Source organism: Dipteris shenzhenensis, chromosome 21, assembly GCF_047967505.1.
Source record: "Dipteris shenzhenensis isolate YYH24624 ecotype China chromosome 21, Dip_SZ_1.0, whole genome shotgun sequence".
Lineage (NCBI taxonomy): Eukaryota > Viridiplantae > Streptophyta > Polypodiopsida > Gleicheniales > Dipteridaceae > Dipteris > Dipteris shenzhenensis.
The window spans coordinates 40,155,665-40,299,016 of NC_141616.1; the positions used below are offsets into that span (position 1 = coordinate 40,155,665).

The following is a 143,352-nucleotide window of genomic DNA, read 5'->3' on the forward strand; positions in this document are numbered from 1 at the left end:
CCTTAGCTCATCTTGTAAGTTGCTGACTGTCTTAAGTTTCCATCTTGGCAACTCTACTGGCTAGCATGCATCATTTACCAGTGCGAAGCGTCATTAACCAGTGCAAGATCACCGATCCAGAATGAGTAACCATTCACAAGAAGATTGAGCTTTTGGATCCAACTTTTGAGCTTTTCTGTCAGAGAGATTTGGGCAAGCCAGGCAGTCTGGAGTATACGAAATTGTTGAGTCTTCTCAACTCAAATGGCCCTTTTGTGTACAGTCTACCTGCAGCTCATGACCCGAGGTCGAATTGGAAGGTTGGATTTGCCATGCATCAAGGGATACTTCTTGGGCCGACCTGGACCTCCCTTTGGTAGATCATGAATGTCCAAAACTTGAATAGTTCGTTGCTTCTTAGCTGTACAAAATTTCATACAAAACGTGAGAAAGCATTCCCTACATCGCGATGAAAAAAAAGCTCACAGCAAGAACCTCTACTGGAACCTCTTTTTTGTGAAGCACATTCGCCAAAACGTGCACTAACCGTGTTGTTCTCGTTCGTAGTTCTCCCGTAAATTTCTCTTAGCAGCCAGAATCTTCTCGTCCTGTCAATAAAGCATATGAAACATCAAATCTTGGCTAGCTCCAGAAATCTCCCTCCATACACTCTCCAACCAAATACGACCCTATAACCGAGGTAAAGTGTGTCAGAAATACTCACAAAAAACGAGAAGTTAACCGAAGGCTTCGACGTCTCCATTGTCTGTTCGATTCTAGCTTCAGTTCTCCTTTCCACAATATGATTGAGAGCCTTTCTTTCCTTTTCGAGATAAACCCAATCCTTTGATGTTTCCTGTCGTTCCTCTACCCTTGGAGCACGCTCCAGTTTTCTGTTCGAAGGATGTGCATCTGGTTCCCTTGTCGAGTATCGAGCTCCCCCATGGAGAGCATCAGGGCCGGCTGCTGCTGCACGAAAAAACAAATTCCAAGTTCTTTGAACATCCCAAAAGTTGATTTCATCCAGACCACCAACACGTAACCACAGACGTGCCAGTCAATAATTCCACAGTGTAGTGAGCTGGATCGCAGATAGCAATGAACAGAGGGTATAAAACGTTTCCTTGTGTAAATTTTTCATGCTTGTTTTTCCCTCTAACCTAAGTTTGCAGTTCAGAGCAAGCATATATATACTGGCATCTATTGAAAATCCCCTGAAACATAAGACATAAAGATAATGAATTTGATTCCACAATGCTGAAAACTTACATGTCACGTCATCCATGAAGTCCCAAAGCTGCGCTCCAAAAAAAGCAAAAACCAACACAGTTGAAGAAAGTAAGCCAAGGTTGCAAATTTCTGTGGGAAATTCTCTACAACTAGGTCTAAATTCTATATAAGTTTGCACGAAGCACCTTACATATCTAGTTCAATTATTAATCGAGTGTTAATCTATAGAGCTTCGGGTGTCAAGCCTTAAAAGCCAAACCTGAAACATATCTACAGAAGCCGTTGGAGCTGCTAATAGAGCTGCCTCATCCATTGGTGGAGAAGGTAATCCATGCTCCTCCTCATCAACCACTTGCCAATCAAGTGGAGTATTTTCTGCCAGTTCTGCAAAATGTAGCAGGGACGGTAACTGAGGAAGAGTTCTGGCTTCTTCTCGATTCCAGTCACATAAATACGCAAATGAAACATTTCGAGGTGCCCACAAATCGCATACCTGCAGTGGCTGCTGCAGCAATATCTACTGCGCTTCTACAGCAAGCTTGAGCAAGCTCCTTCCATTCTCTGCAATATCGAGAGAAAGGGGTTCAGAAACCCAGTGGTAGAGCACCACTTCTGCATGTTACAAGCTAGGCTATCGCTTGGAAAATCGGTCGCCTAAGCCTTCACCTCACTAGCCGTCTTGCGAGAGTTGCTACTCTCTTGGATGAATGCTTGCGCAAGCTGTTAACGACTTTCCCGATCTCTGTGTCCTGCAAAATGTTCCCAGAAGTTCAACCGCATGCTACAAGGAGATCGCGCAGGGAAATTGAAAGCCTCTTCAGTCGCATGTACACAGTCCATAATCGAACCTTGAGTGCATCGAAAGACAAGTGCATGAGCTCCAATCTTCGCAACGAGTTGAAGGTTTCCCTCTCCGACTGTCAGTTTTACGAAAGGTAGCAATGTCAGAGTCTCGAATGTACCAATGGCGCTGGCTGCAATTCTAATAAATATGGCCACCTGCCTAATTCGGCAGAGAACACAAAACTTTGATCGCTTTGTCCTAGTAAAGAATTTGACACTACCAATTACAAAGAAAACGCGTAGTTAATTTTCTCAAGCACGTTGAATTTGAAGGCAAAGCTACCTGATAAGAGTCAAGGAGTGTTTCTTTGATATGAAGCACGTCCCTTTTCGACAAAATCTCTTCCTCTATTTCCTCCGTTAACGCTTCTACTTCGTCATAAGCATGATCAGGAGTGTTCCTGTATTCTTCAACGCTGTGCGGTTCATCTCCGGCCAGATCCCCGATGCCGCTGCTGCCTTTGCTTTCGGTGAGCTGAGGTCCATCCAGTGCGCAAACGTGCAAATCAAGCTTTTCAGGGGCGAAAAGTTTCCGGGCGAGGCGATCTCTCTTGGCAGGGAAGTCGTCGGGGTTGTCGGTGTAGGCGAGAGTGAGGGCACGCTCGCAGACGGTCCAGAGGTCGACGCCTGCGCCTTGAAAGAACACTCGCCAAGTTTCCATCAGGGAGAGCTAAGAGAGGAAGAAAGCAACAGGAAAAACGAGGATACTGCAACCGGGAGGATTGGAAGAGTAGGGGGAAGGAGGGAGAGATAATCTGCAAGGAGCCGAAGAAGCCGAAGACGATGAAGACTAGATCTCAAAAGCCACTAGCGGTTTTCTCGTCCGAACAGTGTACTAGCGGTTTTCTTCTTCAAAACCACTCGCCTCTGCCCTTTTGACTCCTGTTCAAAACTCCGACCACGTGATAAATGAGCCCTTCGCCACGTCCTCCCGTCCACGTCGGATCAGGTCATGCCTCTTGTCACCCTTCTCTGCCACCTCAAACTTGTGCCAGGTGTGACTCAAAGGCACCGCTTACACGGAGTGCCACGTGGAAGACGTTGACCTAAATACTTGGATTCACGGTTAGATGGTGGCTTCCCAACACGTGCAGGGATAGACACGCCACGTGTCATTGACCCAGCTACGGTTAGTGGGCGGCGGACTACGGTTCTCGACACGTGTCTGGATGCGTGCCATTCCACATTTCATGTGTTTTGTGACTTCCCGTCGCTGTCTATTTTTATTACTTTGGCATCTGCCCCTTACGTTTGGCCGCTTTGTCGCAAGTGGCACCGACCCCCACCTCGATTTACGCGTGCAGATTTTAGAATACTCAAGACTCAGACCCTTTTGATGAAAGGCCAAATGAGTCGTCTCACGCCTCCCACACACCACGTCTCAGTGAGTGTTGCGACAAAACTTTTTAGCCGCCTAGGTGGGGGTAGCTAAGAGCCTCTTTCCCAAGTCATAGGCTGCAAATCAGTTCACACATGCGGACTTCCCGGTGTGCAAACAAATCAACCAAAAACTTGAACGCGCTTTCCGCCACCCAAGTGCTCGCACCACCTCCGCACCTACTTGTGTGGACTAAGGAGTCTGAGCTTTGCCCCTCTTAAGAAATTGAGGCCAAGTGAGAGAGTTGGTGAGGTGGATGACTTGCTTTGAAGCCTTTCGATCTAGAGAGCCATGACAGGGTAGCTGGCAATCCCCTCATGGATGATGCCAACCATAGGGGTGTATACACCCTTGTGTGTGTGTGTGAGATTAACTTTATTAAAAACTCATTTTTCCCAAAATTAAAAAACCTTGAAGTCTTCATATGTGGAGGTTATCTAGAGAAAGTTGCAAGTTTTTAACTAAAACCACACAAATTTTGGAGGACTTTTGACCCTCCAATGATATCTTTGTATATGACTTGGGGAGAATGACCTTGATTTTGCCGGGGAGGGGGGAAGCCAAGGTGATATCAACTAAAGGAGAAGCCTTTATCAATTACAAGCTTATTACAAGGTTTGGATATAATCAAAGACATCATGTTAGCCCAAGCCATACACAGATTGCTTGTGCTACCTAAAGCTTACAAGAGCACATCCCCTACTCCAAATAGACCCTTGCCTCGGACAAGCACTCCTCGAGCTTAAGGAAGAATGATAAGCAAAGCTCAATTTTCACTAACCAAACACTACGAATACTATACTCCATAAACAAGGCGCATGAAATATCCCTCAAATTATGAAAAATAAATAATAGATCATTTATGTTTCCTAAACTACAATAATAAGAATCTTGTGAAAATGTAGACATCAATAAAACAACAAGATAGAATATTAATGAAAAGGAAAACAGAAAATACAATTTTCCTATATCCTACAATCTATGGCAATTAATGTATATGTGTGCATGTGCACACGTGCACATGCATGAGGCTGTGCGTGTGTGTGTGTGTGGAAGACCTTGACAACACCCCTTTGCGTAGTGAAAAGACAAAAGAGTGAAGCTAGACGATGGAATAGGACTAATTGCATTAACGAAAAAGTTTGTACAATTTGGTGAATCCCTGTTTATAAAGGAAACCAGCAGTGGGCCATTTTGTAGAAATGACTTTGTGGAAACTATATAGAAGTTGAGCTTGGATAAGTCCTAGTAAGCATCACTTTTATTGAAGAGGGGAGTCTGCCTACCTGCCACCATCCAATAAGAAATACATGGTGAGAACTAGTTAAAACTTAGTTGGGAAGACAGGTGTCATAAACACCCCTCCCTTGTTATCTGGGCCACAATAAAAGGAAACTCTTAACCATTGACTTACAAAGCTAGATGAAAAAAATATGAGTGCAAACTTGTATGGAGAAATGGAATGATCAAGAGAAGTGTGTAGGACAAAGGAAATGGTGTTAAGAGAATTATGTGGGTGATAAAGTGAAGGTATAATGAAGAAAAGGACATAAGCATTTCCAAAAAAAACCTGAGAAATTAAGCTTTATCAACAAAATTATAGTCATGAACACATAGAACGTAGGGAGGGAAAGAAAAATGTTAGGAGAGACTCTTTAGAAAAAATTAGGCTATATAGGTTAAAAAAGGTTAATAAGGGATATGACAAAATAAATTTTTTAAACAATATTAGGTAAGGAAAAAATGGAAAAGAAGGGAGAAACAGTTATAAGGGGTAAAGGTTTATAAGTAATCTTATATAAAAACTAAGCCTTAGAAAAGGTAAAATTAACTTTTATACGGTGTAAAGTAATTAGAATTAGAAAAAGGAATAAGGCAAAAAAGGTGGAGATCATTGCTTGAAAGGATTTAGGTAGGGTTTGGAATAGAGTATAAAAGGAATACAAGGTTTGGCAAAGAGGAAAGGGGAACAAATGGTAGAAGTAGGAAAAGACAAAGGGAAAATAGATTTAGAAGAGATAAAATATAAAAAGGAAAGCAAAGGGGTTTAGAAGAGTCTGATAGGGGCAAAAAGCCTGATTAACAATAATTAATGAAACATGGTTCAAAAAGGAGGAAGGAAGGTACCTTAGTTTCACGTATTGAGGGTGTTAATGAAGGGTACTGTAAAGTTGAGGTCCGAGGAAGGGTACTATGGTGGATCATGATAATCGATAGAGAGATGGGTTGTGGGCTAGTGACGCTAGTCCTCGTTCGCAGTAGCAGAGAACTATTGCACAGTCGCGGTGTGGCCAGACTCCAGAGGGCAGTTTGGAAGAAGGGACATTTGGAAGCGGGGCAATCAAGGCTGAGCAACGGGGCAATCAAGGCTTTTGAAGGAGAAGAGGTAATGTAGGCTAAGGAGGTGACCGCTAACTAGGTAGCCGAGGGGATTAAACAAGGAGGCGGCATGAAGGGGCCGTGGGGATTAAACAAGGAGGCAGTGGGAGTGTTCAGAGGAGGTGGCGGGAGTGTTCAGAGGAGGGCACAGTCAGCGAGGGTGCCTTGGGAAGGGAGAACCATAGCACCAGAGGTAGACTGTAGAGGCATGTGGGGGATTAAAGAAGGCGGCGGTAGGTGAGCAGACTACGAGAGAATGTAGGGGGGAGTAAATAAGCAGCAGAGGGGGGGGAGACAATGACTCGGAAGAGGTGAGGTGATTTATAGGTAACGAGGTTTGTTAATCGAGGAAGAGAGCGGGTCGGGGATGTAGGGAGTCAAGAGAGACGAGGAGGAAAGGGGGGTTAAGCTTTAGTGTATAGATTGTTGTACAAAGGTTTAGGAGAAATAGAAAATAAAAAATTAAAGAAAAGAAATAAGAAGAAATTAGGAAGAGAGAACAAAATAAGGAAAAAAGGTTAGGAATTTTCTAGGAAAGTTTGCAAAAAAGTCTAGGATACATAGGAAATAATTAGGGAAAATATATTAGGAAATAAATAGGGGGAAATATATTAGGAAAAATTTAAGGGGAAAATGGGGAAAAGATAACAAGAAATAATATTAAAAATTAAGAAAGAAGGGAAAAATATATTAGGAAATAATTAGGGGAAGATAGGGGAAAGAAAATAAGAAAAAATATTAGAAATTAAGAAAGAAGGGAAAGGTATAAATTAGTAAAATAGAAATAAATATAAAAGGAAAACTAAGAAATAAAAAATAGGAGATAAGTAGATTACTAAGTAGAGAATAAGGAAGATAGGAACATTAGAAAATCTGGGTGCACTTAACAATAGAGGAAAACTCTATTCGGAGTGTTTGTCCATATTGCATTCATTCGTTATGCAATGGCTCTTTTACAGACAGAGTGCCCTCGCGGTTATGTTCAATTTTACATAGCGACTGCATTTCAAGGGTATATGGATGTACAGAGCGGTATGTTTAGCTTGTGCATGTAGGCTGGTGAAGCAGCCTGCCTTTCCATCAGTCCCTACCTCTCGTCGTAAGAATTTTCAACCTATTCCTCCTCAGGTGCGTAAGATCCAGAGGGGCAATCAGCGCCACATTTCGTCTCTCCCAGATCAGTTTTGTGGGTTGCTCACGTGGTGCATGAGGTTCGCTCATTGACACCCATTTCTCACTGTCATTTTTTGCTTGGAGAGAGAGAGAGAGAGAGAGAGAGAGAGAGAGTGCTAGATTTGCAAAGGAAGAGAGAGGGAGTTTACAAGGATTGAGAGTAGGAGGAGGAGGAGTGCAAGGTTGAGGGCCAAGTTGCACAATTAGAGGATTCTTATGCGCATTTGAAAAGAGAGCACAAATACACAAAATGTGAGTGTAAGGTAGTGTGCACACTTGGAAAGAGTGCAGAAATACACAAAACCACAATGACTATCGGCCATGGAGTCTCATTATTCATGGGGTATCTATACATGATCCTTAACACTCTTTCTGTATGTATATTTTCTCTGTCCCCATACTATTTCCACTATGAACTTGGAATAAATTGAAGTTTATGGCAAAATTTTGTTTTATGTAGAGTGCATTAGAGGGAAATTCTATCTCTATACTTGTTTGTTGTGGGGTTAAAGGTCATTGTGCCTTTACCCCGGTTATGTACAATACTCAAACACATATATAAATGAATGAAAAAGAAGATTAGGGTGGTTCTGCACCCACCAAAACTTGTGTGGCTCTCTGTCTCTCTCTCTCTCCCTCTTCCGTTCTTGCTTCCGTTGAGAGCACTCTCAACTGGTATCAGAGCCCGGGTGATCTAGCTGAGCGTGCGTGAATGCTTGGAAGCTCAGCAGCTCTGTGGGAGGAAGGAGAAGCTCTGTGGGAAGCTTTGTGGGTGACTTTACTTGCATCCGAGTGTGCAGAGACCTTGGAGGAACCTTTGGAAAAGTCACTTTGGCTTTACGAAGTGGTTTTGAGAGCCTGTTAAGTGGTTTGAAAGAAAAAGTCGTTTTTTGAGCTTTTCCCTGTTCCATTCGATGACAGAGACTCCGTATTGACTTGTAGAGGCAACTATTGCTTGCTTTTGGTGTCCACATTACTTCAGGAGCTTGGAAACACCTTCATTCTTGAATTTGGGATCATTTCATTGGATTTCTGACTCACTGTGTCAGTTCCTGCGTTTTTTGCCCGGGTATTGGAACTCAAGTTTGGAGCAACATTTTGTAGATCTGTCAGTTCCGGTGGACTTTGGAGGTCCTAAAACTTCTATGTTGCTCATCATTCACACTCCGGTGGAGTTAACCAACAGCTCTGTTTCCAAAAACGTTTTTCAGTCCATGTGTTGGACCCAGTGATTGAGACCACGGTTTCTAAAACCGTCTGTCCCATTGCGTTCCGGACGCCCAAAAACCCCTACCTATCAGTTCTTGCGCGATTCGGTGGAGGATTTTCAGAGTTATAGATCTCTGTGTATTCGATTTCGTCTCTCTGTTATGCATTTTTCATTCTAAGGTTTTGAAACCTTAGATTTATGCCACATGGCAGTGGATAAGTATTGACTCCCATTTCTCACTCATCGGTTGGGATTTTGGAGTTCTGGCAGAAGAGAGATATTTGCAGATTTTCTTGCTGAGTCCGATTATGCAATGGCGCCCATGTTTTGAGGCATCTCAGGTTCTATTTTCAGTAGCGCTCATTACCGTGGGACTATGATTTCTTGAGCATACCTTATGCAGATCACTCTGGTTGCAGTTTGAGCAGTGTGCGCTCATTCGTGGTATGCATTGGGTTGCAGTGGATGATTTATAGGCCATTTGGATGCATTGCGGTCCTTGTTGGATGCGCTGATAGGCCCAAATTACCTTGTGAGATGCTATTTTTTATGGACGCTTTGCACATGGATGCTATTTTATGCTGAGGGACAGCTTTGACACATTGCTGGTGATGCACTGATAGTGCTATGCTCTCTTGGATGAGATATTATTGATGCATATGCCAGTGGATGGTGTTTATCCTTGAGTCATTTGGCACTTATTGGCATTTTCTTTTGGGCCAGATTTGCTCATATGGATGCATAGTATATGCACATGAGTCAGATGCATCTTTTGATGCTTTGAGCTTTGAGTTTTGGTGACATTTCACTCTATTGTGGCATACACATTTGGGTGCACCTGGTATTTGGTGTGATTCTCTCTTGCAGGCACTAGCATTTGGGATTTTGTTTCATTTGCATCATGGCATCCTCTTCCATGTCTGAAAAGGAGTTTTTCAGCATTAAAAAGTTTGATGGGACAAACTTTTCTTTGTGGAAAGAACAAATAAGGGATGTGCTTATTCAAAAGAAGCAGATTAAACCCTTGGCAGGGATTGAAGCTAAGCCTGCAAATATGTCTGAGGATGATTGGAATGAGTTGGATGCATTAGCAAAGTCTACTATTAGACTTCATCTTGCAGAGTCAGTTTATTTCACAGTAGTAAATGAGCAGACTACGGAAGATTTGTGGAAGAAACTGTGTGCCACTTATGAGAAGGAAACTGCCTCTAATAAAGTTTACCTCATGAAGAGGTTGTTTGAGCTGCAGATGAAGGAAGGGGTCTCCATTGCTTCTCACTTGAATGAATTCAATATTATTTTCAGCCAGCTTCAGGCTCAGAAGATGAATTTTGATGCGGAGACTAAGGCAATATTTCTCTTATGTTCATTGCCATCCTCATGGGATACCTTCCGTACAGCTGTCAGTAACTTTGCACCTGGTGGAGTACTGAAATTTGATGATGTTATAGGTAGCTTGTTGGCCGAGGAGATTAGACGGAAGTCTATGGATGGCAACAAGCAGGATGCAGCCTTAAATGTGCAAAGGGGCAGATCACAGTTCAGGGGGAAGTCCCAAGAAAGAGGAAAGTCTCGTAGCAAATCCAGGGCACGGAACATTGAGTGTTACCACTGTGGCAAGAAGGGCCATATGAAAAAGGATTGCTACAAGCTGAAAAGAGAGCAAAAGGATAAGAAAAAGAATGCAAATTGGGGTGCAAATCAAAAGGAAGAGAGTCCAAGGGAGGACAAAGGAAAAGTGAAGATCGAGGAGATCAATGCAGTCACACATGATAGTGACAATGACGTTCTCTTCATGTCTAGTTTATCTGCAGAGTTGCTTACCACTTCAGATGATGCATATTCCCAGGATTGGATTTTGGATTCTGGTGCTTCATTCCATGTTACTCCCCATAGGGAATGGTTCTCCACTTATGATAGTGGAAAGACAGGTTGTGTGCATCTTGGAAATGACTATGCATGTGACATAGTGGGAGCAGGTGACATAAAGTTTTCTTTTGCAAATGGGTCTGCATTTGTTTTGAAACATGTGAGACATGTGCCTAAGCTGACCAAGAGTCTTATTTCAGTGGGTCAGCTAGATGATGCTGGTTTTCACACCACTTTTGGCTTTCAGAGTTGGAAAATTCAGAAGGGCTCTATGCTTTTGGCCAGGGGTGCCAAGTGTGGGACTTTGTATCCCTTACATGTATCAGGGGTATTTGATCATGTTGTTGCAATAACCGAGCAGCCAAGCACTTCTTTGTGGCATTGCAGGTTGGGGCACATGAGCCAGAATGGAATGAAACTCTTATGCCGTTTGGGTTATGTACCGCATTTGAGTTTCTCTGATTTTGAATTTTGTGAGCACTGTCTCTATGGGAAGCAGACTAAATCAGCCCATAAAAGAAGGGGAAAGAAAGAGTTTGAAATGCTTGATTTGGTGCATTCAGACGTATGTGGTCCCATGCCTACACGGTCATTAGGCGGGGCTGAATACTATGTGACATTCATTGATGATGCAACTAGGAAAGTGTGGGCTTATGCTATAGCTCGGAAGAGTGATGTGTTCCAGGTATTTCAGAAATGGCTGGCCTTGGTTGAGAATCAGTCAGGTAGAACGCTTAAATGCCTATAGACTGACAATGGCGGAGAGTATCTCTCTCATGACTTTCAGCATTTCTGTGATACACGTGGGATTAAAAGGGAGCTCACATCCCCTCGTACTCCAGAGCAAAATCCAGTTGCAGAAAAGATGAACCGTACCATTCAAGAAAGGTTGCAATGCATGCTTTCCAATGCAAGTCTTTCTGGTGGTTTTTGGGCTGAGGCAATGAAGACTGCAGTGCATGTGATCAATAGATCACCTAGTAAGAGTTTGGATGGTGGTATTCCTGAAGAGGCATGGAGTGGCAAGAAGCCCTCTTACTCTCATTTGCGTATATTTGGGTGTGAGGCATATGCACATGTGCCAAAAGAGCTTCGAAAGAAGCTAGATCCTAAGTCTAGGAAATGCATCTTTCTGGGTTATGGTGAAAGTGGAGAGATGGGCTATCGTCTCTGGGATCCAGAAGCAAAGAAGATCATACGCAGCCATGATGTGGTCTTCAATGAGAAGAAGATGCATAAGGCACCCATGAGGGATGTGGAAATGAGGAGAATCACTTTCCAGGATGTGAATCCACCTGCATATGTTGATAGACAGCAAGCTGTCCATGCACCAAATGTGCAAGAAATGGTACCACCAAGTACTCCCACAGGTATACAATCAAGGGTAGATGATGGATCATCTATTGGTGGAAATGATGAGCCAAATGTGGCTGATATGCAGGTGGGACAGCAAGCTGAAATGCCCTTGAGAAGATCATCTAGAGTGTCTAGACCACCTGATAAGTTTGTTCCATGGGTAGACTATGTGATGCTTACTGATTGCGGGGAGCCTTCTTACTACAGAGAGGCTATGATGCGTGAGGATCAACGCAAGTGGGAGTATGCTATGCAATCAGAGATGAGTTCACTTATGAAGAATAAGACTTGGGACTTGGTTTCTTTGCCACATGGAAAGAAAGCATTGCCATGTAAATGGGTCTACAAAATGAAGGTCACAGGTGATGATGTGCCTAGGTACAAGGCCCGTTTGGTTGCTAAAGGGTTCAAGCAAGAGAAGGGTGTGGACTTTGATGAGATATTCTCTCCGGTTGTGAAGATGACCACACTTAGATGCATGCTTGGACTAGTGGCAATAGAGGATATGGAGCTTATGCAGATGGATGTCAAGACAGCTTTCTTGCATGGGGATTTGCATGAGGAAATTTACATGGTTCATCCAGAAGGCTTTGAAGAAAAGGGCAAAGAGCATTTAGTTTGCAAGCTGAAGAAGAGTCTCTATGGTCTTAAGCAAGCGCCTAGAGAATGGTATCAGAAGTTTGATGCTTTCATTCGGTCCCAGGGTTTTAGAAGGAGTGAAATTGATCACTGCCTCTACACTAAAAGGGCTAAGGATAGTAGCCTGATAATCCTGGCACTATATGTGGATGATATGCTATTGGCTAGCAAGAATACTTATGAGCTAGATGCATTAAAGGCCAAGTTGCATGAGGCCTTTGATATGAAGGATTTGGGATTTGCAGGTCATATTCTTGGTATGCGCATCACGCGTGATCGGAGTAGGAAACTCCTTTGGCTTTCACAAAAAGAGTATGTTACAAAAGTATTGCAGCGTTTCAATATGGAGGGGGGGAAGGCAGTGAGTACTCCATTGCCTCCATATGTGAAACTGAGTCATACAGATAGTCCCAAATCAGATGAGGAGAGGGCCATGATGGCCAAGGTTCCTTATGCATCAGCGGTTGGGAGTCTTATGTATGCTATGATAGCTACTAGACCAGACATTGCATTTGCAGTGGGAGTTGTTAGCCGGTATATGGCTAATCCAGAAAAGAGGCATTGGGAGGCAGTTAAGTGCATCATGAGGTACATGAAGGGTACCAAGGAGATGTGCATTTGCTTTGGCAAAGGAGACATGCGTGTACTTGGGTACACAGATTCAGACTATGCAGGGCATGTGGATAGTAGGAGATCCACTTTTGGTTATGTGTTCACCTTTGCAGGTGGTGCAATGTCGTGGATGTCTCGCGCACAGAAGTGTGTTGCTTTGTCTACCACAGAGGCTGAGTATGTTGCAGCCACAGAGGGTTGCAAGGAGGCTATATGGCTTGATCGGCTAGTGGGAGATTTGGGGATTCATACAGGTATACCGACATTGCATAGTGATTCCATGAGTGCTATTCAGCTAGCACGAAATCCGGTCTTTCATGCAAAGACCAAACACATTGAGGTCAGGTACCATTTCATCAGGGAGGTACTTGAGGACAAGCGCATAGAGCTTGTCAAGGTTCATACAGATGATAACCCTGCAGATATGCTGACGAAGAGTCTACCTAGTCAGCGGTTTGAGTATTGTCGTGTATTGATGGGCATTGGATAGTATGCTCACTGGTTGTTCTCCCTTAAAGGCACATTGTCCTTTAAGTGGGAGGTTGTGGGGGTTAAAGGTCATTGTGCCTTTACCCCGGTTATGTACAATACTCAAACACATATATAAATGAATGAAAAAGAAGATTAGGGTGGTTCTGCACCCACCAAAACTTGTGTGGCTCTCTGTCTCTCTCTCTCTCCCTCTTCCGTTCTTGCTTCCGTTGAGAGCACTCTCAGTTCTTTCTCTTTCTAACCTCATAATACACTTTGTGTTGATTTCCAAATTATTGATGTATAATAGGTTCTCCATGCAAATGGAGCTTGGTTAAAGAGATCTCACCCTTTTTCAACTAAGCCAAAGTGAGAGGGCAATGTTCTCTCACTATACCTACTCTCTCTCTCTCTCTCTCTCTCTCTCTCTCTCTATATATATATATAAAACATGAAATGAAAATTTTTAAAAAAGTGTTTTCATTTTTTTTTAGAGTGTCTTGATCATGCTAGTACTATCATGTATGCTAAATAGTCTAACATGCTCGACAATTTATTATACTTGAAGCTATGCGACTGTACATCAACATAAAAATGAGATATTTCATTGTCTAGCTGACTAAGTTGACACTTCTCACGTTCCTATACTTGATGAACAATTGCTTGACCCAAAATGTCACATTCTACAAACACACCTAGGTTTGCATCCCCAAACTAATTTTGCAAACACACCTAGGTTCCCATCCCTATGCTCTTAGAAGTTGGTGGGATCATAAAGATAAACTGATAATAGTAAAACCCATTCCCACTTTCTCCCCCTCTAGAAACGATCTACACTTGTTGATGAACAATTGCTTGACCTAATGTCACAAAGACCTAGGTTCCCATCCACATGCTCTTTAGAAGTTGAGGGGTTAATAAGGATAAACCAATAAACTCCAACTCTCTAATCTGCCTCTGGTGACAACATTATAACCTTTTTTCATATAAAATATCCTCTTATGGCTCAAGCAATATTTTCCCTAAACCTCATAAAAAATGCACATGTTCGATCATGCTTTTACCTATGTGTGTGTGTGTGTGTGTGGTGGGCCGAGGGGGGGGGTTTGGGAAGTGGTGTTTATATTTATAAATATGTAATATACCTAGACATCATCTGGTCAAGCCATGAGATTTGAAAGATACTTTGAAATTGGTAGGTAGAAACAAGGGATGGTATTCTATGTAACACCATTTGAGTTAAATGATCAAGCAAGGGGTAGGATGCACTGAACTTATGCATTTAAAGATGGTTAAATTAGGCATGTGCTCATACAATCACTTCCTTCTATGTCATTAATATCTAGGATATGCATAGATGTCTCAAATCCACTTATACATTGTATAACATGACCGTAAGAATCAAATTTATCGAGAAGGAGCTCCTTTGTGCTAGAAAGTAGCCTTGGGTTGGCCCCCGCCCCTCCTTTTCTCATTTTCATTGGCCCCTCATAATGCTCTTGTTTTTATGACTTTTGGGATACTACTAACTCATGTAGATTAAGGAAGGAAAAAACCTTACCATCTTGTCTATTCCCATGTGTGTTTTTATATATTCCCATGCCACCTATAACCTCCTCTAGAAATTATATATTATAGATCTTTGCGACTATCTATATGGCATTTGAAAACTAAAAGGATGTATAACCATGTGAAGTGTACTCTTGTAATTACTTTAGGGTGTGCTAATGTCAAACTTTGCCTCTAGCTAATATGCAATGGCTTGAAGTGATGCAAGCATGTGTTTAAAAAGTATATGTATGTGGGAATCTTAGCTCAACGAAAAATATTTGCAAAGCCTCCACAAAGCAAAAATTGCATCAATTGCAGGGAGGAAACTCTCTCTCTCTCTCTCTCTCTCTCTCTCTCTCTCTCTCTCTCTCTCCCTCCTTCCCTCCCTCCCTCTCTCTCTCTCTCTCTCTCTCTCTCTCTCTCTCTCTCTCTCTCTCTCATGTTTGTTGTTGAGAGTTGCTTGAAGCGGGACTTTTTCTTTAGTGGTTTGTGTGGGGAGTGTTGTATATGTCCCATTGTTGCATGGTGGATTTGTGAAGGTTGGAGGAATTGTGTACATGCCTACTGATGTGTATTTTGAAGCCTATGTGCATGAGAAGGAGAGAGACAGACAGACAGACAGACAGAGAGAGAGACAGAGACAGAGACAAAGACAGAGACAAAGAGAGAGAGAGAGAGTCTAATTATATGTATTTCATAGAGGAATGTGTGATGAAATTCTTATTACAATTGTAATGGGTGTCACGTACCTTAGCCACACATTGCAAGGAGTGGTGTCTTGGTAGAATACACATGGGCTATAAGCCATTTCTTTTCTAGAGCCAACTCTTATGTGTTGCTTTAGTTCAAAAGGCATTATATAGTGTTGTTTTCACCCCCACATAGCTTGTTAGAGGGTGGGGAGCCTCAAAAGAACCCCAAGTAGAAAAATTGGCCATCTTACAAAGGGGCCCAGGACCGGTGGGCTATGCTAACACTAGCAAACTTACACGGCCCTTAAGGTAAGGCTAAACCACTGCCAGGGTCTTAGCTATATCAATCAGCCAATGCCCAACTAGGGACTTAGACTCACCAATGGTTTTAGCCAAATCCTCAAGACCACACTTACGCGATCTCATGATCCCAGGCTCTATAAACCAAACACCCACAGAGTGATGAAAGACCAACTGATTTCTGGTTAGCCTCAAAGAGGGCAGATTGGGTTCACAACAAACCTTTTAGCAGGCTTGGCTCTAATTGGCAGCCATTGATGAAGAGTCTGCCACAACATAAAACTATACCTCCCTGTTCAGCAATCTTTCCAAATCATCCTAAACATTTCCCTCCACCAGGCAGGAGAACATCTCATTTCTTATTCAAATCAATATGAAGAGGTTGGGCCATCAATAGATCCCTGTAAATCATTTTTGCCTTCATCTTTTTCAAACTTGTCTTCACCATGCACCAGTGGCTAGCTCTATACACTTGTGCCTCGATACAATTAGTAGGCCAATCATCCAGCACCTGACTTAACACCTCACGAAGTAGAGAGGTTTCCCCTTCATTCAAAGTGAATTTAGCAGCAATACTTCAGCCTGGAACCAATCCCTTCTAGAGGCATCATAGAGTTGAGACAAAGAAGACTACCCTTTCTCAAAAGAACTTCATGCCTGAGGAATGTCCACTTGGGAAAAAGGCCTCTCAAGTCTGCATGGCTTCGAAGACCAAGGCATTGTGGAAAAGTAGAGTTTTTGGGCACGAACTAATCCAATAATCAAATTAAATCCCACTATACATAAAGGGAAATCGAAAAGCAAACATTCATACCAAGAGAGTCTCTACCAAGAGCATCGTCATTATATTGTGTTAGTAAGGCTTTGGATAGGATGGACCCATACATGCATGTGTGCGCATGTGCGCAATCGTGCGACACACACACACACACACTTACTATCCTCTTTTGTCCTCTTGAACATACTAATTACTTTTCTTCCCTTTATATTTCCGTGAAAACCCTTTTATACCGCCTTTTCCACTTTCTCCCTCTCTCTAGATTTTTCCCTCACTCTCTCTCTCTACTCTTTTCTCCCCTCTCTTTCTCCTAAACCCCTAAAACGTATGAGTTTACCCCACTCTAGCACCTGTTCTAATTTTCATAGTTTTCTCCTAATTTTTTCTATTCTCCCCTATTTTTCCCTAGTTCTTCCCATATTTTTTTCCTAAATTCTGCTAATCATTTCCTATTTCTCCCTATTATTTCTATTCTTTTTAAATTTCCTTACTTTTTAATTTTTCCTAAATAGTTTTCTAAAATTTTCTTAGATTTTGCCTATATTTCTCTACTCTCTCTCTCTCTCTCTCTCTCTTCCTAAATATTCTTAATTGCTTAGCTTGTTATGTAATGATCTCTAGCATATAGTCGATGATTCCATCCCTTGCTCTACAATGCAGAGAGAGCACAGAAATACATCTCTCTACTACGTCGCAAAATTTGTTTTATGTACGAAGGATGAGATCTGCTTTAAGCAATCAAGACGGCACATGAAGCTTCTCCTTCTTGTTTATTGTAGTCGCGATGTATCACACTACACGCTAATGGAATGCGCGTGAGTGTGATTGGTGCTATTGCTTGGTTTGAGCTGGACAACCTTTTTTTTCCTCGTAAAGATGGTATTTTTGTGCATCAATAATGCCTAGTTGTGCTTGACTACTATGAAAGGATGTGATTCACCACTAGGCAGGCTAATTGCCTAGTAAAAATTTGAATTACAACTGGTCACGAGGCAAAGAATGTTTTTTATTTGTTGATAATGCATTTTTGAGATATTACAAGATCAATCTTGGCACATCATTGCAAAACTGCAGCATCAATTGAAGTTTTTAAAAAAGAACAAAAGAAAGAAAATGGAAATCATACATTAATGATAGGTTGGGGTCTATTGGTTTAGCTTTGAAGTCTTTGATCAACGCCATGCCATCTCGATAGACAAGGAGTATTTTAATAAACTTAATGTCTAAACTAGTTTTCACATTGAAATGATGTTCTCCAATTGTTTGCTTGCATTCATGATTGCTTTCAAGAAATATGAAACTGCACCTAACTTGATGGATCAAGTCTACTCAAATGACATTATACTTTAGGGCTAAGGATATTGGTTATTATCACCACACATTTTCTCTCACCACAATGTTGAAAATGGCACACAATTATGGAATAAATCCTAACTATTTGTCCAAATTCCACTACTTTGCTCCCATACAATGCCACATCCCAACCCTCTTCTAAAATGATATTTCTTTAAAGAAAATAGATTACCAATTGAAGAAAAATACAAGATGTTGCTTCAAGCAATTACCAAATCCCAAACTCGCAACCCTAAACCTAGATTTTGATTTTATAAACCTAGAGAAAATATCTCAATTATTGAAATAGATACGAAAACTATCAATCCTTAGGCCCTAGACCCTACTAGCCCTCATTTGTGGTACTGAATTGAGAAAATTCTTGCAACATGTTTTTGAAAAACTATTAATCCCTAGACCCTACTAACCCTCATTTGTGGTACTAAATTGAGAAAAATTTTCAATTCTTGCAACAGGTTTTTGAAAATCCTAAGTTGCTTGTAATAATTTAAAAAATTATAGGATTAAGCAAGAGCTTGTGTTGTGCCCAACCTATTGCTTGAGCCGTAGCTTGGCTCTTCCACCGACTTGTTGGGGTGCAACACAACCTAGACAACCTATTGCTTAAATTAAAATAATTTTTAAATTTAAGAAACCCAAGGTGTTGCTTGAGCAATAGCTTGCGTGTAACACAACCTAGATCCAACCTATTGAGCGAGGAATAGATCTCCTGGAATACAACATGTTGCTCAAATCAAGTTAAAATTATGGATCAGAGCAAAGATTTTGTTTCACCTTAACCTATTGCTCTAATGCCAAGTTGGTGGAACAACCAACCTATATAGCGATGAAAAGTTCATGATGTTTAAGACTAGTTTGATAGAAGGACATAAAAGTTTCCTAGGATACTTTTATGTCCTGTTAACTTAGCCACTTCCTAGAATTATTCCAATGCATTGATAAGGTATTTTTGGGTTTTGAGTATTTGCCATAATAGCTTATATCTTGGAAAAAATTTGGAAGTATTATGGATTGGAACTCGCACCGAAAGTTTTTAAGGTTGAGGACCTAACACCAAATTTTCAAGGTGTTTTTTCAAATTTCAAATAAAATAGCCATACTTCTTAATTAGAATGAGTTTTTAAAGAGGTTTTAAGTCCTAGAGTCTAAGGATTACTATAACACATGTGCTTAGATTGCATTGGATTTGGATAATCGTATTTATTTATGGTTTATGGCCTCAAATGTAATTTTAGTGGATGCTCACACCAAGCCAAAATTTTTATCTTTTGTAAATTCTTTGACATGTCTAACAAGTTCCAAACTCAACTTGACTTTGTATATATCTTCAATAGGATATTATGGAGTAGCATGAGTTTTTAGGGGATTCAAACACCAAATTTAAACCTTATTTTGATTGTTCATTATGCTACAATTTATGCTATTGTCAAGATACAAGGGTTAAGTGATATTACACGAACCTTCAAGCATCTAAACTATAGTTATAGAGTGCCTATAATCACGAAGGAGTGATACCAATAAAAACAAGTTATATCTAGAACACTTCTATATGGGATAATTCAAAACTTCAAAAGCAAGATCTAATGCACAACACGTTTTGATGGGTGAGATTAAGAGCACTTAACCTCCTTCAATTGCAGCCTTTTTTGTGACGTGGTGACTTTTCCATATGATAAAATTTTAGTATTTTTAAAATATGACACTTTTTGTGTATTATATATAGTTTATAAAGATGCTTATTTATGAAATGCGACTTACAATGCAACCCATTAGGCTAACCACTCTTGTTATTTGCTAAGTCAATCTTGCCAATCTTTTTTTTTTTCAAACTTTTGTCACTCTTAAGTGTTTTATATACTTATAAAAACTTTGAAAAAAATGCTAGCTCATTGCAATCAATTTTATTTTCAAGCATGCTAGACAAAGTTTCAAATTTCAATACTACCGGTTTAAAAAGAAGTGTCACCATACATTTGTGAGCATTTTGTAATCACATGTAATGGTTTTTTGTGCTCCTTTAATTTTTTTAAAGTAGTACTATGAGTCTAACTTCAGCTCAAGAGAGGGATCATCAAAAAACACATCTACATCAAGTTTTGATTTTTTTGCCAAAACACCACAAGGACACTTTTATGTCCTGTTATGCTAAAAAACTAGTAATAAGGGGATGACATGGGATCAACTCAACTTCAAATTGAAACCTCGACAAATTCTATGAGACATTTCAAAATAATGATTTGATGGGCGATGATAAACAACTTCAAATTAAACACATGCCAAATTCAATAACTAAATTTTAAAAACCCAAGATTTCATCATTACAGCTCATATACACGCAAGCAAGTCCATTCAAGAAAATTACTTTCCTTACTTGCACGTGGCCCGTATATAATTAGGAATTGATCCCTAGTAGTGCGTGGTGGGAGAAAGAAATAAGATCCAAATGATGAAGAAAATGGATGAAAAAATCATGATAATCCAAACATCAACAATAGAAAATTGAGAATTCTAAATACAATCATACATAGAGGATGAAGGAGACTTGCTTGAATAGGATAAGATGAAGGTTCATACGGTTGGGTATAAAATGATGTGAAAAAAGTGCTTTGAAAGAGTTGTCTCCCAAGATGATTCCATCAAATAAAATGGAAAGAGTATGATTAGACCCTGTTGAGGCCAAAGCGGGAATAATCCATGCTCCCATATCCAATAATAATGGCCTCAAAAAAGTACTCTTGGGAGCATCATTTTTATGTGCACTAGCGCACATCCACCCAAGCGGGTCGAATTGGCCTTGAAGTGGGACTCTTGGGAGCCTCTTTTTTATGTGTGCTAGTGCACATCCAAAATGGGCTTTGGATAGCCCCCTTTTTCCACCCCCTTTAGTCCCCATAGCCCCTGTATTTGGGGCTCAAATTGGCCTCAAAAAACAAGGTTCCCTTGACTCAAAGTGGCCTCAAAATGGAGCTCTTGGGAGCCCCTTATTGATTAGTGCACATCCAAATGGGCTTTAAAGAGCCCCGTTTTTCCACCTCTTTTGATCCCTATAGGCCCTATGTTTGAGGCTTTAAGTGGCCTCAAAATAGGGTTTTCTCAGCTTAAAGTGGCCAAAAAATAGGACTCATGGAAGCCCCATTTTGATGTGGGCTTCAAAGAGCCCCCCTTTTCCACCCCCTTTGATCCATGTAGCCGTTGTGTTCAGGGCTCAAAGTGGCCTCAAAGTGGTATTCCCTCATCTCAAAGTGGCCTCAAAATAGGACTCTTAGGAACCCCTTTTCGAAGAGCCCCATTTTCAACCCCTTTCCATCCCTATAGCCCAAGTGTTTAGGGCTTGAAGTGGACTCAAAACAAAACTCTTGGGAGCCCCTTTTTATGTGTGCTAGCACACATCCAAAATGGGCTTTGGAGAGCCCCATTTTTCCCCTTCAATCACTATAGCTCCCAAGCCAAAACAATCAGGAGTCCCAAGCGTGTCAAATTGGCCTCAAAACAAGACTCATGGGAGCCCCTTTTTATGTGTGCTAGAGCACATTCAAAATGGGCTTTAGAGAGCCTCCTTTTTCCACCCTTACACCTTGCATTGCTACCTATCCATGCATCCTTTATTATGTGATGCCAAATAAGCAGATAATGACACGTATAATGGTTCACATAGGTGAGCACCTTCATTGGGTCCAATCGGATACCTCAAAGGTGATGTTAGAGAAAACTAGAAACTTTGTGTCTAGCATGTTAACAATGGACAACTAAAAGGCCCTTATAAAGCTCAAATGAGGATGGCCAAGGAAATGCCCATGGAGTCCATATTGTCTCCAATTGGATGCCTTGAAAAAGAAGGAAGTGTTGGGGATCCAAAGCTATACTAGTTCTTGGAAGAGCTCATTCCACTCGTGGATAATCAAAGGTAATTTTTGCTCTGGCAATATAACATTAATACATGCCTCCCACCCATCTACTAGTGGGAGCTTTTAATATTGTTACAAGTTCAGACAAGCCACTTTTAAAGGGTACGATGGTCTACTACTACTAAAGGAAAGATCCATGTACTCCTTCTTTCATGGTAGTAGGATTCTTGAGTAGGGCCAACTAGATGAAAAGTGCTTTGTCTTTAAGATGTCCACCAAAAGGCCAGCATCATGGGTTGACCTTGTGCACCACGTGTGTGGTGGGAATGAAAATATTTGCCTCCCATGGATTCAATTTGATCACACTCATAGATTCATCGAGTGGAGTATGGCATGCCATGTATATGATCCAAGGTAAGTCTAATCTCCATTTTGCTCCATGCTCATCTCTACGAGATAGTGACCATTGGATAGACATTCATTTTATTTCATTCGCATTCTAGTGTCCAAGGATTGTTGACAATAGTGTCATGCAAGATGAAAGAGGAAGATACAAAAAGCCAAGTTTTTTGGGGGAGATGCTCAATGCAATGATGACACAGTTAGGACTCCCAATTGCCTATTTCCATGGGTTCATGGAAGATGAGGCCCAAGCAAATTGGAATGCAGTGTTCAATGGGGCCAAAATAAAGTCTTCATGGGACAAGAATGCCTTTTCCACTAAAAACAAAGTTTGAGGAAGCACACACAAAAGTTCGTGAAGGAACAAAAATGCACTGAGCATTTATCAATGTGAGAGATGGCGATGAAGCACAACAAAGCAAGAGGTGGCTAAAGGAAGCAAGGTACTAAGGCAATAGTAGTGTGATGGGGCACTCGTCTCACAGGGGAGAAATGATGCACAATGTTGCATGCTCTACACATTGGACACCTCATACCCATAGTGTAGATAATTAAACCTCATCATTAAAAACACTCCTAATCCATTGTGGCATCTTCAAAATGCAACAAATTTATAACATGCTTACATGAATCAGACTCCAAATTTTGATCATGTAGATTTATAGTAAGCCCTATAACATGATTTGTATCAACAAGTCTAACATTTGTAGTAGTGATATACAACCATCACATGATTGCATTGATCACCCCCGACATTTTGATCATGCAAATTTGTAGATAAGCCCTCAACATGAGGCTCTTTCATCTCTACTAGATTCTAGACATTTATGCCATAGTGGATTGTTTATGGATTCAATTTCCAAATCACTTCAAATTGGTACATCAATCCTCAAAACATTTTAGCATTAGATCATGTGGGATAGTAGGAGTTGTTTCCTTTTTCTCAAGACTTATGAGATTTGAATCAAATTTGTATATTGGTACATATCCTTTGGAAACAAAATGATGAAGTAGCTTCTCTTTCAACTCCTAGATTTTATTTAAAGTCGTGATTGGAATATCATCAGAATTGAATGGCTCCATGCTAGACCCTATCTAGTGCTTTGTGCTAGAGCTTACCCATTTGCCTTGCTATCGAGAGTATCTACTACCTATGAGAACATTATGATGCTTCACTTTGAAAGGCTCTTGAATGTGGAAAAAATGAATGCTAATTTATGTGCATTCAAACATGATCATGAGAGATTAAGGTGAGCTACCTCTATGAGGCTTATGCTCAATCTACTTCATCTTTAAAAGAACTACACTCGAAATATGAGGCTTATATTCAACTTTCTCCCTTTTATAGGAGTGGATACATAATTACACTTCTTGTTCACATGTGGGATAATGCTCCTTGCCATGTGGGAGCATGCTCTTCCCTTCATACCTTTACTCATACCTTGTCTCTATTCTTGTGCTCACGGCATCACAACTCTCAACACCTCTCCATTGTGCCATGATTGGAGGGAATGCTTGTGACCCAGTGACCACCCAAGTAGCAGATCACTTCATGAAGATTCCCTAAAAATATACAAGAGTGAGGAAGTGCACATGAGCATTGATTCCTAATATATTGGAAAGCATACATCTCTTACATATATAGAGCACCTCCTAGTCATATTCAGAGCTTATGGTTTAATTAAGCTTGACATAACCTTTCACCTAAGCAATAACTTTATTTAAAATGCAATAATTACACCTAGAAATTTATAAAAAGAGAATCCAACTCTCCACTATATCACTCCCTCTAAGGAGGTTGTGCTAATAGGAGCGCAAAAATGCATGTCGATATTGCATGCTAATATATTGGAAAAACCTTACATCTCTGAATCTCATTTAGAGCTTATGGTTTAATTTAGGGTGATTTAACCTTTCATTTAAGAAACCTTATTTAAATAGTAATAATAAATATGGAAACTCACAAAGGGAGGATCCAACTCTCCAACATAGCACTCCCACAGAATGCACCTCCTAGTCTTGTTTGGAGCCACCTCATTTAAAAAATAATCATAACACTTGTAGATTTATAAAATGAAAATTCAACACTTCATTAGAGTGCTCCATCTAGGAACGCAATGCTAGCAAGAGTGCACGAGTGTGAGTGGGCACTCCCTCCTAATAATAACTCTGAGACATCTTTTACAATGCACATCTGATGAGTATTCATAATCTATCTTTGGATTGTGTTTATGGATTTAGGGCATGCCCAAAATAATTTGTACGAGGCTACTAAGAAATCTCACCAATCCTTAAAGAAATTAGTTAAAATCTCTAATTTTTTACTTCTCTAGTACAATCGTACTTAGTCTTTGCCTTGACTTTATAATACGAAGGGACTGACTCTAACTTCAATAATAATAATGCCCTTTTTATATAAAATCGTCATGCAAGACAAAAAAATATTTTCCATTAATGAAACCTTTCCTTTTCAAAAGTGCATGACAATTGTACTTACCTTCTTCTTTAGAATGGTCACTTTTTGTATTAACCTCTTGCTTGGTTGTCTGTCATAAATCACGTGCACTTTTCCTCTTAGATTCTTCTTCATCTTTGGATGGTTGGTCACTATGTGTAATTCTTTATTGCACTTGTAACATTTGATCACCTTCTTCTTGGAGTTCTTGCCATTGGCCTCAGATGGAGAATTTGTCTTTTGAGAAGCAAAGCCAAATCTAGGTTTAAAAAAGAATTTCAGCCAAATTTCTCATTTTTATGGAAGGCATGGACTATTCTGGACCTTTTCCCTCCTTTGGAGTACCATTTTTTTTCTCACAAGTCATGGCAAGTAATATGGTAGAGCTAAGTGAGCATGGATGAAACACATCAATCCCATCCTAGAGTTTTGACTTCTATCCTACTATGTATTTTCTCTTTTGAACTTTTCTCCTACTTTTCTAAGGATTTTAGTTGCAATAAAGTTCAACAAAATCGGTCAGTATATGCTGAGACTGAATCTTTCTCAAACTATCTAAAGGCATCCTATTGTTGCCTACCCCCAGCCTTAAGTAAGAAGTCTTATTTTTTTAACTTTTGAAAATAATTATAGGGATCTGGTCGTTTTCTACTCCATTTTATTACATTTCCACAAAGGGTGGTACTTTCTACCAAATGATTAGTAGCACCTTTGATCTTGTCTTTCTCAAAGAATTTATCCCCTAAAAAAGAATCATCGAGTTGCCTAATTAATCCATGAAAGAATACTATGAGCATATTTTATCCCATCAAAGTTTTGAAATGTAAAATCTTTCCTACTGATCTTGATTCCCTTGTTAGACTTTTGTGCCTTGAGCACAACCTTCATAGTTCTACGAATACGATGTTCTTGTGTATCAGTATCGGGGGGTAACTCTTTGTTGGACAAATATCTCATTCTCTTCTTCTCTTAATTCTCTCTCTAAATCCTCCCTACATTCTCACTCATATAACAATGTTTTGTGGAGTGCGTCTACTTGTTCTTGGAGTATGTGTGCTTGTGGAAGAACCCCCATAATATGCAATAAAAGAAAATAGAACAAAACGGATGCAATGAAGAATATTTAGTTGTATGCTTATATTCATGAATGAAAAACATTTGTATACGGCATAGAGGTAAAAATGAAAGATACTAAATGTACAAAATATAATAGAATAAATAAAAACCACTTATCTTATGCTTGAAAGGAAGGAACTTGTGGTAGAGTTTCGTTTTGATTGCATCACATCCAATTGCCTTTATCCAAGTACTTTGAATGTGTCGCTTAGGTGTTTTGTGGCTCCAAATTCCCTTTCTTCTTTTGATCAGATTTTAGATTGATCTGGTGCTTTTTGTAAAGAGATTTCAAAATGTTTTTCTTGCTTCTACTTGAGTACTAGCTAGATGGAAGGATTTGTTCAAAGCTTTAATCAAGGTTTTTTGTTCTTGTTTAACCTTGCTTTAAAAACTTTGTAAAAATCTCCTCTTCTATTTTGATAAAAGACATTACTTTGTAGAGGCTACTAGACTATTGAAATAATGATGCAGTTGAATATGTGTGTGTGTGCACACGTGCATGCGTGTGTCTCACATACACTATGCACAAACACACACACACACACACACACATGCACATGTGCACACACATAGCGCACGCATGTACATACACGCACACAATATTTAAACATGACATTCAACTAAAACTTACACAATCGTATTATTACAATGAAACGTGAACATTTGCACAATAGTAAACAATTTAATCAATGGATTCAATAAAACATAGAACTTGACTAAACACAAACATTTAAAAGAACACTAATTGCCCTATGCAGTACATATGAACCATGTGCACTAATGAAGTTACGAGGTAGATGGATATGCATATAGGCATGTGTGCATGCACACGCATGTCTGTGTGGGTGTGCATGTGCACACACATGCACGCACACACACCTACATGTGCGTCTGCACACATGCACATGTGCTTGCATGACACCCAGTCAACCCAATCACAAGAAGCATGCACAACAAGTTACAATCCAACCTCTCAAGATATAGCTAGCACCTTACTTGTAGAGTTCACCTCAGCACATTTGATATAACATCTATGGACTCCAACCTTACCAATAGAAACAAATCAATAAAAACAAATGTTGGCAACCTGACCCATCCCTCCACGTTCACAATTGCATTAATTGGCTTATACTTGTGGTAAACACTTACCCCATCATGATATTGGAGCAGCCAGTCAATTGTGCAAGCACAACTCTCTCTCTCTCTCTCTCTCTCTCTCTCTCTCTCTCTCTCTCTCTCTCTCAGATTCCTATGACTCAATTGCGGCTATGCTCGGTACAAAAGCTATGCCCAATGAAATGCACTCACAACTCTCACAATCATTTTATATTTAAAAAAGTGGGAAATAAGTAATATTACCATTGGTATTGGCCATATTACCACTGATAATAGGCCTACTACTATCCAAATTGATAAATTGGATACTATTGCTAGAAATTGGCCAACTACTATCATGCCAGCAATAGGCCTATTATCAGCAATAAATTGAGTACTACAGACTATGCTCTTCACCACAGGTAATCGGTCTTCTACCCCTAATGATATGCCTTTGAGATGCCTACCACTAATAATAAGCCTATTTCTACTGGTAACAGGGCCTCTATTAGCATAATGTTATTTAGTTTACCAGTTTTTTTTCCATTTACCAACATCATGATGTTGTTCTCATGCTATTTGGGACTGAAAATGGTGTTCATGGATGCCACATTAATGCAAAACATAAAACATTAACTCAATCTCCTTGGTTAGTGTTTTTGTAGATTTTTTGTTTTTAGAATCTCTCTAAACCCCACTGCTATAATTTGTCACTGGTAATTTTTACCCTAAGCCCTAAACTAGTTGAGGCTTGTTGCAATCTAGTGCTTTTTCCTTTTGGTAATGTGATAGGTCACATAGTCTATGATGCAATCCCTTGTCTCTTACACTAGTCCTAGAGCATAGCCAAGCTCCAATACAATTGAAATTAGACAATGGAATTTGGTCACAACTTGACAAACTGAAAGGAACCAAAAGCACAACAAAGAGGATGGTGACACCGATTAGGTATAATCTCCTTAATGAGTGGCTCATGCTTGCTCATCTAGAGTATTTGAAATATTTCATTAAAGCACATAGAGCCAAAAATAACATAACTAAAATTATCCCTTCCCTTCACAAAAGTAAGGGTTGCTTTTACATAGCCTCTTGGGCTTGATTTATACAAAACTTCATAACAAAAAGTTATTGCCTATGGCATATAACTTCAAAACAAAAAGTTGATTTGCCTATGGCCTATGCACCGTTTAGCACCTCAATTGCTACCATTGCACTACCTTCAATCATCATCATAAGCTCCATCACCTATAATCAAGACATAATCACATTAGTAACAATCAATTGAATGAATTACTAAATCAATTAATCCTAATATATTTGTGGTTAATATACAGTAATCAAACATAACACCTATAACATTAATGGCATCAATATTAACATGGAATCACCCATAATACTAACCATTTCAATTAGGTGTCCCTAACTAAACCATGTAAAGTATCCACTAAAACCCTTTCTAGAGCTGATGCACTTATATTTGCCATAATCAACAAGATTATATTATCCAAAGCAAGTGATGTAAGATGGTAGTTATAGTGGGTGATTCCATGTAACATTGATTACGCGAGTGTGAATGGTATCATTATGCAACTAGACGTACAAACAAATTGTTTCCTTGCTACTATAGGCGATTCAATCAATACTGATCCTTTTTCAATTTTCTGGTGTCTTGAGGTTTGTATGTATATCATAATTGTGTTGGTATATGTATAGCATAATTATGTTAATATGATTGATATGGTAACTCAATTAATATATTTTACTACTACAATTGGGAGATGGAGCTACCCTCTAGAGATGACAAATTGCACCCAATGTTGAGCTTTGAGTTCTTATCCCTTTCATGTTTCTTGCATTTTCATCTATGATGGTAATGGCTGATCAGTTCTATGGTGTTGTAATATCAATTTTGATTCAAGTCATCTCCAACTTCGTAATAGATGCACTACGCCCAACATTTGTAGGGAAGATTGTGTCTCAATGGACCTTGTGTTGTGTTTCATGTCCATAGTTTTATTTGTTCATTTTTTATAAAAGAAGAGGTAAAATGGTAGGGTTGGGGTTGCCTTTCAAGTTAGCACTTACATGATGTATGATAAGAAGAACCTATAAAATATCGAGTTTGATTAATAAGTGAATGTACGAGATGCAAATCTATTAAGTAATGGAAGTATGAGTCATAATAGACCTACATGAGATAGGGAAAGGACTTAGGGACCCATGTCACCCTCAAATCTTAACATGTGAGTAGGCAGCCTTTGATGGTGACCTTGGGACCCACATTCCTCCCTCACATGGAAGGCTGCCATTGAAGTACAACTAAGGCTTTCTATGAACCCTATGGTAATGATTTTGGAGTCTTTCAGGTTTCTAGGAAAAAAATGACCTTAGGGAAGGGTACATGTAGAGGTTTGTACTGTGACATAAAAACTCTCTATTTATGAGCTTGGAGGGTTTTGCCCTACAACGGTACTAAGGGATGGTGCTGATGAGAGAATGTTAATCTGGCTCATAGTTTAGAATGTTGCTCATTTGGTCAAGTTTGACCGTGTTATTGGGTGTTTAGTGTTAGGCTTAGTGGTAGTTGAGGCCATTGTAATGAGTTTAGGTTAAGGTTTTCGTCTCTTTGTGGAGATCATAAATGACTTTGTCACATTGTGTGGATTAGGTTTTTGGCCTTACATGAGGGGTAGCGAATTATTTTATCATTTAGCTTGTATGGCACCACCTTTGTTAAAAGGCTGCGATATTATTTAATTGAGGATCTCTTGCCAAAATGGCCACGTCCCCACTCATATTTAATGGTCGATCCCATCTTTCATCTCTTTTCTCTCCTCTCTCCTCTCTTTTCACTCATCTACCTTAACCCGAACCATGCAACTTCACTTGCATTTTTCTCTTTCCCTTTCATTCCAATTCACATCTTTTGCTTACCTTTTGCAAGTTATTGGAAAATTATATTGTAATATTTATTCGAGCTACATTATATTTCTTTAAATAGACTTAGTGATTGTGCCACCTTGTTGAAAGCAAGGCCATACTTGTGACTTCAGCATAGATACCTCTCAAGAATGCCACAATCAACATATCTACAAACCATTCAAAGAACCAAAAACTTAAGACTCTCATTTTAGACCATATATGGAGCAACCTTGACAACCTCAAGGAACGTGATTCTCATGAAAGTACGTCATCTATAATATATCAAGGAGGCTAATCAGTTGAATGAATTTAAGCCCTTAGCAATAACTTGCATATGACTTTTCAAGAAGCAAAAAGTTTGCAGCTTTTATGCATGACTGTGCAATGTTCTTCTTTGAATGGACAGATGGATGTACTGTGCACATTCCAAAGGTGCAATATGCAGCAATTCCATATCTTTGTTGCAAGTAAGCTATGAATCGTAAGCTTAATATGGGAATGTAGGTTGTGCAAATTTAATACTAATTGCAATTCGACATTGGTTACAATCAGTTCCTGAGTTACAAATTGCAATTTGTGTGAAAAAAATTGAATTGTGAATGCCATGGTAGGAAAGGATGGCAGCGCTTCCATTCATTTTCCATAGCTTGATTTGCCTACAAATGCTATACAAAAGGCTTGATTTTTCTTGTAGATACAAATAACCATAGCTTGAGTGTAAAGCTCCCATCTGGACATCAATGTAGCAAATTTGACTTTGCTTGTAGTTTTAGGCAATGGCAAAGGAAAATTTCACCGTACTTTGATTTTGATTGGAGTTAAAGGAAGAGATACAAAGCGATCAACAATTAGGAGAGCTAGATTTTCTCCTAACAATCCTGAGACAGCTTAAGTTTTGCTCTAGCGATAAGAATTTCAACTTTCAATCGATCAAAAACCACGAGTCGTAGCTCTCAGCGCAAAGTTTATGTTGATCAATGCCATAAATTGTAGCTCCTAATGCAAATTTTGGTTGATCAACATTCCAAAGTGCGGCTCCTAGCACGATAGCTCTCAAAATTGTAGTTTCACATGAATAAATTTTCATGACACCTAGAGTGGTCACAACACGAGTGCACATATATGAAGAACACAAATCAACATTTGTAGAGTAGAGGACAGTGTAGAAAATAGAAGTAAAGGACAAAGATGTAGAGGCCTGAGGGGAAATAATCTGATGATGAGCCATGGAGTCCAGGTGTTGATCTAACAGAGAAAATATCACACAATGAAGTGGGCAAGGAAGCTATGGACGTGAGGAAGGCATACACGGGAGAGTTTTGATTCCTTAGCTCTTCCTCTAAAGAAGCGCTCTGGAAAGATCATGGTGGAGAGCTACATGCAAATAATTGTGACCTACTGATAAGCATTGCATAACAAGCGACCAATTTCATTCCAAGCAACCAGAGCGAGCATTGCATAACAAGCGACCAATTTCATTCCGAGCAACCAGAGTGCAAACTGGGAAAGGACGCAATGACTACGAATTAGCAAACTGTTAATTCATTTGCTTTGTACCTCGTCGGGTTGCACACACCATTCCATTGCATACATTTGCACATAATGCACACTAACACCTAACATCGATATGTGTGAAGTTTCGGCGGAGGTGGGGAGAACGAAAGCTCATCATTCATATTCTATCACCTCTCAGTAGCTCTGCATATCCATATCCCAACGCATATCATTATGGCCTCCTTGTTTCGTCGCTCCCCCTCTGGCTTTTCATCGTCTTCCACCGCCGAGCAGGTCACCCATGGCATCGACGCCTCCTCCCTCACTGCCATCGTCACTGGTACTTCCTTTTTCCCCGAGAGAAAAGAACTATTAAAGCTTGAAAAATCAACCATACAAAGCAGCACAACTGAATGGTGCTGATCGTGGAAAGGAAACAAAAATCTGGTTGTCAGAAACAGAAACCAGCCTGTTCCACAGAGCACAGCGTACTGCCTAGGGAGTGGTACTTCCGCATTTCTCGCCTTCTTCAAATTAACCTTTGAGTTTCCAGTCTTATACTCTGAGGAGGGAAACGCTCTGCTTATGGGGTGAATTCTCCCAGGCGTTTGTCTCCGCTCTATGTGTGTAAGTTGCAGCTTAGATATGTCGCAGAATTGTGGATGAGCTGGGGTACCAAGGCGGCATGCCCAAGTATTGAATAGTTTTCCCGTGTTTAATAACTTATGAATCTCATATGGATTCCTAATTTGGACAGATTTTTTGTAACGAGAGGTAAGGTTTAGTCGCTCGGTGAGGTATACATTGACAACGATATAAAACATGGAACTTCAGAATCGGTTTACATTATCTTCCGACATGTTGTATGTATTTCTTGTTTTCTCAGGTGCATCCAGTGGAGTGGGAAAAGAGACTGCCCGCGTATTAGCTATGCGTGGGGCACAGGTGGTAATGGCGGTAAGGAATGTTTCTGCCGGGGAATCTGTGAAACAAGCCATTCTTAAAGAAAATAGTGGTGCCCGAATCCATGTTTTGGAACTAGACCTCAGCTCGATGGATTCCGTGCGAAAATTTGCAAGTGATTTTAAGTCTATGGAGATTCCCCTCAACATTTTAATGTACGTATGGAATCCGTTTTCCCTTTCTTTTACTAAGCACCTGTTTAAACTCTTCCTCTTTCCGTATAGCCATTTCCATTCCAAAGGCCGATGTGTGGTTTTTGCGTAAAGAAACAATGCAGGAGTCATGGCATCTCCATATCAACTGTCAGTTGACGGAATTGAACTGCAGTTTGCCACAAATCACATCGGTATATCTCATCCAGCATTTTGGGTGTTCTATGTAAGCTAGCTGCTGGTATTGAAATGTGTTAATTCTGACTACCACGTGTCCGTTCAGGTCATTTTCTCTTGACAAACCTTCTCTTGGGTGATTTAAAAAGAACCTCCAAGGAAACTGGCGTGGAAGGCAGAATCGTGATTGTCTCATCTGAAGCACACAGATTCACATATTCTGGGGGCATTCGATTTGACAAATTGAATGATAAATCAGGGTCAGTCTGTAGGCTTGCTTATTTAGATTTTTCCAAACATATTCTCTGTTGCACGAAGGATTTATATAGAAGATGAATCAAACAGAGATCCGCTACATTTTATATTTCAAGATGCATTTATTACTCATGAGTACATTCCAATTGATGCAATGCTCATATGCCAAAGAAGAGTTTACACGCATTATTCATACAGAGATCCGCTACATGTTATATTTTAAGATGCATTTATTACTCATGAGTACATTCCAATCGATGCAATACTTATACTTCAAAGACGAGTTTACAATATTTTCTTTCTTTTACTATGGGTGGTGGTAATCTGCATCCTTGATCTGCTGGTATTTTTTTTTATGTATGTTTTTGATACATCGTAATTGCTGTGTTTACCATATCAACAGTTATGTGGCCTTCCTTGCATACGGCCAATCAAAACTTGCGAATGTATTGCATGCAAAGGAGCTTGCAAAAAAACTTCAGGTCTGCTTACAAAATACGCAGCATATGAGTTACCACATCAGAACTACCTGTTTAGGTTTCGCATCAAAGGCTGTTACATGTAGGTGATGCATTGTAGGACGTTGAATCAGATCGTATCTTTACAAGGTGTGCTTGCACTTAGCACAGTCATCTCAGTAGTAATCTAATTGTGAGCAGCAAGATTGACGTGTTGAAAGTCTTCTGTGGATTACCTGTAGGAAGAAGGGGAATTTGTCACTGTGAATAGTCTCCATCCTGGGGCCATTGCGACCAATCTTCAGAGGCATTCTAGGTTTGCAGGTGAGTTATTGGTTTGATATGTTTGTTTAGTCAGTGATTCATGCGACTTCCAAACTCTTCCTCAATAGATGAACGCTTTTATACGGAGAGTTTTGGCATGTTCCTGGATTCGTGCGTCAAGATATGTATTAACGGAGATTTATATGTTCCATAGTTCTTTGCTGATTTTTTTGGACAGATCAATACACTCCCCCCCCCTCCAAAAAGAAAAAGAAAAAGGGGTAGATTCTATTAATACTTTGAAAACAACCATGTCAACATCTTCCAAAAGAGCTGTCTATGCAAATAGAAAAGAGAAACAGGTTGCCAGCTGTGAGGAAGCTGCCTGTTTTCGGATCTCTTGGCTCACTGCCTACAGAGATTCCGAAACAGGAGCTAGCAACCAAGGTGGTGCTCTATACATGCAGCGAATGCCCTTCGTGGCGCTGCATGCCCTTCGTGGAAAGGGTGTAGAAGATTCCTGCCAGCCATGCTTGGTAGAAATACTCCCGCCTTTCGGCAGTCGCTCTCGAGGTCTGGAGTACCACGCTCTCAAATGGCGCACATTGTGAAGATGATATCCTGCCAGATGGCTACTAGAGTAGCCGTCGGAGAAATCAACTGGCCCCCCATCACTCGACTGCATCGGGCGATCCAGATGTTCGAGGAAGTGATGCTAGAAACTGTCTCCCTTACACCGTCCTCCTGTAGAGGTGGTGGGCATGAGCGGGAGGGCTGAATTGCATCATGAATCTCAATCCAAAGACCTGCTGTCTATGTATCCTGTAAGCCGGAGAGTTGGGGTCAATTGCGAAGGCGTGCCCTCCCTCCGTGAGCCAGGACGCATCCACCAAGTGAAATCCCTGCTCATCCTCTGTGTACTAGCCACAATCTTGAAGGACGATAGCCATATTTGCTGAGCGACGGGGCAACCCCATAAGCTGTGAGGGATCGTCTCCAAAACTACTCCTGCATAGCCAGTGCATCTGCCGTCTACTTGCATCTGCTCCAGTCAGGGGCTGATGGGCAAACCCCCGTGAGCCATCAGCCAAAAGAGGTAGGAGATCTTGCATGGGCGCAAGCTCATCCAAAGATGAGGCCAGAAACGGGCTATGACCTCTCTCGAGACATCCTACTCTAACCAATGGCGTCCTCTCGAGAGGGACCACGATGTTTCCTCCAGTTGTAAGTGGTGTCCGATGCGAGTGGTCCGAAAGCCCTATGCGGGCAGGCTAGAATCACTCTCTTGGATCCCACTGAATGTCGCATAAGGGTCTGCCCCCCCAAATCCATAGGTGCCATACTGCTCCCTTCGGGGTCGATAAGACTATGGATGGGTCAATGTACCAAGTCTTGCCCAGCCGGCCCACTATCCCGACTCGTTGTCAATCTAGGTCCTCCAGATCCACCTTGCCTCATCCGCCAACTTTGACTCTGTCTGCAGCGAGCCTCCCCGTCCCACCCTATAAAAGCGAGACTGGTGGGATCCGAGGGACTCATGAAAGAAGGGTATCTGGAGTGGTACCCCTATGCGCAAAAACTATCCTAACCAACAGTGGGGGGTCCAAGGACTCCGCAATCCCTCCCACCATGAGTCCGGCCGGGATCACCACCTTGATCTCCACCATCCTAGTGCCTGTTCCGCGGGGGTGTGAGAGGGCCTGTTTGCGAGCCTCTGTCTCTCGGGGAAGTCGCCTCCATGCTCCAAAGGATCTAGCCGGTCCAATGTCCCACTGTGCCCATCCAATGTGAGTTCGCTGCCCAAGCATGTGTCCCTTCGAACCTCTGATCTCCAGGTGCCAAATGAGCGGCATCTCTCAAACTCCTCTCTGCAAGATGGTCTAGCCCTTATGAGTGTAAACTACTTGGTGCTTTCTATCAATTCAGACAACGGATTTTCCAGAGGCATTTGAATGAAATGATTGCGAGTTACCAATCACATATACTTGAACGTAAGACCCAGCACTTGCCACTTGGCCTCCAACTTTGGTGCCACATGTCCCACAAGGGACTCCTCTCTTTACAGCCCTCTCTAGGACTCTTTATGCACCACCTCATAAATGCCTAGACCTAGGCGTGACCCTAGATCTAAGCCCTTTAGGCCCTATTAATGCAAGTGCTGTCAAGCCCTCTGGCTTCCCGCCTTATACCGTGGTATATATATATATATGTACATGTATACATGTATGTATGTATGTGTATAATGTATATATATACATGTATACATGTATACATATGTATATACGTATACACACACATATATATATGTATACACACACATATATATATGTATATATGCAAATAATGTTTACACACACACACACACACATATATATATATATATATGCAAATAATGTTTTCCTGTGCAAATGGCTTTGGATTGTGTGAAGCGTGATAGTAAAATACAAGTGGGAGTTGCTGAACTGTCCCATGAGACTCATAAACTGAAGACTACACATTTTATGACTGAATCAACATGGGATGCTCATTGAATTAGCATTGAAAGCAGTGAGAGATTCAGAATAAGATTCTTCTAGCAAAAAATTAAACCAGAGGTCCGATATTATGTCTTGTAACAGGTTCATGACTCTAAATGAGTTTATAAAAATGGGAAGCATAAATGGGGAGGATGCTCAAGAGCATCAATCTATCTTGGATAATAAATTTATTATGAGTAGCCTTAAACACAAAGTGACATCATTGGAAATTGCAATATGATTGAGGGGCCAAGACGGCCCCCCCCCCTTATCCAGGCTCACTTTATTCTTGAAAATGGAGATACAAGACCAAGGTGCAATGCACCTTCCAAACTGATGAACTTAGTTAAAGCCTAGGACCTAGATACAAGACTCAAGAGCATATGTACAAGGTGGACAACAGAAAGGAGGACTCCAAGCTCAGGTTTCAACTCTTGGCTTGCCCAATCCACAAGGAAGAAGCCTGCAACAATCACCACTTACATCCAACATTAGAGGCAAGCACTAGTTTCTAGAAAGATAGTAGAAACAACATGAAATAGTGCTGTAAATGAGATAAACTTGACAATACAGACTCCCTTCATGACTTGACAATACAGACTCCCTTTGTGACTTGACTCTTTTGTAGATGAAGTCCTTGATGCCTCTGAAGCTCCCTTGGGTGAGGAGAGTGTGGAAATGGGCTGGAATGAGAACAGCTAAGAAAAACAGCCTGTAAGCTAGAGAGAGAAAGCCTTTATGGAGTGATAGCTGTAGAGAGAGAGTGCCAATGCTGACCTTAAGGGAGGGGATGTAAGAGAGGAGCTGCTGCTGTTCCAGAGGTGCAGAGAAGGCAGATTTCTGCAAGGGGAAGGGGCTGGAACAGTAGAGATAGAAATTCTGCAGTAGAGAGAGAAAGACTGCAGCAGGAGAGAGAAAGGGGCTGTGGCTGCTCCAGGCTAGGAGAAGGAGAGAGGATGCTGCTGCTGTTCCAGAAGAGCTGAGAGGGGGCAGATTTCTGGAGAGGAGGGGCTGGAATGTAGAGAGAGAGTGTGCTGCTGTAGAGAGAGAAAGTGCTGCTGAGGTGAGAGACTGGCCTGGGGAGAAGCTGGCACATAAAATTTAAAAATCTTTGCCGCTGATCAATTCGTGGAGGATTATCTGCTTATGCCACGGTTCGAGCAGCCATTCAAAAGGCACAGGAGAAACAAAGAGCAGCTACAAATAAAAGACGGAGGGCATTTGCAGTGAAAGAAGGCCAATGGGTCTTATTGAAATTTGAGAAAGCCTGGTTAAAAACCAAAGTGTGCATGGCACATAAAATTTAAAAATCTTTGCCGCTGATCAATTCGTGGAGGATTATTTGCTTATGCCACGGTTCGAGCAGCCATTCAAAAGGCACAGGAGAAACAAAGAGCAGCTACAAATAAAAGACGGAGGGCATTTGCAGTGAAAGAAGGCCAATGGGTCTTATTGAAATTTGAGAAAGCCTGGTTAAAAACCAAAGTGTGCAAAAAGTGCATCTACTTCAAGCTATCCTTTTGATATTATGGTCCTTTTCAAGCGTTGCAAGTAATAAATGATGTCTCAGTCCGATTGAGACTTCAGAGCATTGGAAGATCCACGATGTCTTCCACGTAAGCTTGGTGAACCCTTCATTGGGGAACCACCTCAAGAGCCCACACTGGACGATGCACCTGAAGTAGAGGACACTGAGATCTTGTTGATCCCAGAGCAAATTATCCTGCATAACTTCACTATGGGACGTTGAGGCACGACTCGCAAGATGTACCTTTTGAAGTTCAGAGGACTCCCATCCACCGATGCCCAATGGGTGGACAGAGCTACATTTCAGGATTGTCGTGAAATCCTCGAGCTTATGAGGAAGCATTTCAGTTGAGGACAACCGAATGAAAGACAGAGGGAATGTCATCTTGCTTCAACAACATGTAAAATGTTTTCCTACTGTTCAGTTACGGTCAATGGGGACTAGGTCTAGCATTTGAGGGTGGACCCCCTTGCTTGGGGTTATGGGCATTAGTGACCCACAAGAGTAATGGCCTCTCTTTGAGAGGGACATCTGGAAACCACACCCCACCTGAGTACCCAAACATGGGACCAATCAAATGAACAGATTGCATACTGACCTAGGAACCATTCAAGAGAATGTTCCCCTCCCTAATGGAGATACAAGATAAGACGACAAACAAATGAGCTTAGTATGGCTCAATTATGACCTTAGAGTACGTCAATAGATAGTCCAAGCTGTTAGGAACCCGTTGGTGGGATCAAAATTGAATTCTGACAACTTTGAAATTTTAGGGTTTTTGGGAGTGACACGTGGCAGACTGCCACATGGAGTCTGAGCTGGCAGGTCAGTCCACCTGTCCCACACATGTGGGAGCATGCATGGCAGGTGGCAGGGCATGCAGGCCAAGTGTCTGGCCCCAAATCTGGTAGATTTGGGGCAGGTTGTGGGCTGTCCTCTTTGAGAGTGCAGCCCACCAAAAATTTGGGACAAGTGTCCACCTTCCACTCTGGGCCTGGGGGGGGTGGCTGAGCCTATAAAAGAAGGCCTCTCCCCTTCATTCCCTACATGAAAAAATTCGTCACTTTTCTTCTCCCTCCTTTTGGTTGATGCAGCAGAACCTCTCCAGCTCCTTGGGTGCAGCCAGCTTCTCCCCAAGCCATTCTCTCACCTCAGCAGCACTTTCTCTCTCTACAGCAGCACACTCTCTCTCTACATTCCAGCCCCTCCTCTCCAGAAATCTGCCCCCTCTCAGCTCTTCTGGAACAGCAGCAGCATCCTCTCACAGCCCCTTTCTCTCTCCTGCTGCAGTCTTTCTCTCTCTACTGCAGAATTTCTATCTCTACTGTTCCAGCCCCTTCCCCTTGCAGAAATCTGCCTTTCTCTGCACCTCTGGAACAGCAGCAGCTCCTCTCTTACATCCCCTCCCTTGGGGTCAGCATTGGCACTCTCTCTCTACAGCTATCACTCCATAAAGGCTTTCTCTCTCTAGCTTACAGGCTGTTTTTCTGAGCTGTTCTCATTCCAGCCCCATTTCCACACTCTCCTCACCCAAGGGAGCTTCAGAGGCATCAAGGACTTCATCTACAAAAGAGTCAAGTCACGAAGGGAGTATGTATTGTCAAGTTTATCTCATTTACAGCACTATTTCATGTTGTTTCTACTATCTTTCTAGAAAGTAGTGTTTGCCTCTAATGTTGGATGTAAGTGGTGATTGTTGTAGGCTTCTTCCTTGTGGATTGGGCAAGCCAAGAGTTGAAACCTGAGCTTAGAGTTCTCCTTTCTGTTGTCTACCTTGTACATTTGCTCTTGAGTCTTGTATCTAGGTCCTAGGCTTTCACTGAGCTCATTAGTTTGGAAGGTGCATTGCACCTTGGTCTTGTTTCTCCATTTTCAAGAATAAAGTGAGCCTGGATAAGAGGGGGGGCCGTCTTGGCTCCTCAATCATATTGCAATTTCCAATGATGTCAGTTTGTGTTTAAGCTGTATAAGTCTTAATTCCAGCTTAATTGCAATCTCTTAAGTTCAAGTATATGTGATTGGTAGTTGCAATCATTTCATTCAAACGCTTCTGCAAAATCCGTTGTCTGAATTGATAGAAAGCACCGAGTAGTTTACAATGAGTCCTCCCGTCAATCTCTGATAGAGGTTCGTCATCAATGGAGAATGCTTCCTTGTCAAAGGAGCCTTAGAGAAGATCCACTTGTAGGACTGCTGCCACTGCCCACCTGTGCGAGGAATGCCCCCAAGAAGCCCCCGTTGGAGTAGGAGCTTCTAGGGTTCCGCTCGTGGAGTGAGGCCTCTCACTACCAACTTGCCCAAAAGGGCTCTACTATGCATCTCAGGATCAATAATGCCCAGTCCACCCTGCGCGTGGGGCAAAATCATTGTCTGCCAGGTCATCTTGGCTTTGGTGTTGCACATGCCGTCTGATCCCAACTAGAGGAAGTTCCACACCAAGCGCCGGAGCTACCTCGTGCAGCCCCGATGAAAACACCAGCACGATGCAATGTACCAGGCTGTATCTACTAGTGCTCGGCCCGCTAGCGAGAGTTTGAAAGAGGTCCAATACAAGAGCTTCTGCCTAACACTCTCTAGGACTGGGCTGAACTACTGCTCTGTTGAGATGTCGATGCCTATCTGGCAGCCCAAGTATCTTGCCGCCTCCCCTCTCGGGATCCATTGAAAGCCAAAATCAGTTCCCCAATCTCGAACCTCTTGGATCTCCTCTGTGCCTATGAAGAAACCGACAGATTTAGTCCAATTTGTGCGAGCTTTGGAAGCCTCGCAATAAATGGACAGGGTCTCTCTAACCCTCTCTAGACTGGCTGCATAGCCATCCACGTAGAGCGTTGTATCATTTGTGAACTCAGAGTCTAGGAGCTCCTTCTCCTCTCTGATCGAAAGCTGCATCCCTATGAGGCCCAGCGCCTGAGAACACATAAAATATCCCAAGGCCTCTGCCACAAAGATGAAGAGATAAGGGGCCAATGGGCAGCCCTGCCTCATTGAGCGGGAAAGGGGGAAGGTCTCACCTGTGTGGCCCCCAATAATCACATGGCTGGAGCCGCCTGCATAAAGAGCTGATACCTCTCTGATCCATTTGTCCGAGAAGTTGAGTCTCCGCATAGTCCCCTGCAATAAGGACCACTCCATCCTATCATATACCTTCTTGAAATCGAGAAGAACGGCGAGCGGCTGCCCACTGCAATTCTTGATGGAGAATCAGGTATTGCGGCTAGCTGCACACACTGTCATGAAACCTGTGCACATTCCAACTCACCTCTGTCAAGCTCATGTAGAAGGGACGGCAGTGAACAAGGCTCTCCTGTGAGTGGGAGCCTGCTTCTTCAGCGACTTTGCCGGGGGTTTGGAGGGAGAGTAATATGTGTTTGTGCATCGACGGATCAGTGTCGCCACTGGCTCAATCCTTATCCTTTGTGCCCAAGATTGCATGAATGAAACATCTGCTCCAAAAAGGTCGGCGCATTGCTGAAGCGTCCAGTAGTAGAGCTGTGAGAGGACTGTCTCTAGTGGCAAGCGGATCACGGCTACTGCTAAGCCTGACCTTGGCTTCACTGGGGAGAAGCCAAGCTGAAAGTATGTGGAACACCGTGAGCAAGCCAAAGATCCATGCCTTGAGGTCCCATCCACTTGTCCATCATCTTGTAAGAAATCCTAGATTTACTATATTTAGAAATGTTCTAAGGAATAGAAAGGAGACTGAAATAGCAGAGAACAAGGAATATTTGTATTGCTTGAGTGTCTGTAGTGTGTCATCCATACAGTTGGGCCTCTCTTATATAGAGAGTGAAGAGACACATGAAAAGGTGTGTACTCCAAAGTGTATGTACATGAAGAGGTGTGTACCCCTTGTGAAGGGTGTGACCCTTGATGAGAGGGTACATTACAATGGTAGTGTCTCTTCAATAGAATGTGTCTCTTGTGAAGGGTTGTGCCTCATAGGAAGTGTCCCGTCTCGAAAGGGCATACCGTCCACAAGGGTCCATTCATCAAACCATCCATAAGTCTAAGGTATAGAGAAAGGAATACGTCAGAGATCGTGACATCCCCTCCCACTCAAAATAAGACCCTGGTGGAGATAATGAATTGGTGTAGAAAATATCATGGTAAATTCTGAACTTGTACTGTTGTGCCGAAGTCTTTATCATGGAGATACTTCCCTTTGAACGAATTCGGAACATCCACAGATAATGTAGAGATTACCATAGCTGATGCTAGAGTTAACCTGCTGAGAGCATTTGCAACTACATTGTGTAGTCCTGGAATGTACTCAATGGTCATGTGAAAGTTGGCCAGAAACTCAACCCATCGTGCTTGTCAAGCGTTGATTACTGGCTGAGTAAAGATATACTTTAGAGAAGTTGGTTTGTCTTTACCACTGAGTCGGCTCCCATGAGATAATGTTTCCAAGAGCAGTAAGTAGGTACAATAGCAAGAAACTCCTTATCATAAACCGGGTATCTAGTTTGGATATCGGAATGTTTATGGCTGCCAAAAGCAATAACTCTGCCTTCTTGCATAAAGACTGCTCCTGTAGCAATGTTGGAAGCGTCGGTCATGACCTCAAACGGAAGGTTTGGGTTAGCAATAGTCATAACAGGTGTGGTAGTGAGTGCTTGCTTGAGTTGTTGGAAACTATACTCTGTTTTGGGAAGCCACTGGAAAATTGCCGTGCTTTTCAATAATTCGGACATCAGAGCTACAATCTCTGAAAACTGATAGACCTTTGTATGGTAGAGTTTGCCAGGCCGAGAAAAGAGCGGACATCATGAACGTTCTTAGGAGTAGGCCAGTTTTGGATTACCTCGACCTTCTTGGGATCCACAGAGATGCCTTGGGCTGAAATAATATGTCCCAAATATTCGAGTTGGGTTTTGAAGAACTCACTCTTCTCAACGTTGATGTAGATAGAATTTGCGCGGGGAACTTCAAAAACTTGGTGAAGTTGTTGTTTGTGCTCATGTAAGGATCTGCTGAAAATGAGGATGTCATCGAGGTAAACGATGACAAACTTATCGAGGAAAGGCCTGAAGATGTTGTTCATTAGTGTCATGAATGTGGACGGGGCATTGTTTAACCCAAAAGCCATGACCAAACATTCATAGTGTCCATACTTTGTTCGAAAAGCGGTCTTGTACTCATTGCCTTCTCGTATATGGATTTGATGATAACTTGAATGAAGATCAATCTTTGAAAATTGTGTTGCGTGCAGAAGTTGATAAAAAAGGTCATCAATGCGAGGCAATGGATACTTGTTTTTGATAGTGAGCTTGTTGAGGGCTCGGTAGTCGATGTAGAGGCGCATTGACTTATTCTTTTTTTCCACAAGTAGTACAGGAGATCTGAAAGGGCTGCGACCAGGCCGAATGTGACCTTTGTCGAGTAGTTCGGTCAACAGTTTTTGGATTTCGTCATTTTGAGAGACCCGATAAGGAGGTTTCGATGGTGGATTAGTATCGGGAATAAGTTCGATTGGATGATCCACTGGTTGTCGAGGTGGTAATTGCTTTGGTAATTCCTGTGGAAAAATATCCAGGTAAGGCTTGAAAAAGGGTTGATTGAGGTACTTAGGAGGATTCTTTGTCGGTGTCTCCTCAACTGCCGTAACCAATAGAAGTGAAGTCTTTACTTGACATTTACGAACCCAATTCTTTACTTGTAAGCCGGAGGCAACTGAAGTTGAAGGATAGTCCCTAGAACTAGTTAGCTCAATAAGTTTTCCCTGGTGGACAAACTGCATAGTATGGCTGCGAAAACTGATTGCTGGATCATAGTCGTAGAGCCACTGTTGTCCGAGTATGACATTGTACCGAGAAAGAGACATGATGTCGAAGTTCAACTTGTCCGTATAATGTTGGATGTGAAAGGACAGGGTTTTGACCCTGGTGTTGCACAAGAAGGTAGTTCCATTTGCGAGTTCGATCTGATAGTCCATGGGACTAGGATTGGTGGTCAACCGAAGTCTTTCGACCATAGAACTAGCTAGAAAATTATGAGAGCAGCCAGTGTCGATGAGGATAGTGACCGTTGTTCCATGAATCGATCCTTGGACGCAAAGTACTTGAGTGGCTAGGGAAGGTTCGGGGTTGCTGGCAAGGCTCATGTGGATGGTATTTGCCATTTGAATAGCTTTGCCTTTCCTATGGTCGCCAGTGCAGATGGTACAAAGTTCTTTTGTGCTAGAGTTGTTCTTCTTGTCAGAGGCCGCACCTTTGTGTTGGTGATGATGGTCATGACTTTGTGAAGAGGAAGACGCGTGATCCTTGGAGGAGTGCTTCTGTTGGGATCCAGCGTACGATTTTTGAGACTTGTTGGGATCTTGAGACTGTCAATGACCTTGATTACCCGAGTTTTTTCTGAACTTTGAGTTATCTTGAGGGCGAGTACCCTTGGCCATAGTAGAGTTTTGTGATTTGTTAGAACTCTACTTCCCTGTGTTTTGGAAATTTGTAATGCGCTTTGCGTAAGCAATAGTGCCAGCAGTGGTGGTGATGTTTGCTTTGAGGACATCAATGCGTAATGAGGGATTTAGGCCTGAGATGAAAGTGTGTAGGCAATCATCATCAGTCAAACCATCAATCTCCAGCACCAATGTGGTGAACTAGGAGATGTAGGAAGACAGGGAGCCCGTTTGCTCCAACTGTCGAAGTTTTGAGCATGTTTGGAAGTCCGCATTGGCAAGTACGAACTGCTTACGGAGCACGTGTTCAAAATGTTCCCAAGTTAACACACTTTTGCCATCCTTTAAGTGTCGTTGCCACCATAGAAAAGCTGTATCTTTGAGGAGGGAAGCTGCTATGGCAATCTTCTTGCCTTCAGTGAGGTCGACAATGTCAAAGTACATGCGCATTTTAGCGAGCCACTGGTCAACTGTGTGGCGATTTCATTGGCCAGTGTAGGCTTCCGGTAGTTTTATGTCAAGTCTTTTAGTTTTGAAAGCTTGAAGTAAGGGGTAGAGGGCACGGAGTTCAATGTTTTCTACCTTTGGTGGGATCGGGTCCACATAGTCGTCGGGTGGCGTCACGTCATCCTCTGTATGTGTGGAACTGCGAGGATCTTGGAGTTGTTGTGTTGGAATATGGAAGCAAGAACTAGAACTAGAAACTGGAAATGAAATAATAAGACTGAAAGAATAGAAATACCTTGAGAAGAGTGTAGACAAGATACAAGCTAGACTGATAGATTACAATGATGTGACCCATTGAATATATGGGCCAAAGTACAAGACATAAAGCAAGAGTGCTTATGGGATAATTGTAGAAGTGCCACATGGCACACACTCAAGACATAAAGACTAGACTTAGAATTAGACTTAGACTTAGACAAATGTAGACTAGGAAATAGTACACTTAGTGTGCACTTATCTCCAACACCCTCCTTAAGTGGACACTAGGAGTAAGACAGAAAGACAAGACTAGAAGACAGACTGATAGACTGAGAGACAAGATAGAAAACATGACAGACAAAAGATCTTGAGACACCCCTCCTCAAGTGATATCCTCATATGGGTCCACAAGGGTGGGGACAAGATGGATCTGAAACACAGTCAGATTGATAGACAAATAGACAGACAGACAAGACTAGATAGACAGAAGACTGACTGTAGATAAATAGAAAGACCAAGACACTAGAACCCCTTAACCTACATCATCGGTGGTCAAGGTGGTAGTCAAGACATAGAAGTAATCAGAAAGCCCATTTCTCATCATGTGAGGAAGGAACAGCAGGATCAGCTGATGGAGATGTTGCAGCAACATGGGCTGAGGTAGATGCAGGGGCTGAGGTAGACGTTTTGGAGTAGCAGTCCCTCTCCCGGTGATTATCACGGCCACAAATGGTGCATGGATGAGCCTTGAAACAGTCCTTCTCCGTATGATTAGTTTTGCCACAATGGGTGCAAGGCTTTTTTACCTTAGAACTTCCTTTCTTTGCAAAAAAAGCAGTGTCAGTTACCTTTCGTTGTTGAGTTCTTTCTTCCTCTTGGAGAGCATTGATGATACCCTCAAGAGAAGGATTATTATGATACTTGAAGGTAGTGACAAGAGTAGCATAGGTGTCAGGTAAGCTTTTAAGAAGCACAGCATTAGCAATGTCTTCGGAGATGGGAGACTTGACTGACGCAAGCTGAACCATAAGACTGCGAAGATAATTGACATGAGAGGCTATAGTAGCTCCTTCCTGCATATGTAGATCAAAGAATGAGATCATAAGTGCAATCTTAGAGTTTTTAGATCGGGCTCCAAAAAGGGTATCCAAAGTGATCCATGCTTGAGGAGCAGACTGTATGTCGGAGATGTGATGAATGTAATCATCTCCAAGGCCGAGCAATATAATAGCATAGGCTTTGTCATTCTTGGCAGTGACAACTTGCTCAGAAGGACCTTCGGGAGCAGCACGTTGAACAATGTCCCAAAGACCTTCTTTCATAAGATGGCACTTGGTTTTGATCTGCCAAGTATGAAAGTTGGTCCCATTGAATTTGTCGATAGATATGAGAGAATGAGAGGAAGATGCCATGTGGGAAGGTCTTACCTCTTGCTAGGATGCAAGGGCAGTGTCTATTCCCTTACAATATTGCAGAAATAAATGAGAGGAGAGATCCAAGAAGCCGGTTCTCTCACCACTTTGTCAAGGCCATAGCATATGACAGCCCATCGAAGCAGGAGGAACCAGCAAAAAAGGAGACTGTTCAGCAAACTGAAAGAGGCAAAGCTTAGTACCTTAATCCCGGGCAGAAGTAGAAGTGTAAAAAGGATGCAGATCTCCGTGAAGATGGAGCTGGAGAAGTCAGCCTGTGTAGGTACGAAGAAGTTGGAGAAGTCAGCCTGTGCAGGTACGGATTTCGTACAGTCGTACGGACTGTACGGACAACAGAGTACGACGTACGAAGTACGGGCAGCGTACGGTCGGCGAAGTACGGACGGCGTACGAAATACGGGCGGCGAAGTACGGACGATGTACGAAATACGGGCGGCGGAGTACGGAGTACGGTCGAAGTACGGACGTTGTGCAGAGTACGGATAGCAGGTACGACAGCAGGTGCAGAAGTGACAGCAGATTTACGCAGGTTTGGCGCTACAGCAGAGAGTTGCGCAGATCTGGCGTGACAGCAGATCTGGCGCTCAGATCTGTGGCTGAGTTGCACAGATCTGGAGCGCAGATCTGGCGCAGAGATTTGGAGCAGGCGCAGAGATTGGAGCGGGAATACACACAGCAGAGTCGCGCAGATCTAGAGCACAATGGCGGGGCAGATCTGCAGCGGGGGAGAGAAGAGGCAGATCTGAGCGAGGGGCAGATCTGCATCTGAGAAGAGACAGACTGAGGGGAGAGAAGAGGGATCAACCTAGCTCTGATACCATGTTGGAATATGGAAGCAAGAACTAGAACTAGAAACTGGAAATGAAATAATAAGACTGAAAGAATAGAAATACCTTGAGAAGAGTGTAGACAAGACACAAGCTAGATTGATAGATTACAATGATGTGACCCATTGAATATATGGGCCAAAGTACAAGACATAAAGCAAGAGTGCTTATGGGATAATTGTAGAAGTGCCACATGGCACACACTCAAGACATAAAGACTAGACTTAGACTTAGACTTAGACTTAGACAAATGTAGACTAGGAAATAGTACACTTAGTGTGCACTTATCTCCAACATGTTGGACTTTCTGGACCAAATTAGAAATGCTGTCCTGAAGCTGAGAAATTTGAAGTTGAAGTAATGCTTTGCCATGTATATTTATTTCAGGGGTCTTTTTTGGACTAAAGTCGCTTATCTCTGGAGAGGTTGCAGGCGAGTGGTTCGACATGTCTGAGGTCCCTGTGAGAAGAGCATGAGACTGCGCTCTAGTTTGTACCATTCTTGGAAGAAGATCCCCCGTGGAAATCTAGCAAAGGAGGTCGTGAATGAGGTAACACTGGTGATGCCGAAATGGGTGTTACCGCTCGTGAGAGGACATGAGTTGGTTGCAGAGTCCACGGATCTGAGAAAGGGTAAGGAGATGTTGTCGGAAGCGGAGGATATCTAGGAGAAGGAGTGCCTTTGGCAGAGTGTAAATATTGTCTTGGGGAAGGTAAAACCTGCGCAGGAGGATATCTTGGAGCTGAAGGAGGTGGAGAGTACCCTGGAGATGCTGAAGCTGAGGGGTAAAAGTCTCTCCAAAGATGGACAGTGAACTCATGAGGAATATTGGGTTTTGGGTATCTACATGTCTCGTGAAAAACAACCTGGACTGTGCTGAGGAAGTAGTGTAATTGAGGTGCCTCACGCAAAAGATATAGGATGTGGTCCAAGTCACTGGAAGGGCATGTGACACAAAAGACCCACGATGCAAAGGCTCCAAAGTGGCCTGGTTGTGCAATCTGAACATGATATTGAGTGATAGGTGATGTCCGTGGTGACCTTGCAGGGGCTGGGGCATTACCAGGGGTTTCCATGATTTAAGGAGAGGGCTTTCATTTGCTGTAATTTGATAATGAGCAGCAAATATCAATATGAAAGAAAATCCTTAGAAAAAAGAATGGAAAGAATCCACCTGGCATAGATTAGATCTGTCAATTAGTTGCATAGAATGGCCTGAAAATCTGTGTCCGGAGGTTCATTTACTGTCTTTGCAAGTCCACGTTGAAGTGTGAACAAGAAAAAAAGGTGCTTGGTGAGACTTTCAAGGCAAATAGGGGCGTTGGTAGAGCTGTGTTGCAGAAAAGGGCAGATTGCATGGAACCTGGCGCGCTTTTCCTGCGTTGAATTCAGTGGCAAGTACCTGTGGGGTGCTAGGAGCAGGACGGGGCCTGGCTGGTTGGAATTGGGAGGCAGCAAAAAGCCGCTGTTCACAGGCTAAGGTGGCGAGATGAGCAGCAAGAGGCAGGCTGGTCTGAATCGTGAGAGATGGGCAGCAAGGGCTGCTGGTCACAGGCAGGTATGGCGATGAACTAGAGAGAGCCGGCTGCTGAAAATAATCCAGAAGATGGTAGGATGGAAGCTTGTCCAAGGACGCAGCCTGCTTGCAAAGGAGAAGGTGGAAACACGTACAGCCGTTTTGGAGCGGAGAAGGCAGATGTGAAATCGCGATTCGATTTCGCCTTTTTTTCTTGCTGGTTGGTTGTTGCCAAAAATTAAAACGTGGGTTCAATGAACCCTTGGGTATTCTAGGGTTAGGCCTTGGGTGTAGGGCTGGTTGCCCTTTTTAGGCCCTCTAGGTACCTTTTATAGGTTGGTGCTTGGTGCCAAAGGGTGTGCCTATTCTAAGGGGTATGACCCTTGGAATAGGTGTACCTTTTCATGAAGGGGTGTAACCCTGTTTTAAAGAGGGGTGTCCCCACATGAAAAGATGTGTCTTTTTCACGATGGGGTGTGTCCCTTGGGTGAGGAGTCAAAAACTCTTCATCAAAAGGTGCGTCCAACGGTGAAAAAGGTGCATCCCTTGGTTTTGGGACAGCCCAAGCACATCAAAAGACACGATTTTTATCGTGTCCATTCACATCAACTCATGATGTGAGGAATATGGAGAGGCCACTGATGACTTAGGTGGGGTTGGCGCTAAAATTTTTTACGCTGATTCTCTCCATCTCTTCCATGCACAACGTGCGTGGATAACCTTCTAGCGGAAGTAGATGTATTAGATAGGCGCTAGAAGGTGGGGGCATTTCCTACAGGCAGGAGCGAAATTTGCTCTGATACCATTGTAAGAATCCTAGATTTACTATATTTAGTAATGTGCTAAGGAACAGAAAGGAGACTGAAATAGCAGAGAACAAGGAATATTTGTATTGCTTGAGTGTCTGTAGTGTGTCATCCATAATACAGTTGGGCCTCTCTTATATAGAGAGTGAAGAGTCACACATGAAAAGGTGTGTACTCCAAAGTGTATGTGCATATGTGCATGAAGAGGTGTGTACCCCTTGTGAAGGGTGTGACCCTTGATGAGAGGGTACATCACAATGGTAGTGTCTCTTCAATAGAATGTGTCTCTTATGAAGGGTTGTGCCTCAGAGGAAGTGTCCCGTCGAAAGGGCATACCCTTTCACAAGTGTCCATTCACCAAACCACCCATAAGTCGAAGGTATAGAGAAAGGAATACGTCACAGATCGTGACACATCTGGTATACGTGGTGCTCCACATCGCGTCGAAGAGCTATGGGGTCCACTTCTCCACCCCTGTGGAGGCAAAATGGAGGATCCAAACTTGGTGCGTGCAAGATCCTACTGTGTTGATGCCCCCTTTACGGGGATGCAGGACCAGAATGGTCAGTTCTAGGGCCATGGGGTAATCCGGGATCTCCAAATAGTTCCACGGTCCTAACCACCAGAGCTCATGCGGCAAAGGCCTCTCAGCCCTCATGCGGAGGCGTGAGGACTCAGCATTGGAGTTTCTCTCCTCGGAAGTGCGAGAAGAAAAGGCTGAGTTCGGTGTGCCCAAAGCGTTGACTTGCTTCTGGGGAGAGGTCGGTGGGGGAGCCTTTGTGTTGCCCTGGCTCACAAATGAGGGTCTCCTGCTGAACTTGGTGGAGTGTGCGAGGAAGAGGCCCCGTGCGAGATTGCTGCTATCTGAGGGGAGGGAGAGGGTGCTAGAGAGGGAGGGTGGGTGGTGAGAGTAATAACCGTAGGAGCAGGTGGCGAAGGTGAGGGCGGGGTAGGCGCAAAAGGGGGCTGCAAAGGGGGGGTTGGTGGATCGACAGGGAACAGGGAAGGTGATAGTGGGGGATTTGTCGCCGCTGTCCCAGTAGTAGGTTGCTGTAGTGATGGCACTTGCGTCCTTTGAGGCTCCTCCTCCTAGCTCTGGGGGAGGTGAGTCAAGGGGGCCATGTGGCATGGGCACCGATGCTTTGGGGGTCTCTGGAGCCTACTCCTGCTGTGGTGGAGGATCCTGCTGTGGGCGAGAAGTCTCTCCTCTAGAGGGGCCTGAAGAATGTCATGAGGTCGAAGGCTCACTCTCTGGATCTCCTGGTACACGGACCTGTGGGCCATCAATCTGATCTCCATGTGCCTGCGCAGCTGCCTGTGCTTGCCTCTTATGGTTGGTGTGTTGTCGTTGGTTCTTCCCGGCCGCTTTACTCCACTTCTTTTTCCCACCTTGGTCCACCTTCCCTCCAAAGGTTCAATCCAGGGGGTCTGCGACTCAGCTTGTCATCGTTGATCCTGTTGCTATGTTTGCCTGGGTGGCCTCGGAGTCCCCTTCTTTCCCGTGTCACGATGCTATCCCTGTGTGTCTTGAGAGGAGGAATGCGTCTTGTACAGGCCTTGCGTACAATCTCTAGCTAGGTGTCCCTTCTGCTTGCACCTCAAACACTGACCAGGTAAACTTGAAACCTCCATGCGTTGACAAAGAGTACCTCCCTTCAAGGTCTCCAAGAGAATCACCTCTGGGAGGGTATTTGGGCTCTCTATCACCAGCCTGAGTCGAGGAACGCCATCATCTGTCACCATTGCCGCCTCCGACTTCGAGGGGTATGGGCATTGCTTTAGTGCCCTTGTAGATGCTCAAAGGGTACTAAGCACTATGGAGTCTCTCAACTCATGGGAATCTCGAAATATCACAACTCTCAGAGGAGCATTTCCTCTCATAGGAAACCTTCAAAAACTCTCTCACAATTGGACTCCTATATCTCTCTCTCTCAAATGAAGCTATCTCTCTCAGAATTAAAATAGATCCATATCTCTCTCTCAAAAGAGGATATGAGAGCAAAATCTCTCTCTCAACAATGAAAACAAAAATCTATAACAATAGATTTGTCAAAGAACAATGAATCTCTCTCATGAGTCACACAAGGATCTCAAATAATGAACGGAATGAGTGAAATCTCTCTCTCTCTTTCAATAGATCTCTCACGAACTCTCGAAAGAGATGAACGGAAATCCTATGGACGTAAATTTTCTATCAAAGAATGGACGAAGATCTCTCACCGGAAGTGGACTCTCACGGAGAACACTCAAGAGAACTCTCAATCTCACAATTTCTCTCGCACTCTCAAGCATCGCAATGCCTTGGCCGAAGGCAAGGGGGCTCTGATACCATGACAAAATATGAAGAGGGGAGAGGAGAGGAGTGGAGATGAGGAGAGAGGGCACAGCTAGAGAGCACACCACAAATGACTAACGGTACACTAGATTTAGTTGAAAATGAAGAATATATACAAACCCATTTAGGGTTAGGATTAGGGCATCTAACCCTTTCCTTTATAGCACTCTATTGGGTTAGTGCTATGCATGTATAATCACAGGATGTTGAGCGTGATCTCTCAACAACCTGATCCTATCAGCGCATCCAACAAGGATCACAATGCATCAAAATGATCTTTAAAGCACCCACTGCAACCCAATGCGCACCACGAATGAGAGAACACAGCTCAAACTACAACTAGAGTGATCTGCATAAGTTATGCTCAAAATCACGGCCTCAAGGCAATGACCGCTAGTGAAAGTAAAACCTGAGATGCCTCAAAACCACTGTAATCTTTGCATACATGGCATCAATGACATGACCTGCGCTTTCCGCGGCTCAAAGAATACTGCAAAAAACCACTTTGGATGCGAAGTAAACCGAAGTCAAAGCTTGCAATGACCTGTAAATGAAACCTTAGAAGCCTAAGGTTCAATAAAAAAATGCAATGTGTCAAAAAATCAAAGGTTTGGACCTTTGAATGGATTTTTGATAGAGAAATAGATGATTCAACGTCTTAGAGAGATAGACCTTCTCCAAATCTCCACAAAATTACGCAAGAGCTAACAGATAGGGGTTTTTAAGCCTCTAGAATGCAATGGAATAGACGGTTTCAGAAACCGTGGTCCCTATTACCGAGTCCAACACACAGATTGAAAAACGTTTTAGCAAACCGATCTGTCTATAAACACCACCAAAGTGTGAATGATGAACAACACAGAAGTTTTAGGACCTCTTAAGTCCACAATAACTGACAGATCTACGAATGGTTGATTTAAACTTGAGTTTCAACACATTGGTAGAAAAACGTTGAAGCAGAGACATTGAGTCAGAAATCCAACAAAATGATCCCAAATTCAAAAATAAAGGGGTTTTTGAACTCCCAAAGTGCAATGGACACCAAAAGTAGGCAATGGTGGCCTCTACAAGTCATTCCGAACTCTCAGTTCGTCGAAGGAACAAGGGAATTGTAAAAAAACGTCTTTTTGCTCCAAAACCACTATAGGCTTGCAAAAAACCACTCAAAAAAACCAAAACGACTTTTCTAAAGGTTCCTTCTAGGTCTCTGCACACTAGGATGCAGGTAAAGTCACCCACAGAGCTTCCCATAGAGCTTTTCCTTCCTCCCACAGAGCTGTAGCAACAGTGGGCTCCAGGCACGTGCACGTGCACGTGCTCAGCTAGACTGCCCACAAGCTGCAGCAGCGGACTTTAGGCTCTAGGCATGTCATGTGCACGGATTGGTATTTGACGTGTACTAGGTACACAGAACTAGCTCAGGTTAGCCTGGGGAGGCTTAGAGCTAGGCAGGCTTGATTCTCGGGTTGAGTGGCAAGGGTACGAACTATTTATAGGTCTTCGCTATTTTTGGCGCCGGGGCCCGAGTCTATAAAAGAGGCCCAGGGGGTTCAGTTCTCAGTGTGCAGTTGGGAGCAAGTCTCGTTCCCAGGTGCTAGGTCTGATCCTGGATTGTGTCGCGGACGCGCGCCTGCATCTTAGCGTAGCCCAAGGCCCAGTGGCAGATCCAGGGCTTCACAGCGCCACCTGGTGGTATGGGACACCAGGCTGGTTTGGATCTGATTGGGAGTTCGTGCCAGTAGCTCAGCTCGTGGCTCGGAGGGGACATCTTCTGATTCGGGATCACATCCCGTAGATGTCACGGTTGGGTGGTGAGCAGCGTGCTCAGATCTGATGTTGTGTGTGGTTGTTTTGCAGATCAGGGGTTTCAAGAGTGCTGGGACGTGTCAGTTGGTATCAGAGCCAACTCCTGAGGTAGGAACTTCTGATGCGAGAATTTTGACGGATTTCTCTTCCAGGTATGCCCTAAATTTCGAAATTTCCTGCTGCGTTTTTGCTGGCTACCTGGGATAGAAGGGGTGAAGAGATATCTGGAAAAGAAAGAAGAATAGGAGTGAGAGAAAATCGAGATTCCTGAAGGTCTGTGAGAGAAATTTAGAGGAAGGGGAGAGAGAGCAGAAAAGCAGGAGAGAGGCAGGAAAAAGACAGCAAGGGAGGCGGGGATGCAGAGCTTAGGAAGGGGCGGAGTAGACGGGGCAGTAGAGGCTTGACAGCCTGTGCAACAGGCTGTCAACAGCCTGCGCAATAGGCTGAGTACAGCCTGCGCAACAGGCTGCGAACAGCCTGCGCCTAGGGCTGTGTGCAGCCTGCGCAGGGGGGAGGTGCTTTTTTCGAAAAAGCACCCCTCCAAAACTGGAGGGGCATGGCCTTTTTTGGAAGCTCAGCTTCCAAATAAGGCAGCCCTGCACCCTATATAGGTGGGGGCAGGGTGTTAGGCTACCCACAAGCAGCCTCAGGTTTCGAGCTTCTACCTCGATATCAGTGCCCGCCAGCCAGCCTCATCCGTACGGCCTGCGTCAGCATCGCCCTGTTTCGATCAGCTTCTCGCATCTGCCCTTGCCTGCGTCAGCCCTGCACAGTTCTCGAAGCTTCTGCAACAGTCCGTACAGCTTTTGCAAACAGCCGTACAGCCTGTACGGACTGTTTCGCCAGCCCCTGTACCTGCTGCTGCACCGAACAGTGACTGCGCAAGTACCTGCAGCCACCGTACGGTCTGCGTCAGCAGCCGTACCAGCCACGCCCGCAACAGTACGGCCTGCGTCAGCAGACCGTACAGCTACTACTGCAGCACGCGCTTCCGGCTTGCGGGTTCGGGGAGGCTGTGGGACTTGTGGTCTTCTGATTCGCCGGGTTTCAGCATCTCCTTCCGTCTGCATCTTTCGGGACGGTTTTCTTCTGCTCCATCCTCCTCTGTGCTTTGTTGGAGTCAGTTATTTCTCTCAGTTTGTATTCAAATCAGATATCAGCCATGTTTGATGCTCAAAATCCCGAGTTCACCATGGGAGAGCAGGACATGGATTACACTCCTGTGGGAGAGGAGGATCAGGGTCTTTATGACGACCTGATAACTAAAAAAGCCTTCAGTGAATTTACGACTGCTCTTGATGGAAAATTCGAGCAGGTCAATGCTAATCAATCGGGGTTGACACAGCAACTCCAGGGGATACAAGCAACTCTCACTCTTCTGGCTAGCACTGTACAGGCACTCACGCATGTGGATGCCATGGCTTCGGTGCTAGGCCCGAATATAACTCCAGATCCTTTTCCAGGTGACCAAAAGTCAAGAACAAAGGAGGTAGTTGACACTTGGTTACACAAGTGGCAGGTACACTTCCAATTCCACCCCTATCCAGATGAGAAAAAGATTCAGCTTGCAGCAGGGTTCATGTCAGGTAAAGCCTTGCTATGGTGGAAAGAACTCCAGCCTAAGCCTGATACTTGGACAGATTTTGAGGGCATCTTCAGGAAGGAGTTCCTGAAGAAGGAGGATGATTACGATATCGTTGGCAAGCTCAAGGCCCTCGATATGTCAAAATTGAACTTGACCTTTGAAGTTTATCTTCAAAGATTTAGGGATCTGCAAACCAGGGCCACTAAAATGGATCCAGTAACCTTGTTAGGTTTCTTCGTGGATGGTTTGCCAGACTCCTATAAGTTGCAGATAAAGAACAACAAGTGCACAACATTGCAGGAGGCCATGACATATGCGCGCATATATGATGATACCATGGCCGGTACCAAGGCAACCACAGTTACCGAAACGAGTGGAAAGAACAAACGCAAGTTCTTTCAGCATACGACTGGTATTGCGGAGACGAAGTCTATGGACAACGCCTCCAGGAAAAGCTTAACTCCAGCAAAGAATGGTAAAGCCCGTTTCCTTCGCACTCTCAGGCTCAAGAAAGAAGGCCGATGTTTCTATTGCGAGGAGCGGGGCCACACAAAGAATGAGTGTCCTAAGCGGAAGAACCAAAAGTTGGTGCTAGGACCGAAGCTCCAGGCGGGTCCACGTACCGCAGCCAAGGGAGCCAACCAAGTCACGATGACATGTATTTCAGTAAATGTCATTACCTGCCCCCTTTCTTGTAATTGTACCTTTAATACTTCGTTGTTTGGTTCCCATGATCTTTTCCGAGTTTATGGAGAAGTTAGGGACCAACAGGTTCACATTCTCTTTGATCCGGGCAGCTCTCACAATTTTGTTAATTACAAATTTGTGCAGAAGATGGGGCTGTCCACAGTACCTAGCGACCACACCTATGAGATGCAGCTTCCAGCTGGGAAGCAGTTTTGGGATCGCAAGGTTGAAGCGCTTCCTATCTGGATTCAAGCCTACACGGGAGCTCTTACATGTTATGTTATGCATCTGGAGCATGTAGACTTGTTGATCGAGATAGAGTGGTTTAAAACCCACAATATTCAGATCGGATGGACGGAGCATACGCTTTCCTTTGTAGATAAGGACACCCAATTTTGTATTCAGTGTGATAAAATTCCCTCTTCTAAGGGGCCTATTGTATCTGCGATGCAGCTTCAGAATATATTAAACAATTCTCATTATGATGTCTATCAGTGTGTTTTGATTCGACTTTCTTCATTTGTTGTTTGAGTAATTAACAAGAATGAATTAAGTGTGTTTGAACACCGGGAATTGAGAATGTTGTTAGATAATTTTAAGGACGTATTCCCAGCTCAACTGCCGGAAGGTTTACCTCCAGAACGGGCAGTAGATCATCGCATAGACTTAGTCCCAGGGGCTCAACCTATCAGTGTACCACCTTATAGGATGAGCCAGGTAGAGGAGGATGAGTTAGCTATCCAGCTTCAGGATTACCTGAATATGGGCTATATCCGCCCAAGTAAATCACCTTGGGGTGCACCTGTCCTCTTAAGAAAGAAGAAAGATTCTTCCTGGAGAATGTGTATAGATTATAAACGATTAAACAAAGTCACAATTAAGAACCGCTATCCTTTACCTCGTTCTGATGATTTGATAGACCGTTTGGCCGGAGCGAAGTATTTCACTAAGATTGATTTGCGTACGGGTTATCATCAAATCCGTATCTATGCTAAACACATAGATAGGACTGCATTCCGGACTAGGTATGGTCATTACGAGTTCCTCGTATTACCTTTTGGTTTGACCAATGCTCCTGCTACTTTTCAGCAGATGATGAACGATTTGTTCAGGGATTTTCTGGGCAAATTTGTTGTAGCGTTCTTAGATGACATCTTGGTATATAGTAAAACGCTTGAGGATCACATAGGACACCTCCGGGTTGTCTTAGTTGTTCTAAGACAGCATAACCTTTATGCCAAGATGAGTAAATGTGACTTCTTTATGAAGGAGATCATTTACTTAGGACACAAGATTTCTTCTGAAGGTATTAGCATTGATCTGGATCGTATCCAGAAGGTTTTAGAATGGCCTATCCCTCAGACTGTGAAACAACTTCGTTCTTTCCTAGGATTTACGGTATTTCTTCGGAAGTCAGTGCGTGATTATTCACATATCACGGCACCCTTGACCAACATATTGAAAGGTCGTGGACGTAGGTCTACCCAGCCGATCTCTTGGAATGATGCAATGAACAAGGCTTTTGAAACCTTGAAGTTTTCTATCAAGGAAGCACCCGTTCTTGCATTACCCGATCCTACCCGGCCTTATGTTTTAGAGGCCGATGCGAGTGATTATGCGATTGGGGCAGCTCTATTCCAAGAGGGCAGACCTGTAGCTTTCGAGAGTAAGAAGCTAGACGACACTCAATATCGTTGGCCCACACTTGAGAAGGAACTTTATGCTGTAGTGTATGCTCTCAAGGTTTGGAGACACTACTTGTATGGTTCAAAGTTCCTTGTATTGACTGATCACCAGTCAATTAAGTATGTGTGTGATGGATCAGAATTGAGAGGAAGGAAAGCTAGATGGGCAGAGTCAATGCAGGATTTTGATTTCGAAATACGTTATCGTAAGGGTTCGTTGAATAGTGTGGCGGATGCCTTAAGTCGAGTTAAGTTTGTAAATGCTTTGTCATTTACGGAAATATCCTCAGACCTATTTCAATCCTTGAGAGGGCTATACGCAACTGATAGTCATTTCAGTTCTTATTGGCAGAGAGTCCAGGATGGGAATTCCATGGTTGACCAGGACTCAGGGATTGTGCCACCTAGGATACAGGCGGCGGGAGGTCAGTGGATGATTAGGAACGGCTTGCTGTTCCGGAATGAAAAGATTTGTGTACCTGATGTTCTGGACCTTAAATCCAAGATTCTCTGGGAGTGTCATGATGCTCCTAGTGCGGGACATCCAGGTATACATAGGACTCTGTCTCTTGTGAAGCATACCTTTTATTGGCCTAAGATGCGTGCATTTATAGAGAACTATGTGGTAGGTTGCCGGGTTTGTCAAGTTACTAAGGCAGAACGCCTTAGAAGCGCGGGCTTATTACAGCCTTTACAGATTCCAGGTAATAAATGAGAAAGTATTTCCATGGATTTTATTACTGGTTTGCCTCGAACGCGCAAGGGTCATGACTCTATTTGGGTCATAGTCGATCGTTTGACAAAAATGGCTAGATTCTTACCTACAAGAACAACTATTTCAGCTGTTCAGTTGGCTCACGAGTTTGTGGACCACTTGTTCAAGCTGTATGGTTTGCCATCTGACATAGTCAGTGATAGGGACTCAAAGTTTACAAGTAACTTTTGGACACTTGTATTTGAGAAGTTGGAAACTACTCTAAGTATGAGTTCCTCGGATCATGCACAATCTGATGGCAGTACAGAAAAGGTCAACCAGTTGGTTGAAGACATGCTTCGGGCATATGTATCTAAGAGACAGTCTTCATGGGAAGATTATCTACCTATGATTGAATTTGCTTACAACAGTGCAAAGCATTCTAGTACAGGTTATAGTCCTTTTATGCTTATGTACGGGTTTCAACCTAAGTCACCAGTTATGGTTGGATTAACAGGGATTCAAAATGATGCTGCTAAGAATTTCTTGCTAGATATGCAGGAAATGTTGCAGTTTGCCAAGGAGTCTATTAGAAGTGCCCAAGATCGGGACAGATTTTATGCTAATAGACATCGTTCACCCAGAGAGTTCTATGAAGGAACGATGGTATATTTGAGAATTCCTAAGGAATCCAAGAGCCTAAGTACTGGTTTGGTTCCGAAATTATCCCCCAGATACTGTGGCCCATTCAAGGTCATAAAAAGAATTGGACCAGTTGCATATCGACTAGAATTGCCTCCTGATGTTAAAGTCCATCCAGTCTTTCATGTCAGTAGACTGAAAGAACTCTTGGGTGCGGATGATCAACTTGTTTCTCCTCATGAGATTATAGAAGTTACAGATTTGACTTTTATTCCTCACGAACCTGAGTGTATTCTTGAATTTCGTGAAAGACAGATTCGAAATCGTACTATCACGGAATACAAGATTAAGTGGAAGGATCGTGTTGAGGAGGATGCAACATGGGAGACATTACAAAACCTCCAAAGAACATTTCCGGATTTCTTAGCGAACTCAGGAGTGAGTTCTTAGAGGTGGGGGAGTATGTCATGTGCACGGATTGGTATCTGACGTGTACTAGGTACACAGAACTAGCTCAGGTTAGCCTGGGGAGGCTTAGAGCTAGGCAGGCTTGATTCTCGGGTTGAGTGGCAAGGGTACGAACTATTTATAGGTCTTCGCTATTTTTGGCGCCGGGGCTCGAGTCTATAAAAGAGGCCCAGGGGGTTCAGTTCTCAGTGTGCAGTTGGGAGCAAGTCTCGTTCCCAGGTGCTAGGTCTGATCCTGGATTGTGTCGCGGACGCGCGCCTGCATCTTAGCGTAGCCCAAGGCCCAGTGGCAGATCCAGGGCTTCACAGCGCCACCTGGTGGTATGGGACACCAGGCTGGTTTGGATCTGATTGGGAGTTCGTGCCAGTAGCTCAGCTCGTGGCTCGGAGGGGACATCTTCTGATTCGGGATCACATCCCGTAGATGTCACGGTTGGGTGGTGAGCAGCGTGCTCAGATCTGATGTTGTGTGTGGTTGTTTTGCAGATCAGGGGTTTCAGGAGTGCTGGGACGTGTCAAGGCACACACTGAGCTCTGATACCAGTTGAGGAGATGCAATAGAAGCAGAATACAAGAGGGTGAGAGAGAGGGAGAGCCAAAAGAGAGCCACACAAGTTTTGGTGGGTGTAGAACACCCTAACCTTCTATGTCATCCATATGTGTGTGTGTTGTACATAACCGGGGTTAAGTCACAATGTCCTTTAACCCCCCTCTAAAACTGTGCCAAAAACTTGCCCAATGGAAGGGAGGATGGGACTTGTACTCCCTGGAAAGCCCTGGGAAGCGGGAAACATTGTGAGTCGAGTCCATGTCCTCCGCCTTGAATCCATGATATCAAGGGATGAGGTGCACCAAATGAGGGCCTAGGAGGATAGGGCTTCTCTCCAAGAGAGTCAGAGCGGTATTTGAGAAGCCTAGCTGGAGGAGGAAAACACTGCGTCCATAGATAGTGACCTCCTAAATGTGGTCACCATCTAGTGCCAAGCTGGCCTGCATCCAATCCCTAATTTGTCTCCCGAGGGAGTGAGGCCGATTATCCTGCATACGACTACGTTGTCCTATAGGAGATTCACTGCTGTTGTACCTGTTGCTTATCCGCTGGTGACATAATAACTTTGACAGCTCGGGGAGTCGAGGGTGCCGCCATAGAGCCCCTCTGGCCAGACCAAAGGTTGCCACCAAAGTCTTAGTCACTAGCAATAAGCAATAAACAGCAATACATTGCACCACCCGCTAAAGGCGGGGAAAGAAGGAGAAGCAAGAAGGCGCCCGCAAGAGTAAAGACCGCCAAGAAACTCGCCCAGCCACGAAGTAAAACCACCCCGGAACTCTTTCACAAGCAAGCTCTCAAACTTGGAGACGATTGTGAACTGCGCAAAGGGAGCTGCCACGAGGAAGAGTAAGCCACAAAGAAACTTTGAAGCTTTCCACGAACTTGGGAACAGCTTCAACTCTTCTTCTTCTTGAGGGGGCTGGCCAAACTAATGAAAGAAGGCTTGAAGGTTGGGTGTACAATGCCAGCCCCTAAAACCATGAACTGCCTACACTAGCTGCTTGGTGCCTCTTTTGGTCGATGAAGATGCTTCTTGGAATCAAGGTGAGCCTAAAAGAGGGCTGGATAACCCACAGCGGGCTGGGGGTTTACTTCCCATCAAAAGCGGCATCATGTGAGCTGGCTGGCAAGTGGAAATGCGTGCTGTCCTCCAAGGGCCGTGCTGGAGAAGTGACCCTGAATGCAGCATGCTACCTTGCTGCTAGTGATGATTGTAATGAAGGCCAAGATTGGGCCAAGTTCGTGAGGTTTAGGCTAGGGGATGCTCAGGCCTAGATAGGGCAAAAAGGAGATAGTGTGGAGGGAGACTATATAAGTCCACCTCCCCACCCTTTGTACTCACCTTTTGATGTGACATCTAATCCTATCTACTCCCTTCTCCTTACTCCTACGTGCTCCTACACTCTCTCCCAATCTCTCTCTATCCCTCTCTTCCCCTCACCCTTCTCTCTCTCTCTCTCTCTCTCTCTCTCTCTCCCCCCCCCCCCCTTTCTTCACTTCTCACTCCTTCCCCCTCTTCCTCTCCCTTTCTCTAGCTAATTCTATCCCCTTCTCTAATTGCCCTGCCTCCTTCATCACATTGGTATCAGAGCTCTGACCTTGGCCTTCATTCCCCTACATAGAGCACAACGCCAACGTACGCCTACATTGAGCTACTATCGCCAACCAGTAGCACAAAGTCCTAGAATAGTCTTCAACGCCTGGCAACGTTCGAATGACCACCCCCACAAATGGGCACAAACCAACTGCGACCCACGGCAACCACGTGCCAGCTGCAATCGGACGACACCCACGTCAAATCGGTCCTCTAAGAACTCACTCTAGAAAGCCCGAAAACTCTATGTGAAGGTGAGTTGCCAATAACTATACTCTTACTATTAGTTTGAGTGTGCTAGGGCCAAAGGCTCTGAAAAAGTGAGCCCCAAAGGGAGATCAAGGTAGGGCCTGGTCAGCCTGATTGGGTCAGCCATAGGCAGCTTGCCTGGTCGGTTTTTGCAGCCCTTGAAGGGCCTATAAAAGGAGGGCCTCCAGCCCTCATTCATTCATCACTTAGAGCAGCCTTTGAGGAGTAGAAAGGAGCAGCACCAGCAGCAGCAGTTGGGCCTCATCCTGGAGGTGAACCTGCTGGCTGGAGACTTGTAGACTTAGCTCACTCAGAGCTCTGCCCACCTAGGCTGGTTTGCAGACAGCAAGGTGGAAGAGATCTGGACGGAAAGTCTACTTACGCTCGAGGTGGAGCACGAGGGCTCGAGTCTAGAGATAGCCAGCAGATAGGAGGAGTACCTTGTGGTAAGATTAGACGACCACACCATTGGTGGGACTCTCGATCTATCTCTTTTGTATTGTGTCCATAGCTTTGGACGGAAATATATTATTTTGGTGGTTTCTCTCTTTGGCTGGCTCATTGTCTATTGATGAGTCTGCACATCTATTCTAAGCAAGTAAGATTAAGAAGTTTGTGATTCCTCACCCTGCACCACGCTGTGTGAGCTCCTGGGCTATTCTGTTAGTCTTCAAATATTCGTACCTGAAGGTAAATGATTTTGTCAACCCTATCTATTGAGTCTAACTTGGGATTTGCGAAAAAATATTCATCATGCTGAATACCCTTGAACTCAAATTTTTAGGTTGATATCAAAGAATCATTGTTCGAACAACCCCATCAATTGAACCCCTCGAGGTCAATTTTTGGGTTGCAATTTCTATCAACCCTAATTCCTGAATTACTTGGTATTCATAAAGAAAATCCATCAATTGAATACCTGTGCAATTTAAAATTTTGGGTTGAAAAACATGAGAGACTTTCCATCGCAGAATTATTAGGTATCCTTCTTTCCAAGTATCTTGCTTCAAAAGAAGCATTCTCTCAAAATAATCCGTGTCCAAACTCGAACACCTAGAGAGAACAATAGGAAAAACCAGTAGATCATCAGTTCATGACGCATGATTGAAGAGTCTTTATGTAACTATCAATGGGCAAAATCTTGACCAAAGATATGGTCCTGTGATCCATCCTCGGAATGCCCCTACATGAGGATAATCAATAGAAATTCAGTTGGCTATATGCAGTCAATGGTACCGTTCTAGACATGCATATAGTCAACTTGACTCAACTATCATAGGAATAACAGCCTATGTGATCCAGAGATTACAGAATTATGCAATCCGAGATGTCTTATGTCAAGATCTTGTATTGGATATCTTGCATAAAACTTGTGCACAATAAAATCGCTCCTATCACGGGATCGTCTGGTACTTAGGACCTCGAATCGGGAACACCATGTCCGAAACTGACAGACCATCATCATAACAGATGTGGTAACCCTCCTTGAGATTGAGTCTAGACTATGGAGCTCTTGGGTTGAACCCATAGATACATGGCTGCTCTCAAAGTAAAGAATCCTAGTCAGTTCTTGTAAAGTGTCTGAGCAGCTTGTCCCCAGTTTAGTACATCCTACTTGTACTTCACCCTAGTGGCCCTTAGGTATTGCTTCACGGATTGTTATACCATCACATCAGAGAATCTTAGGTGTAACATACCTTAGTGTCCCATACCACCAAGGTATACTGCAAGTAAAAAACTCGGTGGACAATATGAGTGAATCATGGTAGCCAATCCCTCTTCAACTTAGATCATCCCAGATTGAGTTAGGGTGGCAAAGTTGTTCTCAATCCTTGTCTTACTGTGATTATATCACCCCCTTGTGTCACAATACCCCAACCAAAAGATCGAAGAAGAAAACAAGTAGGTACTATTCCTAACTACTCGTGAATCCAGCCTATCCATGACCTCGGTCTAAAAGAGTGAGAATCGGAATGATCTCCCCGTTGGACATGACTCGAGAAGGTATCCAAACAAGACTCGTCCTAGTCTAATCAATAAGAACATATGTCCAAAGGGTAACTCAAAGAAACATTATAACCCACAAACACATCGAGATCAAATTCCAAATAGAAAGCAAACAGGAATCTATTCACCAGGATTCTAGAAAGGGATATCCAATTGCCTTGTTAATTCCGGTTTAATATGTAACAAATACTTTATACTTAGGCATAATCAATGTACCATATATCTAAAAAAAGGTTAAGATATATGAAAGAAAAGTACATGTTATATAATTTCAAAAAACCATCAAATTATAAAGGCCAAATTAGTTACAAATCAAAAACCAAACCAACCAAAATCTGGTCAATTTAACAATTCAGAACACAATTAATACAAAATTGGGAAACTTCTTGAACCTAAAGTGGTTCAAATACTAGTTGAGTCAAAAAATAATTGGGTGTTGGTCAAAACTAAGGACTGAGTTCTTAGACTCTTCATCGCTTCTTAATAACTCAGAAGCGATGACTCGAAAACATGTTGTCTACATTTAGAACAACACGATCCTTCTTCAATATACTTCTGGTATTGAGGGTTTTGTAGTAGTGAAGGGCTGTCCACATCCATCAAGGAATCCATCTCTCAAAGCAGGTCATGAGGTCTACGAGGAATGATCTTCGATGTAGCCTCGTCCTCCATCTCAATAAAGCAATATTCTAGGGATGGAGTTTGATTGCTTTGATGGCCTTCCATAGCAACAGCGAGCAAGGTGTGAACAGCAGACGAATGAGGAAGGATATCTAAGAGGATGAAGGGAAAATTGGGGTAAATAGAGCAAGGGAGGGAGTCTTATAAAGGTGGGGATCTCAAAATCCTAATGCTTTGAAACTAAGAAACACGAGTGCTTTTAGGAAAAGCTCATCCACGCTTTTTCAAAAGCATGCTGACAAAAACAGCGTTGCTTTTCTTATGCTTGTCCTAAGAAAAAAATACTGAAGCGCCTTGCAATCTTTTAAAGTGCAGCGCCCGCGCCCCCCAAATGCGAGGCTCCCTTTGCCCATCTTCTACACACGTGTCCACGCAGACCCAAGCATGATCCCATTGGGCTGCGCTAATGCATCTAAGAAGAAGAGGTGCGCTTTGCGCATCAAATAGAGGCGATTAAAAAAAAAGAATAGGGTGTTTGGGTGAGATTAGTGTCGTGCAGTTATTGTTGGAAGGTGTTTCTTTTCGTACCCAATCCTTGCTTTTGGCCAAAAGCAAGGAAGTCAAAAGCCATGCTTTGGGTAAATCATCAGAGAAGCATCCCAAAGCCACCCAACCCACAATAACCAGCAGGGATTTACTCCTTCACCCTGATTCATCAGCCCAATCCAGCCCTAGATAATTGCACCCAACTTCTCTAGCCCTATACGGACTAATCCTCCCCCTTTATCATCCCCATCGCAAGAGCTAACCAAGCGTTCCTGCAATCGCATCGTCCATCAACCTCATCGAATCACCTGCGCTAGGTGCTTTTGTTGGAATATGAAGCCAAAGTGAGTCAAAAATGAGTGTACTAGGTGTCTAGGGGGTGTTTTAGAGTCTAGTGAGTCCTAGACATGCCACGTGTCATATTGGGAGTTATCCCATATACACTATGGCTTTCTAGAGTGTGGTGTCAAACTATATAGTGTTGTACTTGTCTTGAGTCAGATACATCAGTCAACATCAAGCTTTATATCATGTGAGTATTTTTGTTATCATTGCCTAGCACTTGTTCTTTCATTTTCTTTCCATTTTGCCTTTCCATTATGCTTTCCATATTTCCATTCCGTTCTTAGTTAGCTTGGCATTCTCCTACTGCCATGTCTCTTCATTTGGTATTAGAGCCACCTCCAAGAGGTTGAGGTAAGAGAGTAGCCATGAAGCTACCTTCCCTCCTCCTTGGAAGGTCCTCTCCTCCACTTGACCTCTCCCTTGAGCTCTCCTCTTTTCCACCTTGAGCTCCTCTCCTCCTACCCGAGCCTCACCACCAGCATTGGAGCTTCCCCAACATGGAGAGCTGCCCCAACATCGAGACTTGAAGCATGAAGACGTGGGGCTGCTCTTTCTTTTTGCTTGCGATTTATTGCTCTAGCTCAGCTCTTGGAGAAGATGTGCGTGGAGCTGATTCTTGCAGACCTCGTTGCTGCTGATATTGCTACATGAGCTGATTTGTGGTGGCTGTTGTTTGTGTCTGCTGCATGGAGTTGACCACTACGTTGAAGAAGCTGTGGGGGTATATATTGTGGCACCGTTTATGGGAAACGAACCTATGTTGAAGAAGCTGCTCATCCTATGCTAATTTCCAACCTGCCATTCGTTGCCTCGTGCCCACGCTGCTTCTGCGTTACTTCCCTTCTGCCTCCTGCTTACCTTTCTCAGCCGCCCTTTACAGTCACCATTTGCAGCTCTCTTTTGCGCGCCAAGGTCGCCTTCCCACCACAATACATATTATTTTAGGGGGACTACCCAAGGAAGAGGACCCCAAAATACATCAAGTTGTAGGAATAATAAAAATAGATCTCTTAGGAGTAAGAGATCTCCTCCAAGTAGCTAATGCACATGTGTGCACATCCCTACTAGTCGATGATGATGTCGATGAAGCGCTAGGCAGGAATGCCCCAAAATATTTGTTGGTGAAGTCCATGGGTTAGTTGCATGAAGCACTCACATGGTGACTCTCAAAATGACGGAATGGAGAGTCACCAATGTGATGTAAAAGTCCTCAAATCAGAGGACAAATGCTGAGTGTAGCAAAGCTTCCCGAATAAATGTACAAATCACAAACAAATGTATATAAGTCTTGCAAAAGACCCAAATGTTACATTATGGAAACTTTAATTCTGATAAGCCATTGAGAGGGTCAATAATCGGGAGATATCGGCAAGCAGCTTTTACTGGCGGAACTGAGGTGGAAATGCGGGCAGCTTGAATGGCGAGGAGATAGTCCTCCTAAAAAGATGTATTAGTTTTCTTATTTATTTGTGTGTGGCTTCCTACCACTTCATGTTATGAAGCCATGGGGGGGTGTATTGGAAGGAGTCCTTCCATTGATGAGTTCTCCATTGTTGAGCCTCTGAGCCATGCTTGGTAGAGCCTTTGAGCCTGTTGTGCCATGCTCTCCAGCCTCTGAGCCATGCTCTTAGTCTTTTGCATCCATGCATGTTGGGCATCTGAGCCATGCTAGATGAGTCTCTGAATCTGTTGTACCATGCTCACTAGCCTCTGAGCCATGCACACTTGCCTTTGAGATTGCATAGGCTAATAGTTGGATGTTGTCATGGGTGTGGCTTCTCTCCTCGATTCTCTCACCTTGCCTTCATGGGGGGGTGTTGGAATATGAAGCCAAAGTGAGTAAAAAATGAGTGTACTAGGTGTCTAGGGGGTTGTTTTAGAGTCTAGTGAGTCCTAGACATGCCACGTGTCATATTGGGAGTTATCCCATATACACTATGGCTTTCTAGAGTGTTGTGTCACACTATATAGTGTTGTACTTGTCTTGAGTCAGATACATCAGTCAACATCAAGCTTTATATCATGTGAGTATTTTTGTTATCATTGCCTAGCACTTGTTCTTTCATTTTCTTTCCATTTTGCCTTTCCATTATGCTTTCCATATTTCCATTCCGTTCTTAGTTAGCTTGGCATTCTCCTACTGCCATGTCTCTTCAGCTTTCCTCTTAACAACTAGCTGATCATCGATTTCCAGATTCGTCATACAATAATCAAGCGTCATATTCCTTCTTAGGGGAAACTCAACCAGCTAAAGAAATCTAGCGATTTCAGTACTTATCAACGCATAATGGTCAACCCCATAGGATCGTTCTGAACAGAAAGGAGAATCTGAAAATCCTATGCAAGTATGAGAATCATACCTGGAAATCACTTGCGCTTACTTCACATCTCTACCTGTCGGGAAAGGGTGGCTCTGATATCAAATGACACGACCCCGCAAGATCAAACCCTATCACTGACCTGGAAACTCATCCTCAATCCAAACGAGAATCATGCGCATGTGCTATGATCCTCCTGACCACCCTCGAGCAAGTGGACTACAACTTGACTCATCCATAGGCCCGTATCTAATTCGGGCATCCCATACCACCTGAGCACGTCCAGAAGACCTTCTATACACCACCGATGATCTGCCATGTAGATGGCTAGAGTCCCGGCCTGGGTCCAAGCCCCATCCATTAGTTGAGGAGCGCTCAATTGATCTCCCACAATAGCACTCGCCCTCTATATAGAAGGAAACCTGCTATAGATAGCATGATGCTATGAATAGCTCCCTCCATATAAAGTGAGCACTATATATGAAACAACTCTATATATAGCAATCTTGGCTAAATTTAGCCATTCGGCCCTTTGATATCCCATAACCCACGCTCACCTGCTATCCAACCCTAGGTATACCATGCACATGACAATATGTATCCCTGTGTTTGTATACTGATGTTGGGAGCATGGAGATCCTAGAACCCGAGCTTGGGGGCTGTTTCATTCGGTGCTCTATCTTCTTGTTTCTAGAGCTTAGATCCCATTGATGTAGATGTAGCTGTACCTGAGGCTGAAGTAGATCCCGTCAATGTGGAGCTCTTATGGATCGCCTTGCTATCCACTCCAAGACCGCTCTGGTTGAAGCGCTTACTGACGTCCTCGAGTTTTAGTTTTATGTGTTGAGCTTTCTCTTCTTTCTTGAGTTTGTCTTTGTCTTTGTCATTGTGCTTCTCTCTCTCTCCCCCTTCCCCATTGCGACTACTGAACCTTTGTTGTTTTTGCTTCGCAGGTGAAATGGGCCACCAAGGTGGGCCAAGCCATATGAGGTAGCTTCCCCCTAATGGCCCAGGCGGGTTGAGGGAGGGTGGCTGTGGGTTGAGAGAGGGTGACAAGGGGGCCTGTAAGAGGATCTGTATGGCGGGGGGCTGCAGTGGAAGAGTTGCAAGCGAGATGGAGTTCGAAACTGCAGCGGGGGGGGGCGGTGGACTAGTAGCGGGCTGCAGGCAAGGAGTAGGGGCAAACGGGGGGGCTGTCGGGCGTCAAGATTAGGCAGGGGACACGCAGCAAGCGAGCTGCAAATGCGGGAGCAACAGTCGACGGGAGGGGGCTACCTAGTGCTGCAAGTAGGCTAGAGGGGTGGGTGCAGTAAGCTGGCTACAGGCAAGGGAGCAGCAGCAAACGAAGGGGCTGTCGGGCGCCGCAAGCAGAGCAGGGGGTGAAGCGAGCGGGTAGGAGCGGAGCAGGGAGGGCGGGGCAGGAGGGTGGGCAAGAGCGAAGGAGGAGGGAGTAGAGAAAGGAGTCAACTCCTTTTGGCGATTCATTGCCATTATCACCCATGTAAATGGCTACATCAATAATAGTGAGATGTAGAATGGCTCTGGATCTTTATCTTCCAAATAGGATAGTTTGTCCCATCAAGCTTCCCAGTCTCTCCGAAATTTGGAAACGTCATAGAGGGTGTGGTTATTGTATTAACAATAACCGTACGTGAGGGAGCACCTCCACCAGTCCCACCAAAAGCCTTTGATCCACCTACACCGCAACCTCCACCACCAGAACCCTTTTGGAAATCACCAAGCAATCAACTAGAAACTTTCTGTAGCAACCAATTAGACTTTGCACACACGTGCCTGAATGTGCGTCACCCTCCTCGCAAGGGCACAATCCTTCGAACATAGAAGATGATTCCCTAGAGCCTTGAATCAAGGTCGTCCTTCAGCAAGGTCCTTGCCTTCAAGCTCCATCACTTGTGAACTTTTGTTTAGACTCTGATAGCATGTTAGAAATTCACAACAAAGGTTATACACAATGAAAGATAGATATGGTGTAGTCCAGGAACTCACACAATGGTGCTTAGATGAAATCCTAAACGTGTTTCCTTAGTGTGCTCAACGTACATGTGCAAGCAAGTAAATAAGGCAGCTAGGTACTGGTTCTTTATGTGCTGCCCACATGGTAGCCTATGTGTTGCCCATGTGGCAGCCCCCTTTTCCGAGTTTGTGTGCTGCCCACATGGCAGAGCCTATTTGCTGCCCATGAGGCAGCCCCATCATACACAAGTCCACTCCCCCATCCTCTCCTCATGTGGGGTTTACAGATGGGAAGGTCACTTTTCCAACACCATGATGAGAAAGAAGAGACGGAAGAAAGAGGGCTTGAAAAGGCAGCCTTTTCCCTTGAAAAGACAGCCTTCTCCCTTGAAAAGAGAGTAGGTAATGCTCAAGCTTGGCGAGAAGAGAACAAGGTAGAGCTGTAGCAGATTAGCTAGGATAAAATTCCAAAACACTTTGAATTCTCTCTGAGACATCTCTCCAAGCAAAACCACAAAATTCAAGCACCAGAAATTCTCTTTAGCAAACGCAATGACACACAAGCGATTGCAAAGCCCTAGTTACATCTACATCGACGGGGTCTACTTCAGCCACTGCTACATCTACAACTAGTTATAGTTACAGCTACACCCACGACAGGTGGTATGTCACCGACCTCTCCTTCCTCTTTCGTCACAGATTCTCTATTTGATTCATCACTTAATGTCACCCTCACGAGAGACGACACACACAGGTCGACATTACTCGACTTTTTTCTCACTCCTCTCCCAGTCAGGCATCTCTCCCACATCCTGCTGGGACATCTAATCGATGCCTCAGCCATCGTCATATCTTACCCAGCTCGCCCGGTCACTGCCTACCATCCTACCTCATCCTCCTACTTTTACACCCTACTTTCAGTTTTAGCTGGGGCGGGGACTAGTTGACCCACCAGACACATGGGAGGCCCTACTCTTAGGGTACACAGTATATGAGCACGAGAGATGGAGTTGACTCGCTTTGCACAGGAGCAAGCCCGCTACACCTAGGAGTAGGCTCGTGTTGCACATGAGTAGGCCCGTGTTATTTAGGAGCAAGCCGGCCTCGTCTAGATGTTGAACAAGATGCTTCGCAGCTCCGAGAGGAGTTCACCTCCATCCGTGCAATCCGACGGAGTACAGCAGTTGTTGAGGCACAGATTGCGAGCATGCAATCTGTCATTGAGGAGACATCCAGATGGGTGGGTGTGGCCAAACGAGAAGTTGCGAAGGCAACTGTTTCAGCCACTCTCATGGAGCAGCAATAGAGAGCCAGTAAGGCTCTCAATATCAGAGTTTGTGGCATCCCACGCACTGAGAGTACACCGATGAGTGATGCGGCTACATTTGTGGCCAATACTTTAGAGGTAGCAGAGCAAGGGATTGAGAGGGCCTAGCAAGTGGGGAGAGACCCCAACCGAGATCATACGATTTCATGATGCACAAGTGCGACTTGCAGCTTTATGACGTAGATCAGTCCTACGAGACCATCCATCGATCTCCATGGATGAGGATCTCACCCCCCTATAGCTAGAGGAGAGACGCACTTTGATATAGCAGCGGGATCAGGCCTTGAAGTACTGGAAATGGGCGGTGGTACGAGATGAGCGATTCCTTACAGACCCGTGCTGGGCACATGGCCTCTCTCCGACATAGGGGGACAGTGTCTATGGGACTCAGACATCTGAGACCTTGTCTTGCGCCATTTGAAATTGTAATGGTATCTTGGGGAACTTCTCGGAATCTTATACAAGTCGTGACATAGTCTTCTATACAGAGACACATCAGAGTTTAAAGCATTCTCTACCAGTACTCAACAGTTATACTTAAGAGGCTGCTTATAGAGATGAGACAAGAGACATTGGAGGAGTACGAGGGTCTAGAGGAGTAGCATATACAGGTCTTCTCTTTTGGGAGCCATCTCAGTAGAGAAAAGAGACTCACACTCTAGGTTTCTCTACATCCGGATTCAACACACAGACAGCCAGGATTTGTTCATAGCAGTATGCTACTTTCCCCGCGATACTTCACACTTTGCCTGAGATATTCGACATCAGAGATGATTCTATTATGCTACCAGACATTGATCTAGAGGATGCAGGTTTGCTGTAAATATCAGCTGATAGGCGGGTCCCGATCACATCTTATGGGCAGGCATTGTTAGATCTGGGCAGGGTGCATGATCTCATTATTTATAATGGTCTATGGCCTTCCTTGGGTGGCTTTACTTGCTTCCCACATTGAGGAGGCTCGAGTGTTGATTACATCATGGGATCCCCTGCCCTTGCCTCGTATTACTTACTTTATTGTCGCACCACTTTCTCATAGAGCTGACCATACAGGCCTTTGCTTCTGTATTTCCACACGTCGCCTCGCAGTACCCTTCACTCCACCGATCACTCTTAGCACTTTTTTATTTTTCCAGAGAAAAGAACTTCTATTAATGCTTGTAAAAAAAGATCATACAAGTTGGCAAATAGCATAAAGGTGCCAATCATGAAAATCACTAACAACTAGGGTGGCGGACTATACAACCATCTAGATAATCTCTCTCGGGGTGATGTCGTAGAAAACACATGCAGGCCAAGCCTTGTAGAAACGTTCCCGCCGTGCGACGGTAGCTTGAGAACCTTGAGAGCCTCGCTCTCAAATGGCGCGAACCGTGAAGATGATGTCCTGCCAGATGGCTACCAAGGTGCCCGACGGTGGAACATGGTGCTGGCCCATAACCCAGCTGTAGCAGTGAGCAACCTAGATGTTCCATGCCGTGATGCGGGCTACTGTCTCCCACACGCTGTCCTCCGTCAAAGGAAGACGCTGATGACTAGTGGAAGGGGTCGCCTCATGAAACTCAATGCTGTGAATGCATAGGTCTTTACTCCTGTATGCTGGAGAGACCACGTCAATGGGAAAGGCACGGCCACCATCTGACAACCAAGCAGCCATGCCCCACGTGAAGTCCCTCTGCGTGCCCTGAAGCCTTGCCACGATCCGAAGCGCTCCTCGCCATATCCTCTGTATTGCTGGACAGCTCCAAAGGCAGTGGGAGATCGTCTCCAAAGCCCCAATCGTGCATCTATGGCAGCTACCATCCACCTGCATCTGCTCCAACCAAGAGCCAATAGGAAGACCTCCATGCGCTATCATCCAGAAAAAGTAGAAGATCTTCCACGGTCAGAGACTGGACCAGAGGTGTGTCCAGAACATCACTCATAGCACTTATCATGACATACACTTCGATCGTAGTTTGTCGCCTAGTTACTCCGCATGCCTTTATATACTTCTCACGTATATTGTTTTCATACCCTTACTAGAGGATCGCACTGCTTTGGTCATCTGCTTGCTTCACAAGGCTGTCCTTCATGTCTATACTCGCTCCACTCGCTCACCACCACTTGAAACCAAACACAACCTTCTGAACGAACCTGAAACAATACATGAGTATCGTCAGTTGGTTGGTAGGAAGAAACATGATGTTATCTGCCGAAACGAGGGGGAATTACTAAATACTTTGTTTAGTAACAACTCCAGGGACTTTTGGTGGAGATTTCTAGAGCGACGGTCCCCTTTACCTCTCACTGACACTTAAGTCTGGTGTGATTATGCACGCACATTATCAGCCAGCTCGTGACCTCTCACATATACTTAGTTCCTCTTCCTATACACTCTTCACTAAGGGGGGTGTTAAGGATGCTGTGATGAAGCTTCATAATGGCCGAGCGAAAGATCATGATGGTCTATGCACTGAATTCATTGCATATGGGATTAATATCCTAGCCCCGATCCTAGCAAAGCTCTTCAATAAAGCTGTTTGCCTTGGCTTCCCACGCACCTGGACTATTAACACCATCTCATCCATCCACAAGGCAGGGGATCCCATGAGCCCAAGAAACTACAGGACCATCACGATCGGACATGTCATGTCCAAGATTTATGAGTCGATTTGCTGAGATGTAGGGGCTTAGAGCATATGGATAGCCTAGATTCCGACATGATCATGGGACCATGGATCACATTCTCACACTCGGATGTATTATTGAGAAGGCGAGGGCATGGAAGCAGAGGGTTTATGTTGCTTTGTGGACTTCCGTAAGGCCTTTGATACAGCTCCAAGAGCTCGCCTCATCAGGCGCTTGCAGGATTTGGGTTATAATCAGGAGATCATTTGGGCTGTCATGGCACTTTAGGAGAGTCTCAACCAGAGTTAGGACAAGGTCTTGATGGACGAATGAGATTTTGAGTACTATTGGGGTCAAACAAGTCACCAATGCTGTTTGGCCTCTACATCGACGAGCTTGAGGCAGTTATGGAGACACTAGGGGGGCTGGTTGCTCTCTTGCTGGCACTTTGTTCCACATCTTGCTATACGCAGAGGATGTGGTACTCTTATCATGTTTAGTAAAGAACCTCTAGAGGCACTTAGATGTGCTACAGTCTTTTTGTGTGTTGCATGATTTGAAGGTCAACCTTGGTAAATGATCTTTAATACATCTCAGGTCGCTATGCATCGGGAGCAGTTCACCTTTGATGGGTCACTGGTTGGATTGTCTCATCATACACATATACTTGGGGGTTATCTTCTTTGGACCTATTTTCACCATGAGACCGGCGATGTATGCTCACTTGAGTAGAGGGCACACCTCGTTGGCCAGATTCAAAGGTAGTGCTTCCGCTCACACTTTCAGGAGCCTCGAACCAAGTGCTTACTGTTTGACTCCTTGGTTCGACTAGTGGGGATGTATGGCAGCCCTTGTTGGGAGCCGGATCTGTCCAACACTGAGTGGACTTGCGTGGAGCGACTATAGCTACTCAATGTTGTCACAGATGATTCGTAGAAAGCCATCAGGCCTCACTAGATCTTCAAGGCTGAGTTTGGATCATCTCCATTGTAGCTCGATGCAACATTTTAGGTCATCACCTACCTTTATCGAGGTAGGGCATATGGGGATTGTACCTCTGGGCGTAGCAGATTGCCGTGGCTAGCATTGTTCTCTTCTATGGTTCTATTAGATACAGGTGACCAGAGGTGCTAGTTTGCACACACAGTGAGGTGGTTTGAGCGACTGGGGCTCCACATGGACAAGCTTCCCCCCTTCCAATACAACATTGATGCGTCGTTCTCCCCACTACGATATCATGAGGTCAACCAGGTCATATGTGTTGATCTTTTGCAGCTATACACATTTCGAGCCTGGTTGGAACCGAGTGAGTTTCCAGTGAAACTCAGCTTCTACAGAGATCATTACCTACATATCTCTAATGAGAGGTTTATTGACCCACCGAGATATACGCGGATTCATTTATCCCATTTGCTGAGGATCTCTATTTGGTAGTTTCGGGTCTCTTCACATAGACTTCGTATTGAGAGTGGCCGAGCAGAGGGTTTACCTAGGGAGAGACGTATATGCACCTTATGAGGTCTACATGAGATTGAGTCTGAGGAGCATTTCATTTTCAGGTGCCAGTGTACTATGAGGTTCGGGATGCCAGTGTACTATCTTTCTTTTCTAAAAAAAGGAGTGGATTCACTAGTTAATAGAGTCTATGAACTAGAGAACCGAAAGCTCACCTAGTGCCAAGTTATCTTTCCTATAGATGCAGACGAGCTCAAAGCATGGGAGGACAAAGAGGCCCAAGCTCTTTCACTGATCATAGGGATGATGGCAGATGCAATGATTTCTCATATCTAGATTTTCAATGTGTCAGCTGAGGCGTGGGCCACTCTGAAGGATCTGTACGAGAGGCACAACAAGTCCTAGATCCTACCTCTCAATAATTAGTTGTTCAATATGAGCATGGAGGAAGGAGATATGGTCCATGACCATCTAACGAAGGTGGAGGTGATGAGAGATCTATTGGCATCAGTTGGTCAGAAGGTGGACTCAAACTAGCTGGCATTATTGGTCCTGTAATGCTACCGAGGAGTTTCAAGGGCTTTGTTACTATCTTAACTTTATCGTAAAGAAGATGACAAGGCATTGCTGGCGAAAGACAAAGTTAGTTTCGGCAAGGGGAAGGGTGTATCCCAAGCAAAGTATAAAGTATAAAGTTGACCTTTTATTTGATCATAGTTAAAGAGTTCATTATTTATTAAGAGCTTTTCTGATTGGTGAAAGTATTGACTTCGATCAAAGACACTTGACCTCGGTCTAGAAGGCTTGACCTTAGTCAAGGAGACTTGGCTTAGGTCAGTAGGGTTGACCAACCAAGATAGTCCAACCTCGGTTGACCATAATTAAGGCACCTTGATTATCAGTCAAAGCCACTTACTGATTATCAAGAGGGTTGACCTTGATCAACCAGAGAAATTGATGGATGTTATGTGTTTAGTGGGGATGCTCGTAGGGACTAGGAATAGTCTAGAGTTTTATTTTGCATGCAAAGGCTAATGATTAATGGGTGCCATGGCTATGCGCATTTAATTAATTGTTGTAGGTACAAGAGAGTGGTTTAATACCCAAGCTTTATGGAGCCTAGTAGGCTTCTAGGGGATGTCTGTGTGACCAAGGGCTACAAAGGCTGTAAAAGTGTCCTATGTGGCATGTAATTAGGAAAATGACACTTACTCTCATGTTTTGAGATCGGCCTCGGAGTTGAAGCTTTTGTACTCAGAATTTTTGATCTGTAATAAAAACCTTCGGGGGGGTCTAGCTCGACAAGTTGTCTTGGGCCCTAGCATGCTTAGAGAGAGAGAGAGAGAGAGAGAGAGAGAGAGAGAGAGAGAGAGAGAGAGAAGGAGAGAAGTAGAATTTATTAGCGTCCTCGGGGGGCCAAAAATGACCCATGGGACCCGTCTCAATACAATGTAAAAACAGTCTCCTCAAGGAGAGGGGTTAGGAGTCTATGAGTTCCTGACGACAAGTAAAAAGGCCAGTGACAAAAGATCCCAAAGCTGCCGGAGAGGCAGTGGAGAGAACTGATGTCAACTGAGCGGAGTCCTCCAGTATCTGCTGGTAGTCTTCCCTAATATGTGCATAACAGGGGCATTGTAGAGCTACATCTGCCTCCGTCTCAACTGTCTACATGTCACAAAGGGGACAGACTCTAGCATGTCTGGGCTGGTGTATCCAAGCTCCTTGCTCAATGGCAAATGTATGAGATCTGGTATGGAACCTGGCTATGTTCCTGTGATATTGAAGGGGGATAGGTGTGCTAATATAAGGCTGAGCATGTGTCTCTATGGACATGTATGTAGAGAGAGAGAGAGAGAGAGAGAGAGAGAGAGAGAGAGAGAGAGAGAGAGAGTCTATTGATGTCCATGGGAGACCAACAGGTCTATAGGACAGCAAAAACCATCTTGTACATCAACGTTAGGGAGGGCACATGGCAGCTCCCAGGGAGTGCAAAAACAACCCCAATTATGTAGAGTACCTACATAATGGTCTGAAAGAGTAATCAGCCATACATCAGTTTAAGACTGAGAGTCTTTTCGTTTGGATTTAAACTCTTTGATTATTGCTATGCCTTCACAGTAAACTGCCCAGTTTCCATCATTTCTAGCAGCCTTGACTTTAGCTAATTCCGTTGCCTTATTCTTTAATTGAGCTCGTGTAAGCTCCTCAGCTATCCATATCTTGGTCCCTTTCAACTTGTAAGATTGTCGAAGAAGCTTGATCCGTAAATCTCGCGACCTAAGTGTAAGGATAGCATGTCCTCTGGAGTGCCAGATATTAGTTGCTCCATTATCATCATCATCATCATCATCATCATCATCATCATTATCATCATGGACCTTCCATTCAATATTAGGCATGGCTGCTTTGACAAGTGCTAAAGTCTCACTGAAAGAGTTATCATATTTGAACCATCCTTCAGGGAGCCCCCCACTCTAATCTTCAATGCATCATCGCATCTGGCTTCGTGTTCTTTGATCTCTTCTTGGATATCAATCTTGTTTGCCTTTGTGTCAAGCTCCTCAATCACTTCTTTCTTGATTGATTGTACTTTAGTATGAACCATATCTTTGACTGTAGAGACTAGTTAAGGGGTAGGAGGAGAATTCTTACATGAGTTCACAACCTCAACAATTATTGCCTGCTTGCCAGGTCCCTCTAGAACTTCAAGTTGGGCTTTTACTTTTGCCAACTCAAGCCTTAACTCTCTGATTGCTTGCTGTAAATAATAAATCTGTTCATGTTGCCCAATGATGGGTCGTTTGTTGTTAATTGCGTGCATACGGAGAGGGTGTCATGGCTGCAACTGTAGAGTACCGAGTCCTGATAGTTGAGCTTGATGGAGTTGAGGGGAATTTGGAGGAGAGGGTAGGCCATTCCATATTGGCTATTTCTATAGAACCTGCTAGCTGAACCTACCCCTCGGGTTGGGCTTGGGGTTTAGCCCAACTCGAGGTTAGAGACCCTAGGAGCTTGCTGCAAGTTGAGCAGGGAGCAGAGAACAAGTGATTGTGATAAACCCCACTTTTCGAAAAATGCAAATGTGTGCAATGCATGTAGAATTCTAATGCCGATTGGCCCTCCAATGGGGAAGAGCGCCCTCGTGAGAGTACTTGTTTCTATTTCGACCTACATGCAAGGTGGGAGAGAGATGACGGATGAATGCAATGTGGTAGAGAGAATGCAACGTGAGATTCACAATGAAAGGGTGATACCCTTTCATTAATGTCCCTTGAGATGACTCAAGTTCCATCTTCCCATTTACACCTACCCTTAGCCTATGACCCATGCATCTACCATTCAATGCACCTTAATGCACCCTTCCCTTCCTATTGCCCCTAGGACCTAGACACGTGTGTGCACATTTTTATTAATAGAATAAGTATCACATGTCCAAATTTGATGCCGTCTGAAGCAGTGGCTCCAGCTCGACTAGTCCTATCTACTCGGATGATCCACCGCCATAACAAATCGGTCGGTGTCCATCATAAATACAAATACATATTACACCATTGGCGTATAACATAATAATAATGTTTTAATGTCTACTAATCACAGATTAGTGATTTCTCTTGTCATGACAATGATCAACGAGGAACTGTTGGAGATGTGAACCAAGGAAATGCTGCACAGCTAGTTAGCTAGCTACGTTGCTAGCTGCAGCAGCTGAAGGCTAAAAGGGCATGCGATGGGAGCGACGGGGCGGAGAGAGAAAGAAAGAAAGAAAGAAAGAAAGTCTATTAACGTCCACTGGAGACCAAAAGGTCTATGGGACAGCAAGAAACCCTCTAGTACATTTGCTTTAGGGAGGGCACATGGCAGCTCCCAAGGAGTGCAAAAAGCCACCCCCATTATTTAGAATACCTACATGATAGTCTGGAAGAGTAAATAGCCATACATCAGTTTAAGACTGAGAGTCTTTTTGGTTTTGAGTCGAACTCTCTGATTAGTGCTACGCCTTAACGGTAAACTACCCATTTTTCATCCTTTCTGGCGGCCCTAACTTTAGCTAATTCAATTGCCTTAATCTTAAGTTGAGCTTGTGTAAGCTCCTCTACTATCCATACTTTGGTGCCCTTCAACTTGTAAGATTGTTGAAGAAGCTTAATCCGGATATCTTTTGACTTCAGTGTAAGGATAGCATGACCTTTATAGTGCAAAATAGAAACTGGCCTGGAGTCGTCATCATCCTGCTCATCATCATTCACCTATTCAATGTTGGGCAACCTTGCTTTGATCTTTGTCAATATTTCACTATATGTGTCCTCCTCTTTGTACCAATCTTCTGGGAGTCCCCCCTAGTTTAATCTTCAGCGCATTACCACATCTAGCTTCGTGTTCTTTAATCTCTGCTTGAATATCTGACTTAAATGCTTTGGTGTCCACTTCCACAATCACTTCCTTCTTAGCAGTTTGTACTTCAGTGTGAACAAGATCTTTGACTGTAGAGACTAACTGCGGGGTAGGGGGGGAATCCTTACAAGATTTTACAGCCTCATCAATTACTGCCTGCTTACCAGGCCCTTCCAGAATGTGAAGTCGAGCCTTTACTTCTGCCAATTCCAATCGTAGCTCTCTCACTGCCTGCTGCAGATAAAATATCTGATCCTGTTGCCCAAGGATGGGTCGTTTTGAGCCTTCTTGTTGGTAATTCCGTGCATATGGAGAGGGTGTCATGGCTGCAACTGTGGAGTACTGAGTCTTGATGGATGTTGAAGGAGTTGAGGAAGTTGAGGGGGACTTGGAGGAGAGGGTAGGCCAGTAGTCCATCGTTGGCTGTCTGTTTGAACCCCCTAGCTTAACCTAACCCCCGGGTTGGGTTGGGGGTTTAGCCCAACTCGGGGTTAGGGTTAGTCAGCTGCTTCCAACGGGTATGGAGGGAGAGGTACAAATGGAGAGGTACGGCTTCTGTTGACGGGCGGTACGGTACTGGTTGCCTACTGACGGGCTATACGGATAGGGGGAGAGGTACGGACGACGGGACTGTACGGTATTGGCTGCCTGCTGACGGGCTGTACGGATGGGGGTACGGACGACGAAGGTACGGAGGTATGGACGAGGTATGGAGGTACGGATGGGGAAAGAGAGAGAGAGAGGCTAACGGGAGGAGAGGTTGAGCGGGGAGAGGCTAGTAGGAGGGAGAGGCTGAGCAGGACAAGCTAGTTGGAGGGAGAGGCTGAGCGGGGAGAGGCTAGCGGGAGGGAGAGGTTGAGCGGGGAGAGGCTAGCGGGAAGGAGAGGCTGAACGGGAGAGGCGAGGTGGGATGGCGTGGAGGGAGGTGGGGGATGGTGCGACCAGCAAGCTAGGGGGGAGGAGGGGGCTAGGCGGGAGGGGCGGTTGAAGCAGGGAGACAACAAGTAGGAGAGAGCAAGCTAGGAGAGAGAGAGAGAGAGAGAGAGAGAGAGAGAGAGAGAGAGAGATTAACGTCTGCGGGAGGCCTCACGGGCCTATGGGACAAAGTGCGGAAAACACCAAAATTGGAAAAAACTCATAGAAGCCACAAAGGGCTGGAGCAAAGGGTGTACTATGCTGAAATAAAGAGTTCAATAGCTCAAGCAAAATTGAATACAAAACATGTCGTATCATATCATATCATATCATATCATGTCATGCCATATCGTGTGCTATCTGAAGTAGGAAGAAGAGAGCTGGAACTCGAACTGGAACTCAAGATCCAAAACCCGGCACTATGGTGGAGCGTCTATGAGCGGTGAAGATGTCTTGGATCTGCATCTGTCTAGCCGTCTCACGCTGTGGTGGTGGAGGAGGCCATGGTCTCCTCGATCTTTGAACCCGTTGAGCTATGTTCAGAGTGACCCCTCGTCTTGGGCGATCTCCTCTGAGGAAAGATGTGATAAGTCGGACCTCAATCAAGTGTGCTCTGGTTGGTCTTTGTGTCACGGGTAGCCTCTGCAATCCTCTCTCAGCAATCCATACTGCCTGCATATAAGCTAGCTCCTCCTCCACCCCATTGTGTCCTGGAGCTGACTCAGATGAGATTCAAAATCTGGAATCGTCAAAAATTTCTGTTGACAGATATCGCTGGGGGCTGGCCGCTGGTTTTTGTTGCATTGGTATTAGAGCATATGGTTATCATTTCTTATCCAAGAAGTGACGATCCAAGCCGAATTTTTTTCCGCAAGTAAATGAATAGCAAATCTTGCTAGCCACGAGCAGATTTGTTTTATGGATGTGAGCACTAAAGCCTCCACTAGCTCGACGGTGCAGGTAAAAAATCCTGCACGCAGTACGTCTAATGAAACGCAGGAAGAAGGAGATTAACTGCCATAACCTTGAGGATCTCCTCCGTTGCTGAAATGTAGGTAGGGTCTCGTCACCTTTCATGGTTATGACGACACCAAGTGCAAAAGAGCAGGTTGCTACGGGAATTTGCCCAAAAAAAAAAGCCTACAGGCCAACGAGCTGTGTGTTCACAGCCAGGAAAGAACCCACTGGGGAATTTAGGTGGCGTGCGCTATCAATTGCTCTGCTAATTGCCCGAATATGCTCAACTTCATGAAAGAGACACCTCATAGCTTAGTTTGGTTATCGCTTAGTTCAATGATTTGGTGCCTTTGCGTGGAAATTGATGACCAGGGGAGCAAGCGCACAATTCCTTGAGAAGAAGTGCCAGCAGATGGGGAAATCTTTGGCGAAGGAGAGTATAGAGGTTGGTGATTGACAAAATCCTGTGTGTCGGAATTAGATTACTCTCCATGCTCTCGCCTCAGCTACTGCTTGCTTTGGACATGCTATCGACTCCTTGAGCCAATGCTGAGTTAGCAAGCTACAGGCACTCTCTGAGTACCTAAATAGACCACAATAAGTTAACCACTCTGGTCATCTTAACCAGACCACAGATAATGAGTTTGGTCAGTCTAACCAGACTGCAGTTAGCTAACCAGCCTGTCTCTAAAAAAAAAAGAAAGAGCAGGTCTAAGTGGATAACTGCTTGATATGACAGGCCTAAAATGACAACAGGACTGAATTAATGATGCTTTGAGCAGAAAATAAAATGTTTGGCAAAAGTCTGAGTGGTTTCTACTTCAAAATGACAGGCCCTAAGATGATAAACCTGAGTGGTTTAATGCGTATAAAAAATGTGGGGGGTATGCCTTGAGTAGACAGCCAGTTATTGGCAGAAGTCAGGACAAAATTGCAGTGTAGCAATACACCTCTTGCTGAAGGATTTTACTTTGTATAAGGGTTGACAATTCTCAGGATGAGCTTGACGTGATGGCTTCAAAGGATCATGCGCACTCACCCAATGAGGGGATTGTAGACACTACTAGGGTCAGGCAGGGTGTAGTTCAATGTTGAGAACTCCTAGAGGGAGTTGCTTGCACAGCTAGCATAGGCTAGGAGAGACCCTTTGTTTTGCAGTTTGGAAAATCCTCGTGCAGAGGAAGGGCTAGAGCAAGTTCCCTTTGGAGAATGTGGAAGGGCATGGGCAGAAAGAGATCTTTGAGGCCACTTTTCCCTCTCTCCAGATGAGGTATCCAGGACAAGTAAGAAGCCTCCCCATGAAGGCAAGAAAAAGAGATCGCCATGAAGAGAAGAATCATTAAAGGAAGAAAAGGACCAGTCATCATCATAGATCCTTGAGTTCTTCCTCCTCTTCTTCCAGTTCCACTTCTTCATCTTTTTCTTTTGGAACATCCACTCATAGGACTAGAAAGAAGAGATCATCCAAAGGAAGAAAGGAAGGCATGCAAAGCCTTGGGAATTTAAGAAAGTGGAAAGTCAGTAATGTTGGAATTATCGTCATAATTCATGGGAGTGACCAATGTATAGTCAATAAGTGAGTTAGGGGCACTTTTCCCTCACTAGAGGTTTCCCCCCCTAACCACAGTTAGGATCCCTAACTACAGTTAGTGGATAGGTTTAGGTTTTGTCAGCTAGACAAAACTTTCACCTCTTGTATGTTTTCCATGATCTTATCTATTCTACGTTTGCACTCTTCTTGCTCTCTTTTGCTTCCTTCATTTGGTATTAGAGCTTGCCTCTGCTTCCGGACCTTGAGCCCATTGTCAAGCTAGTCTCTTTGCTCCCGTACTTGCTCCTGCTTCTGTTTATCGCCTGCTCCACACGGGAATCCGTACATAGCCTTGTCTTGCTCGTCCGAACAATAGTATGGACAGCCGTACTGTTCACCGCCGTACATTTCATACAGGTCCTGCGCTACATGTCTGTACAGGTTTTGCTAGCATCATCCATACAAGCTTGTCAGTCTGTACGCTGTATGGACGACTCGACTACTTTGCACCGCACAGGCCCGTTTGACCATACAAAGTACCGTAATGCACATCGCCGTCAGAATCGTACGGCAATCCGTACATTCTGTATGATACGAATAGCCGTACTGTTCCGTATTGTTCTTGTCTGCTGTATGCCGCACGTGTGGAGATCCTCTCATCGGTACAACTGAGACGCTATACTCGTCCTTGTTACAAGCAGTTCGTACTGCTTGTTGCAGGATATTTGCACGTCTCTTTGCAGGTGCATTTGGAGTTTTGGGTGTGCTCATTTGCACACATTTGTAGTTAAGATTTGGGGCTTTTGGAAAATTTGCCTTTTCTGGTTGCAATTTCCTTGTCAGTTTTGGATTGGGCTGCAATTTGATAGTGTACGAGGTGTTTGGACACTTTGCCGGCAGTTTGAGTCACATTGCAGACTTTGCAGTGTTTTTTGTAAATTTTGGGCATTTGCAGGTTATTTGGGTGCATTTTGAGCCTTTGATAGGCCGAGACAGCAAGCTGTCCTTTGGTTTCGGACACCCATTCTCCTATATTTGGGGCTATTGGATATTTTGCAAGTGTTTCGCAGGCACATTTGGCAGAGATTCAATTGAGTTTATGCTTTTGGGCTGTTGCATTTTGAGCCATTGATTTGCTGTTTTTTGAGCAGTGGGCAGTTTGCATCAACTTCCCGGAAGGGATTTGTATTGTGCACCTTAATTCCCAAGAAGGGAATTTTTGCTGGTATTTGCTTCATTTTCTTTGGCAGCCATGGCATGAAACAATCCCAATGAAGAGTTTGGAGTCCTCACACAGGAGGATAAGTTGGATGGTACCAACTACTCCTTATGGAGTTTTATGGTTCGCAATATCTTAATTGGCAAACACTTATGGGATTATGTCAATGGGAATGAGCCACGGCCAAAGAATGTGGTTGCACCTGCCACTCCTCCTAAACAAGGTGGAGGAAGGGTAGAGAACAAGCTCAAGGTGCAAGACAAGTGCTAGATGCAGCAGCGGTTGCTCCCACACAGGAACATAAAAGATGGGATTCACGTGATGCAGTAGCACTTTATGCTATATCTCTGTCTGTCTAAAGGTTTATTATTCCGCACATTCGGTCAAGCAAGACCTCAAAGGCAGCTTGGGATATTTTAGAGAGTATGTTTTCAGCCCGTAATGATGCCAAGGTTTCTTTCTTGAAGAGAGAGTTGACTCATACTCATATGGATGAGGGTGACTCTATGTTTGAGCACCTCATTAAACTTCAGGATTTGAGAGAGCTATTGTTGAATATTGATGAGATCATTCCAGATTCAGAGATCGTCACTACCACTTTGAATTCTCTTCATGAGTCCTATCTTGGTTTTCACACTTCATTGAATTTATCTTTGAGGGGGGGTGGCAACCCTCTCACCTTTCATGAGTTCATAGGACTTTTGTTGCAGGATGAACAAACCAGGACGAACATAGCTTCACGAGCTGGTGAGCATGCCATGCTTTCAAAATTCAACCCCAAAGGGAAGGGGCAGCATAAGCAGCATGCAAATCAGCCTACACATCAACATAAAGCTGATTCTGGACAAGCTTCTCACAAGGCTAAGAATGATGTAGAGAAGCCCAAGAGAAAGGGTGTTTGTCATTACTGCAAGAAGCCAGGTCATTACATAGGAGAATGCAAGAAAAGAATTGCCAAGGAAAAGAAAAAGGATTCAAGTATGGCTGTCACTCCTCATGCACATGATGGTGATGCTTCACCCAACTTAGTGGAAGAAGACTGCCTTTTTGACTTGCATTTCTGATTTTCAAGTGGCTGCTCCGGAAATTACAGCCACATCTAAGGATGACTCTTATGCTTTTCTGACTTGCAGTTATGATCCTTCTAAGGATTCGTGTGCTTTCAATGTCAATGAGACATTGAATAATTGGTACTTTGATAGTGGTGCCACCAAACATATCACTTCCAAGAAGTGTTTGTTTGATTCTATGCATCCATCACCCGCTGGAAAAAGGGTGTCTTGTGCAAATGATTCTTCTTATTCAGTTCGTGGTATTGGTGAGATTGTACTCACAGCCACAGATGGCACAAATTTCAGAATTTCTGATGTGCTTTATGTACCTGGAATCAATAAGAATTTGCTTTTAGTGTCCTCTCTCAATAAAAGAGGATTTCAGGTTGTCTTTGAAGATGACAAGTGTGCAGTCTGAGACAGAGAAGATGATTATGCCTTGAGACTATCTGGCATGCTGATTCGTGGTCTTTTTCAGCTTGATGTTTTTGAGAAAAGATCAGATGATGCACTTGCAATTGAGGACCGAAGAGTTGGGTAGAGCCCTAGATGCCAATCATATGTTCCATGGGGACCCTGTGCTTGTTACTACCTTGATTGGGAAGCTTCGTGTCCATGTAGAGAGTTTTGTAGATCAGGAAGACTTCTTTATCTTCCTTCTTAAGCATCATGATGTAGTTCTAGGAACACCTTGGTTTCATTGTCAGGCATTGAAGTTGTCTCTTCTTGAAAGAGTGCTTGAGTTTGTACATATAGGTAAAGCACAACGTATCATTGCCAGGCATAGAGGGGAGACCATCGCTTTTGTATCTGATGTTTATGTTGGCAAGGCAATAAAGTTTGCAGTTTCAGCGTACATGGTTTTCATAAAGAAAGAGATTTAGAAATGCGTGCTGATTTGAATGATGAGAGATTTAGAAATGCATGCTGATTTGAATGATGCTGATAGAGAAAAAATTTAGTTTCTTGAAAATTTTAAAGATTGCTTCTCAGATGCATTGCTAGGGGAGTTACCCCCTGAGAGACTAGATGATGCCTGGCAGCGAGCCGCCCAATTGACTGCCTTGCAAGGTCAGTGCTACCCAGAGAGAGGAGATTATGGCTCAAGTACAAGACTTGCTGTTCAAAGGCTTCATTCAGCCTAGTTTCTCTCCATTTTGTTCCCCTGTACTTCTTGTACATAAGAAAGATGGTTCCTTTCGTATGTGTGTTGATTTTTGCGCACTCAACAAGGTGACCATGAAGAATGGATTCCCAATTCCGTGCATAGACGATGTGCTCAATGGAGCTTCAGTTTTCAGCAAGATAGATTTGAAAAGTGGTTACCATCAAGTTTGCATACAACCATAGGATGTGCACAAGACAACGATCCGCACTACTTTTGGTCTGTATGAGTACTTAGTGATGCCGTTTGGACTGACAAAATCCCCTGCTACCTTTAATTGGATGATGGATTTTATCTTCTGTCCTTATAGACATGTCATTGGTACCTTCTTCGATGACATCCCAGTTTTCTCAAAGTCCGAAGAAGAGCACAAGGAACACCTTGCTGCTGTTTTTCAAGAGCTGCGTAATCATTATCTCTATGCCAATAGCAAGAAGAGAGATCCACTATTTGGGACATATCATTTCCAAAAATGAAATTCAGATGAACTTCCAGGAATGGCCTGAGTTGAAAAGTGTTCATGAAGTACGCTTGTACTACAGAAGGTTTATTAGGCACTTTGCTGATATGGCTGCTCCACTTCATGACTTTACTAAAAAGAATGCAGCCTTCAGATGGCATGCGCCACAAAGGACAGCATTCAATACACTCAAAAGGGCTGACTGGAACCAATTCTAGTAGTCCCTGATTTGTACAAGCCTTTTGATGCGGATTGTGATGCTTGCGGACAATGTGTTGGGGCTGCACTTCATCGGAATGGCCATGTAGTGGCTTATGAAAGCCGGAGACTACGGGATGCTGAGATATATCTGGGAATCTGTGAGAAAGAATTGTTAGCTGTGATTCATCCATTAATACATGGAAGCACTATCTCTTGGGTGCAGATTTTATTGTAAAGATTGACCACCAAAGTTTGAGATACTTTGTGACATAGACTAAGCTCTCAGAGAAACACATGAAATGGGCAAATATGCTGTCAATGTCATAGTTACCAAGGAACGGGAACGTTTTGGGAACGTGGGGGGTCGGAACGGGAGGGAAGAGGGAACGAGAATGCCACATCATATGACACATCATCAAATCACATGGAAACATACCAAAATATGCTAATAATAACTAGATGCAGCAGCTCTAAGCTTTCCATTTCAGTTTTAGACTTTTACAGACACAAAATCCTTAGAAAACTGAAATATACATCAACGCAAATTGCAATGTGCATAAACTTAAACGCTTTAAGCCGGAGAATTGCAGATTACTATGGATCATAGAGGCTAGAGCATAGAATATGCAAAATACAAGAAAGGGAGGCCATGCCTCAATACAAAATAGGACTCAAGACTCTTGAGTCAAGGACATGGTATATAGAAAAAAAGAGTGTGTAGGCCTGCCATCTAATGGTTTGAAGGTGGCATAGTATCAGAGGCCTCTCCCTCATCATGCTGAGCCTCATCATCCTCATGCTCAAGTTCATCTTTGCTGCATCATTATCAGATTCGGAGTCCTCATTTGGTCGAAATCCAAGGTATGGCTCAAGAGTGCAATCTGCCCTGAACTTGTTAAGCAAACGTAAGTTTGCTTTAACAAATACAAGGTCATTTGCCTTCTGAACCCCAAGCTTGCTCCTCTTTTTGGATGCAATGTTTCCAAAATTACTCCACAACCGCTCAACAAGTGAAGAGCTAGCCCCATGGCTGAGTATACAAATGGCCATACCCTGCAACAATGAAGTCCATACCCTGCAACAATGAAGTATCTGCCCCATAGTCCTCCCACCACCGAGTGGAGGAAATCTTGAACCTGTCTATTTGTGCATCCTCCAATCCAAACAGCCCTTTTCCTTGCCTATAATATGATAGCTCCTCCCGCACCACCTTCCTCCTATCATTTGCACTTGTGACAAGTCGTCTCAATATCTTCTCCCATCTTGGCACCGCCTCCTTATCTGTTTCTTGCCCCTTCCCTTGGAATTCCGGATCCAAAACAAAGGCTGCAGCCTCCGAATTTGAATGATATTCTGCCCATTGAGAGGTTGCAAGAGCATTCAATTCCCCCTTCCTCCAAGCATATAAATCATCTATACCCTGAATGGTCTCGATCATCCTATCTAGCTTTTCATACACCTTCCCAATGCAAGGACTATCCCAATCAACAAGCCTCAACATCAAAATAATAGCTATGCTTTGAAACCTTAAGCAAGAGGCGAGCATCATGCCCAAGACAATGGACTTGCATCTCTGAGCCCCTGCAGAGTTTCGTGCACACCATGCATCCCACTCAACAGAAACAACAAGCTGCCTCAATTGAGCTCTCAGCTTAAAAAGACGCTTCAGCATGATGAAATTATATGCAAATCGTGTGTCAGAATACTTCAAGAGAGTCTTCTTTGGGGATATCTTGCGAAAAATAGCCAAGATGTAGTGGTGGCGAGTGATGAAAGAGACAACATGATCACCTTGCTCAAAAGTAGGTTTCACCCAATCTAACTTACCAATATCCTTGAAGAGATTATTCAGCCCATGTGCCATGCAAGGAGTTAAGGCAAGATGAGGGTACTTCTCTTCAAGAATCCTCCCCATTGTGGAGTTCTCACCATCAAAAACAAATTGGATGGCCTGCTGTGCCCCAACATACTCAATGGCCTACATCCAAATGCTTGCCAACGTCTCGGCTGACTTTCTTGCCTCCGAATTATCGAGTGCTTTAATGAAAAAGCTGGCCCCTCTCGAGTACGCAATGATGTCGTGAATAGAGCGGCTCCTAGTGTCACTCCATCCATCTCCCATCAATGTGGCACTGCATCTCAGCCATACGCCTCTGATGGGAGCCAAAGCATAGCAGGTTGTGACAAGCCAAGAGTGTGATGCATGGCCCACATATAGGCAGGCTGTTGGGATGTTGGTCTATGACTTGTGTATAGGCAGCGATGACTTTTGGGCTGACACATCACACATCTATGCTTTGTGTAAGCCAATTGTGTTGTTGCTGAAAAAGGTTGATGGAGATAAGCCTTATATTGGCAAAGTATATGAGGGGATGGATCGCATGATATAAAATTTCAGAGTGTTAGAGAAAGATCCTCAAAGGTTGAGAGTGTTGGAGTACTTGGCCGTGAGCAATACTACTCTCCCATTCATGTGGTTGCGTTTGTGTTGGACCCAGAGTTTCAACACAAGGGAATTGCACAACAAAGTGATAAAGAAGTGGTCCGTGGTTGGAACGTGACTCTTCAAAAGATGGTACCAACTCTGGATGCTCGGCGAAAGTGAAGGATAAGCTCGCTAGTTATCGCAATAAGGAGGGCATATTTGGATGGTGAGATGCCCAGCATGACAGGTAATCTTATAATTTCAATTTTCAGATTATACTATTTAGCCACTACTGAGTCGTGATTTATGATTTTCAGATTTTATGAGCTTTGCCATACATCTGAATTTTATGAGCTTTGCAATTTCAGGTATTGAGTTGGGTCTGCTACCTGGTGGGAGTATAATGGAGCTGATTCCCATGAGCTTCAATTGCTTGCCATTCAGATTCTTAGCAGGGTTGTAGCTCCTCTTGTGAGTGCATGTGGAGCAGCTTTGACCACATCCATACAAAGAAGAGGGACCATCTCAAAGCACAAAGGGCGAACGATCTTGTCTCTGTTAATGCAAACTTGCGCTTGTTTAACAAGATGAGATAGGAGTACATGCATGACAAGTTTAATGGTTTTCATAAGCTTGATGACACCCTTACTGATGATGATGAGGAGCAGGTGGAGGAGGAGGAGGAGGAAGTAGATGATGACGAGGAGGAGGAGGGGGAGGGGGAGGAGCTTGAGGATTGAGCTATTTGGATTTTGGATTCTAGATTTTGATCATATCATCATTGATGTAGCAGATGGCCTTAAGGCTTATAGCCTAGGCTTTTTGGATTTTGTACTTTCAAGTTTCGACATATATGAAGTTTGAAACTTTGAGCCATATATTCAATATTGGCATTTTGTAACTGGTCAATCTTTACTATTTAGCCTTTCTCATTGATTTCAGATTTGTCATTTATTCCTCATTGTTCTAAGGTGACAAGTCTAAGTTCTATACTATTATCTATCTTCAAAGTTGTAATTTTGTAGATTGTGGTATGTGTTATGCACCATGTTTTAAGTTACAAGTAGGTTGTAGACTGCAGTATTCTAAATCTGTGTGCTTAGCTCAAAATACTTTTTTCTAAACCCCCCCTTGATGATGTGGCATTTCCCCGTTTCAGCCCTCCTGGAAACCCCGAAACGTTTCCGTTCCCCATTTCCCCGTTTTCGTTTCCCCGTTACTATGGTATGCATGGAATGTGGTGTTAGAATGCCCATTTTAGTGCTAAGTTGAGAGCTTTATTTATTTATTTTTTGTTTGGGGGGCAATCTACACAGTTTCTCATAATATGGCACCTTATTGTCATCATTTACATTGACTCATGCTTTCATCGTAAAGGATGACTAGTGCGTATCCCATTTTGCAGAAATTTTGCGACTCTTTACATCATTTCTGTGGAAGTCCATCCCTCAGGTAAGTCCATTGTTTCATGGGTTTAAGTTGTTGCTGAGGTTTTGTTTGATTTCAAATAAGTGTAGAGTGAGTGAACATTTTGTTTGGTTTAAAATATACTTATGATACAAGACATCGATAGTTATTGCAAATGGTCTCTCCTCTTCCATATTCTTTGCTAAACATTGGTTGGCATCAGTGGGACACATAGGCCGAATTACATAAGAATTCTGATTTCAACACAAACATTAGAACAAAAGTACGTGAGGGATCTAGCTTTCACACTTGTGGCTAACCAATAGTTTCAACTTGCAAATTGAAGTTGGGAAAGGTTTCGGAATTCATTAATAATGTCTAAGAGATTATTGCTTGACAAGGTCTAGTGAAGATCATAGAGTGGTTATTGTGAAGTTTTCGGCCATGTTACCACCTGCTGGTTTTGCAATAATTCTTTCTATCTTAAGTGTGCGTTGCCCTATTAACTAGATTGAGATGCTTGTCTGGGAGAGACTAAAATGAAATTGTTTAGTCTTCACAAGCAGCTGTAGCTTGAATGAAGAGATTTTGGGCTACCTTTTGATTAGCCTTTTCCTTTAGTGCTAGCCTTCGTCATGGCTAAGTCTACCCTTCACCTCCGGAGTGCACGACATAAACTCAGTACAAAGACTTTGTATAAACGGATGCTCAAGTATGTGTGGGTGTGTGGATTTGCATGTGTGAGAGCATATGTTTATACTATGATCTACACCCACTGTTGGGCGTTGATGACGTCAATAGGGATGTCATAGTAGCAAGTCCCTGCTATGTGTGATGGAGTTTATGGTTTTCAACCTTATGAGTGACTATCAAGAGATTGAACTGCACTATGCTGTGTTTTTAGAGGATGAGTTTGGGCATGTGCTTGGACTCATCTAGGTATATGCGTCTTCCGTATTAGCGGACATGCAAATTTCACCTTGTGAAGTTTTCGTCCATGTTGCGGCCTGCTAGTTTTGCAATAATTCTTTCTATCTTAAGTGGTGTGTTGCCCTATCAGCTAGATTTAGATGCTTATCTGGGAGAGACTAATGAAATCGTTTAGTGTTCACAAGCAGTTGTAGCTTGAATGAAGAAATTTTGGACTACCTTTTGATTAGCCTTCTCCTTTAGTGCTAGCCTTCATCATGGTTGAGTCTGCCCTTCACCTCCAGAATGCCGACAGAAACTCAGTACGAAGACTTTGTATAAATGGATGCTCAGTTGGTGTGTGGATTTGTATGTGTGAGAGTATATGTTTATACTATGGTCTATAGCCACTGTTGGGCGCTGATGACGTCAGTGGGGATGTCATAGTAGCTAGTCCTTGCTATGCGTAAGGAGTTAATGGTTTTCAACCTTGTGAGTGACTATCATGCAATTGAAACTGCACTGTGTTGTGATTTTAGAGGATGAGTTTGGGCATGTGCCTGGACTCATCTAGGTTGTTTGTATGCTAGTTTATGGTTCGGTGTCTTTATATGGAGTTACGATATAATGTTTAAAGATTGTGTAGTGAGGCTCTTGGTGTGGGTGCAAGAGGACTGGGTATCCATAAGGCTAAGAGCAGGTAATAGTGGTGTCCAAGGGGTTAGTTCTAAAGTTCAAGGCTGAGGATAATCCAACTTCTTCAACTCTACTGTACGTCCAAGCAATGACACTTCTACTGAAGATTCCAAAAAGAACCAGTCTAGGGTATGATCAGATGGCTGGAACATTTCGTGGTGATAGCAAAGCAACATTAATTACCTTCTTGTAGAGCTTTGTGGTGACAGCCATTTGATTTGACTAGAAGAGCATTTTGTTCAAATTTGCTTAGAGAGGATTTCAACAACTTGATGGTAGGGCAAGCTATGTGTGGAAGAGAGATGGCATTGGCACCAAGAATAAAAAAAGCAGAGACTTCACCCTTGGACCCAGAGCAATGGGGAGTTTTTTAGGTGCAAGATCTACCGCATTGTTTGGTACATGAGACACAAAAGTAACCTATAACCACAAGATTGGAAAACTCTGAAAATGCAACTCACAAATCATGCTACAATGGAACATGTCAATGATGTTCAGGTGAACTTCAAATTGCAATTGAGACACTTGTTAGAAAGTATTCGAGCGAGAAAAGATGAGACAGCATTATGGAACCTGAGCCAAGTAGTCATACAACTAGAAAGCAAAGTATAAAAGCCTAATATCTCAAATTATAGGCCCCTTTTTTTATGTTTTGTTTTTTCGAGCCTTGGCTTCACAAATGGGATGAGGCATTTGTCAGAGATAATAGGGAAGCATACACCTCAATATCCTGCAGCAGAATTCGGCTCCCGTGGATTACACAGTCTCTCAGATCTCATTCCACTTTCTTGTGCAATATGGTAGCTTTGCTGCAACCGGATGCTAGCTGAGTATGAAATCTAGGTGCTGTTAAGGTTAAACTGAGATGAGGATGAAACTTATAAGTTGCTTTAGAATGGCTGCTTCTAAAGCTGGAACTGAGCTCCGAAACTGATTGAGGATGTATTGCATGTCTGGCTTCGAAATTAACTGTTAGCTGAGCCTGAACCGAATGCTAACTGAGCATGGGATTACTGTAAACTGGCTGCTGGACTGCACATGTAATGTAGCATAATACTGCTGCAAATTGAGTGCAGAAGTTGGTTGGCTATTGAGGTTGATATTAAACAAATTTCTTGCTCACTTGTGTCGGTATATGCTCCCACTTCTCCTTACATTGCCATGTCCGAGTCATGGGGCTGCCGTATCGGCATGGATGACACATGTGATGAGCTGTCACATCAGCATGGCTGCCCAGTCTCATGGACTGACCATCACACGTTCATGGGTTGCCAAATGAGCATGGCTGCCACGTGTCATGGGCTGCAACATCAACATGGCTGCAATGTGTCATGCCATGTCAGCAAGCTATTTTGGATCCATAACTCAGATTTTAATTCTGATTTGCTCTCATTGTAAAGGATGAGAGTCTTTGGCATTACTATCTATTTCTAGCAATTTCTTTGTCCAATTTAGTAAGTGTATTGTGTGCTTGTTCTTGCCTAAGGGGGTGGCACTGGGTGCATGTCTAGAGTTTCATGTTTAAAGGATTAGTTGGCCAAATTTATGGTATGTTTCCTAGTGATTTGTGTGATGGTTTACCTCCATAGCAAGATGTAGATCATAGTATTAAAAAAACTCCCAAATCTGTCCCTATTTGCAAAGCACTTTAATCGGCATCAATAAAACTCTGAGGTGAAAGAGGTTGACATGTGTCATACACCATGGCCTTAAAAAGATCATGATCCAAATAACCATTGTTAACCATGAGGAGCCTTCTGTGTGGAAGCCGATCATCCGGCATGTCATGCAGAGAAATCCTTAAACATAAAGGTGCATGATCAGAATGCACAAATGCATAATCAACTGACAAGCTAGTAGTAAAAGTATCAGAGTGCTGAGGATCAACTCTGTACCACCTGTCCAGTCTAGCTTTATATGTAGATTGAGCATTGTGCTGGAAAGTAAACCCCGGCAGTAATGGATAAGATGCTGTCCAAAGATCATCAAATTGGAAATCAAACAACAATTTTGACCAGCTCTGCCTCTCAGAGGCCAACATATGTGTATGGCTAGAAGTATTATCCCCTAGCTGAGGAGCATTGTTGAAGTCACCACAAAGAAAAGTATACTGCCTCCATGGATACCTCTGCATATCTTCCCAAATCTATCCTCGATGACGGGAGGATTGAGGAGCATAGACAGATGCAAATTCAAAGATATCACCCTGTACAATGCATTGCATAACCATCCATCTGCCTTGTGAATCATTGAAGGCCACAGAGGGCTGAAGATCATACCTGATCAAAAAGACCACTCCCGAAAAGGAATGTTGTCCAGCATAGAAAATGTCATAACCACGAAAATGACCATGCTGTCCAGCATACACATGCTGATTATGTTCCTGCAAAGCTACCACATCTGGCTGTAAGGCATTAGCGAGCAAGTTGGAGAGGCTGTATAGACCTCAGGGCAGCAACAGGAGGCAGGTCGGGGTCACCAACGAAGGCCAAGGACTGAAGACGCCATAGTTGGGGCTCTCACCACATACACACTCTCTCTACACGCACGCTTTTTTTTAATAGTGAAATCTTTTATTTTTGTGTGGGAAACCCCAAAAAGAGGTAAAAACCCACCAATAAGTACAAAGAAAAAATTTACAAGTAAAGCCTCAGACGAAAACTCATGAGGCAGCCAAGTAAAAAGTTACAATATCAAACTGGAGGAGGATCAAACACAACATCCTCCAGTTGCAGATTGTTGCTTTGTAAAAATTGATGCAGTGAAGAAATTGCACCGTCAATGAAAACCACATGTTTTTTGCCCTTGTGATTCTTCTTAATATAAGCTGGGAGCCTGAATTTTTGAATCACAGGGTCAAAAACCTGTTGCAACATAGGATGAAAAGACTCCAGAGAAAAAGAAACAGCTACATCCTGAACAAAATCTGGCACAGTCTTCACAGACATATGAACTGGATCAACATCTGTACTCTTTGAAGAAGAAGCGTGTGACGAAAGAGCTGCATCGGATAAATCATGACTCATCATGTCAGCTTTAGTCAGGGTATCACCCTGAGAGGTAGCAGGAACATCTTGTATAATCCTTGCTTCAAGAGGCACATCCATATCCTGAGGAGAAAGAGGCTGATGGTGCTCAATAGGAGAGGGATCCTGAACTGCTTTAGGAACAAAAGGATCATTCTTGGATATATCTACCTTCCTCCAGTAGTGTTTTGGAGCCGTAAAAGAAGGCTTATGTAGTGAAGCCATAGCAGAGACCGTAGGAGAAGGTAGAGGAATCTTGATAGTTGAGGAAGGAGCAGGAGGAGTGGTCCTGGAAGCAAAAGGTTAAGCCCGTGCAAAATGACCAACCTGATGGCACCGATAACAAGCTGTAGGAAAAGATGTAAACTGCAGCCGGATGCAGGAAGTGGGGCCAAAAGTCTCCTCAAAGTCAATGCCTTGCTGCTGAGTGCCTGGAACATAAAGCACATTCTCTAGAGTGACAAGACCACTAGAAACATACGTAAGAGCAATTTGCCCAAGGCCTTTCACTGGATATGATGCATTATTGGCACGTGTGACTGTCCCCCCCTTAGATGCATGCTCAAGTGAGTTGAATAACTTCCTGTAGGAAGTAATGTGCTTGCTGCACCACAATCAAAGGACCAGGCATCAGATACATCAGAAACTGTCATGCAAGCATCATGAATATCGTGAACATCAAGATCACACTGACATGTAACCAAAAAAGCCCAATGTTGGTCTTGTGTAAAATTAGCTGACTCATGTCGATCTTCTGGATTAGGAGAACCAGCTATTGCAACACCAGACTCTTTCTTTTAGATGCAATTCTCTTCCTACATTCAGAGATATCGTGCCCAGGTTTCCTGCAATAGTTGCATCTCTTCTTCTTCTTGCGCCATGGGAGTGACCAGCATGTGAATGAGGGGGTTTACCAGCTGAAACTTTGCCTTTGCCTTTGTTTTTATGTTGGGCAGCAAAGGTTTGATCACTAGCCATAGAAGCATTGCAGTTTGCACGGCTGTGATCCTCCCGAAGCTCCAAATGGCTCCAAAAACCAAGCACGTGTCTCGAAATGAAGAAATGTGCTGAACAAACACTTCAAATGGTTGGCACAAGCTTCGAGGCAGGTCCGGACTGCAATAAATGCTTCACTAGCCATAGAAGCATTGCAGTTTGCACGGCTTTGATCCTCCTGAAGCTCCAAATGGCTCCAAAAACCAAGCATGTGTCTCGAAATGAAGAAATGTGCTGAACAAACACTTCAAATGGTTGGCACAAGCTTCGAGGCAGGTCCGGACTGCAATAAATGCTTCGAAGGTAGTTTGCACAACATCAATGATCCATATAAAGGCCATACACCTTCCCTACATGTCAAAAACAGGCAGCAGCAGGTCCGTATAGTGCCGTACAGGCTCGAGACAGCATTAAATGTAGGCATAAGTTGTCTGTACAGTCCGTACGGCTGTACGGAATTTGTACAACAGGCCGTCGCCCAGACGTGTGAATCCGTACAGCAATAAATGCCTGTCAAATGCTTCGATTTCTGCACCAGGCCACCGAATTCTGCAAAGAACACTCCGAAATGCTGCTTCCTCGCGCCAAGAGCAAAGTTCTCGCGATGGAAATGCTTGTGGAGGGCGTAGGTGATCTCGTGTGTGTAGAAGACCTAAAAAATTGAGTAGACCAGCAAGAATGAGGGCTCCAAAGGCTGCCAAACAGCTTGGAAAAGCTGTCAATGGCTGAGGGAATGGATTCCCGACCTACTCTGATACCACTGTAGGCTATGGCAAGCAATGGAAGCTTAAAAATGGAGAGGAGACAAAAAACGAGATGTTGTAATTAATTGTTGCAAAAGTGAGATTGGAGGCTCAAGAGAGAGCCAACATAACAAAACCCTAGGGCTAAGTGCCCTAACTAGACTAAGTGTCCTAACTGTCTTAAGTGGTACATGTATTAACTGTACCAACTGACCTAACTGATTAACTAGGCCTACAAGGCACATACCAAGGAATGAGTGGCACCTATGGATAGCCCATAGAATGGCCTACAAGGATCTAGTCGAGCTGCTGTCCCACTGTGCCCACTCCACGTGTGTCTGCAGCCCTAGCATGCATCACTCCTCATCATGGACCTCTGGATGCCAAAGAAGGGGCTGGCGCTCAAACTTTTCTCAATACATTGGGCTGGTTTAGATGAGTCCACCAATCAAATGTTGCCACACCCTATGTAAGCTCTGTTAGAGTTTAGCATCTCCTGATGTATCATGTGTAGAGTAGGAGTGAGGGCCTTTGTTGTGGATGTGCCTGCCTCATGTGAGGCTAGAGTAGGTGTTGGGTTGGTTGTATGCCTGGGCATGTGTCTCTGCCAGGGTCTTGTGAAGGACCCAACCAACTCTGGGACAAAGGATGCTACGGGTGCGCCAAGGAGCTGTCATCATGTTGAAGATGCTATGGATCAGTACGGCCTAGTTCGGCGGTATTTAGGGTCCCTCTTGGACCTTCTTGTTGACGTGATTCTTGCCCCTAGGCCGCACCTAGTTTTGGTGAGTGTGTGGGGCCAACGTGGCCACCCCTTGGGCTGTAGAACCCGACCTGTTTTGGTCGGGTTCCCAGGGCTGATCACCTGGGCCAGTGGTAGGGGTGGACCGACCACCTGCTGGTGGGCTCCCTATGACAGCCTGGTCAGGCCTATGTAGTAGACCTCCTGGAGGGGGGCTGAGGCTATATATAGGCCCCCCTTCCACCCCTATATATTCATCTCAGTTGTGGATGTTTGTGCAGCAATAGAGGGCCTTTTCCTAAGGTCCCTTGTACTCTCTCTCTCTCTCTCTCTCTCTCTCTCTCTCTCTCTCTCGTATTCTGTGCAGCTCGTTCTTGTGGTGCTTTCTTTCTCTTTTTTCGTTGAGTTTCCACTGAACTCTCACGTGGTATCAAAGCCAAAGGTTGGCTAAAGACTTGAGTCATGGAGGGCACTTGGAGCCACTGAACTGCGTGGAGTTTAGGGCTGCTACTTAGAGGTGTTTGAAGAGGAGTGTGGCGAGGTGTGGACTGTTCAGTTGTCCAGCAAGAGGTGTAGTGTTTGGAGAGTGTTTCAGAGCTGAAAGGAGGCGTTTCGTGGGACGAGACCGTGAAGGCGTGATGATATCTTAGGCTTCAAGCCTCTTTGTCTTCTCCAGCCCTCTCTTGTCTTTCTCATCCCCTTCTCTACATTCTTTCCCATCCACCCTCCCTTCTCAGTTCTATTTTCTCTTCCTTCCGACATGGCTTCCCTGTTAGAATTATAGATTTAATTCAGCAGTGACCAATGTAATTTAATAAGCTAGTTAGGGGCACTTTTCCCTCTTTAAGAGGTTTTTCCTCCTAACCGCAGTTAGTTCACTAACTATGGTTAGTGACTACTAAGGTTTTGTCACTAGGACAAAACCTTATCTCTAACTCTTTCAGTTGTACACTCTCACTTTCTTCTATTGCAACCAAGCTATCAAGCTTTCAGCTCTCAAGCTCACTCTCTCTCTCTCTCTCCCCAAAGACTCACATTTGGTATCAGAGCAGATCGTGCTCGAGGACCTGCTCTCTGCTCCCGGACTCTAGCTCCTGCGAGCTCTCTTTTGCTGCTTGTACTTTCGTCAGCTGCAGTCTCGTCGCCCGTACAGTGCCGTACATTTCGTACAGGTCCATACGGACATGCTACTCTAGCACCTACGTATTTGCGCTGACGCCGTACCAGAATACCTGCAATCAGTTTGTCGTATTTGCTTGTACCTGCATCTGACCGTACAGCAAGAACTGCTCGCACTTGACCGTACAGCAAGACCAGCGCCGTGTAGCACGTACTGCACATTCGTCGCCGTACAGCCTGAAGGCACGTACGTGTCTACGTCGTACGCTTGCCTCGTCCGTACCTGCGATCGTACGAATCGCCGTCCGTACCTGCGAACGTACGATTCGTCGCCGTACCTTTTGTACGAGCGTTGTACTTGCTACTACCGTACTTGCGCGTACACACCGTACAACAGGTCGTCGTACTTGTTTTCGTACAGATCCTGCTTCAGTACAGTTCGAATATAATTGCATTGTACATCAGTACTTCTCCGTACATCCCGAATCTGCTCGTCTGTACTCATTGTACCAGCAGACATCTGCAGTCCTTTGCAGTCATTTGGGTATTTTCAGGTTCATAGTTACTTGTGAAGCAAACATTGTAGACAGATCTGCAGATTTGGTCTGAAATTTGGGGCTTTTGTTCAGAAATTGCAAGTTTGGGGTTTTTGGTAAATTTGCCCCTTTCTGGTTGCAATTTCAAGCTCGAAATTTGGGGCTTTCAGTTTTGCGGTACAATTTCTTGAAGAAATTTGGGGATTTTGTAATTACATTGCAATTTCGCAGTGAAATTTGGGGCTTTTGCAGACAGAGCGCAATTCTTGCAACATTTGGGGCTTTTAATCAATTTGCCCCTTTCCGGTTGCAATTTCGGGCCTATTTTGGGGCTTTTGTGTTGGGAGAGCAATTTTGGAGTTTTCAGTTCATACTGCCTTTCTTGAAGTGTTTTGCAGCACTTTTGGCAGATTCTGGAGAGTTTTTGATGCTTGGACAGATTTCTGACAGTGCAAGTGCAGAAATATGAGTTGCATTTACAGCCAGTGCTTGGCTGTGTTTTTTGGGAGTTGTGCATTTCATTCCCAGTAAGGGAATTCAGTTTTGTATCTGCTTAAATCTCTTTCTCAGATATGGCCCAGCAAAATCAGAATGACTTCCAGTTCGGTGGTCTTTCAGTGGAACACAACTTGGATGGTACCAACTACTCCCTCTGGAGTTTTATGGTACGCAATATTCTGATTTCTCGCAATTTATGGGATTATGTGAATGGGGGTGAGATCTGACCAGCAGGTATGGCACCTAATACCCCTCCTCAGCAAGGAGGTGGAAGAGGTCGTGCACAGGGTGCAGCTGCAGAACAAGTTGTTGGTGCAGCTATAGCCACTACTCCAGAGCAGAAGAGATGGGATTCACGGGATGCCTTAGCTTTGTCATGCATCTCTCTTTCAGTGAAAAGATTTATCATTCCGCATATCCGGTCGTGTAAGACCTCGAAGGCAGCGTGGGATATCTTAGAAAGCATGTATGCAGCCCGGAATGATGCACGGGTATCTTTCTTGAAAAGAGAGTTAAGTAATACACATATGGAAGAGGGTGACTCCATGTCAGTCCACCTCACAAAGATACAGGATCTCAGAGAGCAATTATTGAACATAGATGAGATTATTCTTGATTCAGAGATGATTACTACCACTCTGAATTCTCTTCCTGAGTCTTATCTCAGCTTTCATACCTCGCTGAACTTATCATTGAGGGGGGGTGCAAATCCTGTCACTTTTCATGAGTTGATAGGACTTCTGCTTTAGGAAGAGCAGACCAGGAAAAACTTGGCTTCACGTGCAGGTGAACAAGCTATGCTCTCAAAGTTTAAGTCAAAAACAAAGGGACAGGCAAAGACATCAGTAAATCAGCCTTCCAGTGGGTCAGGACAGCCTTCACAAAAGGCTAAAAATGATGCAAGTAAGCCCAAGAAGAAGGGTTTTTGTCATTACTGCAAAAAGCCAGGTCATCACATTGCAGAATGCAGGAAAAGGCTTGCAAAAGAGAAGCAAAACAGCTCCGGTATGGCTGTTTCGGATTCAGCTCCTCATGCATCTGACAGTGGGGATGCTGCAGCCAACTTTGTTGGACAAGATTATGCCTTTTTATCTTGCATTTCAGACTCTAGGCTGGCTGCTCGAGATGCTCGGGATAGTACAGCCACTTGTAATGATGATACATATGCATTTTTGACTTGCAGTTATGACTCTTCTACGGATGCATCTGCTTTCAGTGTCAATGAAACACTAAACACTTGGTATTTTGACAGCGGTGCATCCAAGCATATCACTTCTAGGAAGTGTCTTTTTACTTCCTTGCATCCACCTCCCGTTGGTAAGAAAGTCACTTGTGCCAATAACTCGTCATATTCAGTACGTGGCACAGGAGAAGTTGAGCTTACTGCCATTGATGGCTCAGTTTTCAGACTTTCAGATGTCTTATATGTGCCTGGTATCACCAAGAATCTTCTTTCAGTGTCCACTCTTAACAGAGCTGGATTTCAGGTCATCTTTGAGGATGACAAATGTGCTGTCCGAGATAGGGAAAATGATTATGCCTTAAGATTATCTGGTACTCTGCTGCGTGGGCTTTTTCAGCTTGATCTTTTTGAGAAAAGAGCAGCCCATGCTCTTGCAGCTTCTACCCCTAGTGCTGCCATGCAGAATGCAGAATTATGTCATGCCCGATATGGCCACATGCATTACAACAGCTTGATGACACTTCAGAAGCACTCTATGGTTGATGCATTGCCACCTCTTGAGATACCTCCTCCACATGCCTGTGAAGGGTGCATTTTAGGCAAGATGCATAGATTCCCCTTCAAAAAGGATGGTTCAGTTAAAGCTGTACGCAAATTACAGCTTATACACAGTGATGCCTGTGGTCCCATGAGGACTCCATCATTGGGTGGTCATCTCTACTTTGTTACCTTTATTGATGATTACTCCAATTTCACTTGGGTCTTTGGACTGAAGCGCAAATCAGAAGTGTTCATGGTGTTTAAACACTTTTCAGCCATGGTTGAAAATGAAATCGGACTCAAGATACAGACATTGCGCACAGATAGAGGTGGGGAATACTTGTTTGCAGATTTTGATGCTTTTCTGAAAGGCAAGGGTATTGTGCATCAGCTCACAGTGAGGCTGACCCCTTAGCAAAATGGCAAAGCTGAGAGGAAAAATATAACTCTTATGGAGATGGACAGATGTATGCTGAAAAGCAAACACATGCCTCACAAATTCTGGCTTGAAGGTCTAATGTGTGCCAACTACATTTTAAATCGGGCTCCCACTAAGGCTTTGAAAACAAAAACTCCCTATGAGGTCTGGAATGGGAGAAAGCCTTCAGTGGATCATTTCCGAGTCTTTGGATGCCTTGCATATGCTCATGTGCCAGTTGAATTTAGGCACAAGTTGTCAGATAAGGCAATTAAGTGCATATTTGTTGGGTACAATGCAGAAAGCAAGGGGTACCGTCTCTACAATCCTGCTACACGCAAGATCATTGTCAGTAGAGATGTGATATTTGCAAAAAATTCAGCTCACACTCAGGCTGAATTTCATATGCCTTCTTCTTCAGAGGATGTTTTTGAGGGGTTGCTACCCATTGCCTTGGGTGCCCCTGCTGATATTTCTGATGCAAATCAGAATTTACAGCCACCTCCCGATGCTTCAGTTCAGCCACAGGATGTCTTGCCACCTCCACAGGCAATGGAACAGGTGGTGCAGCAAGAAATTGCAGACATACATGCAGCAAAAACAGTCCCAAACTAGCTGTTACAGACTCTCAGGGAGAGTAAGATTGATGCTGCATTACCTGGCAGGACTCATAGTGCAGCAAGGCACATGGAAGGTGCTAATTCAGTGGAATCAGCATATGCAGGTACTCTTCTTGATGAAGAGGAGCCTGCAACATTCGAAGAAGCAAAGGACAATGTGCATTTGATGAATGCCATGCACGATGAGTTGCAGTCCATTAAAAAAAAATCAGACTTGTGATGTTGTAGACTTGCCACCAGGTAAACATGCCATTGGCACACGATGGGTTTTAAAGGTGAAACGGAAGCCCGATGGCTCCATTGACAGATACAAGGCAAGGCTGGTTGCTAAAGGCTATGCTCAGAAAAAGGGCATAGATTATGAGGAGACATTTGCTCCTACATCATGGATGACCACCATCCGATCTGTTATTGCAATGGCTGCACATTTTGAGTGGAATGTTCATCAGTTGGACATAAAAACAGCCTTCTTAAATGGAGACTTGCTGGAAGAGGTGTATGTCAAACAACCTCCAGGATTTGAAATTACAGCAAATGCACTTCAGGTATGCAAGCTAAACAAAGCTTTGTATGGGCTGAAACAGGCTCCTCGTGCATGGTATGCCAAGATTCATGCCTTTTTGACCAGCAAGGGGCTGCATAATAGTCCTACTGAGAGCACCCTCTACATCAAGATGGATGGGGGGGAAATTTTAGTCATCCTTCTTTATGTCGATGACTTACTGCTCACAGGGTCCAATGAAGCAGATTTCAAAGCTGATTTGCAGACCACCTTTGACATGTCAGATTTGGGGCTGCTTCACTTTTATTTGGGGATCTAGTTCTCTCAAGAGAGACGTGGCACTGTTATATCTCAGTCCAAGTATGTGTAGAAACTCTTGGACAGATTTAACATGCATGATTGTAAGCCCATAGCCACTCCCATGGAGCCGGGGCTGAAACTCACAACGCATGCTGCAGGAGAATCAGTTAATGCCACATCTTACAGTCAGGCTGTTGGATGCCTCATATATCTCTGCAACACTAGACCTGATATTCAGTTTGCAGTATCTCAGGTGAGCAGGTACATGCACAGCCCAAAAACTATGCATTGGCAGGCAGTTAAGCGCATCTTCCGTTATTTGCAGGGCACGAAGTCTTTTGGCTTGTTATTTCCCAGGGGGGGTGACTTGCAGATGCATGGCTACAGTGATTCAGATTGGGCTGGTGATTATGACACTAAGCAGTCCACTAGTGGCAATTGTTTCTTTTTGGGTAAATCTTGCATTTCCTAGCTGAGCAAGAAACAATCTACTGTGGCTACCTCATCATGTGAAGCTGAGTACAGGGCAGCTTTCACAGCAACAGTTGAATGTGTCTAGCTGCGATGTCTATTTGCTGATCTTCATCTGTCTTTGGAGGGTCCTTCTCCAATTCTCACTGATAGTCAGAGTGCCATTGCGGTGGCAAAGAATCCAGTGTTTCATGCTCGCACAAAGCATATTGAGGTTCACTATCACTACGTCAGAGAGAAGTTGCATGCAGGAGAGATCAATATGATCTTTGTGTCCACACATGACAACGTTGTAGATATTTTCACCAAAGCACTACCACGTGAAAAGTTTGAGGCATTTCGCAGTGCCTTGAACTTATATCCGTTTGGTGATTGATCAGCCTTGTACATGACATTGGCACTGCAGGGGGGTGTTAGAATTATAGATATAATTCAGTAGTGACCAATGTAATTTAATAAGCTAGTTAGGGGCACTTTTCCCTCTTTAAGAGGTTTTTTTCCCTAACTGCAGTTAGTTCACTAACTATGGTTAGTGACTGCTAAGGTTTTGTCACTAGGACAAAACCTTATCTCTAACTCTTTCAGTTGTACACTCTCACACTCTTCTATTGCAACCAAGCTATCAAGCTTTCAGCTCTCAAGCTCACTCTCTCTTGCTCTCTCTCTCTCTCTCTCTCTCCCCAAATACTCACATTCCCTATCTGCCATGGCGGAGAACAAGGTGAAGATTCTCGTATTACCCACCTTCCCCGTGGATCGTTAATTGGATGGGAACAATTACGGTGTATGGTGGCCCGTGGGTTATGATGGAGTCCATCCTGCACTCATATGATCGAGCGAACTTCTTCTTGGTGGGGGTATCCAGACCGAATTTCCTCGCAGCAAACCTAGGGATAGCAGCAGGAGGCTGAGGCTATGGATCAGCTCTGGGACCGGGTCAATGCAAAAGTACGTTCTTTCATTTTCTTGAACTGTACTGCTCAGATTATAAAACATGTAAAGCACATGATGGTAGCCAAATGTATATGGGAGCAGTGGACACCTTGTACAATAGAACTTCTCCCATGATGAGGGTGTCTCTGGAAGTTAAGATGAGAGTGTTGGATCTGGCAAAGTGATCATGAATGCAGGAGCACATCAACAAGCTCCAAGAGCTTCAACAAGAGATTCTTCAGGCAAGAAAGGACATATCATCTGAGGACATGGCCATTACATTACTTTCGCTCTTGTCCTCCCAGTACTTCGCATTTTATTCGTCCTTGAACACCAGGGGACTTGGCAGCTAAGCAGAAGGGAAGGAACAAGAAGTCAAATGCAGAAAAGGAAGCACTCAAGGCTTCACGTACGTGTAACCACCGTGGTGAAAAAGGTCACTACTGGCGGTACTGTCCTCAAAGAAAAAGTGAGTCTAGTAAGCGGACAGAGAAAACTGAAGTAGATTCTGCAACCGTCACCTCGATTGTTCCTGCCTTCTAACAACATGTGGTACGATGTGTTGCCAACAGGAATTTTGGTTCCAGATGGAGGATTGTGTGCTTGTTTGTGGCAGCGGTACCTGTCATATGGTGGAGTGATCTAGGAGTTTTGTTCTTACATGCAAGACCTCGAGCCACATGAGTTTTTCCTACTGACTCAGGTGCTCTGTGTATACAATTTTGTATTTGTTTGGACGTTGTGACCTGGCAGACCTAGAGGGGGTTTCTTGTTGTTCTGCTGCAGCTGTTGTATGATGAGTTGTTGGAAAGCCGGATGGTCGGGTGATTGCTGGTACAGGACTCGAGACACCGTAGTTTTTTATCCAGTGAGTAGTTGGATGCATCGTTGTTACTAGAGCATAATGGTTCATCGATTTGGTGCCAGTCTACCAGATTGGACCTCAGAGGGGGCTTCAGAGGGTGATGTATAGCTCAATGACACAGTGACCATTTAGGAAAACAGATCTTGCAGTAATGGCAGCATCAGTTGCAGTATGATATCAGTATGAGACTAGACAAGAGGTGTCTGCCTTGCACCTGGCAGTCTACAGCAACGTTAGCTCACGCAATGGATTCCTTCAGTTGCTTTAGCGGCACACCTGGCCTCTTGGAGATGATGCTACATCCAAGAGCTGAGAGGGGTTGTTAAGAGTTTAGCATCTCCTGATGTATCATGTATAGAGTAGGAATGAGGGCCTTTGTTGTGGGCATGCCCGCCCCATGTGAGGCTAGAGTAGGTGTTGGGTTGGCTGTGTACTTGGGTATGTATCTTTGATAGGGCCTTGTGAAGGACCTGGCCAACTCTGGGGCAGATCAGGCCTGCTTGGAGGCTGCACTAGAGAACTGTCATCATGCAGAGGATGCTGCGGATTAGTATGGCCCACTTCGGCGGTGTTCAGGGTCCCTTGGGACCTGCTTGCTGTTGCGATTCCTACCCCAGGCTGCACCTAGTTTGGGTGAGTGTGGGGGGCCACGTGGCCACCCATTGGGCTGTAGACTCGACCCGTTTGGTCGAGTTCCCAGGGCTGATCACCCGGGCCAGTGGTAGGGGTGGCCCGATCCCCTTTGACAGCCTAGTCGGCCCTATGTAGTAAACCGACTGGAGGGAGGCTGAGGCTATATGTATGCCCTGCCTTCCACCCTTGTATTCATCTTAGCTGTGGAGGTTTTTCCTATCAGTCCAGGGCCTTTTTCTTGAGATCCCTTGCAGTCTCTCTCTCTCTCTCTCTCTCTCTCTGTCTGTCTCCATTTTGTGCAGTTCAGTTTTGTTTTCTCTCTTGTCTTTTAGTTTCCGCTGCACTCTCACAAGGTCCTCATCAACTGTGACTCCCTTGTAAGGCGAGCCTCTGAGAAGATCCAACAATGAGACTGTTGCTACTCTCCTCCTCTGCAAGGGGTGTTCTTGAGACGTCCTCACCAAAGCAAGAGTTTCAGGGCTCCAAACCTAGTTCTTGGATCTCCGTAGTCGTTGTGAGGAAACCCATTGATTTGGTCTAGTTGATTCTAGCCTTGAACGCCTGGCAATACACCTTAAGGCATCCAAAAGCTCACTTTAATCCCTCCAAAGAGAGGGCCATATCATCTACAAACTCAAGCCAAGTAATAACTACTATTACCGGATTAGTAGGTGCATCCCTATGAGGCATGTTGCCTGAGAAGTGAAAATAGCCTAGAGCCAATGCCACAAAGAGGTTATTTTGGTGCAGTGAGTGGGAAAGAGATAGGGCCTCCTCTGTGGGGACTCCTTGTATATAGGGAAGAGAACCCCCGAATCCACTGGTAGTTTAGGCGTTGGACACCTGGGAATCAAGAAGACTAATGCACTTCTAAAAAGGCAATTTTATTTGGCTTGTAATGAACGAGAACATCCAAGACTATTTAATAAAGTGCCAAAATGCCATGTTAATAAAGCTGAATGCGTTAAGGTAGGTGTATTCTTACATCCATTAGAGATTCCATCTAGCAAATAGAAAAGTATCTCGATGGATTTTACTACGGGACTACCTAAGACAGAGATTGGGCACGAATTGTAGGTAATTGTGGATTGATTGTCCCAAACGTTCCAACCAAAGTAGATTGAACATTCTCAAATTAACTAAGACTTTGTGGAGCATATCTGGAATTATATAGGCTACGAGGCAATATTAATTATGATCGGGCCACATGTGGTGAGCCCCACATGAGAACGACAAAGGGGTGGTAGATCTATAGGTTGGGCAAGGTATGTAGAGATGATTAGTAGCTACACAACAGACGTCAGACTGAGGTGATTGATAGCAGATTAGGGTTGATGTTTGCAATCAATCGCAGTAGGAGATCTGGAGCGGACCTGTAATAGGATGAGTGTCACGCCCTCACAGGATCTAACCATGGTCTACAACATTGGAATCATGTGTAGGCAACTCGCCACCCAACCATGCTGATCCTGACTCAATCAGTCCCACCGAGCCCAGGGTAGAGAGCTTTGTGGGAACTACCAGCCTTGCAAGCCAAACCTCACCCTTGGCATCCCATACCACCTGGTGAATAGCTGCGCTGATAGCTCTGCTCCCTCACTAGCTGGTGTGTACAACTATGGCCCTGGCACCCCCTTTATAGCCTGAGGGAAGAGTGCTTGGGCGTGCACATGACATACTCCCCTTCCTCAAAGACTTCACTCCTGAGCTCATAAAAACTCAGAAGTATTGAACTTGCTAGATCAACCCACTATCGGTTGAAACCAATAGACTCAAGGACAATCCTACCAAGAGATCCACTTGCTCAAAAACATCAGATGAGCATGAAGTCCTGGTCAAAAAGCAACATATCTATCAAATGAACTAACTCGCAAATTTACTTTGACAATGCTACCAATACCTAAGGTAGGCATATGCTACCAGTATCCAAGGTAAGCAACAACTGTCCTAAAGAGTTGTGCCCAGAATATCTGTCATTTGACTTTAATCTGGATGTCCTTTACACTACGAAAACCCAATACTCGGAAAACCCAGAATCTACTACTGAGGTATAAATACAACAGTAGTCTGTTCCCAAATGCAACAATATCAAATCTGGTTTCCAAACTAGGAAAGTACTACAAATATGCACTTCCAAAACTCAGAAGTGAAATACACATTCCAGACTTGGAAGTGAAATTAAATCCGACTTCCTAGACCCAAAAAGTCAAATATTTGCTTTTCAACTTCCAAAAGTGTAGTCTAGGGTCCTAACTCAAAGCAAATCTGACCGGTCAATCTCAAAGAAGCTGTGAATATCAAGAACCAATATTTCAACATACATTATTATGATTTAAGCTAGCATCCCATAATTGTCTATATAAGACTTAAGTAACCTATCTTTCAAGAAAGGAAAAGATAGTCGTGTGTTTGTAGGCGCGGAGTCCTTAATAAATCTAGATACTGTGGCATAACCCTGCAGCATTTGATGGGATCATGGTGTCCCATACCACCATAATACACCACACATCCACGTGCTATGATTGCTACAACACCAGTTTGTGGATGTGTCTTGAACTATCATAAATAGTAAATACAAATGGCCAACCAAAAACCACAAACACTGAAGCAAGCTCTCAAAAAGTATTTAACGCAATTCGAGACTAGGGACCGATTCTTGTCCCCTGACTAGCATCCTAGTCATGAAGTCTGATAATATCGAAGACGTTCCCAAAGCTCTTAATTTCCTAAACGACAGCTTCTGGTCTTCATGGAATGAGTTTTGAAGTGATTTCGTCCTCGAGCTACACTAGATAGTAATCCAAGGAAGGAGTCTGGTTACTGTGGTGGCTATGCATTGAGCCACCATCGCCAAATACTCGTGAAAATTGAAACTACAAGCTGCAAGCTGCTTCAATTCTGCCCACCACGTGTGCAAGGAAGGTAAATCGTCCACTAAAAGGTGATGGCTGCAAGGAATGGTAGAAGAGAAAGATGATAGCACAAGGGACAAAGAATTCAGCCGGGAGGAAGCAGCATCTATAGAGCTTGTGTTGGGAAGAGACGGGTAGAGATGGCAAATCGCAAGAGAATCAGCCAGAGGAGCTAGCAATGATGGTGAAACTTGAGAGAAGGGTGCCTGGGCAGACAAGATTGTGGAGAAGCTGTAGATTTGAGTAGGTTGCGATTGAAAAAGCAGTATAGTGAAGAGACCTAGCTGAAAGCATTGTTTGTGTCTCGCAACCAACCTAGACTGTGCAGGGGCTCTAGATAAGGATGTAAAGCTGCCGGCCTAAGCTTTTGGCTGCGGGAAAGCTCCCAAAAGCTAATTTCGTTTTTTTTTTTTCACCCAAAAAGCATGTGCTATTTTGGAAAGCATGGCTTCCCAAAGAAGCTTTCTCTTCTTAAGCCAACCCGGGCTAAAACAAGGGCCCTTGCTTTTGGTAATTAAAGCATTTGCAAAAAATAAAGTTTCAAAAAGCAAATCCCAAAAACAAGGCCAGCCCATTGCGCATCATCATGCCTCCTCCTCTCCCTAGCTCGACACTCCACACACGTCTCCTTCCCCCTATGGTTTGCCTGTCCAAGCCTTGGTCACAGGTCAGTTGAACATGTAACAAATCTACTGGTAGGGTCAATCCTGTGACCAAGTTGGTTGAACATGTATGATGTAATAGATCAAGCCAGCCTAGTTTGGTTGGTTGAACCTGGTCCTGTTTTGGTATTTTCGACGAGGACGAAGTGATCATCATCAAGTTGCCACGGACCTAGTCACAATGAACCACATTTCACTACTATGAATCTCGTTTCGTAGGTATTGAGATGTTTCGAAAGTGTGCAACATCTATCAAAATGGTTCATTTTTTTCAACTAAATATTCTTTTTAAAATTTTAATGTTGTACTTTACCTATACTTACTTAAATTGCCGGATCATGGAAATTTGAAAATATAAATAATATTTCAGCAAACTATAGTTAAAAGTTTGAACTTCGAACTTTGTAATCTAGTACTACTAAAGCTCACACTTTAATGTTTAGTGAGCATTGAGGAATGAACTATGATGAATATAGGTTGCAAACCCTTGCAAACTTTTTATAACACTCAGAGTACTTTCAAAATCTTTGGGCATCTTAGGCATTGTATAAAGCCACTTTGTGCCTTTTTAGATTGGTTTGCATAGTTTCAAGATACTATACGTATGTAGGGCATAAAACAGACATTTTTGAGGCCAAAATATACAAACTGAATCTTTGAGAATCCCTTGTTTTTTTGAAACTTTTTGAAATGTTTCATGTTTCTAAGTATTGAAACATTTCTTTGAACTATGACCACAAATAAGGTGATTGCTCAAGGCATCAAAGGACTCTAAAAGATTAATGCAATGGTGGTACAAGGAGACGCAGGAATGCCAGGACTATGACATGAGAGGCTCATGCACATCGGAGATTCAGCCTGGAAGAGATGCAAAAGGCAGGCATGGTGGAAGGACTTCTACAACTAACGAGAAAACAAGGTTTGCAGAGCTTGCTTGGAAGGCAACTTAGAGATGGGCTCAAGCATGTTGTGAGGTAAAAATATTCCAAGGTCCTTCTGGCCAGAGGCGATGAATATTGTTGTCTATATCCCGAATAGGACAATGAGGAAAGCGGGTGTGGGAAAGAAACCAATGGAGGTGTAAGTAGGTAAGAACCCTGTGATAAAGCATTTAAGGGTTTTTGGTTCTAACAAATGGGCGCATGTTCATAAAAACACCAAGAACAAATTGGATCCAAGAGATTGGATCCAAGAGGCAGGAAATGCATGTTCGTCAGATACAACGACAAGTCCCAAGCTTATTGGTTATATGACAAGGGTTGGTCAGTAGCTACGTAATCTTTCAAGAGATTGAGCCCTATCTTGACAAAAGAAGTAACCTTAGCTCCAACTTTATCTCCTACGTTGTCCAAGCTCAAATCAAGGAAAGCAGAAGTAAGTTCAGCTAGCTCAAGATCAAATTCAGAAGAAGCAAAGCTGTAACCGCCAAAGAAGAGGACGTGCAAAGGAGAATAGAGTATCATGCTAGTACATGAGACCCTAGAGGGCTCGAGGGCTACAAAACTTCGTGAAGCAAGCTCAAATGGAGAAAGATCTTAGACCTAGATGACTGTAATAGTGAATCAAGTATTAATGGCTCAAATCAAGATGATCCATGAGCCAAGGACCTTCAAAGAAGAAAAGGATGTTTGTTAGTGTGGGAAGCAATGGAGACTGAGACAGTTGCCATTGAGAAGAACTACACATGGGATTTGGTGCCCAAACGTGCCATGAGAAAGAATTCTAGGGACTAGGTGGATCTCAAAGCTTAGCACAAGTTAGTTGGGACTCTTTACAAGTACACATCAAGCTTGGTAGCCAAAGGTTATTCACAAGCTAAAGATCTTAATTATCATGAGACCTTGGCTTCAACAACTTGCATGGAGATTATTCAGACAGTGATAGCATCGGCCACCAATATAAGTGGCCATCTATCAAATGGATGTAAAATCTGCTTTTTTTAATGGTAACTTGGAGGAGCAAGTTTATGTGGTGCACCACAAGGGTTTTAGACCGAGTGGACTCGAAAAGGTGCTTTATGGGCTTAAAAAGACCTAGCTTGGTACCGATGCTTCAAGAACTATTGTATGCAGATTGGCCTTGCTCATAGTTTGCCAAATGCAAACCTGTCCCTCCATTTAGATGGGAACATGAGGATGACAATGATTCCCTATGTGTGAATGATTTCATTTTGATCATGGATATCACTAAAACATTTGATATGGCTGCCGACCTTAGTCTTTTCCACTATTTTGGGGGATTGAGATATGACAGGAGAAAGCAAAGATATTCATCTCTTGGGAGAACTGAGTATTTTGTGAACTTCTTTTAGCTATTCCCTTGTATATCTGTTGCCAAGTTAGTGAGGGTTATGCTAATTTCTCTAGGGGATGTTTAGGCCTATAGAGGGCAAAAAGGAGAGTGTGTGGAGGGAGACTATATAAGTCCACCTCCCTACTTGTTGCACTCACCTTTTGATGTGACATCTAATCCTACTACTCTCCTTCCTACTTCCTCCTACTTGCTGCCTACTCTCTCTCTTACCTGTTGCCTATCTGATGAGCTTGAGGCAGTCATGCAGACACTAGCATGGTTGCTCTCTTGCTGGCACTCTGATTCAGATATTGCTTTATGTACATGATGTGGTACTCCTATCGTCCTCAGCAGAGGAGCTTGAGAGGCCTTGAACTACCTAGAGATTTTGGACTCTTACCCTTTTTCCCTGGAGGTAACGCTTATGATCTTGCAGCCCCAAAAAGGGGGTTCGATCAGCGTAGTGGGCTCCCAAACACACTTAGTTTGGAGATTCTAGTTCGCCTCCACAGGGTTGGAAAAGTGGTTCTCAGTGGTATTTGATCCTATGTTGGGGGATTAGATTTCGCGCATGATGGACGAATGGATGGGGCCACAGGGACTGGACCTTTGGCACGTTCATGATGCTGAAGTGAATTTTCAGTTGAGCTTCACGCGAGAGAAGCCGATGTATGGTTTGGCAGTAGGGGTTATCAGATTGCCGCTCGAGGCAAAGATTGATCAGGCATACTACACGCCACTCCAGAAGTGTGCTGATTTGTTCAGTGTGGAAGTCTCCTTCATGATAAAGTGGGCACGGAAGATTGGCATAGAGCCGGTGTCCACCCTAGTACGCCGATGTACGGACACGGACTACTTGCCCTCCAAACCCTGGGCAAAGCCACAAAAGGTCTTTTTGGAACATGCACCCACTCACAGGAGAGCCTTGTTTTCTGCTTCCCCGTCCTCATGAGCTGGACCAGATTGGTGCACGGGCTCCACGATCGTGCTCGTAGTCAGCCACAGTACCTGATCCTTTGGCAGGAGTTGCAGAGGGCAGCGGTAGGGTGGGCAGTGGACTTTCTTTGATACAGGAGCATATGTTCTCAGCATCAGACAAAAGAAGGTGACACCACTTCCTTCTGGGGAGAGGCCGGAGATGTGGTCCCCTACCGTAGGACGGAGTGGAGGGGTCTGCATCTCGGTCTCACAGGCAGTGGCCCCATAGGTTTATGATTAGGGTGAGTGTATCCCAAGGGCGGGCAGTTTGGATGGGAGTCAGGATGGGAGAGTCCAAGATTGGGATCCTGAATGTATGTGCCCCAGCGTGTAGACAGCACCGTCCGGCCTTTTGGAGGAGGCTGACAGAGTGTCTTTTAGATGTTGACTCCTGGATCGTTGGAGGAGACTTAAACAACCTGGAGTTTAGGGAGGACAAGCAGGGCGGTGCCTCATTCTCTTAGATGCCAGTAGCAGAGCAGAGCACCTAGTGGCAGAGACCTGCGGCGAGAGCCAGAGTTCAGTAGGATACGTGGCAGCCTCCTCTTCTCTTTCGGTTGGAGGAGACATGATGGACTACTCGAAAGACTGGATCGCTACGTTGGGGACTGGGCACTCCATAGAGGCGGCGCTATTGGGATTCTAGTAGGCACCACGATGTCAGACCACTCTCCAGCAGTACTGTACCTAGAGCAACCTCGTCGGGGTCTTTCCCAAAAGGGGATCCGCATTCAAGAAGACCTTCTAGAGTTATGGTAGAGATTTGGTAGCAGCTAGAGTTAGCACCTTGCGAGGGCTTGGCTTCGTGGGTGGCAGATGCGATTTACAGGAGCAGTGAGGAGTTGTAGTCTCACTCCCTTAGACAGAGGAGGGCTCTCTTGGAGCGCAAGCGTGCACTGCGACAAGACCTCGCCTCCACAGAGAGGCTCAGGGAGCAGGATCCAAGTGGCTTAGCGACAGATATGAGAGCGCGCGCCTGGAGCTCCAGGACACGGAGGTTCGACGGGTTGAGTTCTCCTACCACTCCACCCGGGCCCGTTGGATACAGTAGGGGAACAAGATGAAAAAGCAGTTCTTTCATACCACTAGAGCTGAATCAATAGGCATGCAATTACAACGTCTACGGGATCCGCAGGGCATTATGCACACCGACCCACATGAGATTCTAGAGCTGACCACGGTTTTCTACAGTCAGCTCTTTCAGGCGGAGGGGATAACTCCAGCTTGCCTTGTGGCCCGTTAGCTAGTTTGGGACCACGTTCGGACAGTAGTCTTGCGGGAGTTGTGCAGGAGTCTGGAGGAGCCTTTGAGGGAGGAAGAGCTCTGGGAAGCCCTCAAGGCCCTCCTGACCCAGAAGTGTCCTGCCAAAGACGGCTTGACTCCGTCCTTCCGGAACTCTGGGAACATTTCCACCCCTTTCTATTTAGCCTGCCAGGAGATCTTCGACAGGGCTCCCTTCCTCAGTCCCTGAGCAAGGGGATGATTTGTTTGATCTCGAGAGGGGGAGATAGGCCAGACATTTGACAGTGGAGACCGATCACCCTGCTTGATACCGCATACAAGATCCTCGCCAAGGTCTTGAGTTTGCGGTTACGGCCTCTGACAGGCCTCAAATGGTTGAGGCTCCTAATCAGACAAGAGGAGCTGCTAGACTCAGAGTTTGCAGATGACACAGCCCTGCACGTAGAAGGCACGACAGTGAGCTTGGAGAGAGTCAGGAGAATCCAGGCTATCTACTGCGAGGCCTCGGCTGCACGGATCAATTGGACAAAATTCATCCGTTTCTTTACAGGCTCTGAGGAGGCACAGTAGATTCGAGAATGGGGGACTGCCTTTGGCTTCCGCTGGATACGCGGGGTCAGACAGCGAGATACCTCGGATGCCAGGTGGTTAATATTACACCAAAGCAGCAGATCGCCTCAGTCCTCCAGAGTGTTCAGGACAAGCTTCTCTACTAGAGCTCGGCCAAACTCTCCTAGTGGGCCATGCTCTAGTGGCAAACCAGGTCCTTGCCACGGCCTGGTACATTGCCTCCTACTTGTGCTTTCACAGAGGGTGCATTGGACAGCTCCCACGATTGGTTCGGAATTTCCTTTAGGAAGGATCAGACGGCACGAAGAATACCAGAGCTCGGGCCGCTTGGCAGACTGTTATCATGCCGCGGTTATCGGGAGGCTTGGGTATCATTGATCCGGAGATGCAGAGCAGACCCCTCTTGGGCAAGTTAGTTGTGCCCGGCCTCACCCCATGCGTAGAGCCTTGGAAGCCCCTCGTACAACGAGGGCTTCTGAGGAATACCCCAGGCACCAGGGGGCAGTGGATTTTCAAGTTTCAGCACTTTGATTTCCACCTGTGGACTACATTCATAGGGATCAAGAATTGGTCTTGAATTTCTCTGAAACAACACGAGTGGCGCTTGAGAGTGAAAACCGCGGCTCACTATATGGCTTAGATCCATGAGAAGCGGCTCGGGGCGGCTTTCACATGATTCAACCGTTCAACTTGCCGGGGAGTGCGAGAAGTTTTTTCCTGGGAGTTGAAACCCTGAACATTCACACAGATGGATCTTTTCAAAGGCCCCCCTTACGGCAGGGAAGGGTTCCCCCATGATGAGGGGCCTCTATAGGGTCTAGCAGAGATTAGCAATGGGCCTCATCTGTGCTCAGTCCTGTTATAGAGAGGACAGCCCCTCATTTGGCACCCGGAGATCAGGGATCAGGATGGACGTATGCTCGGGCAGCGGACTCACATTGGATAAGCACAGTGGGACAATGGTCTGGCCTGCTCCTTTGGCAGATGGAGCAGATTACCCATGGAGGCAGAGGCGAGGCTTGGAGCCTTAGCGCATATGCGAGGGGCAGGGCAGCAGAGGAGGGTGATTGACCTAGCCATCCCTGAGTCTTGGTGGGAGGGACTCTGCGTGTGGATGTGGTTGGGTCAGTTTTCTTGGACTGGGGTCTGCTTGAGGATGATGATTCAGCGAGGCAGCACACAGCCTAGTTTCTTCTGTGTAGGACTTGGAGGCCAACTTTAGGCACTTATTGACAGAAACCCAGAGATGGACGGGAATCTGGATGGGATTCATTGGCAGATGATCAGAGTGGTGGGCCGATTGGGGAAGGAATGGCACATTGATCTTCTCAGCATCCCAGAGCAGGATGCCCCTAGATGGCGCCTCTGGCTTTGGGAAGGTAGGCCCCTGAGGGAGGTCTAGTGGGATCCCGGAAAGTGGTTTTGGCCTTCCAGGATCGGCCTCGTCGAGCAGGTGGACGAGGTGCCCTTCTTTTCCTATAGCACTCGGATTGGCAGGAGGCTTTAGATGGACTCTTCGATTTGGAACCCTTCGAGGGAGAGGCATTGGGTGGCCCAGAGGGTGCCCGACGAGGTCCGTTTCAAGTTTTGAATGCGCCTATGGTCCAATTTGCGGCCAAGGAAGATCTCCTTCTTTTGGCTGGCCGCCTATAGGGGCTTGCCCATAGGCCCGTGGTTGGAGCAGATGTGGGTGGAGGGGCAGTGTCATTGTTGATCTGCTGGATTTCTGGAGACGATCCCTCACTGCCTCTGGAGCTGTTGGAGCGCAGTGAGGATTTGGATGGGAGCCCTCAGGATTATGACCCGCATGCAGAGCCTTCAGAGGGACAGGATGGTGGCCTAGTTGATTGAGAGAGGTCACGCGTTCCAGATTGATGAGGTCTCTCCATCTTACCAGATACAAGGCCAGAGCATTCAGAGGATAGAGCTCCATGAGGCGGTCCCTCTTGATAGCCTGGATCCTCATCCCCCTTCGGAGGATAGCATGCGGGAGGTAGTAGCCAATATCACAGTGTGAACATTTGGGTTGCTCGTTGTAGTCTAGTGATGGGTGAGCATCCGGCTCCACCTTCGGCTACCTTGGTCACCATTTGGCAGGATATCATCTATACCGTGCGCTCCACTGAGGAGCGTGGTATTCTGGGCTCTAGGGCGACGGTCACGAGGCGCGCACGTTTCTACAAGGCTTGGCCTACAAGAGTTTTCTACATTTCCACTCTGCGAGGAATTCGCTGGTTGTATAGTCCCCCCACCTGGCTGTTAGCCCCTGTACCAGCGATTCCCTAGGTAGTGAGCTAGGTTTCTTTGGAATAGGTTGGTTTTCTTCTTTCAACCTTTATTCGTTTTTTTTCATACTCAGCACCTTCGGGGCTGCTGTTTTGTATGAAGTTTTTCAAGCATCAACAGAAGGTTCCTTTCTTTGAAAAAAAAAAAAAACTCATCGCCAACAAACGGCGTGGGTGCTCAAAAAGTTTAAAAAGAAGTTGGAATATTGGGAGCTAGCTGCTAGCTACCTAGCCATTGCATGTTCGGCTCCATATAGTCCAATCAATTTTGGTTTGTCTGCATACAATTCTTTTTGTCTTTGATGATGTTCGACAAGAAGTGCTTCATGTCTACTCTTCTGGAGATTTTGTTGCAAACATGGGGAAAATGATGCTGGAAATTTTGCAAGGTGATCAGCCTTGGGCTGGCTTGGTGCGTCATTTGCTTTTATACTTGACCAGTGATGCTTTTGGTCATTGACAACCCACTCATTGGGAATTTTTATTGGGATATATTGATGGCAGAGCTGCCCTTTTGTCTTTCGAATGTTTTCATATGGGAAAAACGTATTATGTCATCTTAAATGGCATGCACATGATGTTGCTGGAAATTCCATGTGAGCTGAGAGCTTGTGCTGGTCCAAGATGTTTGATTTTTGCAGGAGCCCAGGTGCTCTTATTTTATTTGGTGCGAAGGGATTTAGAGTGTCGGAGATGATGGTGCTTTATTATCTTTTCCATTTGCAGTCAGACAGTTTGGATTGGGCTGCATTATCCACCTCTTTGGCATTATCTTTCTTGAATGATGCAATGTTTCTTACCGTTGTCAAAACTTGAGCCCACGGACCACCTTAAGGATCTGGGCTCTTCACTCACAGGGCTCAGATACTATCCTTTGTTGTTGGCTGATATCATGGTTGCCAAGCTATAGAAGGTTTTGATGCTGGATTTCAGACCATGCAAATCATACTTGGTCTATGAATTGCAATGCAAAGTTGTGGCAGAAAAGATTACGGTAGCTTTGGACTTCGAATTTCCTCTTCGACAACAAGTTTTTTTGTGGCGGGTTATGCTTGGAGTTATTCCATCTGGACAACTCCTTGCTCATCGACATATTGCTTCTGTTGTTTGTCATAGATGTTTGGCTAAATGGCAAACTTTGCATCATCGCTTTTGGTGATGCCCGGAGAGTCGTGACTTTTTACTCTTTCTGCAGCAATTTCTCGGAGCCTGGTTTCCTACTGCTTCTTTTTCCAAGTGTTTCTGACTGTTTGGGATCCTTTCGTAGAGACAAGGTTTTGATCTTTTCTTTGCTTGGGTTCATTATTGGGGACTCTGGACTTTGTGGAAAGATTGAAATCAGTGTGTGGTGATTCAACTTTATCCAAGTTTTACTTTTTCCCGACGTCATTGAGGCAATCTTTCTTTGATTCTTGTGTGCTTGTCAAATAGATTATCATGTATATCTGTCCTAACGTGAGATTTTCTGACTTTGTAATTGCATGTTCCTTCTTTGGGAACAGCTTCTTGTAATACAAGGCTATATGGATTTTATCAAAAGAGTATGTGTGCGTCGTGTGTCTGTGTGTGCGTGTGTCTGTCTCTGTCTGTCTTTGCATGCGTGCGTGTGTGTGAGAGAGATAAAAAAGCGTGCGTGCGTGTGTGTGTGTGTGTGTGAGAGAGAGAGAGAGAGAGAGAGAGAGAGCTCACCATCATGTGTGTCATATAGGGAGCTGCAACACCATGCTTTTTGGCCCTCCATCCCTTTGTCAAAGGCATAAGTGGAAAGTATTTTTATGATTGTAATGAAGCAAAGCCTAGTGGCCATGGGAGTAACCCAAATCTAGCTAAGACATTGTGGGAGTTTAGTGAAAAGCTCACATCAGTGGAGTAGCACTAGAAAACAAAAGGTGACAGTTCATCATGTTTGTTATACATTAAAGTGTTAAATATTGTAAATGGTTTTACGAACAATAACATGGCGCTTGTCTGTTTAAGGATATTTAAAGAAAGCCTTGTGTCAGTTTCAAAATCTCTCAAGCTTTTTCAAACATCTTCCCTCTATTTATTTAAATCGAGAAAGTACATTGGTGCAATTGTGTTTATCACTATGGTCTAATGAGAAGTGAATGTGTGTTTCTCACGTATATTGAAATGTATCATGGATGGTAGGTCGGCAAGTGTATTTTCTACCTATGTCAACTACTTATTCCGAAGTAGGTCTACATCATGGTTATGGAGCATCTCTTCTAAATGCATGTTGGCATTCTCTTGCCTTTGTTTGAATTTTTCAGAAAGAATATAACTTTTATCGAAGTGTTTTGAACTATTCCAATATTAAGATTATTGTTTCTTAATTATTAGCAAGATGCAATTTCTATCATTGTGTTGAATCCCTGTCATTATACTTTGATTATTTTAGAGGCTCTTCTCCTCTAACAAAAAGGATGAGATTGCTCCTATTGGTCCCATAACATTATCATCCAATTTGAGTAGGGAGATATACTTTAATTCACCTATTTTAGAGGCTCTTCTCCTCTAACAAAAAGGATGAGATTGCTCCTATTGGTCCCATAACATTATCATCCAATTTGAGTAGGGAGATATACTTTAATTCACCTATTTGTTTTGGCCCACAATGGCCAATTAACCTATGCTTTGAATAGGCTAATCTTTTCATAGCATATTAGTTAAGTCATTTAATTATGTTTTGAAATTTGATGCCAGCTAGGGAGAGGGGTTGAGCATATTGATACTTCAAAAGGACAAATAATCTCCACATAGGAGATTTGAACTCACAACCTATCCAATGTGCCCTACTACCATGCTATGGAGCATAATATAAGATGCATGTAAATTGTTAAAAACCAACCACCTATCCAATGTGCCCTACTACCATGCTATGGAGCATAATATAAGATGCATGTAAATTGTTAAAAATCAACCACTGTTAGAGGGGATCCCCACCTCAATTGTGTATTCATCACCTTAGTGTCCTACCTTACCTTTAAGTTGATGACCACCCTTTAGTGCTAGCCTTCGTCATGGTTGAGTTTGCCCTTCACCTCCGGAGTGCCGACAGAAACTCAGTACGAAGACTTTGTATAAATGGATGCTCAAGTATGTGTGGGTGTGTGGATTTGTATGTGTGCGAGCATACTTTTATACTATGGTCTACACCCATTGTTGGGTGCTAATGACGTTAATGGGGATGTCATAGTAGCTAGTCCCTACTATGCATGATGGAGTTTATGGTTTTCAATCTTATGAGTGACTATCGTGAGATTGAAATTGCACTATGTTGTGTTTTTAGAGAATGAGTTTGGAAATGTTCCTGGATTCATCTAGGTATATGCTTCTGCCGTATTAGCGGACATGCAAATTTCACCTTGTGAAGTTTTCGGCCAAGTTGCGGCCTGTTGGTATTGCGATAATTCTTTCTATCTTAAATGGTGCGTTGCCCTATCAGCTAGATTTAGATTTAGATGCTCGTTTGGGAGAGACTAGAATGAAATTGTTTAGACTTCACAAGCACTTATAGCTTGAATGAAGAGATTTGGACTACTTTTTGATTAGCCTTCTCCTTTAGTGCTAGCCTTTGTCATGGTTGAGTTTGCCCTTCATCTTTGGAGTGCCGACATGAACTTAGTACGAAGACTTTGTATAAATGGATGCTCAAGTATGTGGGGGGTGTGGATTTGTATGTGTGAGATCATACTTTTATACTATGGTCTACATCCACTGTTGGGCGCTGATGACATCAGTGGGGATGTCATAGTAGCTAGTCCCTGCTATGCGTGATGGAGTTTATGGTTTTCAATCTTATGAGTGACTATCGTGAGATTGAAACTACACTATGTTGTGTTTTTAGAGGAATGTTCCTGGATTCATCTAGGTATATTCTCTTCCTAGCTTTAGCCTCAAGAATTGAAAAGTTCTTTGGAAATAAAAATTGCTTTGTTGATGGCAAAAGAGAAACGATTGGGTAGACATTCTCATCCTTATTTACAAAATAACGGTTCACAATAAGGGACAATAGGGTGTAAACTGGGCCCTTTTAAGGTTTACATTTCCATAAAGTTGATGAAGAGTCCTTGTATTGGAGGTAATGGAATAAATGAATTTAATTTGTATCAAGGAAAAATGGGTATTTACCTTGGAGTAGTTCAAAGAAGGTGAGTAGCATATCAAACAAAACAAGACTGTTTGGATTTGCGCATATGGTGTTCAAACATTATTGCAATCAAGTCATTAGAGCTAGTTCTTTGCAAAAAAAAGTCATCAAAGTTAGCAATAGGGATAGATAACATAGGGCTTTTTCAAAAAGGAGGCGAGGTTTAAAAAATAGAATTTGGCGGATTTGGGTGCATTTTGTAAACAAGAATTCGGTTATAGGGAAGTATGCTGGAGTTTTTTCCTATAATTGTAATTCCACAGTTTTCCATGCTTCTCTTCTCATGCCTTGTCGAATCTTGCATCGATCAATAATACATTGGTAGCTCTTCTTTGCTACGATGGCTTCGACTTTTGGCCCTCGTCCTTTATTAAGGAATCAGTGGAAAACCTTTCTATGCCGTAAAACGGCTATGGCCATTAACCAAATCTTCATCTTAGATTAGTGGAGTAGCATCCAAAAAGAAAAATTCAAAGGATATCAATTTTGTTGCTATGTATTGGCACAAAGGAGGCTACTTCAAATACCTTTTTCATGAATTCATGCACAATTGAATACCTAATGTCTAAACTAAGCTAAAATTCATCACTTTTCTTCAATAAGCCATAGATGGTTCCTTTATTGACACTTTTATATTGAAAACTATTAAATTTTGTAATTCTATTCATATGGACAATTGGATAGGACCTTTGCCTAATGTTTATGGAGATACACCATGTGTTGAAAGAACAAGATGTACGAGTCCTTTTGAGGCTCCATGATTTTTAAAGCTTTTGTGAACATGATTCCTTTACTTAGTCAAGAGTTTGTTTTCATCACCATGAATTTAAAAGGAATTGGTGTCAACTAAATATGTTTTCCACATTTCAAATTTGTTGAGAGGTATGATGGTAGGTGGTTTTTTTCTCTACCTAAATCAAGTACTGATTTGCAAAGTAGGTTCTATCATAGTACTAGCGGTAGTAGCTAGACTACAGACAATATTACTACTACTACCAAGAGTAATTAGCTAGCCACAAAAATCATGGTTCTTGAAGGAGATCATTTTCATCCACAACAGAGGTAAATTTCTCTTCTCTCCAAGTCCTAGTTGAGGGGCTTGGTTCGTGGGGTGGTACTTGGTACTTTCCAAGTCCTAGTTGAGGGGCTTGCTCTGGGGAGTGGTACTTGGTTTTGTATCTTGTATAAGATAGGGGGCTAGTTGGGTCTACAACCTAGGTCCAGCTCTCTTAGATCTCTAACTTTCAAGGGAAGATTATTTCACCATTTTGTATTATATAAAAGTATTCCATCTATTGTATCCATGTGTCTTCCCACATGTTGTATGCCTCATAAACAAAAATGCTCACCAACTATATATTTTCTGCAAATGGGAGTAGCTATTACAACAGCGAGGTGGATATGAAAAGTTAAAGGGATTTAATGGCATAATAGATTGGGTGAGGAGAGCAAAATAATACATGGTCCATCATTGTCATGCCAAAATATAATGATATGTGTTCCTTGTGGCCTATTTACATACAATGCCCAAGCTTTAAGCTTCTGCACATGGACATGCCTAATTGCAATGAGCTCCATCCATAAACACAAGAAACATTTCGTCTTATTCAAGTTTAGAGTGAACAAAGAGAAATACAAGCCAAGATACGTAAAAAGGAAATTCAAAACACAAACACATGCTTCAAATGTTTCTAAACTCAAGCGTTCAGTCTCCTTTCTCAAGTTTCAACTTTAGATAATATTTATGGAGTCAAAATTTAAAGCATATGGAATCTAGAAAAAAATGGGGCAAAAACATGTGTTTTGATTTGGGCGAAACAAAGGTTTCGTTGAGAGGGTTTTGTCATGTTTCAAAAAATTTCGTCCGTTTTGCGTTTCGAGGTTTCAAACAGGATGAAACGGGTTTTCATGTGACTATGGCTCCATCACAAGCTACTAATAAAGGCTATTCTAGAGGCATAGTTTGTGGCGGTATGCAATATGTGCCAAGACGAGACTCACACGAGCTACTAATGAAGGCTATTCTAGAGGCATAGCTTGTGACAGTACACAATATGAGCAAAGATGAGATGCACTCAGTATAATAAATTTGGAGAGGTTAACATGAAGAGGAGGGTACTTGAGGAGGGCCTCATCAACACGGTAGAGTGGGAGAGCGACCGGATGCTTTGGATTGACGCTTGATAGGAAATGCCAAGAATTGCTTCATCTAGGTGGGCAAGAATTAGATCGGACTCTTGCCTAGAAGTTTGATGTTGAAAAGCTGACACCATGGATCGTTTATGTGGAGCGACAATAAACACAACCTATAAAATCAAATTGACTAGCTATCATTGCCATGAGTTTGTAGAAGAGGTTTGTCCTTAGGATTGAGTGGCTTGCAAAAGAACAGCTTGTAGCTGTTGGATTTCATAGGAAATGATGTACAAATGGCCCAACATTGAGCCACTAATGTCAAAAATGTTTTCTTTTTAATAAACGTCACTACAAATCATTGAGAAAGTTAGGTTAAGCATGACTTTCTAAAGTGCAACTGCTAGGGCCTCCAAGTTGGTTGCATCATGTGGATATGCTGACAAAAGATACAAGGGGAAGAATATAACTTGCATACAAGAGGCAAGGACATAAACATTGATAAAGCTTCATCACCAGTGCGTGTTCATGTGACCACAACGATCCCAAAAGGGCCCTTATGAACCATCATGACATGCTTCAAGAGAAGAGCCCATATGGACCATCATGATGTACTGCAATGGTGGCAGCAGAATCATGCATTTATTTCAAATCCTATGAATGCATGATTGTAAGATCACATGGGCAGGAGTTTCGATCTCATGGCCATAAAATTGGTGGATTTCAAGATGCCCTAATTGATAAACAGGTTGCCAAGATCAATGCCTTTTGTGAAAATGTGCACCGCATCATACGTGCCTTGGTGGATGGAGTAAGAAGGTTGCACTTGGGAAATTTGAGATACACAGGCTTGCATCCCAAGAACATGTTGCTAGACTTCACAAGGAATTCTGGAGGCCTCAAAGGCGCATCTATCTAAAGTGGCCTCATGTTTATTTTTGAATTTATGCATGCATAAGTTTTTGCATCTTTGCGTCCTACATCACATGGAGGTGACTTATGAATGGTTATGTCATGCATGTAGAATCCTTACAAATATCAAGCTTTGCAACTTGCATTTGAGCATCTTTTGCAACCTACATCCCAGCACTCAGCTTGTGTCATAAGGGGAGGAGCCTCTACATAGCGAGGACAGAAAAAAGGCCTAAGAAGACAAAACAATGTTGTTGACACAAGGCGAGGGACTGCAGGAGGAGAGACATGCTGAGCAAGCATGTTTGCAATTCAAATGATTGTGGAGAGTTTTAATTGCAACTCCTAAGTGGTGTTAGAAACCACTAGTCGCATCTTTGAATACACACCTCTTTGAGGTTTGGACCTAGCTCGCATAATACATCCCATTTTCAAATTAAATATTGCTTTAGCCAAAGAGCTTACACCATGCATGTTGGTATGCATTGGATGGACATTAACAAGCTCATTACAAAGAAAGAACTATTGGTCGATACAACCTTTGGAACCTAAGGATGGTGTAGAATCAAGTGAGCAAAGGCCTAAATGAAGGACTTAGGAGAGATAAGAGAAAATAGGTGTTATTTTCATTGAGTCAACATTAGAGCATGAACGTTGGAAAACCATGAATTGTCAAGACGGGCAGATTTGACAGATCTGGATTGATGTGCATCGCAAGCTGCCATACCACAATGATGTGTCCAAATCTTCACCAAGTTCTTTTTCATCAAGAATTCTTTGTACTTCTCCTTATACAAGGACACGTGAATGAGGGATCACATGGAGGTGACTATCTCTCAGTCGCACCTATTAGAGGCACTCACAGGAGCATGGGGATCACTAGAGCAACAAGTTCCCTAGAGAACACGGAGAGATGTGATGCTTGCAAGGTAGGATCGTCAACCTCAATGCAAGACGTACGTGTCACACTAGAGACATAGTTGAAGATCCTTTACGACTTCAAACTTGAATGCATCGACTGTAATTGAGTAGAAGATATAGTTTGAGAATACACTCCACAATCTAGTAATACAGTGGGTAATTCCCAATCTCAAGTTGTCCATGAAGATTTTCAAATCCTTTGATAATAGATTTTTGAAGGAATTGTTCATGAACCTTTGGTAGGTATCGAGTGTATTGCACAACTCGAAAGGCATCATGGATGTCAAAGGTATCTAAATGTGTTCAAAGGCTATAGCTATATAAATGTACTCAACAAAACAATCCATAAAGCTATGTAGTGCCTGATATGTGAAACAGGCCTATGATTTGATCGATGATGGAGATGGGTTTGGAATTTTCACCTTATTTTCTTATAGTCAAAGCGTACCTTGACTGCATTCAATGTCCTCTGAGGAACCACCAAAATTAAAGACACACTAATGGAGAATATCAATCTAGCCTCCAAGAGTTTCATGATTCAGCATACCATACTTCCTAGAGCTTACTAACCAATCTTCAATATGGTTGTTGAATTAGATTTACATTAGTTTAAGTGGAAATATGGTGGACTACCCTCAAAGGGTGGACACATTTCAAGTCTTTATAAGTCCTCACAAAGACATTTACTGACTCTTTACATAGCTCGATGTTCTTATCTTGAGTCTTTGAATCTAATTGGGCTTCGATTTGAATACTCATGTGCTCTTGGGGACCCAAGTTTATTGTTTGGGTTGTTGGCCTCTCTAGCCATTGGATCCTTATATTTTAATGCACTGAATATCATTTCTTGCATTTTGTCTTGGATGATTTTGTAGAATCCATACAAACTAGATACATTTGTCATTAATTCAAAATTATAGGCATGTAATGTGAGGCTGATATATCAACTCACTTTGAACATGAAGCATCTGAGTGAGCATCAGTACCATCAATGTGAAGCAAGGGTGGCCATTTCCCCACCCTCTTTGGTCTATAAATTGATGAGCTGGCATCCTTTATGGACCTCTATACATGTGGAGGTGTGACACGTGAATGACTCATGGAGATCTAGATCGTCATGTTGTACAATGCACTTTCACAAGACTCGAATTCAACATGAAATTGGTTACTCAAGCTAGGCTAGCTAGAAAACATGTGATAGTAGTTGCAATATTAGAGAAACATTGTTTCCATGCACACTTCAGCATGTACACATGAAATCTCTCCTTTTTGACTCCCTAGCTAGGCCATCTATTTTATATGTAAGAGCCTTCTAAGGAGTGGATTTCACAAGATCCTAATAGAATATCTTTGAAAGGATACAATCATGAACGCAAACGTCTCATCCTGGGATCATCACATATTTAGATAAGGTATAGGCACATATTAGGACCAAGATAGGCAGACAATGGCTACCATGGAGAGCCCTCCCAACCTTTGTGCAATGGAGATACGAGTGGGTATTTTGAGGGCAGCAGATGGTTTCATGCATGAGGCATATCCATTGATAATCTCCCTCCACACTAGTCCTCCCTGGATGTACCTACTCTATGGTTGACATGATAGGAGATCCATTGTGTTATCAAGGATGATCTATGGTGGCAGGTTTACACTCAATAGACATGGGTCTTGCTGATGTAACCATGTATCACCAATATGGCCTTTTTATACAAAACATTTTGAGCACTCATTGAGAATTGTTTCATTCAACACCAAAATTCTTGCAAATTCTTATAGCACATGTATAGGTAGCCATTTTATAGCTTTTAGCATCATTTCATAGGTACCACACATTGGATGAGAGAATGATGCCACATGATGCCACTGTGAGCTAAGCCTATGCATTTGATCTATAGGACATGGAGGTGGAGAACTAGGTGCTCATGAGATGACGTCAATCTTATGAGATACATATACCACTACCACTTTAAGCATGGGTTTTAGGACATATGACTACTCGTTGACTATAGTCGTTGACTATCTAGATCAAATATATTGTGTTAGAGGTCACACAACTTAGACACACACTCATGCAACTAGCACAAACCCAGGACCACAAAGGGACCTCAAGAAATAGTGGGTCATGGACTTCTTCATCACAAGAGATGACCACATATTCAGTGGCCACCATAGAGCACGAGATCATGAGTTAGCTCTTCCTATATAATACTAGACTTGCATGAGGACATCTATTGGCACAAGTATATATCCTATTCAAGGTACTACTTGCAACCTCATGATGGAGACAACCATCTCATGGCATACAAGTTAGACCTATAGAGTAGGCTAGTGGGTGGCAAATTCAAATCTCAGAATGCTCCAAAGCTACCAGGTCTCTAGTTTTGGACCCTGTCTCTAGTTAGGGACCTTGCTAGGCCCATTTATACCTTCAGGTCCTTATGATAGAGACAATATAGAGTGGTTTTTCTCCTCATCATCATCGGCCAACTGTTTGATAGTTGACTCTAGACAACTCTTCCATACCCAAGACATAAGGTAGATCAAGGGGTGACAATTGCATATTTGAAACATCTTTCAGAGATATCAAAGCCCACCAAATCCTAGAAGCAATCAAGGCTAGAGTACCAATATGTTTGCACTTTAGGGGCCCCTCTAGTTCTTGATGCTTTCAAATATTAGCCTCATAGGGCTTATTGGTCTATCGTAGATGCTGAAAAATCTCTCTCTCTCTCTCTCTCTCTCTCTCTCTCTCTCTCTCTGCTGCAACTCCGTTCACTGCTTCCGCTGCTGCTGCTATTGTTGTGTCTCGTGCTGCTTTGTTGCCGCTGCTCCGCTCGCTACCTCCCTCCGCCTAGGCTCTTTGCCTCCATCTAGGCTCTTCGCTCCCCACCTAGGCCTCTTTGTCCCCACTTGGGCCGCCTAGGCCATTTTGCCCGCTCTCGCCTACTCTCATGCCCCGCCTGTTGCCCCCGCTAGCCCCTCCGCTCCTCCACACCTCCCTTCCACCCCTCCGCCTAGGGTCTCTGCTCCCTCCCTCCATCTTACGCTGCCTTAGCCCCTCCCTCCTGTGCCACCTCAGCCCCCCTCGTGGTGCCAACTCCCTCTTGTGCCTCCTCAGCTCCCTCCTGTGCCCCCTCAGCCCCCCTCCAACTCCGGCTCCTCTCCACCTCTGGCTGCCCCTCGGCCTTGTAGCTCCTCCTTTACACCTTCTCCCTCCTGCTGCTCTCTTCCATCTACAACCCTTCCTACCTACTTCTTACTATCCTCCTCGCCTTGGGTGTGCCTCTCGACGCCCACCATGGGAGGGGGCCTCTGCTCCCGTTCATGATCGTGCACTAAGACCTGCACCAAGGGACACAAATCAGTCCAAAGAAATGGGAAAAGTCAAGAAAGAGATGGACAAAGCAAGAAAGATGACAACAATAACAAAAAAAAGCAAATGACACAACTGAAACTTGAGGATGTGAACACGTGCTATAACCGAAGAGGAATCAGGGTTGACAACAAAGCAAAGGCATGGCTCACTTCATCCCTCGCTCAGTCTCAGTTCTAGCCTTAGCTCCCTCTATCTCTACTTTGACTTCAACCCCGTCGGCTTCCGGCTTCGGTCTCAGTTCCACTCTCAACTCCCTCTACATCCTCCCTTTCAACTTCAGCTTCTACTTGAGCAGCACTGCTACTACAACTCTACATCCCCAGCTACAGCTACAGCCACTATCAGTGACATACGCATACCCATGACGTCAGTTTCTTCCTTCCCTTTCTCTCCTGCTATAGCTCTCTCACTGCTCATGACACCTACTTTGGAGGTGTCATATACTGCTCTGCATTATGCCTCAACCTTTCTCTCCCCTCTCGCTCTCAAACAACCCATGCTCCCACATCCCATTGGGACTTCCTCATCCATTCCACTGTCATCCCCATACCTCACCCAGCTCACCCAGTCACCGCCCAGCTTCTAGACTCATCCCCAAACTTTCATGTCACAGCCATTCCTATTTCAACTACTAGGACACGGGCAGGTTGACACAACAGAGGCCTCGGAGACCTTGCTCATGGAGGTACACTGTTTTCATGAGCGCGAGATGGAGCTAACACGCTTCGCACAGGAGTAGGTCTGCTTCAACCAAGAGTAGAGCCGCATCATACAGAAACAAGCTCACGCCATTCGGGAGGAGGCTGGTCTCATTCAGGGCTCAAACAGGATATCTCGTAGCTTCGATAGAAGGTTGACTAGAAAAGTCAACAATGGACTGATAAAGAGCAGCAAATGGAGATGTCTCATCCTCACCTCAAATATCTCTAGCCAAGTGGGAGGTCTTAGGGGGGAAGTAGCAAACTGCAACAAATAGATCCTGGCTTTTCGTTTTGTCCAAGCAAGATCAGAAGTTTCTGCTTTATTGGGTAGAATGCCTTCTGCCGTGGGTCATCAACCAATTCTTAGTACAGAAACAAGATCCCCATGTGCCGAATCTCGATCCAAAGAAACCTGGAATGTGCATCTCTATGCTCTACTAAACTGGTCCCCAAAAGTGTGGATCTATAAAGGACTGCGACTCCACGTGACCCTCGAACCCCCTCTGTATCTCGAGCTCGCGTCTCATCTCTGTAGGTAGACTCCCATGTATACCTGCATACTACTAGTAGTGGGTGCTCTGGACTCTTATGTGTCTCTGTGTAAAAGACTATGTCGTGACCTGTATTGGCCTTAAAATAAGGACTAATGTAAAGGGTTGGCCTTACTACGAAGTATTAGTTACATGCTACCCACACCTCCATCCCTAACTCATTTCACATGGAGAACCTTATACACTTATTAGATATTAAATTGTCCAATCAATGTAGTTGGCTTAAAAAGTTCCTTTTGTTTCCTCTTTTCAAGTTAGGTAAGTGCCCCAACATCCTCTTCTCTCATCTGCATACACTAGCAATTCTATCCATAGCTAAAGGTTGACTTTCTCTACTCAACCTCTCTTTTCAACTTGAATCCTCCTTTTATTTCCTTCTTTTGACTCAATATGTACCCTAGCATCATATAGTAGTTTCTTCACACCTGGCTATGACCAAAGGACATATTTGTAATCTCCTCAACTTGCCACCTATTTTTAGGTGGGAAGACTAAGGCTAAGAATTTGCATATGGTAGCTTCTCTTGTTTTTTAGACTTTTGATATGTAAACAAGTTGATCATATGAAATGTCATCTCTCAAAACATGAATAAACAAACTCCTTGTTACTTATTTCACCTATTTAAATGTTGTTCTTCGATTTTCAATACTCTCATTTCTAAAATTACTTCTACAATTCCTTGGAACAACATAAACTTTCTCAAGAACTTAGTAGAATTCAAAATTATAGCTAGTATCTTGTTTCTCTCTCTCTTTGTCACCCGTTTATCTGATCAAAACCTCCCTATCTAGAATCTAAATCCAAGACAACATCTAGCTGAGGCCAAGATGTAGTTGATTTTTCACAAGGTTTGAGAAAATAATTCTTTAGTGACAAATTGAGCTATGTATTCTTTTTATGGGAGGTGGATGCATTGGAGGTAGCTTGCATGGATGATTGTGGTTGATAAAAATGAGTACTTGCAACATTGCCCAAGATTAGGCATCAATGAATATTCTATCGATTTCAAGCACACCAAAATTAGACACCAAATTAAACCTAGCATTGCCCATTATTGAGTAGCACCTATAGTCCATGGGGTGCAAGTGTTTGTACCAACTTATGGATGTAGGTACTAAGGTACCGAACACACATGTCCATGGTCTAGTAATGGTTATGATCGAGAAAGAGATGGGGAACTGTTCAAGTATTTTTTATAGATAAAGGGTTTACAGGATTCAACACTTTGGGAATACTCCTCCATAGCCTTCATGTTATGCACTCACATGCAGCTATCTTTTCTAATCTTTGCTCTCAAAGTGAGACAACACATGAGCAATCAAGTGTCAAACCTCAACATTTGTGAAAACCATCATCTCCATCTAGGAAAGTTACTTTGTAGCCACTATCTTGATCATCAACATCATCCCAAAATCTCTAGATTCTCCATAACAAAATCTCCTTGCACAACTCTCTAGATAAGGTTCATGGTAGAAATGATGGTGGATGGAAACTACAAGGGAAATTGAGGAGCATGTCATAGTAATGTATGAATTGGACAAAGAGAATAAAGAGATCAAGGCATCGATGATGAAGGGAAATTTAGGTGAAAAATAAAATGTGCTCTAGCTATAATTCTATCTACCTTAATGTTTCAATATGCTAGAAGACAAAATTGGGGTGCCAATTTTAGCTTAAATTGACGAAGGGGTTAAGTAGAGCAAATAATTGAATAAAGGTGCTTGTATATGAAGAAGATAGAAAAGAATGTTGGGTGCCTATTTGAGGAAATGTAGGAAGGTTGAAGCCAATGAAAGAGGAGACATTGATCAAGTAGAGCAAAAGATGACTAAAGGTGCTTGTGTATGGGGAAGATAGAAAAGGATGCTAGGTACCTATTTGACAAAGTTTACGAAGGGTTGAGCTATTGAAAGAGTTTGAGCAAAATGAAGAAGGATTGCAAGAGCTTCCATTACTAGTAGTGTGACTCAAGGAGGTAGATATGAGTACTTTTATAACCTCATGATGACAAGGATTTCCCCTAACATAAGCGCCATTCAAAACTTCAATTGGATGGTTCATAAGGGGACATAGTAGTACTTTAAAACCATAGTTTATTTAAAAACGTTTGTTGAGCCATTGTAACTACTTTGTCGGCACATAGATATTAAAAATACCTTTAGCATGGCCTTGGAGTTTCGGTAGGTGATGAATGACATTTGAGATATTGTAGAGCTAATCATAGTGTCCAATGGTAAGTTCACCATAATATTTCCTTGCTTAGAAGCATGGGGCCTTATGGGAGTTTTGAGCCACATTTGTTAAGAAATATTTATTTTCTCTAAGGCTAGGATTAGCCAACAAACCAATGGGAATTTAAAATGTATACGGAAGCTAGCCTCCACCTTAAATTGAAAATATAAAATTCAACATAATATAGCTGTATTAGCTTAGAATAAAGGGCAATCTTTAGAGCTCGAGATGCTAATTCAAATTTTGTGAATATATTCTCATGGACAAAATTTCTTGAGGCATTTCAAATGGCTAAGAAAAGGCATAATTCACACATTATCAGATGGAGGTATAATGTATGGCTTGGAATAGGCCACATACTAGATCGATTGCTTCCCCATTCAAAATGCAAATAAATTAGATCATAAAATACAATAAAGAGTTTATTGCACCATCTCCCTCCTTTATGAGTTATTGTAGCATGACCTTCCAATCCAAAATTAAGAAAAGTAATCCATTTCATAAAATTTCCTTATGATGCCCTTTTTTTGAGTTCAAAATTTCCCCTATTGTTTCCCCAAATGGAAAATATCATTTTCTTTTAAATACCACTAATTAGTATTTCCCCTTGAAAAGTGCGGCCCCATTAAACCAAGGTAGATTACTAACAAGTGGATAATGATAAGGTAAGGTCCAAAAATATGATACTTCTATATATACTATTAGCTCATGATGAATTTTGATTCTATCTACACACATCAAAAGTGCACAAATGGCACAACATTAATAAGTATAAATGTATGGGTTGCCAAAACATTTCAAAAGAGGATAATTGAAAATTGAACTAACATACTTGATAGCATTTCAATGATCAAATTATAAGTCCAAGCAAATTGCAATGATACTTTCCAAAGAATTTTCTACTCAATCACAATGGTACCACTAAGCACATCCACAATGTAATGATCCTTGTGGGAAAATGACTCTATAAGACTTTTTAATTATGGTCACATGCTCTACTTGAGTGATATTGTGCATGAAGAGGCAAGGTACTTTCATCTTCCAAGACATTACTCAATCAAGAAATTTATGGACATCGACCTTTGCATATCATCTAACCATTACTATTTTACTTGTTCACATGGCATGCTCTACTTGAGTGAGATTGTGTGTGAAGAGGAAAGGTATCCTCCTCACTTTCATCTTCCAAGAAATTAATCAACAAAGAAATTTGTGGACATTGACCCTTGCAAATCAACTAGCTACAATCATAACTTCCACCATGGTTGGAGAGTCATTCCATATACAATTGCAAAAATATGTATATTTATATCACATCCTCTCCACTCCACCTTAACCTTCTTCTTAGTCCATTCATAGATTTCTCAATTAGGAAAACCATGTAGCCACCCTTAACGGAGGAAATAAAGACAAGTTTTTCTTGGATTGAAACAAAATGTATAGTTAAAGAAGGTGCAAGAAGTCTTCTAGAAACCATATGTTTCTTGAATTCATGCTATAGAATAAAATGATGCCCATATCTACATGCAAAATTTTGGCCTACGCACAAACAAAATGCTCCAAATGAGCACCCACATTGTGAACTATCTACCATTGTCTCTGTTTATCCATCTACACTAGCCCCCTTTGTTTGTAAAACATATTGGTCAATCTCTTTTGCACAAAGAGGGAGAGAGGGATATCCTCTTGGTCCTATTCAAGAAACTCTCGAGTCAATTTCTCTTCTTTGTACCTGAAGCTCAAGTTCTTGTGGGGGCACCTCCTCATGGTACTCGACTCAGGTTGGCCCTTTCTGGGCTACGACCCTCTTCCATCCTATCCAGGAGATTTAATGGTCTTTGTGGTGGGAGGATTGCAATGCACTTGGGGACCTTCCAAAATTGTAGATTATTTCATAATCTATGTTTACAAGGCTCTATCATCCTTCATTATTTTGGAGGTATAATTCAAGTCATTAAAATTTCCTTATTCTTTTAATTCTTCAAATTGATGTCATGGTCTATATGCCTTGCTAAAATTCTCTCACCTCCTCCTTGTTGAGTCCCTTGAGGCCCCTAAAAATACTTGCATTGAGGATTGTAATTTGTTGAGATTGTGGTAGTTTTTTGAAGTCCTGAACCCCTAATAGAAGTAAACCACTATGTTTTTGGCTATTATTATACTAGTGTAACCAACCACCACACTAGCGACCACTTATCCTGCACCATCACCATGCTATCCTAAAATTTATTGCACAGTGCTATACTAAAAAAGTCCCCTTTAGACTGGTTATCTTTAACTATCAGATTTCAACCACTGGGATACTTAAAATTTTTAAGTACTAACATGGAAGCAAGTTGACATAAAATTAGGTATTATGAGTACCATAGATCATGGATGATGGCAGTCCGAGAAAGTCCACCAGTCCAAGAAATGCCTGCAAGATTTTTACTTTTTCAAAAATAAAATGACATTTTGCGGCTCAAGGAAATTCCAAACTCCCAACTATCTTATGAACCTCTCTATAGCAAGCATCTCCCAGCTCTTTAGGCCAGTCTGATGAACTATTGTAGACCTCATTACACACTCAAACCACCAACTGCTTGCTTGCCTCTGCCAACTTGCATGCCCATAGAAACTCCTCCTTTCACTTGGGGTCGTCTTCATCCTGGTATTTGCACGCTATACAACTTCGCGCCTCCACCATGTCCTGCCAACAAATGAAACCCACAACATGAGCTTGACGAGTACCCTAAAGGAGCAGGAAAAATGATAGCTAGGGAAATTAATATTCACTGTCTTTGTGGACTCTAAGTCATTCACCCAATTGCAAAGCATGTCCTCCTTGTAGCTATTTGCCCCCCTCTTCTCTGTATTCTAGAAAAATTAAATTTGTATTCGAGAAAAGACGGAGAGGAGGAAGGAAGGGAAGGTAAACCCTAGAAACATAAAACTCTAATCTAATCCCTTTCATTCATTACTTGGCTAACACTAGAGCATTTTATGAAACTCTAAACTCTTACGAAGCCATGAGGCACATTCTAAGCCGCTAAATCAATTGGCCTATTATTAGCTTCTTCCTACGAAGCCATGTTGCACATTCTAAGATGTTAGATCAACTGGGCTATTATTAGCTTCTTAAAATATACTTAGCAGCAGTTGGCCAATCATTATAGTTCTTTTCTTTCTTCATTCTAGCAAAAGCAGTAGAAGAGCAAGAGCAAGAGCATCAATCGCAATCTTTCACTTCTCACTTACATCTTTCAGGTACCATCTTTCTTTAAAAGTTTTCAATCTTTGATTGCTAGAGTTTTTAATTTTAATTAACGTAAAGAAAAGAGAGGACTGAGAGGAGGAGGAGAAGGAGGAGGAGGAGGGCGAGGGGTTGCATGGGTTGCGGAGGAGGAGTGAAGGGAACAGAGGGCAAGCAAGAGTGAGCATGGCCGAGCAAGACGGGGGAGCAGGAGGTAGAGGGAAGGGGTGGTGAGTAGGAGGAGGGGCAAGCAGTAGGAGGAGGCGCAGGGAGCAAGAAGGGAGGAGGGGCGAGCAGCCGAAGGAGGGGCACGGAGCAAGAGGGAGGACGGAAGGGAGGGGCAGTGAGCAGGAGGAGGGGCAAGCAGGAAGAAGAGGGACGGGGAGCAAGAGGGGGGCAGCAGCGACAGGGAGCAGGAGGGAGGATGAAAGGGAGGGGTAGCTGAGGGCAGCTAAGTGCGGCTGCAGGAAGGGAGGGGGGTGGCTAAGGGCAGGAAGTGGAGGAGGGGCGAAGGTGGAGGACAGAAGCGGGGGAGGGGCGGAGGTGGAGGACGGAAGGGAGGAGGAGAAGGGAAGTGGAGGAGGAGGGCAGGAAGAGGTGGAGGAAGACAAGCGGAGGTAGAGGTGGAAGGGAGGGGCAGCTAAGTGCAACCGTGGGAAGGGAGGGGCGGCTGGGAAGTGGACGAGGAGGGAAGTGGGAGGAGGGTAGGAAGAGGTGGAGGGAAGGGTGAGTAGGGGAGAAGGTGGAGTATGGAAGCACTTTTAAATTTAAACACATATGCTCACACTTTTCAATTTAAATCAGTATTTTAATACTGATTTTGGGTTAAGATTAATTAATTTTAAAGGTCCCCCCTCCCAACCTACGGCATGCACTGCAGGGTGGGAGGGGGGTCTCCCAACCTTAAGCCCCCTCTCAACCTGCTAAATTTCCCCTTCCTCTATTTTATTTAAAATACAATAAATACTTTTTTTTTAAAATCTCTTTATTTAAATTCTTTTAAGCTTTAGTTAGTTTAAGTTTAGTTAATCTAATTTTTATTATTATTTAAATGTTTTACTAAGATAAAATAAGTTCTACTATAACCAAATATATATAAATTTTCAAGAAATCATGGATGTATATCATATCGTAGGAGATGTGGAGTCAAGAATTAATAGTCTTAGAGAATGGGTTGTTAATCAAGCAGCAAGGAGAGATGCAAGAATTTGAGAAGGCTCTTCATTTGACACAGATGGGTCTAATTTTTATTATTATTTAAATGTTTTACTAAGATAAAATAAGTTCTACTATAACCAGATATATATAAATTTTCAAGAAATCATGGATGTATATCATATCGTAGGAGATGTGGAGTCGGGAATTAATAGTCGTAAAGAATGGGTTGTTAATCAAGCAACAAGGAGAGATGCAAGAATTTGAGAAGGCTCTTCATTTGACACAAATGGAGAGAGATGAATTTGATTCTCAAAGGCAAGCAAAGAGGGAGGAAACTCTAAAGATAGCACAAAGCAAAAGACTTTTACGAAATATTATAAAAGCACGACAAGATCTGTTAGACTTCTTCAATAACCTTTGTTATGGCAAAACTTGGTATGGGCGATTTGATGCGGATGTTCAAGAAACAATAAGGGCCTCACAAAGAAATTATCAAGAAACAATATGTGACTGCTTGAATTTTTTTCTTCATTGTAATTATGTTGAGGATACAAATGTGGAGTCAGTGGAAGATTGGGTTACTAAGTAGATAAGAGACACTAATGATGAGATCTTCTAGTGTGGTCTCAGCCTATGTGGCCTATAATAGTAGATAATCTTATTTTGTATTCTTTGCAACAAGCCTGATAGGGCTGAGCATATCATATTAGAATTGCTAATAAAATTTGTTTTTGAGTCGCAAATTCTCATCAAGTATGACTCTTACGAGTCTATAATGTTATATCTATTGTTTATTTATTTGACTTTATACTTAACAGTGTATTTCTACACCAAGACTATGTATATATACACCACCTTTCCAAGAGAATTGGTCAATCTATTAATGTTGTTAAGAATGATAGAAAGTAGAATGTTCATGGAAAGTTTTGACCCTATAGCATAATTTGAGTAATCTTATTGTTTTGAGTCGCAATTTCTCATCAAGTGTGGCTCTTATGGCTCTATAATGTTATATCTATTGTTTATTAATTTGATTTTATACTTAAGGGTGTATTTGATGGCAGGACTGTAAGGTGTTTTTTGACACCCTATGGCTTTGAGTTATATGATAAACTTCTTTTAGAAATGTGATGACCTCTTTTTTTATTGCACTCTAGTTTTAATAACATGCCACGTCAGATTTTCTCATTTGAATTTTTTAAATCTTACTTTTTATCTCAATGCTTTGATTTTGTCTCAATGCTTTGTTTTAGAAGAGCCTCTTTTTTTTCATGTTTTCGGGGGCTGAGTTTACTCCAAAAAAATTCTCTCTTTTTTATTGTATACTCCCACCCTCATGAGCGTCCCCTTCGAGATCCTCCTATGGATAGCTTCTCAATGTAGACGACCACCTTGGTCGCAACCACAGAACTCCACACGCACCTTCGATTGGGACTCGACTTCTTCAAGGAGCTCCTGAAAATGGCTAAGTCTCATGGATGTGCCTCGACCATCCAATCAAGCAGGGGAGATCTCCTCACCACTCGATCTTCATGTTTGAACTACGTCGTTGATCTCTCGCTTTGAATCTTAGCCGTCGGATGCCGATGGGACCTTTAAAAGTTAACCACCTTGGAACCCAGGGTTCACGACCCTGAGTATGCTAGAACTTGGTCCTAGTTAACGGGCCAACACGTGATAAAAGAAGCCTCGCCACTCGACCATTGGCGGTTTGCCATGCATCCTCGAATCCAAATTTATCTCACAAAACAAATTTGGACAGTGCACCAATCCAAAATTAATGAAATAGGTGTTTAAGGAGTAAGTACGCATGCAAGGGGTAAGTAGGAGAGGATGCAGGCTTACAAAGATAGGCAAGATGGCCAAAGTGGAAGGGAACAATGATGGTGCATCCCTGGGGCACCAACTCAATATGTAATATATTTCTACCCTCGTCCAAAATCTAGGGTAGGGGGGGAGAAGGTCCATATATAATATGCATGGATTTCCTTCAAATTTTTCAAATATGGAAGGGAAAAATATGAAAATTTCATGTCCCCCCACCCACAAAATATTAGGTATTTACCTTGAAAAATATGCAAGATTTTAAGATTTGTACATATTTTTCATAATATGTGAGGCCCAAGGGCCCCCGGGGGTCTGGGTAAAACTAAAAATTCACTAAAATATGAAAACCGATCTCCTTTCAAATTAATGTAACTTTTTCATGTGTTACCAAAATTTCAAGGTGCAAAGACATATTTGAAGCTCTTTTAATGTACAACATAACTATGCTAATTTGAATAATTTCTACTCATGGCATATTGTTAAATTCATCTCATACTCAAGATTTTGATGGATTTTCTCACAAAAGGGAGTTGGCGCCCTAGGGGTGCATCTGTAATTCTACCCTAGTATGTTATTCTACCCACCATGGTAAAGGCAATTAACTATTGTGCTTGTTTAGTAGTAATTGGTCTAATTTTGAAGCTATAATTGCATCAGCCATCGTGTTGGTCTATTTCTGGCATGGGTGATGTGCAGTGGCAGCTTTAAGTTCAAATTTGGCATCAAGCTTGCATGCATGACTCAATTTGAGAATTACAACTACCAAGATTTCATGATGGCCACTAGGTTGACATGCATGGTATAATTAGCACTAAAAGGTGTAGGAAAGATGGCTAATACAATTCCTACTAATGATTGTAAATCTTTACTTCAACTGGTATGTTATTCAACCCACTATGCTAAAGGCAACTAGCCATCGTGCTGGGTCAATTCTGGATTAATTGGCTTAATTGAGACGTGGACAATTACATGTGTGACTTACTTGGCTTAAAATGATGGTCACGTGTGGTAAGGACTGTCTAAAATAATGGTGTGATGAGGACTATCTAAAATGATGGTGTGGTGATGACCATCTAGAGTGGGCTCCAAAAGCCAATAAATTCCCCCATTCAAATATATGGTTTGAATTTATTTGGTAGCATTGAACTAAACCATCATATTCACAGGAGGATGAATATGATCAGGAGGATGAAAATTGGATTATCCTCTTGGGCTTGCATGCAATTATAACCAACAATCTTTGCATGCAATCACGGCTCAATTATAGGCAGGTGGATTGCATGATGGCACCATCTAATCCACGGGGATCTTGATTGGATGGGATCTCGTAGCCAAAAACTTCTGCCATGGCCAAGATATTTCCCACTGATTACAATGATAGTAGGCTATGTTAGCAGCATGGTGGGCACTAGATATTTAAGTGTCATGCATCCATTCATTAACTCTTATCCACCCTCCTCCATCATCATCTCCTACTTCACCCCCCTCATCTCATACTCCACGCTCTTGCTCTACCCTCCTACTGCACCACCCTCACATCTAGGCTTCACATCCAAGTGTTACCATTTTGTACTTAGCTTGAAACAATGCGGCAGCCTTGCTTTCCCATAACAATGGGAGAATGTCATACATATTACAAAACGTGCATCAATGGCAGGGCCATATGCCCAATGAACAGGAGGTCTACATGTTGTTCAAAATCAATCATGCTAAAGGTTTAATATTTTAGGATTTCTATGGACCTCATTCCCTGGTTGACCAGGTCTCAAACACATTGGGAGTTTTTTTTATCTCAAGTTGTAGGCAATTAAAAGAAAATTTTTAAGATTAGCTAGTCTTGCCATGTTAAATGATGTTTTGTCTAGCAAAATGCCTAGTGAATATGTTTCTCTGGACTAATGTTACAATACAGCTCTTAATATAAACACTTCTCTTTCCAATATATTGCTCTGAACTATTGAACATTACAATATAGTGGTCAGTATATTAATAGTTTTCTTTAAATATGGTGTTGAGAGTAAAGCTCTACCTCCTTAAACATAGTGCTTTAGTTCCTTGTGTAATTTTGTAAAAGGTTAGTTAAGTTAAGCAGCGGGCTCCAAAGTATCTTTACATGTCACATAGCAGTAGACTATGCTCACAAAAACCAATTTGTAATGTATTTTTTGGCTTAATTGAGAAATTTGGGTTGGGATTGGAGGTTGCCTTTAAATTTAAGGGACATTATATGCTTATTTTATTTGAAAACCTTGATCCTCTTCTTCACAAAAGCTTCAACAAGCCATAACTTGCAATCCAAGAAAAATTTGCACACGCTCCAAAAAGGAAAAGTGATCGTCTTTTTGAGCTCTACGCGCCTGTCATGTCACATTCATTGTATGCAATTAGACACTGCCAATATTGAAAGAATTCAATTGGTAAGACCTTTGCAACCATTGGAAAAGCAAAGCATGAATGCAAACATCGATGTAAAAAGCAATCCGAAAGCACAAGTGTATGAGATGACCATAGCCCGAAACATGGCATCCACACATAAAGCATTAAGGCACATGGAAGAATAAAGCATCATGCATCAAGTGAAGAAGACAACAGGATCATCATCAAGCCATGAGCCAAAAGGTGACATCAATGGAATGTATTGAGAAACAAAAACCTTGCCAACCTTGCCTATATTTTGTAATCAAACCTGACCACCTGAGAGTAGCTATGAAAGCACCCAGGGGAGGTATTGACATGTAAAATCCACACTTGACCACCTTAAGTAGCAATGCATGCACTAAGGGGAGGTGATGAAATGTAACTCACATCTGACCACCTTGCAGTAGCCAAAGGATCATGGCACCAAGGGGAGGTGTTGAGATATGGTGCCATGAGCACATAGATTAAAGGGCTAAGGTATGGTATAGGAAAGAATTAAAGTAGCCACCCTAGGATGTGGACTACATGATGTGGAGATGTGGATTGAGGATATCCACAAGGAGAGATGTGGATGAGAGGATCACACAAGTGTTGACTATTCAAAGGGCACTCTCTATATAAGAGGCCTATCATGTATTGTTGAGCATAATAGAGGAATGCACATTCACTCAAGATTCTGTTTATGAGTCCAAGCTAATCTATCTTGGAACCTAATTGACTTGAGGTACATGTCATGAGCATTCTCTTCATCATGTCTCCACATAGGTTCCATCCACCTTAGAGCGCTCCATAGATCCTGAGGCACACATGTTTTCTCATTAGGATCCCAACATGGTGGTAGCAATATATTAAATACAACATCTAAATCCATGTGGCGTGCCTGCACCATTGCACAATAGATATTATGACATTAGTAGCATTACAGTAGTAAAGGAGTCTATAGCAATGACATGGTGACAAGTAAAAATTTTGTTGTGGTGAGAATTGGGGCCCCACCTTTCCTGTCATAAAAGAAACTTTTATGAGTATATGCTCTATTCCATGTCATCATGACCCACCACCGATTTCATAATACCTCCCTATAGTGCATGTTGCAGTGCCCCCCAAAAGTAGTTCCACAATTGCTACACCCAATCATGAATTTACTCCACATTTTGTCAAGTCTATAACTATGAGGGAAGGAGAAATGGGTTAAAAGATATGAAGAGACAAAAAGAAAAATGAGAGAGAGAGAGAGAAGAGATTTTACTGGAAGCAATCTAAGTTAGGTGTCCCAAAAATTTTATGTTGATTGCCAAACAAATGCAAAATGAGTGCAAAACTAAATGGCTCCAAGATGCAATTACAAAGTATTATCAAAGGGGAGAGATTATGAGTAGTAGAAAACGAGAACTGTGATCTTGGGCATCAAGAGAGGGGGATTCCCTTCTTTCGTTTCACGATTGGTAATGCCAGGAGATTTTAGTTGAACAATAGGGGTTGGATTCGCTCCAGAGCCCCCCATTGGGAAAGCTTCTTTATCACTGCAGATTTGCGTAGAAATTTCTGGAGGAGGCTCTGGAAATCCCTCAAAAATAGAAAGATCACTCTTTTCTTTTGGCTTTCTATTCATGGAGGGATTGCAGTGAACCTGTGGAGATCATGATTTGGGGCTGATCCCACTTGTCCTCGATGTCATTCTGCAGAGGAGTCAGTGTGACATTGCCTTTGGGACTGCAATCAGGCGAGGACTGTTTGGAAAGGGGTTGCTCGGATACTCATCATCTTTCATACTTCCCCTTTCTTCATGATTTGGGGCTCAGTCGCATGGTTATCCCTTACCAGGTCCTAGGTGTTTTATGAGGGTGTGCCTTCTTCTTGGGCACTCTCGATTCGCCGGCAGGTGATAGAGCCCTGCTCTCTTCAGGATGTACCACTTACTCCCTTCAGAGCTGCTCATGCTTCAGTGAACACCTCTTGGTAAATTTTGGCTAGCATTTCCTCTTGGCACATTTGGAGAGCCAGATGTACTGAGGCCTTGGATGGCACCCAGATACACCCATCATAGGTGTTCACGGGTATTTGGACTGACACAGTTCACACTTTGATAGCCATATGGGCTACATGCAGGGCCCTTCACAGGTAGCCTCTTCTAGAAGGACTATATTTCTTCGAGTTTGGATGGGTTCTCCCTTTTTCTCGGAGGTTTCTACCGGATTGAGATGGCATTATCAGCCTCAATCCTTTCTTTTTGGCTCTTGAGCTTTTCGTGCATTGCATGATGTATCCCGTATGGATCTTGCTCTAACGGTTTTTCTTTAATACTTAATAGAAGTCTCTCAAGTTTGCAAAAAAAAAGAACTGTGATCTTCACATAAGTAGCAATCTCCATCATTTTAAAGGTCTCATTATGAGAAAAATGATTGTTCATTGATTTCTTTGAAATGCTCATTTTTCTTTGATTTTATGTTATTCATATTTCATTCAATGCGATGTGGTAACATGGGCATCATGCTCACGTGAAGTGTAACACATTTGATCATGGAGTCCAAACTTCTCCCAAGAGAGTTGAGCTAGTGCAAGGTTTACCCAAACAGTGGCAAGTGAGGAGCAAGTGATGTGGATTGAGGGTGGATTATGGTGGAACCATACAAGCTATCATGAAATTGACCTTTCAACAATTCAACATGTTTATATTGGATGTGAAATGGTTAAAAGG

General features: G+C 43.4%; 2 protein-coding genes across 4 annotated transcripts in view; one reads left to right on the forward strand and one right to left on the reverse strand.

Moving 5' to 3' along the window:
• Positions 1 to 2,812, reverse strand: part of LOC147888855 (putative mediator of RNA polymerase II transcription subunit 26b) — a 3,043-nt gene extending 231 nt beyond the window's left edge. The window contains exons 1-9 of one of the 3 annotated variants that reach the window (XM_087392677.1): positions 2,336 to 2,812; positions 2,058 to 2,126; positions 1,876 to 1,958; positions 1,703 to 1,770; positions 1,469 to 1,593; positions 1,249 to 1,276; positions 704 to 942; positions 527 to 587; positions 1 to 400 (exon numbers count right to left, since the gene is read on the reverse strand). The exon at positions 1 to 400 is cut by the window's left edge and continues 231 nt beyond it. In XM_087392677.1, the coding sequence (XP_087248803.1) occupies positions 264 to 400; positions 527 to 587; positions 704 to 942; positions 1,249 to 1,276; positions 1,469 to 1,593; positions 1,703 to 1,770; positions 1,876 to 1,958; positions 2,058 to 2,126; positions 2,336 to 2,713 (1,188 nt within the window). In that variant the 5' untranslated portion in view covers positions 2,714 to 2,812 and the 3' untranslated portion in view covers positions 1 to 263. Of the gene's footprint in view, positions 401 to 526; positions 588 to 703; positions 949 to 1,248; positions 1,277 to 1,468; positions 1,594 to 1,702; positions 1,771 to 1,875; positions 1,959 to 2,057; positions 2,127 to 2,335 lie in introns of all 3 variants that reach the window. The other 2 variants (XM_087392676.1, XM_087392675.1) reach the window with 2 other exon arrangements.
• Positions 2,813 to 31,246: 28,434 nt separating this feature from the next.
• On the forward strand, positions 31,247 to 119,534 carry LOC147888856 (short-chain dehydrogenase TIC 32, chloroplastic-like). Its single transcript, XM_087392687.1, has 9 exons — positions 31,247 to 31,482; positions 32,029 to 32,260; positions 32,372 to 32,451; positions 32,541 to 32,694; positions 33,093 to 33,171; positions 33,390 to 33,471; positions 90,368 to 90,414; positions 118,749 to 118,928; positions 119,195 to 119,534. Exons 1-8 carry the CDS (start codon positions 31,377 to 31,379, stop codon positions 118,911 to 118,913), a joined length of 945 nt encoding a protein of 314 aa, XP_087248813.1. The 5' UTR covers positions 31,247 to 31,376; the 3' UTR covers positions 118,914 to 118,928; positions 119,195 to 119,534.
• Positions 119,535 to 143,352: the final 23,818 nt, after the last annotated feature.

Bases quoted from the DNA above. Each gene is read 5' to 3' on its own strand.
- LOC147888856 (XM_087392687.1), top strand. From the start codon at position 31,377: ATGGCCTCCTTGTTTCGTCGCTCCCCCTCTGGCTTTTCATCGTCTTCC. The intron at 33,472-90,367 runs GTGAGTTATTGG...CCCATTTTGCAG, and splicing joins GAGGCATTCTAGGTTTGCAG to AAATTTTGCGACTCTTTACA. The intron at 90,415-118,748 runs GTAAGTCCATTG...TGTGTCATATAG, and splicing joins TGTGGAAGTCCATCCCTCAG to GGAGCTGCAACACCATGCTT.